A 144,179-nucleotide genomic window follows, 5' to 3' on the forward strand; every position below is an offset into this window, starting at 1 on the left:
CGTGTGAGATGTGTGCAATGTGTTTGTGACGTGTGCAGCATGTGTCCAGTCTGTATGTGACGTGTGCAGCATGTGTCCAGTCTGTATGTGACGTGTGCAGCATGTGTCCAGTCTGTATGTGACGTGTGCAGCATGTGTCCAGTGTGTATTTGACATGTGCAGCATGTGTCCAGTCTGTATGTGACGTGTGCTGCCTGTGTCCAGTGTGTATGTGACGTGTGCAGCATGTGTCCAGTGTGTATGTGACATGTGCTGCATGTGTCCAGTGTGTATGTGACGTGTGCAGCATGTGTCCAGTCTGTATGTGACGTGTGCAGCATGTGTGCAATGTGTATGTGATGTGGGCGGGATGTGTACAATGCATGAGATGTGTATGCCTCCTGTATCCAGTGTGTATGTGACATGTGCAGCATGTATCCAGTGTGTTTGAGACGTGTGCAGCATGTGTCCAGTGTGTATGTGACGTGTATAGCATGTGTCCAGTGTGTATGTGATGTGTGCAGAATGTCTCCAGTGTGTATGTGACATGTGCAGCATGTATCCAGTGTGTTTGTGACGTGTGCAGCATGTGTCCAGTGTGTATGTGACGTGTGCAGCATGTGTCCAGTGTGTATGTGACGTGTGCAGCATGTGTCCAGTCTGTATGTGACATGTGCAGCATGTGTCCAGTGTGTATGTGACATGTGCAGCATGTGTCCAGTGTGTATGTGACGTGTGCAGCATGTGTCCAGTGTGTATGTGACGTGTGAGATGTGTGCAATGTGTATGTGACGTGTGCAGCATGTGTCCAGTCTGTATGTGACGTGTGCAGCATGTGTCCAGTCTGTATGTGACGTGTGCAGCATGTGTCCAGTCTGTATGTGACGTGTGCTGCATGTGTCCAGTGTGTATGTGACATGTGCAGCATGTGTCCAGTCTGTATGTGACGTGTGCTGCCTGTGTCCAGTGTGTATGTGACGTGTGCAGCATGTGTCCAGTGTGTATGTGACATGTGCTGCATGTGTCCAGTGTGTATGTGACGTGTGCAGCATGTGTCCAGTCTGTATGTGACGTGTGCAGCATGTGTCCAGTGTGTATGTGACGTGTGAGATGTGTGCAATGTGTATGTGATGTGGGCGGGATGTGTACAATGCATGAGATGTGTATGCCTCCTGTATCCAGTGTGTATGTGACATGTGCAGCATGTATCCAGTGTGTATGTGATGTGTGCAGCATGTATCCAGTGTGTTTGTGACGTGTGCAGCATGTGTCCAGTGTGTATGTGACGTGTGCAGCATGTGTCCAGTGTGTATGTGACGTGTGCAGCATGTGTCCAGTGTGTATGTGACATGTGCAGCATGTTTCCAGTGTGTATGTGACGTGTGCAGCATGTGTCCAGTGTGTATGTGACATGTGCAGCATGTGTCCAGTGTGTATGTGACGTGTGATATGTGTGCAATGTGTATGTGACATGTGCAGCATTTGTCCAGTGTGTATGTGACATGTGCAGCATGTGTCCAGTGTGTATGTGATGTGTGCAGCATATGTCCAGTGTGTATGTGACATGTGCAGCATGGTTCCAGTGTGTATGTGACGTGTGCAGCATGTGTCCAGTGTGTATATGATGTGTGCAGAATGTCTCCAGTGTGTATGTGACGTGTGCAGCATGTATCCAGTGTGTTTGTGACGTGTGCAGCATGTGTCCAGTGTGTATGTGATGTGTGCAGCATGTGTCCAGTCTGTATGTGACATGTGCAGCATGTGTCCAGTGTGTATGTGACATGTGCAGCATGTGTCCAGTGTGTATGTGACGTGTGCAGCATGTGTCCAGTGTGTATGTGACGTGTGAGATGTGTGCAATGTGTATGTGACGTGTGCAGCATGTGTCCAGTCTGTATGTGACGTGTGCAGCATGTGTCCAGTCTGTATGTGACGTGTGCAGCATGTGTCCAGTCTGTATGTGACGTGTGCTGCATGTGTCCAGTGTGTATGTGACATGTGCAGCATGTGTCCAGTCTGTATGTGACGTGTGCTGCCTGTGTCCAGTGTGTATGTGACGTGTGCAGCATGTGTCCAGTGTGTATGTGACATGTGCTGCATGTGTCCAGTGTGTATGTGACGTGTGCAGCATGTGTCCAGTCTGTATGTGACGTGTGCAGCATGTGCCCAGTGTGTATGTGACGTGTGCAGCATGTGTCTAGTGTGTATGTGACGTGTGCAGCATGTGTCCAGTCTGTATGTGACGTGTGCAGCATGTGTCCAGTCTGTATGTGACGTGTGCAGCATGTGTCCAGTCTGAATGTGACGTGTGCAGCATGTGTCCAGTGTGTATGTGACGTGTGCAGCATGTGACCAGTGTGTATGTGACGTGTGCAGCATGTGTCTAGTGTGTATGTGACGTGTGCAGCATGTGTCCAGTGTGTATGTGACATGTGCAGCATGTGTCCAGTGTGTATGTGACGTGTGCAGCATGTGTCCAGTCTGTATGTGACGTGTGCTGCATGTGTCCAGTCTTTATGTGACATGTGCAGCATGTGTCCAGTGTGTATGTGACGTGTGCAGCATGTGTCCAGTGTGTGTGACATGTGCAGCATGTGTCCAGTGTGTATGTGACATGTGCAGCATGTGTCCAGTGTGTATGTGACATGTGCAGCATGTGTCCAGTGTGTATGTGACATGTGCAGCATGTGTCCAGTGTGTATGTGACGTGTGCAGCATGTGTCCAGTCTGTATGTGACGTGTGCTGCATGTGTCCAGTCTTTATGTGACATGTGCAGCATGTGTCCAGTGTGTATGTGGCATGTGCAGCATGTGTCCAGTGTGTATGTGACATGTGCAGCATGTGTCCAGTCTGTATGTGACGTGTGCAGCATGTGTCCAGTCTGTATGTGACGTGTGCTGCCTGTGTCCAGTGTGTATGTGACGTGTGCAGCATGTGTCCAGTCTGTATGTGACGTGTGCTGCATGTGTCCAGTCTTTATGTGACATGTGCAGCATGTGTCCAGTGTGTATGTGGCATGTGCAGCATGTGTCCAGTGTGTATGTGACATGTGCAGCATGTGTCCAGTCTGTATGTGACGTGTGCAGCATGTGTCCAGTGTGTATGTGACGTGTGCAGCATGTGCCCAGTGTGTATGTGATGTGTGCAGCATGTGTCTAGTGTGTATGTGACGTGTGCAGCATGTGTCCAGTCTGTATGTGACGTGTGCTGCCTGTGTCCAGTGTGTATGTGACATGTGCAGCATGTGTCCAGTGTGTATGTGACGTGTGCAGCATGTGTCCAGTCTGTATGTGACGTGTGCTGCATGTGTCCAGTCTTTATGTGACGTGTGCAGCATGTGTCCAGTGTGTATGTGACGTGTGCAGCATGTGTCCAGTGTGTGTGACATGTGCAGCATGTGTCCAGTGTGTATGTGACGTGTGCAGCATGTGTCCAGTGTGTATGTGACGTGTTCAGCATGTGCCCAGTGTGTATGTGACATGTGCAGCATGTGTCCAGTGTGTATGTGACATGTGCAGCATGTGTCCAGTCTGTATGTGACGTGTGCAGCATGTGTCCAGTCTGTATGTGACGTGTGCAGCATGTGTCCAGTCTGTATGTGACGTGTGCAGCATGTGTCCAGTGTGTATGTGACGTGTGCAGCATGTGCCCAGTGTGTATGTGACGTGTGCAGCATGTGTCAAGTGTGTATGTGACGTGTGCAGCATGTGTCCAGTGTGTATGTGACGTGTGCAGCATGTGTCTAGTGTGTATGTGACATGTGCAGCATGTGTCCAGTCTGTATGTGACGTGTGCAGCATGTGTCCAGTGTGTGTGTGACATGTGCTGCATGTGTCCAGTCTGTATGTGACATGTGCAGCATGTGTCCAGTGTGTATGTGACATGTGCAGCATGTGTCCAGTGTGTATGTGACGTGTTCAGCATGTGCCCAGTGTGTATGTGACATGTGCAGCATGTGTCCAGTGTGTTTGTGACATGTGCAGCATGTGCCCAGTGTGTATGTGACATGTGCAGCATGTGTCCAGTGTGTATGTGACCTGTGCAGCATGTGTCCAGTGTGTATGTGACATGTGCAGCATGTGTCCAGTGTGTATGTGACGTGTGCAGCATGTGTCCAGTGTGTATGTGATGTGTGCTGCATGTGTCCAGTGTGTATGTGACATGTGCAGCATGTGCCCAGTGTGTATGTGACGTGTGCAGCATGTGTCCAGTGTGTATGTGACGTGTGCAGCATGTGTCTAGTGTGTATGTGACATGTGCAGCATGTGTCCAGTGTGTATGTGACGTGTGAGATGTGTATGTGACGTGGGCGGGATGTGTACAATGCATGAGTTGTGTATGCGTCCTGTATCCAGTGTGTATGTGACGTGTGCAGCATGTGTCCAGTGTGTATGTGACGTGTGCAGCATGTGTCCAGTCTGTATGTGACGTGTGCAGCATGTGTCCAGTGTGTATGTGACGTGTGCTGCATGTGTCCAGTGTGTATGTGACGTGTGCAGCATGTGTCCAGTGTGTATGTGACGTGTGCACAGCATGTGTCCAGTGTGTATGTCACATGTGCGTCATGTGTCCAGTCTGTATGTGACGTGTGCAGCATGTGTCCAGTGTGTATGTGATGTGTGCAGCATATGTCCAGTGTGTATGTGACATGTGCAGCATGTGTCCAGTGTGTGTGTGACATGTGCAGCATGTGTCCAGTCTGTATGTGACGTGTGCAGCATGTGTCCAGTGTGTATGTGACGTGTGCTGCATGTGTCCAGTGTGTATGTGACGTGTGAGATGTGTATGTGACTTGGGCGGGATGTGTACAATGCATGAGTTGTGTATGCGTCCTGTCCTGTATCCAGTGTGTATGTGATGTTTGTTTTCTGTATGAAGAGGCTGCGGTGCTTCGTAAGCGTCAGTCTCTTCCTAGGCCACAGGACATCGTTCACATGGTCTTGGTGCAGCTCTGTCCCATCTGAGTGATTGGGGCTGATCTTCAGTACCGAGCGCAGTGCTATCAAATGGACAGCGCTGTGCTTGGTAAGGAACATCGCCGTCTTTTCAAACTGCTGATTGTTGGGGGTGCCAGGAGTTGGACCCCCACCATCTCAGAACTCTCTGAGTACAGATGTCATAAATCTTCCATGCAGTCCTATGTAACACCCCACATAACACAGTGAACTATTGTGTTATGTCGGGTTCTACATAGGACTGCATGGAACATCTACTACATTATCTGCACACAGAAAGTTACCACTGGTATCTAGGCTGTTACATAGGACTGCAGGTGACATATAAAAATGTTAGTTGCCAAATTTAAAATACATACGATTATGATAAAAAAAGACTAGGAGGAGAAGATGAGACGCAGGTCAGTGGTGAGCCGGCTCTACATATAGGGGGATACAGCACCACATACCTGTTACATCCAGTGACCTCTCCTGTCATGTAGACCTTCTCTTTCGTCTTCTCTTCCGTTTGACCCAGACCACCATGACAAATTCTTTCAGCCGCATCTTGTCTCTACAGAGTTTGTTACACAGACATGTTAGATTTCTCATAATTGGGGTCATTTATCAAACTGGTGTAAAGTACAGCTGGCTTAGGTGCTCATAGCAACCAATCAGATTCCACCTTTCGTTTTCCAAAGGAGCTGTGAAAAATGAAAGGTGGAATCTGTTGCTATGGGCAACTAAGCCAGTTCTACTTTACACCAGTTTGATACATTACCCCAAAGGTCCCTATAGTGTCTACAACTATTATAATGTCCCCTAGAGTGCCCCCAGTAATAATATTGTGCTCCACGTAATAATTTCTGTATAGTGTCCCCAAAAATAATGTCCCCTAATAGCAATGCCCCCACACTGCCCCATATAGTAATTTCCCCCACACTGCCCCATATAATAATTTCTTCTACACTGCCCCATCAAGTAATAACCCACCACACTGCCCCCATTAAGTAATTTGCCCCGACACTGCCATCCATTAAGTAATTTACCCCCACACTGCCCTTCATTAAATAATTTACCCCCACAATGCCCCCAAATAAGTGATTTGCACCCACACTGCCCTTCATTAAGTAATTTGCCCCCACACTGCCCCTCATTAAGTAATTTGCCCCCACACTGCCCTTCATTAAATAATTTACCCCCACACTTCCCCCATTAAGTAATTTGCCCCTACACTGTCCCCAATTAAGTAATTTGCCCCCATGGAAACATTTTCCCCCCCACTGTCCCTGTAGTAATATGTCCTCCTCTGCCCCCAAAAGTTGGTACACACACACAAAAAACAAAGGCTAATACTTACCTGTGTTCGTAATGGTGAGGCAGGCGCGCGTACGTCAAAGCCCTGCGCGCCCCTATATAGGCGCGCGATGACGTCATCACGCACGCCACGCGATGACTTCCCCACACACATCGCCCAGGCTTTTACCACCACATAGGCCTCAGGCCTACTAGGCTTAAAGCCTATGGCGGGGAACTATGTGCTCCCGTGCCACTGGAGGGTACAGGTTCCTTTCTATTCACCATCGGGTCCCCGCTTCAGTGATGTGGACCCGATGACTGAGAAGGCAGCCCAATGACTTTCATAGGCATTGGGACTTGCCTTCTACGGAAGCCTGTGAGATCCAGCCCCTTAGGCGGACAGGCAATGTATTATAATACAGGATGTTTTGCACTACAGAGGGGATCAGACCCCCAGAAGTTGAAGTCCCAGAGTGGGACCGAAATAAAAAAGGAAAAAAAAAAAAGGAAAAAAGTTTTTTCATAATAAAAAAAATTTGAGTTTAAAGTAAAAAAAAGCCATGCATATTGGGTATTGCCGCATCCGTAACGACCGATTCTATAAAAATATCACATGATCTACCCCTAAGGTGAATGGCGTAAAAAAATTGATAACTAAAAACTGTGCCAAAACAAACTTTTTTTGTCACCTTACCCCCAAAAGTTTATAATATTGAACTCATAAGTACCCAAAAATGTTACCAATAAGAACGTCAACTCTTCCCGCCCAAAAAATAAGCCCCTACACAAGACGATCAGCAGAAAAATTAAAAAAATATGACTTTCAGAAAATGGAGACATAAAAAACGGATTTTTTTTCAAAAATGTTTTATTATGTAAAACAGAAACAAAAAAAGTTGGCATATTTGGTATTTTTGCGTCCGTATCAATCTGCTCTATAAAAATAGCACATGATCTAATTTGTCAGGTGAACATTGTAAAAAACTAAATATGTGCCAGAACAGCCATATTTTTGTTACCTTACCTCACAATAAGCGTAATATAGACCGATCAAAAATCATATGCACCCCAAAATAGTAACAACAAAACTGCCACCTTATCTCGTAGTTTCCAAAATGGGGTCACTTTTTGGGAGTTTCTACCGTAGGGGGCATCAGGGGGTCTTGAAATGTGACATGGCAACTTAAAATTATCCCAGTGAAATCTGCCCTCCAAAAACTATAGATTGCTCCTTCCCTTCTGCGCCCTGTCGTGTGCCTGTACAGCAGTTTACCACATGTGGGGTGTTTCTGTAAACTACAGAATCAGGATAATATATATTGAGTTTTCTTTGGCTGTGTTACAGAAAAAAATGTGTTACAGAAAAAAAAATGGATCAAAATGGAAAATCTGCCAATAAAATGAAATTCGGAAATTTCATCTACATTTTTCTTTAATTCTCGTTGAACACCTGCAGGGTTAACAAAGTTTGTTAAATCAGTTTTGAATAACTTGTGAATGTAGTTTCTAAAATTGGGTGGTTTCTACTATGTGAGCCCAACAGTGACTTCATAACTGAACTGGTCCTTAAAAATTGGGTTTTGGAAATTTTTCTAAACATTTTAAGATTTTTTTCTAAAATTCTAAGCCTTCTAAAGTCCTGAAAAATAAAATGGCATTCACAAAATGATCCAAACATAAAGTAGACATATGGGGAATGTAAAAGTATTAACTATTTATGAGGTATCACTTTCTGTTTTAAAAGCAGAGAAATTGACATTTCTGATTTTTTTTATAAATAAAAATGATATACAGTATATTGACTCAAGTTTATCACTATCATGAAGTACAATGTGTCACGAGAAAACAATCTCAGAATGGCTTGGATAAGTAAAAGCGTTCCAAAGTTATTACCACATAAAGTGACACGTCAGATAAAAAAAAACGGCCTGGTCCTTAAGGTGAAATATGTCAGGGTCCTGAAAGGGTTAAGACCATTTTCCACGCCATAAACTGGCATGGAAAATGATGAATGAGACAAGCCTACTGGCGTGCCCTCTTCCCCTCCCATGACATGCCCCATTTAAACAGGAAATGACATCACATCGCAATTAGTATCAACACATTTGAAACACCCTTGCGAATACTACGATGAACAGGTGCCCTTATAAATATTTATAGCAAGAATATCCTCCCACCATGATCGTGTCGTATTAGTTTGCAAGGAAACATATATAAAATCTAATTAACCACCTCAGCCCCCCTAGCTTAAACACCCATAATGACCAGACCACTTTTTACAATTCTGCACTACACTACTTTCCCCGTTTATTGCTCGGTCATGCAACTTACCACCCAAATGAATTTTACCTCCTTTTCTTCTCACTAATAGAGCTTTCATTTGGTGGTATTTCATTGCTGCTGACATTTTTACTTTTTTTGTTATTATTCAAAATTTTACAAATTTTTTGAAAAAAATGAAATTTTTCACTTTCAGTTGAATTTTTTTTTAAAAATGACATCTATATATAAATTTTTCTCTAAATTTATTGTTCTACATGTCTGATTAAAAAAAATGTTTGGGTAAAAAAAAATGGTTTGGGTAAAAGTTATAGCGTTTACAAACTATGGTACAAAAATGTGAATTTCCGCTTTTTGAAGCAGCTCTGACTTTCTGAGCACCTGTCATGTTTCCCGAGGTTCTACAATGCCCAGACAGTAGAAAAACCCCACAAATGACCCCATTTCGGAAAGTAGACACCCTAAGTATTCGCTGATGGGCATAGTGAGTTCATAGAACTTTTTATTTTTTGTCACAAGTTAGCGGAAAATTAAGATTTTATTTATTTTATTTTTTCCTTACAAAGTCTCATATTCCACTAACTTGTGACAAAAAATAAAAACTTCCATGAACTCACTATGCCCATCACGAAATACCTTGGGGTGTCTTCTTTCCAAAATGGGGTCACTTGTGGCGTAGTTATACTGCCCTGGCATTTTAGGGGCCCTAATGCGTGCGAAGTAGTTTGAAATCAAAATCTGTAAAAAATGGCCTGTGAAATCCAAAAGGTGCTCTTTGAAATGTGGGCCCCTTTGCCCACCTAGGCTGCAAAAAAGTGTCACACATGTGGTATCGCCGTACTCAGGAGAAGTTGGGGAATGTGTTTTGGGGTGTCATTTTACATATACTCATGCTGGGTGAGATAAATATCTCGGTCAAATGCCAACTTTGTATAAAAAAATGGGAAAAGTTGTCATTTGCCGAGATATTTCTCTCACCCAGCATGGGTATATGTAAAATGACACCCCAAAACACATTCCCCAACTTCTCCTGAGTACGGCGATACCACATGTGTGACACTTTTTTGCAGCCAAGGTGGGCAAAGGGGCCCACATTCCAAAGAGCACCTTTAGGATTTCACAAGGCATTTTTTACAGATTTTGATTTCAAACTACTTCTCACGCATTAGGGCCCCTAAAATGCCAGGGCAGTATAACTACCCCACAAGTGACCCCATTTTGGAAAGAAGACACCTCAAGGTATTCCGTGAGGGGCATGGCGAGTTCCTAGAATTTTTTATTTTTTGTCAAAAGTTTGTGGAATATGAGACTTTGTAAGAAAAAAAAAATCATCATTTTCCGCTAACTTGTGACAAAAAATAAAAAATTCTAGGAACTCGCCATGCCCCTCACGGGTGTCTTCTTTCCAAAATGGGGTCATTTCTGGGGTAGTTATACTGCACTGGCTTTTTAGGGGCCCTAATGCGTGAGAAGTAGTTTGAAATCAAAATGTGTAAACAATGCCCTGTGAAATCCTAAAGGTGCTCTTTGGAATGTGGGCCCATTTGCCCACCTAGGCTGCAAAAAAGTGTCACACATGTGGTATCGCCGTACTCAGAAGAAGTAGGGCAATGTGTTTTGGGGTGTCATTTTACATATACCCATGCTGGGTGAGAGAAATATCTCGGCAAAAGACAACTTTTCCCATTTTTTTATACAAAGTTGGCATTTGACCAAGATATTTATCTCACCCAGCATGGGTATATGTAAAAAGACACCCCAAAACACATTCCCCAACTTCTCCTGAGTACGGCAATACCACATGTGTGACACTTTTTTGCAGCCTACATGCACAAAGGGGCCCAAATTCCTTTTAGGGGGGCATTTTTAGACATTTGGATTCCAGACTTCTTCTCACGCTTTAGGGCCCCTAAAATGCCAGGGCCGTATAAATACCCCACATGTGACCCCATTTTGGAAAGAAGACACCCCAAGGTATTCAATGAGGGGCATGGCGAGTTCATAGAAGATTTATTTTGGGGCACAAGTTAGCGGAAATAGATTTTTTTTTTTTTTTCTCACAAAGTCTCCCTTTCCGCTAACTTGGGACAAAAAGTTTAATCTTTCATGGACTCAATATGCCCCTCAGCGAATACCTTGGGGTATCTTCTTTCCGAAATGGGGTCATATGTGGGGTATTTATACTGCCCTGGCATTTTAGGGGCCCTAAAGCGTAAGAAGAAGTCTGGAATATAAATGTCTAAAAATTTTTACGCATTTGGATTCCGTGAGGGGTATGGTGAGTTCATGTGAGATTTTATTTTTTGACACAAGTTAGTGGAATATGAGACTTTGTAAGAAAAAACAAAAAAACAAAAAAAATCTATTTCCGCTAACTTGTGCCAAAAAAATGTCTAAATGGAGCCTTACAGGGGGGTGATCAATGACAGGGCGGTGATCAATGACAGGGGGGTGATCAGGAAGTCTATATTGCGTGATCACCCCCCTGTCATTGATCACCCCCCTGTAAGGCTCCATTCAGACGTCCGTATGTGTTTTACGGATCCACGGATCCATGGATCCGTGGATCCGTAAAACACATACGGACGTCTGAATGGAACCTGACAGGGGGGTGATCAATGACAGGCGGGTGATCAGGGAGTCTATATGGGGTGATCAGGGGTTAATAAGTGACTTATTACAGAACTGCCTGTGTCCTCTGGCGGTCGATCCAAGCAAAAGGGACCACCAGAGGACCAGGTAGCAGGTATATTAGACGCTGTTATCAAAACAGCGTCTAATATACCTGTTAGGGGTTAAAAAAATCGCATCTACAGCCTGCCAGCGAATGATCGCCGCTGGCAGGCTGTAGATCCACTCTCTTACCTTTCGATCCTGTGAACGCGCGCGCCAGTGTGCGCACGTTCACAGGAAGTCTCGCGTCTCGCGAGATGACGCATAGATGCGTGACTGTGCCTGGGACAGCCGCCTCCGGACCGCGATCCTGAGTTAGGCGGTCCGGAGGCGGTTAAAAACACATCACCTCATAATCCCTATTCAGACCCTTGGGATGTAAAGTATCAAGGGTGTGGATCCAGAACGCCTCCCTTTTGAGTAACAACTTTTTCAGATCCCCCCCTCTCCGTGATAAATGTACCCGCTCAAAATGACTTGGTATTTCAATTGTGATATGGAATACCCCCCAAAAAGCTATCATCCCATCGAGACATTTGTTCATCTTGTCACTAAAGAAATACAACAGAAGTTGGACATAATAAAGAGGGGTGATCTTTCGATTATGCAGAATATTACCACAGAAGAAAGGAGAGCTGTGCGCGATTTGATGGGGGATAAGTCCCTTATTGTGAAACCCGCCGATAAAGGCGGATCGATTCTGATCATGGATAAGGAAATTGGATCACAACCCAGTTTTTCGAAATAAGGAAAAGATCATGGGGTTGGTGACCGAATATAAGGCTCAGGGAAGCATCGACGAGAAATTGAGTGAATTTTTGGTCAATCACTCACCGGTGACACCTGTGTTCTACACATTGCCAAAGGTGCATAAAACCTTGATAAATCCACCAGGCCGACCCATTGTGGCTTCGATCGATTCAGTGCTATCACCTTTGGCAATAGGGTTGGAAAAGGCGTTCACTCCATTAGTTAAGAATACCCGTTCTTTTCTTTTGGATACGTCTCACTTTTTGCAGGTGATTAGAGATTTGGAAAATATACCTGAGGATAGTTGGTTGGTAACCATTGACGTAGTGAGCTTATATACGTCAATTGAACAGAGTCATTTTTCTGCTGAACAACAGCGATTTTTTTCTCGATTTGTTGAATGTAGTTTTTATGAGAACTATTTTCTTTTTGGAGATCATTTTTACGGGCAGCAGCGTGGGGCGGCGATGGGTGCGAATGTGGCCCCGCCCTACACAAATATTTATATGTTGTCGTTTGAACAGTGCTCTGTATATCCGAATGAATATTTTCAAAAATTTGCACTAGTATGGAAAAGGTTTATCGACGACATTTTTTGCGTGTGGGCGGGGCCACTCGCGCCCCTCCTCCAGCTGTTTGAATATCTGAATGGGGTCTGGGAGGAATTTGAATTCACCATTACATATGACCAGACATCTGTGCATTTTCTAGATGTCACAATACTCAAGCAGGAAGGGGGAATTTTATGCACTGATTTATATAGAAAAAATACAGACAGGAATAGTATCCGGCATTATCGCATGGCACATCCTCCTTCTCTTAAAAAAATCAATTCCAAAATTGCAGTATATGTGAGTGAAGAAGATTGTGACAGATTCGAAAATGCAGGATGTGAGGGTGAACGAGATGACGTTCCGATTTCTTGAGAGAGGTTATCCTCGTGATATTTTATCCACAGCAATGAGTGCTAGTGGGGTACGAGCTCCACCAAGAGATAACAGTAAGCGCATAGCACTTATACATAAATATCATCCACTGAATCACCAACTGGTGCGCAAACATTGGCATATTTTGGGGAAGGCGTACCCCACTATAGTGGAATTTAAAAACCCACCACTTATATGTAATAGACGCAATCCCAGTTTGTGAGATCATCTCGTTGGCTCAGATATTGGCACCATGGAGAAGGCCCCATTGCAGAGTACACTCACTAATCAGAAGGGAGGCACTTTCCCTTGTCTCCACTAGTGATGAGCGGCAGGTGCCATATTCGATTTCGACCAAATTCGTGAATATTCAATAGAATATTCGTTTTATATTCGTCGAAATCGAATATTCGTCATTATTCTAGTTATTGCGATTAATATGCGATTTAAATAATCGCGTATTGCGATTTTTACTTAAAGGCTACTCTCCTATTGAAATAGCAATGCGATTAATTCAAGTTATAATAAACGACTTTTGATTTCAACTTGGACCTGGTTTACTATGGTTGACTTGGTAGAATTAGCGAAGATAGCGAATGTATTCGTCATATTCCACAAAACGAAGATAACGAAGTTTTCTCCATCTTCGTTTTAGCTACCTATTCATCAACTTCGCTAATTCTAGCAATCATATAGGAAAGTTTACTATAGAGACAGCTAAGTTTAATTCGCTATGCGATTATATTACTTAGCTTTTTTTTTTATAAATAGAATAATTATAATAATTATCAGGTATTATAATTATTCTATTTATTTTAAAAAAAAGCAAAGTAATATAATCGCATAGCGAATTAAACTTAGCTGTCTCTATAGTAAACTTTCCTATATGATTGCTAGAATTAGCGAAGTTGACGAATATGGAGCTAAAATGAAGATGGAGAATACTTCGTTATCTTCGTTTTGTGGAATATAATGAATATATTCGTCATATTCGCTAATTCTACCAAGCCAACCATAGTAAACCAGGTCCAAGTTGAAATCGCAATGCAATTAATATAACTCAAAGTAATCGCATGGCCCTCCTGTCCTGAGTCCTGACTGATGTGCCAATGAAGGGCCACTCCTGCTACAGGCTGGTAGGCAGACAGGGCCGGGGGCCCAGGACCTAGTTGCTTCTAGTCTGTGTACAAAGTGGCCAGTTTCTACTGGTTTCCCCAGATTGTGCTGGCCTGGGATGGGGCTGGGTTCTACTGGGTTATAGTCACTGTGTGAGTGACACTGCTGTAATGTGGCTGCACAGCATGTCACCTCAGTTTTGGGGGCACACTGCCACTACCTTGCCTTCTGATGTATCCCTGTTTTAGAATTTACTTAAAGTGTCAACTACATTCACATGGCTGTTGGGCCACTGGGCTTTTGGATCCATGCCTCTGCCCCTTAAAAGATAGGACATGTCCTGTCTTTGGCCACATCTTCTGGAACGCGGACCCATTGAAGTCCACGTCCGCACCATGATTTTGTGTTCACACACTAACTTTAAGTCAATTATCCCTCTTAAGGGGTTGTCTCATCATAGACAATGAGGGCATATCGCTAGGTCCCACTGGGACCTGCACCTATATCGAGAACGGAGCCCTACAAGGTGGTGGCTGGAGGACTCCGGTCTGGCCACCACCAAGCCGGCTTCCCATAGAAGTGAACGGGAGGGTACCGCGCATGACCGGCCATTGCTCCCATTCACTTCTATGGGCTCGATGGAAATAGACGAGCCAGCGCTCAGCTATTTTCGCCAGACCCACAGAAAATGAATGGAGGGCAGCTGCGCATGCGCAGTGCGCCCTCCTTCACTTTTGGGGCTCCGTTCTCTATATAGGTGTGGGTCCTGCACCTATAAGACAATGGGGGCATATCCTAGCGATATGCCCCCATTGTCTATGATGAGACAACCCCTTTAACCCATATGCTTTTAGATGGCATCCTTATTATTATTATGCACTTATGTCTTATTGGATTAAAATTTATTTTCTCAGTGAGATTTTAGTTCTGCCATTGGGCATGGTGGGCGTGCAGGGGTACGGTGGTGTTAGGAAACGGTATTGAGGGTGGGGGGGGGGGCAAAACTGAACTCTTGCACCAGGGCCCATGAGCCTATAGCTACGCCCCTGCCTCCAGGGATATTGGATACCAACCACTTTACAACCCTAGACCTCCAGATGTACTAGCAACAAACCTCATTCACCACCTTGGACCTCCAGGGAATTAGACTGTAGATACCAAACCGTTTACCACCCCAGACCTCAAGCTTGTACTCATTAAACCCTTCACCCCACTAGACCCCCAGGGATATCAGATACTAACCTCTTTACAGTCCTTGATCTCCAAGCATGCTAGAAACAAGGCCCATCCTAGTCCTTCATGGATATTATATACACTCACCTAAAGAATTATTAGGAACACCATACTAATACGGTGTTGGACCCCCTTTTGCCTTCAGAACTGCCTTAATTCTACGTGGCATTGATTCAACAAGGTGCTGATAGCATTCTTTAGAAATGTTGGCCCATATTGATAGGATAGCATCTTGCAGTTGATGGAGATTTGAGGGATGCACATCCAGGGCACGAAGCTCCCGTTCCACCACATCCCAAAGATGCTCTATTGGGTTGAGATCTGGTGACTGTGGGGGCCATTTTAGTACAGTGAACTCATTGTCATGTTCAAGAAACCAATTTGAAATGATTCGAGCTTTGTGACATGGTGCATTATCCTGCTGGAAGTAGCCATCAGAGGATGGGTACATGGTGGTCATGAAGGGATGGACATGGTCAGAAACAATGCTCAGGTAGCCCGTGGCATTTAAACAATGGCCAATTGGCACTAAGGGGCCTAAAGTGTGCCCAGAAAACATCCCCCACACCATTTCACCACCACCAGCAGCCTGCACAGTGGTAACAAGGCATGATGGATACATGTTCTCATTCTGTTTACGCCAAATTCGGACTCTACCATTTGAATGTCTCAACAGAAATCGAGACTCATCAGACCAGGCAACATTTTTCCAGTCTTCAACAGTCCAATTTTGGTGAGCTCGTGCAAATTGTAGCCTCTTTTTCCTATTTGTAGTGGAGATGAGTGGTACCCGGTGGGGTCTTCTGCTGTTGTAGCCCATCCGCCTCAAGGTTGTGCGTGTTGTGGCTTCACAAATGCTTTGCTGCATACCTCGGTTGTAACGAGTGGTTATTTCAGTCAACGTTGCTCTTCTATCAGCTTGAATCAGTCGGCCTATTCTCCTCTGACCTGTAGCATCAACAAGGCATTTTCGCCCACAGGACTGCCGCATACTGGATGTTTTTCCCTTTTCACACCATTCTTTGTAAACCCTAGAAATGGTTGTGCGTGAAAATCCCAGTAACTGAGCAGATTGTGAAATACTCAGACCGGCCCGTCTGGCACCAACAACCATGCCACGCTCAAAATTGCTTAAATCACCTTTCTTTCCCATTCTGACATTCAGTTTGGAGTTCAGGAGATTGTCTTGACCAGGACCACAACCCTACATGCATCGAAGCAACTGCCGTGTGATTGGTTGACTAGATAATCGCATTAATGAGAAATAGAACAGGTGTTCCTAATAATTCTTTAGGTGAGTGTACAGACCTTGTTAATACCTTAGATCATTAGAGATATTAGACATCAACCCCTAAACCACTCTAGACCACTATTGATGTTACCGCAAACTAAGCCACTCCTCAATACTGAATGCTGTCATATGGCAGCAGTATAGGTGTTTCAGGCTTAATTACTATACATACCCCAGAACTCTCTTCCCATCTGCTGTCTGTCCATTTTTTTAGGGCTTTCAAGATGTCAAACGGTAATTAACCCACCCTAAGTAAATACTAAACATCCTCATCTCAACAGATACATAGGACACCCTAATCATAGAGCCATCATAGTAACACTGAGAGCCAACATGGGTCCTAAATTATTGATACTGCTGGCTGTCACCCTTATCCAAGGTCAGCTGAGTTTGGCCAAACCTGGCCACAAGGGCAGCAAAAGCAACAGCCACAGTGAGGAAGATGGAGGTGAGTAGATATCTATATGTTTTAGAATGCATTGTGCATCTTGACCCCCTGGAGGGGCTCACATCCAGGGCACTATTATTACGGCACTAAACCTTCTGTACCATTGTGTTCCGTATTGTTATGTTGACACTGTAGTGGGCAGATTATTATTGCAATATGATTGGCTGGTACTAATATGCTGTTATGGAGAAACTGGTACTAATATGCTGGCATTGTCACTGACTGATACTGCTATGTGAGCGCTGTTACGGGGGAACTGGTACTGATTGATAAAGGCTACTATGTAGCCGAAACGTTGCAATTGCTTGTTTTTTGAACACACTCATGGCTTCAATAAAGGATACACTGGAGCTGCTGCCGTAACCTTTTTTCTTTCTACTGGTACTAATTAGTGATGATCGAGCATGCTCGGCTGAATACCAGTTCGGCTTGAGCATCGCCCTGTTCGGCACATCGTGCTGTTCGGCCGAATACCGCGTGTGCTCAAGCGCCATGCTCGACTCTCCTCCCCGCGCGTTTATTATGCCCCCGATGACACGTGGTTCGGCTCAGTCTTAGTCATGGAGAGCTGTGCTGTAGAAGGGACAGATAGTGTAGGGAATTTAATTTTATTTTTTGGTTAGGCAGGGTTGATGTTAGAGACCCAAAAGTCCTTTTAAGGATTATTGTTGTGCCTGGCAGAAATATATATTTTTATCGCAACCTGCGCTAAATAGCTTGCAATTGTTTTGCCGCTGCAGACAGCGACATTATCTGCGCTACATCTCCTGTGTAACGTGTGCGCAGCCTAAAAATATCTGTGACATCCAGTGTACTTTTTCCGTAGACGGTGTCCGCTGCAGACAGTTACATTACCTGCGCTACATCTCCTGTATAATGTTTGCAGATCCTAAATATCAGTGACATTCAGTCTAATTTTTTCGCTGCTGGTGGCAGCGACGTTACAGTGATATTCCCTGCAATTTTTTTATTAGCCGCTGGTGACATTACCTGCGCTACATCTCCAGTATAACGTTTGCACATCCCAAATAGCTGTGAAATTCAGTTTAATTTATTTGCGCATACACTTACAAAACCTGCGCTACTGTACGTGTGACATACTTGCAAGCATATACAGTTGCAAGAAAAAGTATGTGAACCCTTTGGAATAATATGGATTTCTGCACAAATTGGTCATAAAATGTGATCTGATCTTCATCTAAGTCACAACAATAGACAATCACAGTCTGCTTAAACTAATAACACACAAAGAGTTAAATGTTACCCTATTTTTATTGAACACACCATGTAATCATTCACAGAGTAGGTGGAAAAAATATGTGAACCCCTAGACTAATGACATCTCCAAGAGCTAATTGGAGTGAGGTGTCAGCCAACCGGAGTCCAATCAATGAGATGAGATTGGAGGTGTTGGTTACAGCTGCCCTGCCCTATAAAAAACACACAACAGTTCTGGGTTTGCTTTTCACAAGAAGCATTGCCGGATGTGAATGATGCCTCGCACAAAAGAGCTCTCAGAAGACCTACGATTAAGAATTGTTGACTTGCATAAAGCTGGAAAGGGTTATAAAACTATGTCCAAAAGCCTTGCTGTTCAGCTGTCCACGGTAAGACAAATTGTCTATATTTGGTGAAAGTTCAGCACTGCTGCTACTCTCCCTAGGAGTGGCCATCCTGTAAATATGACTGCAAGAGCACAGTGCAGACTGCTCAATGAGGTGAAGAGGAATACTAGAGTGTCAGCTAAAGACTTACAGAAGTCTCTGGCATATGCTAACATCCCTGTTAGCGAATCTACGATATGTAAAACACTAAACAAGAATGGGTTTCATGGGAGGATACCACAGAGGAAGCCACTGCTGTCCAAAAAATAAAAACATTGCTGCACGTTTACAGTTTGCACAAGAGCACCTGGATGTTCCACAGCAGTACTGGCAAACTATTCTGTGGACAAATGAAACCAAAGTTGAGTTGTTTGGAAGAAACACACAACATTATGTGTGGAGAAAAAGAGGCACAGCACACCAACATCAAAACCTCATCCCAACTGTGAAGTATGGTGGTGGGGGCATCATGGTTTGGGGCTGCTTTGCTGCGTCAGGGCCTGGACGGATTGCTATCATCAAAGGAAAAAATGAATTCCCAAGTTTATCAAGATATTTTGCAGGAGAACTTAAGGCCATCTGTCCACCAGCTGAAGGTCAACAGAAGATGGGTGTTGGAACAGAACAACGACCCAAAGCATAGAAGTAAATCAACAAAAAAATGGCTTAAGCAGAAGAAAATACGACTTCTGGAGTGGCCCAGTCAGAGTCCTGACCTCAACCCGATTGAGATGCTGTGGCATGACCTCAAGAAAGCGATTCAAGAATATTGCTGAACTGAAACAGTTCTGTAAAGAGGAATGGTCAAGAATTACTCCTGACCGTTGTGCACGTCTGATCTGCAACTACAGGAAACGTTTGGTTGAAGTTATTGCTGCCAAAGGAGGTTCAACCAGTTATTAAATCCAAGGGTTCACATATTTCTTCCACCTGCACTGTGAATGTTTACATGGTGTGTTCAATAAAAAATATGGTAACATTTAATTATTTGTGTGTTATTAGGTTATGCAGACTGTGATTGTCTATTGTTGTGACTTAGATGAAGATCAGATCACATTTTATGACCAATTTGTGCAGAAATCCATATCATTCCAAAGGGTTCACATACTTTTTATTGCAACTGTATACCATTTAATATGCAGAAGGCGAGCTCTAAGGGACGGGGAAGTGGCTGTGCTGCTGATGGTGCACGCAGAGGCCACGATACCTAGCTTCATGTCCCAGTTTGCAGGGCGGCGCAGGTGTCACGAGGGTGTCAAGAGCCACGCCTGACTCCGTTGTACCCGGGGTCAGGAGGTCGCAGCGGTTGGCTGCGCGCTCTATGTAGTAAGATAGGGATGTTGACTTATTGTATCTTTCTGGGTTTGCTTTGCAAACCCTTTTGGCTTACTCAGGGATCCGTAGCTCCTTCTCCTCAGCTGTTCCTTGTCCAGCACTCCCAAACCTCCTTATATTCCTCTCTCACACTTCTCTGGTTGCCAGATATAGAGCTTCCTGCCTGGACATCTATTCTGACCGACTGGAGCTGTGTTGCTGCGTTCTTGGATGGTTGTTTCAGAACGCTACCCTCCGGATCCCTGTTGAACCTTTGTGGTCTGCTGTGGGCGCCCACCTGGGTGTTTGTGTTTGTCTGTCCTCTCCCTGGTGTTTCCCTCTTAGTGCAGTGGTGAGGACTAGCGATCCCACCGGCCCGTTCACTATCTAGGGTTCATTTCAGGGAAAGCCAGGGTTTAGGCACGTGATCGCCGCACGGGTGAGGAACCCGTCTAGGGACGTCAGGGCAGTCAGGTGCCAGCCGCAAGGAGAGTTAGGGGTCACCACCTTTCCCTCTCCCTTGGGCAGGGCTTTCCCTTTTTCCTCCCTGTGCGTGTTGCCGGTCATTACATTATATCTGGCCCTTATTTTTGTGTAGGTAAAAAAATAAATAAAAAAAAATAAATTTTTATTTTTTTTACCTACTTAGAATCCAGTATGGATCCTGTTGCTGCTCTGTCCGAACAATTTCATGGCCTGTCTTTGGAGGTGGCAGGATTGACGGCGTCGGTCCTCCAGCAACAGCAGCAATTACAACAGACCGCAAGCCCAGCGGTTGCTATGGGTAACCAGGTTGTTGCGGAACCCAAGGTCTCTCTCCCTGACAGATTTTCTGGGGGAAGGGACAAGTTTTTGACTTTCCGTGAGGCCTGTAAATTCTACTTTAAACTGCGCCCTTACTCCTCTGGTAATGAAGAACAGCGGGTGGGTGTGGTTATTTCCCTGCTATTACCCGCAGTCCTGGGCGTTCTCTTTACCTACTGATTCTCAGGCGCTTCGGTCAGTGGATGAGTTTTTCTGGGCCTTGGGTCTCATATATGACGACCCTGACCGAGTCGCACTGGCGGAATCAAAATTACGGAGACTCCTACAAGGAGAGCGGCCGGTAGAGGAGTATTGCTCTGACTTCCGTAGGTGGGCTACGGATACCCAATGGAACGACCCGGCTCTCAGGAGTCAGTTCTGCTCTGGGTTATCCGAAAGGGTTAAGGATGCGCTTGCATTGTATGAGACCCCCTTTTCCCTTGATGCAGTTATGTCCCTTTCTATCCGTATAGATAGACGCCTTAGGGACAGGTTGAAAAAAACTGAGCCATTGGTAACCCCTCCCAAGCAGCAGTTAGTCTGTACGGACTTAGACGAGCCTATGCAGCTAGGAGGAACCACTCGTCAGGTCCGTCCTCCTGAGGTTCGCCGTAGGCGTGGGGTTTGTTTTTTTTGTGGGGAGAGGGGTCATTTCATTAATGTCTGTCCTTCTTTCCTCAGAAACAAAAAACCGTCGGAAAACTACTAACCCCAGGCTGTGTGGAGGATGTCAGCCGGGGGGTATACGTTTCCTCCATACGTACATCACAATTTGTGTTGGCAGCGGTTATTGTTTTTGGTGATAAGACAGAGACTATTTCTTTCTTTCTAGACAGTGGAGCAGGGGTAAATTTGATAGATGCCCATTTTGCCCGCACTATGGGTTTGTCTCTCTGTACACTACAGAGACCTATTCCCATATTTGCTATTGATTCTGCTCCTCTGTCTCAGAGAAATCTCACCCACATTGTCCATAATTTACACCTTCGGGTAGGGGATCACCATAACGAGATGCTCTCATGTTTTGTTCTGGAGGGGCTTCCCGCTCCGGTAGTGCTGGGCCTTCCCTGGTTGGTAGCGCACAATCCAGTGGTGGATTGGCAGGCCAGGGAGATATCGGAGTGGAGTGAGCCGTGCAGAGAAAATTGCTTAAATAGCAATTGCTTAGTCGCCTCCATAGCTTCCCTACCTACATTTGTTTCGGACTTTGAGGACGTTTTTTCTGAAAAGGGTTGTCAGAAGTTACCACCTCATCGTCCTTATGATTGCCCGGTTAACCTTATTCCTGGCGCAAAATTACCCAAGACCAGGTTATATAATCTTTCAGGTCCAGAGAGACAAGCCATGAAGGATTATATCTCCGAGAGTTTGGCTAAGGGACACATCAGACCCTCTTCTTCACCCGTGGCTGCAGGGTTTTTCTTCGTTAAAAAGAAAGATGGGGGCCTGCGTCCTTGCCTAGATTTTCGTGAATTAAATCGGATAACCATCCGAGACCCATACCCTCTTCCTCTCATTCCTGACCTGTTTAACCAGATTGCGGGTGCTAGGTGGTTCTCCAAACTGGATCTTAGGGGGGCCTACAATCTGATTCGTATTAAAGAGGGGGATGAGTGGAAAACAGCTTTTAACATCCCTGAGGGGCATTATGAAAATCTAGTTATGCCTTTCGGCCTGACCAATGCTCCTGCTGTCTTTCAACATTTCGTTAATGAAATTTTTAGTCATCTAATCGGCAGGTTTGTGGTAATATACCTAGATGATATCTTAATTTATTCGTCTGATTTGAGAACACATGAGGAGCATGTCAGACAAGTACTACAGGTCCTACGGACGAATGAATTATATGCTAAAATTGAAAAATGTGTTTTTGCTGTTCAGGAGATACACTTCCTAGGTTATTATTTATCTGCGTCAGGTTTCCGTATGGATCCTAGGAAGGTCCAGGCAATTTTGGATTGGGATCTTCCTGAGAACCTTAAAGCACTACAACGGTTCTTGGGCTTCGCGAATTTCTATAGGAAATTCATTAAAAATTATTTGGTGATCGTAAAACCCCTTACTGACATGACTAGGAAGGGGACTGATTTTTCTAAATGGTCTGACGCCGCTAAAGTTGCTTTTTCCTCTCTAAAAGAGAGGTTTACCTCAGCACCTGTACTAGTCCAACCTGATGTCTCCCAGGCTTTTATTGTTGAAGTCGATGCATCAGAGGTGGGAGTGGGGGCTGTACTGTCTCAGGGTCCGTCTCCTGGCAAATGGCGTCCTTGTGCTTTCTTTTCTAAAAAACTATCTGCAGCAGAACAGAACTACGATATTGGCAATAGGGAACTGTTAGCTATTAAACTTGCGTTTGAGGAGTGGCGTCACTTCTTAGAGGGAGCAATCCACCCCGTCACTGTGTTTACGGACCACAAAAATCTGCTGTACCTCGAATCAGCTAAGCGTCTCACCCCTAGACAGGCTAGGTGGTCGCTATTTTTTACCAGGTTTAACTTTGTGATTACCTATCGTCCTGGGGCAAAAAATACCAAGGCTGATGCACTATCTCGTAGTTTCCCTGGAGGGGGTAATGTGAGTGATCCGGTGCCCATTCTTCAAAGAGGAGTGGTTGTCTCTGCGGTACACTCTGCTTTGGAGGGGAAGGTGTTAGAGGCCCAGGGGGACGCCCCGGTCTCTTGCCCCTCAGAGAAATTGTTTGTACCGTTGAACCTACGTCTCGAATTATTAAAGGAACATCATAATTCGGCACTTGCTGGGCACCCGGGTGGTAAAGCAACCTTGGAGCTATTGTCTCGTCGTTTTTGGTGGCCAAGGTTGCGTCAGGATGTATTGGATTTTGTGTCTTCTTGTTCTACCTGTGCGCGCGCGCAAAAGTTTCACATACACGTCCTGCAGGGTCTCTATTACCACTCGTCATTCCCAATAGACCATGGACACATCTGTCTATGGATTTTATCACTGACTTACCTTTGTCTGCGGGTAAAACAGTTATTTTGGTAGTAGTGGACAGGTTTAGCAAAATGGCACACTTCATTGCGTTACCCGCACTACCTAATGCTAAAACTCTTGCTCAGGTATTCGTCAGTGAGATCGTGAAGCTTCACGGGGTCCCCTCCGATGTTGTTTCGGATCGGGGAACCCAGTTTATTTCTAAATTTTGGAAAGCTTTTTGTTCCCGTTTTGGGGGTTCACTTGTCCTTTTCCTCAGCTTTCCATCCTCAGTCGAATGGACAGACTGAGCGTACCAACCAAAACCTGGAGACATATCTAAGATGTTTTGTGTCTGAAAACCAAGAGTTGTGGTCGTCATATTTACCCTTAGCTGAGTTTGCCATAAATAATCGCCGTCAGGAATCCACTGGCAAGTCACCATTTCTTGGTGCATATGGTTTTCATCCCCAATTCTGTACTTTCAAAGAGGGGGGGTCTTCTGGGGTTCCCGAAGAGGAACGGTTTTCGTCATCTCTTTCATCGGTATGGCAGAAGGTGCAAGCTAACTTGAAAAATATGGGAGGTAAATACAAATGCATGGCTGATAAGAGACGGTCGCCAGGTCCGGACCTAGGAGTGAATGACTATGTGTGGTTGTCTACTAGGAATATTAAATTGAAGGTTCCCTCTTGGAAACTGGGTCCTAGGTTTATTGGTCCTTACAAGATTGTAGCCATCATCAACCCCGTGGCTTTTCGCCTGGAGTTACCTCAGACTTTTAAAATCCATAATGTCTTTCATAAGTCGTTACTCAAAAAATATGTTCCACCTCTGGAACCGTCACCGCTGCCACCCCCTCCTGTTGTCGTGGATGGTAATTTTGAATTTCAGATATCCAAAATTATTAATTCTCGTCGGGTCCGCCGCTCTCTCCAATATCTGGTGCACTGGAGAGGTTACGGTCCCGAGGAAAGAATGTGGGTTCCTGCGTCTGAGGTAAACGCTGACAGGCTAGTTCGGATTTTTCATGCCTCTCATCCTGAGTGACCTGGTCCTGAGTGTCCAGAGGCCCCTCGTAGAGAGGGGGGTACTGTCACGAGGGTGTCAAGAGCCACGGTGCACAATCAAAAAGTTTTAGTTAAGAGCCACGCCTGACTCCGTGGTACCCGGGGTCAGGAAGTCGCAGCGGTTGGCTGCACGCTCTATGTAGTAAGATAGGGATGTTTCCTTATTGTAGCTTTCTGGGTTTGCTTTGCAAACCCTTTTGGCTCACTCAGGGATCCGTAGCTCCTTCTCTCAGCTGTTCCTTGTCCAGCACTCCCAATCCTCCTTATATTCCCCTCTCACACTTCTCTGGTTGCCAGATATAGAGCTTCCTGCCTGGACATCTATTCTGACCCACTGGAGCTGTGTTGCTGCGTTCTCTGATTGTTGCTGTAGAATGCTACCCTCCGGATCCCTGTTGGACCTTTGTGGACAGTTGTTGTCGTCAACCTGGGTGTTTGTGTTTGTCTGTGTTTGTCTGTCCTCTCCCTGGTGTTTCCCTCTTAGTGCAGTGGTGAGGACTAGCGATCCCACCGGCCCGTTCATTATCTAGGGTTCATTTCAGGGAAAGCCAGGGTTTAGGCACGTGATCGCCGCACGGGTGAGGAACCCGTCTAGGGACGTCAGGGCAGTCAGGTGCCAGCCGCAAGGAGAGTTAGGGGTCACCACCTTTCCCTCTCCCTTGGGCAGGGATTTCCCTTTTTCCTCCCTGTGCGTGTTGCCGGTCATTACAGTGCGACCAGGTGTGCGGTTGGATTGCAGCAGATAATGCTTCCAGTCGGTTAAGCACCTCCCTGTCTTCCACAAAGTCCAGTCTCAGTAGCCAATAGTGATGAGCGGCAGGGGCAATATTCAACTCGGCAATGTAATATTCGCGTAATGTGCTTGAAATAAAGGAATGGGTCACTGTTACTACATTTTTCAAGCTGGTATAAGTTTCCTGAGACTGGAGAAAATGGTTGGCACGGCAGAAAATTAGAATAGCTTTATATGCAGATAGAGTGCTCCAATATATTTGCGCTTGCAAATTTTCGGCAATTAATGATGCTCATATTTTTTCGCAATACGTGCAACTTGTGACATCAAAGCACTATGTCTGTAGCATGTATGTATGAACAGCAGAACCTATCAGCTACACTATAAATCAATTTAGCCTACACTGACTATCTCCCCCTAGCTATCTGTATTATGTATATATATAAGTTAATACAACAAAGCACATGACACTGCTGTCTCTTTCATAACTGCAACTTTAGAAAATAGCTGCTGGGGAGGTTCTTACATAGTAAGGGGTAGGCAACTTTTCTATTGGTTGCTATGGATGTTGCTAAGCTGCAAAGCCTTCTCATTGGCCCACAAGCTAGAAGAAAGGAGGGATGATCACCTGATGTGTACTGTGTTTAAAAAATAAAATAAAAAATGAATATTCGATTTTACAAATATATATAACGTAATATTCTAAATATTCGCAAATTCTCGAAGTGCCAATATTCACAATTGAAATTCGCTATTTGAATATTCGCACTCAACACTAGTAGCCAAGAGTCTGGTCAACAGAATCCTTACCCTGATCCTCCTTCCTTTCACCATAGAGGGTCTTGGCAAACAAGTGATCCCACACTCGGATATTCCGAGGAGCTCTTTTCATCGCCATTCCTTGATTTGGGCCTCTCGCCAAGCCCGCTTGAAGAGGGACATGAGGAGATCTTGTGCACTGATTCCCAAACTCTTGAGAATCTACAGTCAGAAGAAGATGGCGGTGGGGAACGTCAATTAGTGTTTCATGAGGTGGATTATGATGATGAGACACAGTTGCCAATAAGTCAATGGCAATTAGTGTCTCAAGAGGTTGATGATGAGACACAGTTGTCAATAAGTGAGGTTGTCAGTAGGTCAACAAGTCAGGAGGATGACCAGGGTGTGGAAGAGGATGTGGTGGTGTCACGGCGGACAGGAACTCAGATACACAGACAACCAAATACACAAGTGTCTAGGCTAGATGCTGGGGACAGGTCACCTCCTAGCACATTCCTGACTTCTCTCCCTATGCTGCTAAGCCCACATTAAGACCTTGATGGTAGGTATGAAGTGTCCTCGTGCCTGGACTGCAAACACCCTAGAATCCCTGAGATGGTGAAAGGGGAGAAGGGGCAGAAGACACACAAATAGCCTAGACTGCAAACAACACAAACAGAAACAAAACTTATCTGAGCTGGAACAGACAATCCTTCCTTCCTGAATCCAAGACCAGAATGAATTGTATAACCTGCACAGCCCTCTGGGATTGAAGGCAATTTAAGCCAATGACCCCACCCAGAGCACCTGAAGGAAGGTGGATCCAGCATGATTCCAAAACAAACAAAAGGTTAGACACGTGCTGCCAATCTGACAGACCTCCGCACAACGTCCGAGCAGGGCATGACAGGTGGACGATGAAATCACTGACCTAACCTAGGAAGGTGGCAAGCCGAGCAAGGACAGCATTACAGAGGGGGAGGGATCCGCAGCACCGCAACAGGCTGGAAGAGGTAGCAGGTGGCAAAAGGGAGTAGGCAGGCCACAACTAAAAGGCCCGCAACTGTTCCCCGGAGCCCCCCCCCCTTGCGGCAATCTCCCTTGCCAAGGGCTAGGTGTTCTGCAGTCTGGCGCTTTTTTGAGGAAAGTGCGGACGATAAAATAATTGTCATTTGCAACCTGTGCCATACCAAAATGAGCAGGGGCGTGAACACTAGCAACCTCACCAGCATGATCCGCCACATGGCATCAAAGCGCCCTAATAGGTGGGCCGAAAGCCTGGGTCCACAATCAGCGTCTGCGGGTCACAACACTGCCTCCTCTTCCCCTGTGTTACGTGCTGGCCAATCCCCTGTCCAAGAAGCAGGCCCGGATGCCTCCCGCCCTGCACCTGGACCTTCGCAAGCACCATCAGCTAGCACATCCACTTCTGTGTCCCAGCGCAGCGTACAGGTGTCTATACCCCAGGCCTTTGAACAAAAGCGCAAATACCCAGCAACCCACCCACAGACCATAGCACTAAATGTGCACCTTTCCAAATTGCTGGTCCAGGAAATGTTGCCATTTAGGTTTGTGAAAACTGAGGCTTTCTGCAGCCTGATGGCGGCGGCTGTCCCTTGATACTCAGTCCCCAGCCGCACGATTTTTCCAGTGCCTCTTTCTTGTAATTTTTGGCAGCACTTTATATACAAGTAAATATACAGTAAAGAATGTTTCCTAACAACTTTTCCTTTAAAATCGATTTTATCTTTGGTTTTGTGCATATTATTGTCAGTCTGTGAAAGTGGTGTACTACTCGGACAACATCGTTCCCAGCAGCCACTGATGTTTTGTCCCAGGCCCCGAATATACTGCCTGCCAGGCAGATACAACTGTATTCCTGTCCTCAGGACGGCAATACAATTGAATCTAATGCACTGCAAGATCTGAAGGACCTGTGATGACATCACAGATCATGTGATCAGTGCAGAAGCCAGTGGTTGAGAAGGACCTGCGATGATGTCACCATCATGTGACCAGTGCAGGAGAGGACGGCAGTGAAGAGGAGAAGAAGTTGTGGTGATGTCTGTATATGAGGAGAGGTAAGTGAAGGGAGAGGCAATGCTGGGAGTTGTGGTTTATTTAACTGGGACTGTATGTTAGGACTGAAGGGAGGGATGTTATCATGGTACTAAATGTTCAGGCGTGATGTTATTTACATGGGGCTGTATGTTCATTGCGGCTGTGGGAGGGGGTGATGTTATTTACATGGGACTGTATGTTGATGGTGGTTGTGGGAGGGAGTGATGTTATTTACATGGGACTGTATATTGATGTTGGCTGGGGGAGGGAGTGATGTTATTTACATGGGACTGTATATTGATGGTGGCTGGGTGAGGGAGTGATATTATTTATATGGGACTGTATGTTGGAGGAGGCTGGGCAGAGAGTGATGTTATTTACATGGGACTCTTTGGCGGATTGAGGGAAATATTGTTATTTACATGGGACTGTATGGTGGAGGGGCTGAGGAATTATAATTTGGGAGGACACTAAGAGGAGGAATATAACTACAGGGGGCACTTCAGGGGAGAGCATTATAACAGGAGGGGACAGTATAAATGTAGTGTCCCACTAGGTAGGAGTGGGCACTACACAAGGGTCAATTGGGTAACGTGTTACTTCTGCTCACAAGGGACAGTGACATTATATTAATCTATGCACTTAATGTATTTTCTGTGTGTTTTTACATGTAAAAAGTTGGACTGTTTCACCAAGTAAAGCAACGTTTGGTTCACCAACTGTCTACTCTATTAATCCTCCTGCAAACCGGTGTGCCACCGTTACAGGCACTGGCGTCACGATTCTTAAAGGGACCTTACCTAAGGCACTCAAAACACCTACAACATCCAGGACACCTCATCCACCATCAGGCCTGGTCCCTATCTACAGAGTGTGCCCCAGAGGAACTAGTGTCTGCCTCTCCTTCACTGTCGCATGTCTGCCCAGGGTTCTCCTCAGAAAAGTGAGTAACCCTCTGCCCATACCGTGACCTCACTGTCGCTATACCCTGCAGGTCTGGCGTGTTGCATAAATTGGCGTCACGAACAGGATACGATCATTCCTGCGCCATTGCGGATACGAAAACTGTGTGCTGTTATTTGCCTTAAAGTGACCAAGCCCTAATTGCTTTATTGAAAATTGCTGGGCCAAAGTGAACTGTAATAAATTGCGGTGTGAAGATTATATTGTCTGGACTGTTTGCTGCTTGTTTAAGCCACCGCTTGCTGTCAGTGAATAGACAGCGATTTTGCTCAAAGATGGCCGCTTAACCTGACTGGATTTAACTGCTGCGTCATCTTCATACTAAATTGGCGGTAAAAATTGGCGCCTTCTGCTGAAAAGTGCGGGAAAGGCTGTATGTCCGCGCCACCGCCCTGTCTGGACATTTGCATGTCTGCAGTGATGGACTCCGCCTCCCCTATACTGGAGTACCTGGGGGGCGGCCTCCCAGTGCAATGGGAGGATCTGTCTGCAATTGTTGGCGCCACCCTGTCGCTCTCCAGAGAAGGATCGAGCATGTTGAAGAGTGAAGACTGCTCTGCTGGGATGTCCGCGCCTGATCTGTTAAAGATGGATGTTATTGGTGTAGAACAAAAAGACGCTCCACCGGCCTACTCTCCGGGACCGAAAAGACCCACCTGCCCGCCACCGAGGACGTAACCGGAGACCTACTATGGCTCCTGGAGAGACTTCTTCCAGCCCTCATTCAAGTGGTCAGCATTGATGGCAGAGATACGGGAGGCCGCAATAAAGAAGACAACTAAAACTAAGATCTACTATGAAGAACTGGCAAAGACCGTTCATGAGCGCCACACTGACACCCAACCCCGCCTGGAGAGGAGAATGGGGTTGGTTGTGGCATTTGACAAGGACCGAGGCTTCAGTTTTATAAAAGACTATACTACCGGCAGAGACTTGTATGTTAATCGGAGGTCCATCAAGCGGAGCTATCTCCCAGAGCACCTGCATAACCTCCGCGAGGGAGAGGAAGTGGAGTTCACCCCTGCCGAGGGCCTGCGAGGCCCCTACGCCACTGCCGTGTCCTGTCCCATGAAGAAAACGGAGGACTGGGACCTTGATGAGGACCATACTGGCTGCGAGCGCGAACCAGTGCGCTCTCCAGAACCGGCCCATCATGCCTTCCAAGAACGGGGCTCCTTCATTGGCCCGAACGTCTTTTGGCAACGTACAGTGGTGGAGAAGAGGGTAAGCCCATGGCCCTCACCTGAGCTGCCTCGCAGGGAGAAGTCTATCCGTGAACTAGAAGATGTGGAAAGATTCCATGCTGCCCTGGACAACATCCGAAGAGGAAAGAAAGCGGACGCCTCACCTGAACCTGCAGTGGCTGCGCAGGACGCGCCATCTACTTCACAAGTGCCGGCGGCGACAGCGGAGGACAGCGATCCCGACTCCGAAAGCCTGGACGACCAGATTGTGCGGCTGGAGAAGATACTACGGGAGCTGCGCCCGATTGCCTCCGCCAGGATCCAGACTCCACCTGACCTGAAAGAAAGTGGACTTAAGGACTCGGACGTCTCCGGGTCTGAGGTGAGAGTACCTGTCCCTTCCAGCCGGCCCTCTTTAGTGTCAGCACCTGCGGTGAGGTCTTCTTATGCTGTGCACCGACGCGCAGAGCCAGTCGTCCAGGAACCCACCGGACCGCTTGCAGCAGCGGTACCCAGGCCAGTACAGCAACCTCCAATTGTCATGCCTGCACCGGTGCGGTCAGCAACCGTGATTACCCCTAGGCCTATGGGGCCAATACCTATTAGGGGTCCTTTCATGCTGCAGTTGCCCCCCAATACTGTGTTGTGGGCACATCCGCCTGTTGACTCTCACTACAGGCCCAGTCTACAAATGGAGCCAGGGAGTACCACTGTGATGCCAAGTGGATATGACATGCCACTGTGAATCGGCCTGCTAGGCCAGATTTGATTTCTTTTGCCAAGGGACCCTAATAAAGTGGATTAACCCTTTCAGGACAGGAGTCCTTCGTTGTTTTGGCCCTCTGTTGCTGCTGCCAGTTACCCACGGCTCAGTGGAGGCGGTAAACCACTGAAATACCACGTGCAGCAAGGCCATATTGTTTACAGGACCTCCTGCCTGCTTTCTCAGAGTGAAAAACCCAGTTGTGCCTATTTGTGTATGTGGCACCTTTAACCCTTTCACCCCCTTTTCAGGTTGATTAAGGGTATTGCAGCACTTGATTTTATATGTCATTTTAAATAATGTGGACTATTTTTATGTGCTGTCACTTTTGTTATGCAACGTAAATATTAAAGGAAATGCGCCCAGGGATAGACTCTAATGCACATGAGCCTCTGAGATTTTGCTACTATTTTAAAGAAATGTGCCCAGAGATGGACTCCACCGCATGTGAGCCTCTGTGATCTAGTACCTTTGTTTCCGCTTTATATTTGGCTTCACTTAACACTTTAAACCTGGGTACGGACTAATTTATATACCTTGAGCCTCCAAGAATTGTTATTTAATGTTTACATTTTCTATGGACTACTACTGTCTTATTATGGACAATTTGCACTTAAAGTTTTATATGGACTAATCCTGGTATCCTTGATACGCTGCACCAGGTCAGCGCCCCTGTTCCCTTACAGTATTCTGAGAGAAGAGAACGACGCCCCTTTTCACCGAACTTGCTCCTTAGCCAGTGGAACTGCCTGATGTATACATATAATGTATTTTCGCAAATGTAGATGTATTTTCCTGCTTTGCATTATTTTTCTATTACAGGTGCAGTATCCAGCTGGGCAGGGCCCCTTTCATGTTGCGCCGAGGACGGGCAACGTCATAGCGTGGGGGTATGTAGTGTCCCACTAGGTAGGAGTGGGCACTACACAAGGGTCAATTGGGTAACGTGTTACTTCTGCTGACAAGGGACAGTGACATTATATTAATCTATGCACTTAATGTATTTTTCAATGTGTTTTTACATGTATGGTTTCCCTGTCATATGCTTATCAGGCCTAGTTGGGTGTAATTAAACATTCCAGACACTAGAGGGAGATAGGGAGCCCTTAGTATAAATGTCCAGGCTCAGACAGGGAGGGGTTAGGTCATAGTCAGGAGTCTGTGGAGACAGAAGTGAGAAGGCACCAACCCAAGATATGCTGAGGGCCTCCTTCTGACATGCAGCTGGATAGTCCTGGTTCCTAGCTGCACTAGGAGGCTAGAAGGAGTACAGCCTGCTTGGAGACCGAGTGTATTCCAGGGGACTAGAGGAGTCACCTAGTCAGCCTGAAGCTCCTGAGGCTAAGGATAGCTCAGTTGAGATACCCCAGTAGTAGGAAAGCACCTCCTGGGAGAAACCTGCAGTCACCTTTCCCATCCAGCAGTGAAGACAGCTAGGAAAAGAAGGTACTGTAACCTTAAGCAAGTGCCAATACTGGAGGAAGGATTTTATACCAAGGATTTAAGCCGGCACTTAGGCATCCGGGCCTTGGGATCCAGCCAGCTAGCATAGCTGTGGGGATAGAGCAGCATTATACTGCAAAGCATTAACTGTTTACCCTCCAAGTATCTTGCAAGATTGAAACCTGCTGTGAAGTAAACCTGCTGTGCATTTTGTACTGTAAAGGACTGCATTATATACTACTGCAACTGATTGTAAAAAGTTGGACTGTTTCACCAAGTAAAGCAATGTTTGGTTTACCATCTGTGTACTCTATTAATCCTCCTGCAAACCGGTGTGCCACCGTTACAGGCACTGGCGTCACAATCCTTAAAGGGACCTTACTTCAGGCACTCAAAATACCTGCAACATCCAGGGCACCTCACACACCATCAGGCCTGGTCCCTATTTACAGAGTGTGCCCCAGAGGAACTGGTGTCTACCTCTCCTTCACTGTCGCATGCCTGCCCAGGCTTCTCCTCAGAAAAGTGAGTAACCCTCGATTGCCCCTATCGTGACCTCACTGTCGCTAATACCCTGCAGGTCTGGCATGCTGCATAAATACTGGGGGCATTTTAAATCCAGGGGACATTAGTCGTTCTTATTACTACTGGGGGCTCTAAAGGAGGGTCTTATAGATCCGCCTTATTTCTACAAAGAGCACTATGTGAGAGCCTTATTAGTACTAAGGGGTCTGTGAGGGCATTATTAATACTGGAGGGCTCTTCTACTCTTCTACTAATGGAGGCACTCTTGGGGAACATTATCACTGTTGGGGGCATTGTAGGGGGCAGTATTACTAAGGAGGGCATTCTAGAAGGGAATTACTATTGGTGGGACAACGAAGAGCAGTATTACTATGGGGGGGCTATCTGTACAGCACTCATTTTTCTTCAGGATAGTATTTGGCGGTATTGGGGAGCACCGCGAGCAGCAGGATAATACTGTGGGGACTCCAGGTTGGGCGATGATGATAGAAAAGTGAGGAAGCTAATATGTCTGTGTGTCGCACTCTGCAGAGATGAGGCGGCTGAGAGAAGTTGTCTGGACCGAGTGGAGAAGATGATGACAGAGAAGATCTACATCAGAGGAGACGTCCCCTGGGAGGCCCTGGATGTGAGAGGTACTGTATGTGTTGCTGTATAGCAAGTACAGCAAAATGCGGTGTGCGTGGGGAGGGGTGACTTCCCGGGGAATATGGCAAACATGCAGAGAGGTGGGCTGAAAAAAGACTACAGCATGTTGCAGTTTTATTCCAGCCGCCTCTCGGCATGTTTGCCGTGCTGCGGCTAGACCTCTGGCCCGCCTTATTATAGTGAATGGGGCCGGAGCAGACTTCCGGCGGCACGGTGCACTAGCGGTAGCACGCATCTGGCAGGCTGTTACCCCGCCGGAACAGCCTGCAGGAGAAAGCTACCGCAAGTGTGAAAGTAGTCTTAGAGAATTGGGCCATATTCATTGGGGCTTGGGCCCCCAGATCCTTTGAGACCCTAGCAACGCCCCTGATCCAGACATCCCCCCCATGCTGTTCCCAAATCATTTCAGTGGTGTTTTCATAAATTTTTGACCTTTTCCTATGAACCAGACACCCTCCCCTCTTCAGAGCAGCGGGTGCCTGGTTTAATGCTCTGGTTCTTCCATTGACTTCCATTGTCCTTTGGTGCTCGATCAACACTAGTACTAATCAGTGTTGAGCACGAATATTCAAAAAGCTAATTTTTATCTCGAATATCGCCACTTCGAGAATTCGTGAATATTTGGAATATAGTGCTATATATTCGTTATATCGAATATTCGTCATTTTTCCATTTGAACACATGATTCCTCCTTGCTTCTTGCCTGTGGGCCAATGAGTCATTGCCCACAAGCAACTTAGGCAGAGAGGAATCATAACTTCAGAGGCAAAAAATTACGACTTTTCTAAAATACGAGTATATAGCACTATATTGAATCTAGTGCTATATATTTGTTTTTAGAATAGTCGTCATTTTTTTCCATCTGAAGTCATGAATCATGACATCAGATGGAAAAAAATGACGAATATTCTAAAAACGAATATATAGCACTATATTCTATAGTGCTATATATTCGTTTTTAACACACGCCTGTATTGATCGCGTAATATTTGCATATAAAGGCGATCATTAACTTGGCGATTTTCGAGTAAAAAAAAAAAGAATGTAGAATATAACGAATATTCTAATTCGCGAATATTCAATGAATATTCTACAAAATATTCGCTAAATATCACGAATTCGAATATGACCCCTGCCGCTCATCACTACTACTAATATAATGGCACTATGGCTGCTACTGTGAGCACGGGCCTAAGTAGAGCCATAGAAGCCATTGCACTTGCTATGGGTCCCAGAAGTTTGGGAGACCAATCAGATTTAGGAATATGGAACCTTTTTTGTAGGGAAAAACAGTATGGCTTCTTTTTGCTATAATGTGGCTTTTCTGATACGTGGCGCTATTACACATACATTTCATTACTGCTATTTATGAAGCAGTTTTAGCTTTCTTACACTAGGTGGTGAGGGCCCCATCTTATTTGCTGTAGGTGGCCCTATGAATTATACTTACGCCCTTGTATGTGAGTACTGTTATGGGGGCACTATGGATGGATAGTGTAACGATATGGATGACTGGTACTGTTATGTGAGAACCATGGCTGGTACTGTTATAAAGGGCACTGTGACTGACTGGCACATACTGTACATATGTTAGAAAAGTACATCTCATATACATTTCCCGTCTTCTCTATTTCCAAAATGTTGTGTCTTCATTCAACCACAGCGCATCAATGACTTTCCATAGAGTCATGAAATAATGCAGTTACAGCGCCCCCTAGTGTGTGTATAAGATAATACAGCATCTTCATCACCCAAGATAGGAACTAACTGCGTCTCTTTCTTGCTTTCCTCATTAACATCAGTAATTTCCCCTGTGACAGACTGAACCGTCACTGGGGCTGCTGGGGCTAGCCTTCTTCCTATGGACTATGGACCCAGAACTATGGAGACCCCCCCCCCCCCCAGCTCATTATTCTACAAAGGGAAGAATGGGTAGTTTCTGCCTGTGAGTGATTACGTTATCCCATTGTGTTTATTAATTGTATCACATGTGTGTGTTTTCTGCCTGTAACTGCATGTGATTGGTTTATGTAAAAACGGTCTCAGTCTTCCACAAGGTCCCCATGGGGAGTGTCCCTTGCTGGAAGACCTGCATAAAAGGCTGGCATGTAGCCTCATTAAATGTCCTGTTCTTCCCTTCATGGAGTCTTGGCTCATGTTTGGGGGATTGGAGAACTGCACTCTCCAGAGTATAACCCCTAGCTCTTGGAAGAGCTGTTCTTGTTGCTGTTTCGCTCTCTGGACTAAGGAGAGGTTCACCCACTGGAAGCTGGAGCCCGGCCTTGGGTCAAGGGTGGGTGGAGTAAGGCGAAACCCCAAACCAAGCTGCGGGGGTTCATGGGGTTTGCGATGGTTATGGTGTCGAGTGTGGTGCTGATGGTCCTTGGCGAGCACTAGGAGCATCGTTCGACTGAGGCAGGCGATCCGTCACATCCCCAAAGAGGTGTCACCTCGGTCAGGCAACAGAATAGACTGCGGCTACCCGGGGATCAGCACCGAAGAATACACCAAAAGAAAATGCTGCTTTGACTCTAGCATCCCTGAGGTTAACTGGTGCTTCTTCTCTAAGGACCAAGGTATTCGCTTCCTGGAAAGCTGGGTGATGACTCCTATAGAATCTGAGATAGGGGCTGTCACCTAACTTTGCTAGACCCCTGAATGATAATTACAGTGACCCCGACTATTGCATCGGTGCAGAAACCTTAGATCATTAGAGATATTAGACATTGTGGATCTAAGCGCCCTGGAGGATCTCTGGTACAGTCCCCATAATTCAGACTTCTGTTTCAGATTTGATGCTCTGCTGCCAGTCTGTGCACTACATGTGAGCAGCTGCTCTCCACGGACAGAACAGTGATGGCCCATGGACCTCCAGTATTTAGGGGCTTCTATCAGGCCTGGCCCCATTCGTGCAGTCTTCTCAGTTGTCTTCCTGGCAGCTCACATCCAGGGCACTATTATGACGGCACTGCACCTTCTGTACTGTATTACATGGGCACTAGCTTTGCTGCAAATTTTTGACTCGAATAGTGGTATTATTTGGGCAACATCAGACACAATTGTTTGGGACAAAACATGGTCATACATAAATCAAAGAATAGAACAGGGCACTTTTTTATATTTTTCTCCACCAATTTTTAACCAGGCCCTGGGCCCCTCACATATTAGTTCCAAGAAGCAGTGCTGGGGTTTAAAGGAGGGAAGTGTAGAATATTAAGCTTACACTCTGACTGGCTGGCACCATCTTGGGGACAGCAGTATAAGAACACTGTGGTTGTAATTTTTATGGGGGAATTATGGCTGGCTGGCCCTGCTGTAGGGGCATTGTGCAATGGGTCGCCCCCCCCCCCCAGGGTCGATCGTATCCCAGGTTTTTAGGAATGCAGAGTGATGTGGTGCGGCCTCAATAGTTTCCTGCGTGTGTCACGGTGCTCCTACCTGGATACCGTTTCTCCCCAGGGTTAGACTCCAAAGCAATAAAGGGGAGAGTAATAGTGGGGCTGGAGAAATAATCGAGTCCAGGCTTTTAAGTTCAACAGCTTTACTTGAATTAACTTGCATCCATGCAAGAAGTGATTAGAGATGGCCTTGTGGTTCTCCCGGCTGTCGTTTCGCAGTGGACTTTGCTCGTTTGCTGTTCGACGAACGGGTAAACATGTGGCGATATTCGCGCCCGTCATATTCTTTTACATTGTGAAGAACTTTGACCCATGACACTTCCATCAGGTGGTACAGGACAGCCAATTGAGACCTTTCAGCACATGGACGTACCCCCTACCTTATAAATAAACCCAATCTGGCTGCCATTTTACATTCAGTGTTTTGCGAGTGTAGGGAGAGGTTGCTGTGTGGAGCAGGGACAGGCTGTTAGGGACACCAAACGCTAGCTAATAGGGCAACAAAAGTCCTTTTAAGGACTGGTATAGGTGTGCTATCGATAGGTGTGATATACTTATATGAGGTCTATGTTAGACAGTATATTATAGTGCATTTGTATTGTGCGGCAGTTGTGTGCGGTTCTGCTGCGATACTGCAGGTATATAGAGGGACAAATGGTATTGGAACTAATAATTTCTACTGGTGTGATTTACCAGTTGCCCCCCAAAAAAACTGATTGAAGCAGGGGTGTTATATACCACCAATATACTTTCTATATAGTGCATTTAGGTAGCGCAGCATTTGTTTGCGGTTTGCTTAATTTTTGGGGCCTGTACTGGCCGACAGTTACATTTTTTATCTCTAGCCACATAATCACACCCCTGTCTCACTCCTCTGCCTCTCATTATGGTGGCGTATGAAACACATTCACCATAAAGACCTTCTAATGTCACAGGGTCATGTGACTCTGCCCTCCACCCCGTACTCTTTCCCTCACCCTGTACTGTGCCCCCTTATACCCTGCATTGTGCCCTCTTACCACACCCTGTGCAGTGCCCCTAGTCATTCCCTGCACTGTGCCCTCTTATACTCTTTTATCCGGTCACGGTATGGCGGTGTCATCCGGTCACTGTACAGAGGTGTTATCTGATCACTGTACAGCGGTGTTATCCGGTCACTGTACAGAGGTGTTATCCGTTCAATGTATGGCGATGTATCCAATAACTGGATGGCCATAACTGTATCGCTTTCCCTGCCCACGCCATCCTTTTTTAGACCTGGCATGAGCAGGAAAAATATGCAGATTGCGGTGCTAAGGACCTTTGCGCCACAATCTGTGTCAGAAATACGCCTAACAAAGACGTATTTCTATATAATAAATGATTAACTAATTGTACTATTATTCGGGGGTAGGGCTAATATCTTTATAGTATATAGATTCTAGTGTATTATACTGTGCCCTGTATTTCCCAGTAGAAAATTATCCTTGGGAAACACAGTCCTCATCCCTGACCACCAGGACCAGGCAGCGCTCTGTCAGTACATGGCGGCCTCCCCTCTCCGCCACGCTGCTCCGCTGTGTACTGGGGCTTATTCTCACACTAGGGCTGTGTTCACATCCTATTTGTGCCATCCATTTAATGCATACCAAAAATTTATGTGTTACCAGGTGCCTCAGACTGATGCCGCACAGTGGCGACCGTTCAACATACAGTTCCATGGTAGAAAACAAAATTACGTTAACGTATGCTTTTTTTAAATGGACTCTGCAGGATACAAAAACGTGGAGAGCTGCACATTTGTATACATCAAACCGATAGGAAATAAAAAATTTCTAGGCTCCAGCAGGGCACATTTTTGAGAGTTTCCCTTTAAGACGCATAAAAATGGCCCCTGATTAAAATGCATATTTTTTGTGTGAATTTTTGCCATTGACCCCCCTCTAGTATGTCACTGTCCATGTTGTGGGACTATTTGTGCACTTCTAGTAAGTGTTTGCTGGCAGCAAATATGACCTGAAGGTTTTTCAGGTTTGCCTGCCATTAAAGTGAATGGGGCCCGCCGCGAACTTGCGGTTCTTTCTCTTGGCTCCAGTAGGGTTTTGCATAAACTGGCAGGCAAACTTAAATATTCTGCCTTTTCTCCCTGCTGTGCTAAACTCGTCTTAAGTCTGGTCGCTGGTCTTTAACCACTTTAACCCCGCTAGCTAAAACCCCCTTAATGACCAGGCCACTTTTTACACTTCTGCACTGCACTACTTTCACCGTTTATTGCTCGGTCATGCAACTTACCACCCAAATGAATTTTACCTCCTTTTCTTCTCACTAATAGAGCTTTCATTTGGTGGTATTGCATTGCTGCTGACATTTTTACTTTTTTTGTTATTAATCAAAATTTAACAATTTTTTTGCAAAAAAATGACATTTTTCACTTTCAGCTGTAAAATTTTGCAAAAAAAACGACATCCATATATAAATTTTTCGCTAAATTTATTGTTCTACATGTCTTTGATAAAAAAAAATGTTTGGGCAAAAAAAAATGGTTTGGGTAAAAGTTATAGCGTTTACAAACTATGGTACAAAAATGTGAATTTCCGCTTTTTGAAACAGCTCTGATTTTCTGAGCACCTGTCATGATTCCTGAGGTTCTACAATGCCCAGACAGTAGAAACACCCCACAAATTACCCCATTTCGGAAAGTAGACACCCTAAGGTATTCGCTGATGGGCATAGTGAGTTCATAGAACTTTTTATTTTTTGTCACAAGTTAGCGGAAAATGATGATTATTTTATTATTTTTTTCTTACAAAGTCTCATATTCCACTAACTTGCGACAAAAAATAAAAAATTCTAAGAACTCGCCGTGCCCCTCACGGAATACCTTGGGGTGTCTTCTTTCCAAAATGGGGTCACTTGTGGCGTAGTTATACTGCCCTGGCAATTTAGGGGCCCAAATGTGTGAGAAGTACTTTGCCATCAAAATGTGTAAAAAAGGACCTGTGAAATCCGAAAAGGTGCTCTTTGGAATATGTGCCCCTTTGCCCACCTTGGCAGCAAAAAAGTGTGACACATCTGGTATCACCGTACTCAGGAGAAGTTGGGGAATGTGTTTTGGGGTGTAATTTTACATATACCCATTCTGGGTGAGATAAATATCTCGGTCAAAAGACAACTTTTCCCATTTTTTTATACAAAGTTGGCATTTGACCAAGATATTTCTCTCACCCAGCATGGGTATATGTAAAATGACACCCCAAAACACATTGCCCAACTTCTCCTGAGTACGGCGATACCACATGTGTGACACTTTTTTGCAGCCTAGATGCGCAAAGGGGCACACATTCCTTTTAGGAGGGCATTTTTAGACATTTGGATCCCAGACTTCTTCTCACGCTTTCGGGCCCCTAAAAAGCCAGGGCAGTATAAATACCCCACATGTGACCCCATTTTGGAAAGAAGACACCCCAAGGTATTCCGTGAGGGGCATGGCGAGTTCCTAGAATTTTTTTTTTGGCACAAGTTAGCGGAAATTGTTTTTTTTTGTATTTTCTCACAAAGTCTCCCTTTCCGCTAACTTGGGACAAAAATTTCAATCTTTCATGGACTCAATATGCCCCTCACGGCAGTATTTATACTGCCCTGGCATTTTAGGGCCCTAAAGCGTGAGAAGAAGTCTCAAAATGTTACGCATTTGGATTCCGTGAGGGGTATGGTGAGTTCATGTGAGATTTTATTTTTTGACACAAGTTAGTGGAATATGAGACTTTGTAAGAAAAAACAAAAACAAACAAAAAATTTCCACTAACTTCGGCCCAAAAAAATGTCTGAATGGAGCCTTACAGGGGGGTGATCAATGACAGGGGGGTGATCAGGGAGTCTATATGGGGTGATCACCCCCCTGTCATTGATCACCCCCCTGTAAGGCTCCATTCAGACGTCCGTATGATTTTTTACGGATCCACGTATACATGGATCGGATCCGCAAAACACATACGGACGTCTGAATGGAGCCTTACAGGGGGGTGATCAATGACAGGGGGGTGATCAGAGAGTCTATATGGGTGATCACCCCCCTGTCATTGATCACCCCCCTGTAAGGCTCCATTCAGACGTCCGTATGTGTTTTGCGGATCCGATCCATGTATCCGTGGATCCGTAAAAATCATACGGACGTCTGAATGGAGCCTTACAGGGGGGTGATCAATGACGGAGGTGATCAATGACAGGGGGGTGATCAGGGAGTCTATATGGGTGATCACCCCTCTGTCATTGATCACCCCCCTGTAAGGCTCCATTCAGAGGTCCGCATGTGTTTTGCGGATCCGATCCATGTATCAGTGGATCCGTAAAAATCATACGGATGTCTGAATGGAGCCTTACAGGGGGGTGATCAATGACAGGGGCGTGATCAATGACAGGGGGGTGATTAGGGAGTCTATATGGGGTGATCAGTGGTTCATAAAGGGTTAATAAGTGACAGGGGGGGGTGTAGTGTAGTGTAGTGGTGTTTGGTGCTACTTACAGAGCTACCTGTGTCCTCTGGTGGTCGATCCTAACAAAAGGGACCACCAGAGGACCAGGTAGCAGGTATATTGGACGCTGTTATCAAAACAGCGTCTAATATACCTGTTAGGGGTTAAAAAAAATCACATCTCCAGCCTGCCAGCGAGCGATCGCCGCTGGCAGGCTGGAGATCCACTCGCTTACCTTCAGTTCCTGTGAGCGCGCGCGCCTGTGTGAGCGCGTTCACAGGAAATCTCGGCTATCGCGAGATGACGCGCGGATGCGTCCAGGAGGAATAGATCAACCACCTTCCGGACGCATCCGTGCGTTAGGCGGTCCGGAGGTGGTTAAGGCTGTTCTGGTACCCTTGGAGTGGGGTGCCTTTGGCTGTTCACCCCCTCGCAACACTCTGTCTGATAATCTGTAAGGATTAAGGGTGATTCTCATCTCCTTTAAACTCTAGACTAGACTAAGACTTAGACCGATTGATAGTGACTAAACACTTCCTGCAGCCCCTCTTTTAGTAGGAAGCAGGACTGGCCCACTTCTGCCCAACAAGGGGGGGGGGGGGGGGTGGAATGGTAAAATCCATTCTATCTGAAGATCTCTCTGCCATGTACGCTGCCACCTGCTGGTGAACCAGGCACAGTACATGAACAAAACAGTTTCAGAGAAAGATTATGAATGCATAATGTAGGAGGACCTAGAATAAATACACGGATGACATTAGTGATAGGTTATCAAAGACAGTAGCAGGGTATAGGAATGGTAATACCACTCCGGAGTATTACACATTGTTTTTGGCTGATATTGTAATGTTTACACTGTAGTCGGCAGACTATTATTGCAATTTGGTTGACTGGTACTAATATGCTGGCACTGTCACTGACTGCTACTGCTATGTGAGCGCAGTTATGGGGAAACTGGTACTAATATGCTGGCACTGTCTCTGACTGATATAGTTATATGAGCAGTTATGGGGGAACTGGTACTAACATGCTGTTACGGGGGAACCGGTACTAATATGCTGGCACTACGGCTGACTGCTAATGCTGTGTGGGCATGCATGTACCCAGAAGTTTGGGTAGTCTGGGACCCATTGGGTAGAAGTTTGAGCACTGTTTTGAGGGCACTATGGTTGACTGGCCCAAATATTGGGGCGATATGGATGACTGGTACTATTATATGAAAACGATGGCTGGTACTGTTATAAAGGGCACTGCGGCTGACTTGCACATACGTATGTTAGAAAAGTGCTTCTCATATACATTTCCCGTCTTCCCCATTTTCGAAATTCAAGAGATATTATAAGTTTGGATGCCAAATAGGAAAAAAATATGGTTGTGTTATCCTTCAACCAGAACGCATCAATGACTTTCCATAGAGTCATAAAATAATGGAGTTACAGCGCCCCCTAGTGCGTGTATGAGATAATACAGCATCTTCAAGATGTGAACTAACTGCGTCTCTTTCTTCTTTACTCATTGACGGAAGTAATTAAGGAGTGTAACGTGGCCCCGGAAGACAGAAGAGACTGCGGCAACCCATGGATCAGCGCTGACGAAGGCGCCAAGAGAAGATGCTGCTTTGACTCCAGCATCCCTGAGGTTAACTGGTGCTTCTTTTCTAAGGACCAAGGTATGATTTCTATCCCCCAAGGTATTCGCTTCCTGGAAAGCTGGGTGATGACTCCTATAGGATCTCAGATAGGGTCTGTCACCCAACTTTCCTAGACCCCTGAATGGCAATTAAAATGATCCCCGACTATTACATCAATGCAAGAACCAGTCACGAACCGAATGATGAGAATTGCCGGATGTTGCCAGATGAAAGGAATTCCAGCAATGATGGTCCCAATGTTGTGTTCTTCCAGATAAGGCTCAGTGCAGCGCCAGCCCCAAAGAGAGGAAAGACTGCGGATTCCTGGGAATAAGCGCCAAGAATTGCTATTCCAGAGGCTGCTGCTTTGACTCAAGTTTCCCCGAGATCAACTGGTTTCTCTGGCTTTTCTTCTCAGTTCAAAGGTAAAGGATTTCCTGCATTGTCCGTAAATGTAAGTGTAACTGGTCTACGACCTCCCGATTCTCCAAAACCGTCCCTGTCACTTTAAATCAGGGCTCCAAAATTATGTCTCCTAGAAATGGGTAAGTCGAGGGGAAAATCCAGTGGGGGATAAACGCCCTCCTGGCTAATCAGAAGTGTGTGTGTTTGTCATTGTCAGGTGATCACTGGCACATTGACATCAGGAATGAGCGTTGGTTTGCCTTCATCATCCACCAGCATAAAATGGCCTTTAAAGGAGTTTTCTGGGAACCATTGGATCCCACAAACCCATCTTAAAGGGGTTGTTTCGCAAAAAATTGTTTACATTATAATACACCTGTAATTATATATAGTATAGCCACTAAATTATTCAATAGAAGCGACCTGTATAGCTCCACCTGCTGTTTATTGTTTTCCTCATTTCTATGTCCACCTCGCTGAAGTGGTCGCACATGCTCAGTGCCATCCTTCAACTTCTACCAGCTATGACAGTTATAAGGAGAATGCTGCTGCTGAAAAGGACACGGCCTTCTGAACTGTGATAGAGAGAGAGATGCGGTAGAAAGGGCACACCCCTGAGCTGTGATAAGGAGAGAGATACAAGAGAAGGGGCACGCCAATCCTCTCCATGACACTTTCACCAGAGAGAGGAATGTTTCTGTACCGTCCACAGCTGAAGCGATGTCCCATGCATAGTCCAGACTGCAAGCCTGATAAAGGATGCACCATCATTGAAGGTGGATCTTCCATTGAAAGGCTGATCCATGCAAATGGAATGGCAAATATATTACAGATGTTCTCCTGCAGTAATCGAGGCTGGATCCTGAAAAAAACCTTTCGGGTCCATTCACACGAACATTAGGGCTTTGTGCCTGTGTAACACCCCAGAGTGGTGTTACCACTTTTGCACTTTGCTACTGTCTTTTATGGTCTAACCTGTTTGTCACCTCTATATTTATTTCCAGGTCCCCCAACACTGTTCATTTATATTAATGTTATGTAACGGTTCATCTAATGTGCCTGGTTCACCAGCAGGTGGCAGCAAACATGACAGAGCTGTATGCAGATAGAATGGAGCATTGCATTCCATTCTAACCCCCCCCCCCCCCCTCCCCTGTTAGGAAGTGGGCTAGCCCTATTTCCTGAAGGAAGGGTGGGGACCAGTTAGAAGTTAGTGTAGTTTACCCCCTGTAAGGGGAAGGGTGTGCCGGGGCACGTTTCTGCTGGATGTGCCCACGCCAGCCAGAGCATCTTATACTCTGCTGGCTGAGCATCTTATACTCTGCTGGCCAGGGAGGCTAAAGCATAGAAGCCTCAGGAGCCAGGAGATTAGTTCCTGGGCTGAAGCTAAGTCCGATTAAAGAGAGAAGTGCAGCATAAAGAAGAAGCCAAGTCAGCTTGTACAGTAGAGTGAGAGGAAGATAAAGTAAAGTTGAGTTTGCCTGCCAGTTTAATGCTAAAGCCTGCTGGAACCAAGACAAAGCCTGTAAGCTGTTGGAAGAAATGTTTATTCAAAGCTGCTGTTGAACTTCACCTCAAGGTCTGGACTCAAGTTATTCTTTCCAATCCCTCAATTATTACCCTTTTTATTGCTTTGGAGCCAAAGCTTGTGGTCCAGCAGTATCCAGGTAGGAGCACCGTGACACATAGAGACATTTAGGCCGCACTACACCACTCAGCATTCCTACTAAACCTGGGTCGCGATAGGAGTGCCCTGGGGGGAGGCAGCCCATTGCACCCAGCCATGTGAATCCCGTATTGCGGTGCGGACCCATTGACTTGAATGGGTGCACGATCTGTAAAATAAGGCAAAAGATCTGAGTGTTTCCGTGGGCTTCTGATCCGTGCCTTCTCTCCGCAAAAGATACGACATGTCCTTTCTTGTGTATTGTGGACCCATTCAAGTCAATAGGTCTTACAGTCCGCAATACCGGCACAGAGGCCTAACAGTCGTGTGAATGGACCCATTTGTGTTAGAGACAGCAGTCCATGGCCGCCACTGCCCTACTCTCCCCTGCGGGCATAATACCCATGCTACTCACTATGCTGCTGCCTTGGTGCTTCCGTCTAGTGCTTCAGTCCACTTAGGGCTCACGTGCGCTCACCTCCAGCCTTTTAAAGGGCCAATCCATGCTTCCAAATCCTTCCCCAGCCAATATCTGGAGATCCCTGGGTATTTAAGGCCCCTCTACAGGCAGAGGGTGCCTGAGCTTTAAGGTTTCAGTACTAGTGCTAGTCTACTGCTTCTGTGAGTCTCTTGGATTCATCCTGCATTTGTTCCTGTCTGTACTCCAGCCCTGTACCCACCCTGGCTATGATATCCTGCACTTCCAGTTTCATTTTCAGTTCTGTTTGTGTTTAAAGCGAACCTTTCACCAGGATTTCACTTAAAAAACTATTACCAGTACCTTATAGATTATCCTCCGGGGTTATGGCAGGGGAGTTACAGCCCGGAGTGAGGGAAGGGCTTCCCCCTTGACTTCTAGCGTGACTTCAGGAGCTGGAGACAAGGACTTTATAAGTCGTTTTTTTCATGAATATCCATCCCAGGAAAGCGGCACAAGAATGCATTGAAACGCAATGAGGATAATCTATAAGGTACTGGTAATAGTTTATTAAGTGAAATCCTGGTGAAAGGTTCGCTTTAAGTTAACCCTTTCCATCTGCCTTGTCTGAATTCCTCTCGAGCACCCAGCCTGCTTGCGCTGTCTGTGTCTTCACTACCACCCAGCCTGCCTCTTTATCCTGTGTCTAGTGCGGATCTAATAACCAGCATTTAAAGGGGTTGTCCGGGTTCAGAGCTGAACCTGGACATATCCCCATTTTCACCCAGGCAGCCCCCCTGACAAGAGCATCGAAGCAGTTCATGCTCCGATGCTCTCCTTTGCCCTGTGCTAAATCGCGCAGGGCAAAGGCATTTTTAGGAGTTCCGGTGACGTACCGGGGCTCTCCATGGGGCTGCCAGGAAGCCCAGTGATGTCACGGCACTGATGGGCGTGCTATAGCGCTGCCCTAGCCAGTAAAACGGCTGGGGCAGCGCTAAAGCCCACCCATCAGAGCTGGTGACGTCACCGAACACACTGCCGGGCAGAAGCTTCCACCTGGCAGTGTGTTATGATAAAAAAAGAGCCCTAGCCCTACTCGATCTAGCGCAGGGCAAGGAAGCGCATCAGAGCATGAGATGCTCCGATGCTAGCCTCAGAGGTGCTGCCTGGGTGAAAATAAGGGTATGTCTGGGTTCAACTCTGAACCCGGACAACCCCTTTAAGTCTTAGTGACTGTTCAGACTACTCCTGCAATTTTGTGTGTTTTCTGTATCCTGAGCTATCAGTGCCTGCACGGGTGTCCCTGACCCCAGTGAGTTAGCTGCCAACTACACAGGGACTATCCCAGGCAAAAAGCAGTCTGGGTGCTTCCCTGCAGCAAAGGCCAGATGCCTGTAAAGGTGTTAAAGGGGGAATATCAGGGAGTCCTCTGTATCCGTCTGGATCCATCCACAGCTGTCGCTGCATCTCCCTGGAGTGCAGATCACAACACATGGTGGTGGTGGGGAGTTATGCAGCCAATAGTAGGCCGTGACTGTCGCTATTGGCTGCAGCACCATCCCATCTCCCTGTTGACGGATGTTATGATCTGTATTCCAGAAAGATGCCGCGCTGGCTATGGAGGTACTCGGAAGGACACAGGTGTTGGGGACCAGGTAAGTATTTACTGTATGAGGGCCCTGGGCTTTCCAGGTTTGGATAACCCCTTTAAATAAATATAGACTCCAGACGAACACCCTGAAATAATAACAGACCGCTGACCAGATCCCCCAAATAAATAAAGATGCCAAGTTAGATGTTAAAAAAAATACACTCTGCCAAAATAAGTACACACCCTAGACCAGGCTTCAAAAATATATGCAGGCCCCCAAAATAGATAACAGACTCTAGACCAGACTTCAAAAATATATCTATTTTAGACCCTCTAAACAGAAACCCTCCACCTCTGACTACAGACCCCAGACCACACCCATGAAAAATACAGAGCACCCGAGCACAATGGAAGTCAACGGGAGAACCCGAGCATTAAACCAGGCACCCCCTGCTCTGAAGAGGGGATGGTGTCTGGTTCACATGAAAGGGTCAGAAATTGATGGAAACACCACCGAAATGGTTCAGGAACAGCATGGGGAGGATGTCTGGATGCATCTTGGACTCCCAGGTCGCTGCTGGGAACGATGTTGTCCGAGTAGTAAGCCACTTTTACAGACTGACAATAATACGCACAAAACCGAAGCTAAAAATGATTTTTGAGGAAAAGTTGTTAGGAAACATTCTTTCCTGTATATTTACTTGTATATAAAGTGCAAGTGCTGCCAAAAATTACAAGGAAGAGGCATTCCGATACAACCTGTATATCACATAAAGGAGGGCCTCATTCACATTGTAGTACAATTGTTCAGGTAGTGGGACTTCTACACTCATAAAGCCTATGCACTAAGGGAAAGGGTGCCAAAAATTACAAGGAACCGGCACTCCAATACACCCTTTATTACACATAAATGAGGGCATCATACACACCCTTGAAAAATTATGATTGATGGCCTGCTGGTGACCCTCAAAAACATTAGGAGCAAGGGGCCTGCTGATCTGACCATCTAAAACATTAGGGGCGAGAACCTGCTGCTGAGCTGACTCTCTAAAACATTAGGGGCGAGGACCTGCTGCTGATCTGACCATCTAAATCTTTATGGGCGAGGCCCTGCTGCTGATCTGACCATGGAAAAAAGTTATGGATGAGGGCCTGCTAAACACATAGAAAGGTCCCAACAGAACATAACATAACATCACACACATAAAGACATCAACATAAAGACAATAACTTTAAATCTTTATGACCACAGGGGTGGTTCTCACTGGCAGGTAATATGCACAGGAGGCTGCTCCAGCCAAGCATGACTGAAGCAACCTACTGAGCCATGCCAAACACCAAGGCTTTATAGGCCAAGAAGCCACACCCCACAGTCGGACACACCCAGTGACATCACACACACACTGGGAAGGGGGTTAACCCTTCCAGCACCACAGGAAAGGGAAAACACACCTTAAAAGGAAAAGTGTCCAACAGTAGCAACACACTGTGGTTGTTGCCGCTGGCAACGACATGGGTGGCAACCGTGTCCTGGGGGATAGCCCGGAGGCCGGGACACTGCCACCACATGTACGGACAGCCAAACGTTGCCACGGGCAACCACAGTGCAGGAAGAGTGTCAGTGCACACCACAACATACTACACAGAGTGCACACAGACATACAACACAGTGAACACAATACACACACCTAACAGAGGTTGCTAGGTGCAACCGCATGCACAGCAGGAAAGCTGCCACATACATACGTTGTCAGCGGCAACCACAGGTGAGGCTAATACCACTGCCCTCACCTGTGATTGACAACAAAACCAAACCGCTGACAATCGCATGCGGTTGAGAGTCACGGTCATAGCCATGGCCGTGACACTCCCACCCCTCAAAGCCCCCCCACCGAAAAAAAAAAAACTGGTGAGGAATAGGGATGAGCGAACTCGAACTGTATAGTTCGGGTTCGTACCGAATTTTGGGGTGTCCGTGACACGGACCCGAACCCGGACATTTTCGTAAAAGTCCGGGTTCGGGTTCGGTGTTCGTCGCTTTCTTGGCGCTTTTGTGACGCTTTCTTGGCGCTTTTTGAAAGGCTGCAAAGCAGCCAATCAACAAGCGTCATACTACTTGCCCCAAGAGGCCGTCACAGCCATGCCTACTATTGGCATGGCTGTGATTGGCCAGAGCACCATGTGACCCAGCCTCTATTTAAGCTGGAGTCACATAGCGCCGCCCGTCACTCTGCTCTGATTAGCGTAGGGAGAGGTTGCGGATGCGACAGTAGGGCGAGATTAGGCAGATTAACTCCTCCAAAGGACTTCACTTGATTAATCGATCGATCTGCAGCTGTGCATCATTGAGCTGCTGAAATTCAAATGCTCACTCACTGTTTTTAGGCTGCCCAGACCGTTTGTCAGTCACTTTTTTCTGGGGTGATCGGCGGCCATTTTGTGTCTTGTGCGGTGCTGCGACCAAGTGCATCCAAGCTGCGACCAAGTGCATTTAACCCTCAATGGTGTGGTTGTTTTTTGGCTAAAGCCTACATCAGGGTGAAGCTGTCACACCAAGTGCATTTAACCAGCAATAGTCTGTTCATTTTTTGGCCATATACTAAATCAGGGGCAAGCTGCGCCAGTCACCAAGTGCATTTAACCCTCAATGGTGTGGTTGTTTTTTGGCTAAAGCCTACATCAGGGTGAAGTTGTCACACCAAGTGCATTTAACCAGCAATAGTCTGTTTATTTTTTGGCCATATACTACATCAGGGGCAAGCTGCGCCCGTCACCAAGTGCATTTAACCCTCAGTAGTGTGGTTCGTCAAGCTGTGACACCAAGTGCATTTAACCAGCAATAGTCTGTTCATTTTTTGGCCATATACTACATCAGGGGCAAGCTGCGCCCGTCACCAAGTGCATTTAACCCTCAGTAGTGTGGTTGGTCAAGCTATCACACCAAGTGCATTTAACCAGCAATAGTCTGTTCATTTTTTGGCCATATACTAAATCAGGGGCAAGCTGCGCCCGTCACCAAGTGCATTTAACCAGCAATAGTCTGTTCATTTTTTGGCCATATACTACATCAGGGGCAAGCTGCGCCCGTCACCAAGTGCGTTTAACCCTCAGTATTGTGGTTGGTCAAGCTGTGACACCAAGTGCATTTAACCAGCAATAGTCTGTTCATTTTTTGGCCATATACTACATCAGGGGCAAGCTGCGCCCGTCACCAAGTGCATTTAACCAGCAATAGTGTGGTTATTTTTTGGCCATATCCCAGTCTAATTCTGTCACTAAATCCATACCGGTCACCCAGCGCCTAAATACTAGGCCTCAAATTTATATCCCGCTAAATCTCTCGTTACCGCTGTCCTGTTGTGGCTGGGAAAGTTATTTAGCGTCCGTCAAAGCACATTTTTTGTTCTGGGTTGAAGTACAATTCCCAATTTAGCAATTTCATAATTTAGTGGTTCCTGCTATATCAGAGCTATTTGAAATCTATCCCTAAAAGGGTATATAATATTCAAGGTGCACATAGGGTCATTCAGAATAACTTCACACACACGCTACTGTGCATTTCCAAGTCTAATTCTGTCGCTAAATCCATACCGGTCACCCAGCGCCTAAATACTAGGCCTCAAATTTATATCCCGCTAAATCTCTCGTTACCGCTGTCCTGTTGTGGCTGGGAAAGTTATTTAGTGTCCGTCAAAGCACATTTTTTGTTCTGGGTTGAAATACAATTCCCAATTTAGCAATTTCATAATTTAGTGGTTTCTGCTATATCAGAGCTATTTGAAATCTATCCCTAAAAGGGTATATAATATTCAAGGTGCACATAGGGTCATTCAGAATAACTTCACACACACGCTACTGTGCATTTCCAAGTCTAATTCTGTCACTAAATCCATACCGGTCACCCAGCGCCTAAATACTAGGCCTCAAATTTATATCCCGCTAAATCTCTCGTTACCGCTGTCCTGTTGTGGCTGGGAAAGTTATTTAGTGTCCGTCAAAGCACATTTTTTGTTCTGGGTTGAAGTACAATTCCCAATTTAGCAATTTCATAATTTAGTGGTTCCTGCTATATCAGAGCTATTTGAAATCTATCCCTAAAAGGGTATATAATATTCAAGGTGCACATAGGGTCATTCAGAATAACTTCACACACACGCTACTGTGCATTTCCAAGTCTAATTCTGTCACTAAATCCATACCGGTCACCCAGCGCCTAAATACTAGGCCTCAAATTTATATCCCGCTAAATCTCTCGTTACCGCTGTCCTGTTGTGGCTGGGAAAGTTATTTAGTGTCCGTCAAAGCACATTTTTTGTTCTGGGTTGAAGTACAATTCCCAATTTAGCAATTTCATAATTTAGTGGTTCCTGCTATATCAGAGCTATTTGAAATCTATCCCTAAAAGGGTATATAATATTCAAGGTGCACATAGGGTCATTCAGAATAACTTCACACACACGCTACTGTGCATTTCCAAGTCTAATTCTGTCACTAAATCCATACCGGTCACCCAGCGCCTAAATACTAGGCCTCAAATTTATATCCCGCTAAATCTCTCGTTACCGCTGTCCTGTTGTGGCTGGGAAAGTTATTTAGTGTCCGTCAAAGCACATTTTTTGTTCTGGGTTGAAATACAATTCCCAATTTAGCAATTTCATAATTTAGTGGTTTCTGCTATATCAGAGCTATTTGAAATCTATCCCTAAAAGGGTATATAATATTCAAGGTGCACATAGGGTCATTCAGAATAACTTCACACACACGCTACTGTGCATTTCCAAGTCTAATTCTGTCACTAAATCCATACCGGTCACCCAGCGCCTAAATACTAGGCCTCAAATTTATATCCCGCTAAATCTCTCGTTACCGCTGTCCTGTTGTGGCTGGGAAAGTTATTTAGTGTCCGTCAAAGCACATTTTTTGTTCTGGGTTGAAGTACAATTCCCAATTTAGCAATTTCATAATTTAGTGGTTCCTGCTATATCAGAGCTATTTGAAATCTATCCCTAAAAGGGTATATAATATTCAAGGTGCACATAGGGTCATTCAGAATAACTTCACACACACGCTACTGTGCATTTCCAAGTCTAATTCTGTCACTAAATCCATACCGGTCACCCAGCGCCTAAATACTAGGCCTCAAATTTATATCCCGCTAAATCTCTCGTTACCGCTGTCCTGTTGTGGCTGGGAAAGTTATTTAGTGTCCGTCAAAGCACATTTTTTGTTCTGGGTTGAAATACAATTCCCAATTTAGCAATTTCATAATTTAGTGGTTTCTGCTATATCAGAGCTATTTGAAATCTATCCCTAAAAGGGTATATAATATTCAAGGTGCACATAGGGTCATTCAGAATAACTTCACACACACGCTACTGTGCATTTCCAAGTCTAATTCTGTCACTAAATCCATACCGGTCACCCAGCGCCTAAATACTAGGCCTCAAATTTATATCCCGCTAAATCTCTCGTTACCGCTGTCCTGTTGTGGCTGGGAAAGTTATTTGGTGTCCGTCAAAGCACATTTTTTGTTCTGGGTTGAAATACAATTCCCAATTTAGCAATTTCATAATTTAGTGGTTTCTGCTATATCAGAGCTATTTGAAATCTATCCCTAAAAGGGTATATAATATTCAAGGTGCACATAGGGTCATTCAGAATAACTTCACACACACGCTACTGTGCATTTCCAAGTCTAATTCTGTTAGTAAATCCATACCGGTCACCCAGCGCCTAAATACTAGGCCTCAAATTTATATCCCGCTGAATTTGAATACAATACATTGGGCCAAATAATATTTTTGTTGTTGTGGTGAACCATAACAATGAGGAAAACATCTAGTAAGGGACGCGGACGTGGACATGGTCGTGGTGGTGTTAGTGGACCCTCTGGTGCTGGGAGAGGACGTGGCCGTTCTGCCACATCCACACGTCCTAGTGTACCAACTACCTCAGGTCCCAGTAGCCGCCAGAATTTACAGCGATATATGGTGGGGCCCAATGCCGTTCTAAGGATGGTAAGGCCTGAGCAGGTACAGGCATTAGTCAATTGGGTGGCCGACAGTGGATCCAGCACGTTCACATTATCTCCCACCCAGTCTTCTGCAGAAAGCGCACAGATGGCGCCTGAAAACCAACCCCATCAGTCTGTCACATCACCCCCATGCATACCAGGGAAACTGTCTCAGCCTCAAGTTATGCAGCAGTCTCTTATGCTGTTTGAAGACTCCGCTGGCAGGGTTTCCCAAGGGCATCCACCTAGCCCTTCCCCAGCGGTGAAAGATATAGAATGCACTGACGCACAACCACTTATGTTTCCTGATGATGAGGACATGGGAATACCACCTCAGCATGTCTCTGATGATGACGAAACACAGGTGCCAACTGCTGCGTCTTTCTGCAGTGTGCAGACTGAACAGGAGGTCAGGGATCAAGACTGGGTGGAAGACGATGCAGGGGATGATGAGGTCCTAGACCCCACATGGAATGAAGGTCGTGCCACTGACTTTCACAGTTCGGAGGAAGAGGCAGTGGTGAGACCGAGCCAACAGCGTAGCAAAAGAGGGAGCAGTGGGCAAAAGCAGAACACCCGCCGCCAAGAGACTCCGCCTGCTACTGCCCGCCGCCATCTGGGACCGAGCACCCCAAAGGCAGCTTCAAGGAGTTCCCTGGCATGGCACTTCTTCAAACAATGTGCTGACGACAAGACCCGAGTGGTTTGCACGCTGTGCCATCAGAGCCTTAAGCGAGGCATTAACGTTCTGAACCTTAGCACAACCTGCATGACCAGGCACCTGCATGCAAAGCATGAACTGCAGTGGAGTAAACACCTTAAAACCAAGGAAGTCACTCAGGCTCCCCCTGCTACCTCTTCTGCTGCTGCCGCCTCGGCCTCTTCTGCTGCTGCCGCCTCGGCCTCTTCCTCCGCCTCTGGAGGAACGTTGGCACCTGCCGCCCAGCAAACAGGGGATGTACCACCAACACCACCACCACCACCTCCGTCACCAAGCGTCTCAACCATGTCACACGGCAGCGTTCAGCTCTCCATCTCACAAACATTTGAGAGAAAGCGTAAATTCCCACCTAGCCACCCTCGATCCCTGGCCCTGAATGCCAGCATTTCTAAACTACTGGCCTATGAAATGCTGTCATTTAGGCTGGTGGACACAGACAGCTTCAAACAGCTCATGTCGCTTGCTGTCCCACAGTATGTTGTTCCCAGCCGCCACTACTTCTCCAAGAGAGCCGTGCCTTCCCTGCACAACCAAGTATCCGATAAAATCAAGTGTGCACTGCGCAACGCCATCTGTGGCAAGGTCCACCTAACCACAGATACGTGGACCAGTAAGCACGGCCAGGGACGCTATATCTCCCTAACTGCACACTGGGTAAATGTAGTGGCAGCTGGGCCCCAGGCGGAGAGCTGTTTGGCGCACGTCCTTCCGCCGCCAAGGATCGCAGGGCAACATTCTTTGCCTCCTGTTGCCACCTCCTCCTTCTCGGCTTCCTCCTCCTCTTCTTCCACCTGCTCATCCAGTCAGCCACACACCTTCACCACCAACTTCAGCACAGCCCGGGGTAAACGTCAGCAGGCCATTCTGAAACTCATATGTTTGGGGGACAGGCCCCACACCGCACAGGAGTTGTGGCGGGGTATAGAACAACAGACCGACGAGTGGTTGCTGCCGGTGAGCCTCAAGCCCGGCCTGGTGGTGTGCGATAATGGGCGAAATCTCGTTGCAGCTCTGGGACTAGCCAATTTGACGCACATCCCTTGCTTGGCGCATGTGCTGAATTTGGTGGTGCAGAAGTTCATTCACAACTACCCCGACATGTCAGAGCTGCTGCATAAAGTGCGGGCCGTCTGTTCGCGCTTCCGGCGTTCACATCCTGCTGCTGCTCGCCTGTCTGCGCTACAGCGTAACTTCGGCCTTCCCGCTCACCGCCTCATATGCGACGTGCCCACCAGGTGGAACTCCACCTTGCACATGCTGGACAGACTGTGCGAGCAGCAGCAGGCCATAGTGGAGTTTCAGCTGCAGCACGCACGGGTCAGTCGCACTACAGAACAGCACCACTTCACCACCAATGACTGGGCCTCCATGCGAGACCTGTGTGCCCTGTTGCGCTGTTTCGAGTACTCCACCAACATGGCCAGTGGCGATGACGCCGTTATCAGCGTTACAATACCACTTCTATGTCTCCTTGAGAAAACACTTAGGGCGATGATGCAAGAGGAGGTGGCCCAGGAGGAGGAGGAGGAGGAGGAGGAAGAGGGGTCATTTTTAGCACTTTCAGGCCAGTCTCTTCGAAGTGACTCAGAGGGAGGTTTTTGGCAACAGCAGAGGCCAGGTACAAATGTGGCCAGACAGGGCCCACTACTGGAGGACGAGGAGGACGAGGATGAGGAGGAGGTGGAGGAGGATGAGGATGAAGCATGGTCACAGCGGGGTGGCACCCAACGCAGCTCGGGTCCATCACTGGTGCGTGGCTGGGGGGAAAGGCAGGACGATGACGATACGCCTCCCACAGAGGACAGCTTGTCCTTACCCCTGGGCAGCCTGGCACACATGAGCGACTACATACTGCAGTGCCTGCGCAACGACAGCAGAGTTGCCCACATTTTAACCTGTGCGGACTACTGGGTTGCCACCCTGCTGGATCCACGCTACAAAGACAATGTGCCCACCTTACTTCCTGCACTGGAGCGTGATAGGAAGATGCGCGAGTACAAGCGCACGTTGGTAGACGCGCTACTGAGAGCATTCCCAAATGTCACAGGGGAACAAGTGGAAGCCCAAGGCCAAGGCAGAGGAGGAGCAAGAGGTCGCCAAGGCAGCTGTGTCACGGCCAGCTCCTCTGAGGGCAGGGTTAGCATGGCAGAGATGTGGAAAAGATTTGTCAACACGCCACAGCTAACTGCACCACCACCTGATACGCAACGTGTTAGCAGGAGGCAACATTTCACTAACATGGTGGAACAGTACGTGTGCACACCCCTCCACGTACTGACTGATGGTTCGGCCCCATTCAACTTCTGGGTCTCTAAATTGTCCACGTGGCCAGAGCTAGCCTTTTATGCCTTGGAGGTGCTGGCCTGCCCGGCGGCCAGCGTTTTGTCTGAACGTGTATTCAGCACGGCAGGGGGCGTCATTACAGACAAACGCAGCCGCCTGTCTACAGCCAATGTGGACAAGCTGACGTTCATAAAAATGAACCAGGCATGGATCCCACAGGACCTGTCCGTCCCTTGTCCAGATTAGACATTAACTACCTCCCCTTAACCATATATTATTGGACTCCAGGGCACTTCCTCATTCAATCATATTTTTATTTTAATTTTACCATTATATTGCGAGGCTACCCAAAGTTGAATGAACCTCTCCTCTGTCTGGGTGCCGGGGCCTAAATATATGCCAATGGACTGTTCCAATGTTGGGTGACGTGAAGCCTGATTCTCTGCTATGACATGCAGAATGATTCTCTGCTGACATGAAGCCAGATTGTCTGTTACGGGACCTCCCTCCTCTGCCTGGGTGCTGGGCCTAAATATATGCCAATGGACTGTTGCAGTGGTGGCTGACGTGAAGCCTGATTCTCTGCTATGACATGCAGACTAATTCTCTGCTGACATGAAGCCAGATTCTCTGTTACGAGACCTCCCTCCTCTGCCTGGGTGCTGGGCCTAAATATATGCCAATGGACTGTTGCAGTGGTGGCTGACGTGAAGCCTCATTCTCTGCTATGACATGCAGACTGATTCTCTGCTGACATGAAGCCAGATTCTCTGTTACGAGACCTCCCTCCTCTGCCTGGGTGCTGGGCCTAAATATATGCCAATGGACTGTTGCAGTGGTGGGTGACGGGAAGCCAGATTCTCTGCTATGACATGCAGACTAATTCTCTGCTGACATGAAGCCAGATTCTCTGTTACGGGACCTCTCTCCTCTGCCTGTGTGGGTGCTGGGCCTAAATATATGCCAATGGACTGTTGCAGTGGTGGCTGACGTGAAGCCTCATTCTCTGCTATGACATGCAGACTGATTCTCTGCTGACATGAAGACAGATTCTCTGTTACGGGACCTCCCTCCTCTGCCTGTGTGGGTGCTGGGCCTAAATATATGCCAATGGACTGTTGCAGTGGTGGCTGACGTGAAGCCTCATTCTCTGCTATGACATGCAGACTAATTCTCTGCTGACATGAAGCCAGATTCTCTGTTACGGGACCTCTCTCCTCTGCCTGTGTGGGTGCTGGGCCTAAATATATGCCAATGGACTGTTGCAGTGGTGGCTGACGTGAAGCCTCATTCTCTGCTATGACATGCAGACTGATTCTCTGCTGACATGAAGACAGATTCTCTGTTACGGGACCTCCCTCCTCTGCCTGTGTGGGTGCTGGGCCTAAATATATGCCAATGGACTGTTGCAGTGGTGGCTGACGTGAAGCCTCATTCTCTGCTATGACATGCAGACTAATTCTCTGCTGACATGAAGACAGATTCTCTGTTACGGGACCTCTCTCCTCTGCCTGTGTGTGTGCTGGGCCTAAATATATGCCAATGGACTGTTGCAGTGGTGGCTGACGTGAAGCCTCATTCTCTGCTATGACATGCAGACTGATTCTCTGCTGACATGAAGACAGATTCTCTGTTACGGGACCTCCCTCCTCTGCCTGGGTGCTGGGCCTAAATATATGCCAATGGACTGTTGCAGTGGTGGCTGACGTGAAGCCTCATTCTCTGCTATCACATGCAGACTGATTCTCTGCTGACATGAAGACAGATTCTCTGTTACGGGACCTCCCTCCTCTGCCTGGGTGCTGGGCCTAAATTTATGAAAATGGACTCTTACAGTGGTGGGTGACGTGAAGCCAGATTCTCTGCTATGGGACCTCTCTCCAATTGATTTTGGTTAATTTTTATTTATTTAATTTTTATTTTAATTCATTTCCCTATCCACATTTGTTTGCAGGGGATTTACCTACATGTTGCTGCCTTTTGCAGCCCTCTAGCTCTTTCCTGGGCTGTTTTACAGCCTTTTTAGTGCCGAAAAGTTCGGGTCCCCATTGACTTCAATGGGGTTCGGGTTCGGGACGAAGTTCGGATCGGGTTCGGATCCCGAACCCGAACATTTCCGGGATGTTCGGCCGAACTTCTCGAACCCGAACATCCAGGTGTTCGCTCAACTCTAGTGAGGAACTCACACAAGGGGATGGGAGAAGGAGACGTCCACTCTCAGGACACGGTTCCCAAAAAGTCGCTGTCAGCTGCATCCTCTCCCAGCACACAACACAGCCAGTCCGACGAGGCCTGCAGCCTGCACCAGCGACACAGGGATGGAACCACTGAGAGTGGACGAGGGGACTCTCCACTCACGTCCCCACTCCAGTCGCTGCCAGCAGACACTCCTAACCAGCACGCAGCCGGACCACTTACGCAGTGCTGCCAGCAAACGACCAGAGATGGGAACATGGAGAGGGATGAGGGATCACCAACACGGACACGGAAGGTACGGTGGCGGGGAATAAGCCACCAACCGTGCCGTTAACGGTGATCCCCCCGGGACGTTCTCCCTCCGGAGAACGCGCATGCAGGCCACAAGGGGATGGCACTGCATGCTGCACCCTCTTCCGAAGGTGTGCAAACCGCACACCAAGAAACACCACGTGCAAGAAATCAGGGGGACGCCAAACGAGGCAATGGTGAAAGGAAGGCGGGGAAACGCCACTCACCGCGCTGTCAGAGGCGAAATCCCCAGAACGCTCTCCCTCCGAAGAGCGCGCATGTACCCCTTCCGCAGATGGCGGTACATGCTTCACCCTCTTTCGAGGGAGCGCCACGTGAGAGCCTCTGTGGTCATACTGTCACGGCTGAGGATGGGGGAAACCCTCAGCCGTGTGAGGCCAGATGCTGTAGTGGCTACTCGGCCATGAGAACAGGATAGGGAGCAGGTCACCTCCTCACGCATCCCTAACCTGACCCTAACTCCTACCTGCATGGGCCGACCTTGATGGTAGGAGGACCCATGTGCAGGAACCTCGGAGCCCTGACTTACCCTCCGCAGGTCCCTGAGCTAGGAGCTGGGTAAGACAACCTACTCCTCCTAGGCACGGAGGAGCAGGAGTCTCAATGGCCAAGCTGTTGGGAAAAGGGGAACTCATACAGCCTTACGGGAATGACAGGCGAACTATTAGTTCCACCAACCTGTCACAGCCTTGCTGACTGGATCCCTGCGCAAACAGGAATCCAGAACCGTAAGCTGCACCAAACACATAGAAAGGTCCCAACAGAACATAACATAACATCACACGCATAAAGACATCAACATAAAGACAATAACTTTAAATCTTTATGACCACAGGGGTGGCTCTAACTGGCAGGTAATATGCACAGGAGGCTGCTCCAGCCAAGCATGACTGAAGCAACCTACTGAGCCATGCCAAACACCAAGGCTTTATAGGCCAAGAAGCCACACCCCACAGTCGGACACACCCAGTGACATCACACACACACTGGGAAGGGGGTTAACCCTTCCAGAACCACAGGAAAGGGAAAACACACCTTAAAAGGAAAAGTGTCCAACAGTAACAACACACTGTGGTTGTTGCCGCTGGCAACGACATGGGTGGCAACCGTGTCCTGGGGGATAGCCCGGAGGCCGGGACACTACCACCACATGTACAGGCAGCCAAACGTTGCCACGGACAACCACAGTGCAGGAAGAGTGTCAGTGCACACCACAACATACTACACAGAGTGCACACAGACATACAACACAGTGAACACAATACACACACCTAACATAGAGGTTGCTAGGTGCAACCGCATGCACAGCAGGAAAGCTGCCACATACATACGTTGTCAGCGGCAACCACAGGTGAGGCAAATACCACTGCTCTCACCTGTGATTGACAACAAAACCAAACCGCTGACAATCGCATGCGGTTGAGAGTCACGGTCATAGCCATGGCCGTGACACCCAGGCCTTGAAGAGTGTTGCCCTGCCTCTGTTGGAACTGCTGTGTGTTCCCCTCGTCTCCCCTCCTTGGTTGCCCAAGGAACTACGTACTCTGCCGAGATGAGAAGTTCTCTTTATAGCTGGGGTCGAGAAGGGTGAACAACCAGTAATAGGTGTTGGCCAAAATGCGTATAACGCGAGGGTCACTGGAAAGGCAGCATAACATAAAGTCAGCCATGTGTGCCAGAGTCCCAACAGACAAGACTTCGCTGTCCTCATCAGGAGGATGACTCTCAATCTCCTTATCCTCTTCCTCCTCTTTGGCCCATCCACACTGAACAGATGGAATAAACCTGCTATGGGTACTACCCTCTGTAGCGGAAGCAACTGTCTCCTGCTCCTCCTCCTCCTCACCATCCAATTCACGCTGAGAAGACGAACTGAGGGTGGTCTGGCTATCACCATGTGTACTGTGTTACCCCATTTCCACCTCTGCCACATGCAAAGCATCCGCCTTCATTGTGAGCAGCGAGCGTTTGAGTATTTATTATACAAAAGGGGTCCAAAACAAAAAGTTTAATGTATATAAAACAAATTATTTAATTTGTACCTTTAAAATTAAACCTACAGACGACAGATCATGAACAAATAAAACTACCAGGGACTGGCAATATGTCACTTGTAGTCTTTGAATTGCTGGGAGGACTAAGTGGGTGCTTTATTTATCTGTGTGTTTATGGATATTATTACCACATTGTGTTATATGGAACAGACTCACGTCCATCTGTCACCATCCACAGTAGCCACTGGGGATGATTAGGACTTATCACAAATTGGCGATCAGGCAGCAACACTGTTTATTATAAGTCTGCACAACACTACTTAGCAGTTTTCTGCTCAATTCACTAGGCGCGCACACAATGTGGCTGTCTGTATTACCACATATCAATTGTTCCCTGCCAGCGTTCATACACTGTGGCCATTTGTATCGCCTTATTCAAATAACTCACTGCCAGCGTACATACAATGTGGCTAATTATCACCACCTGCAGATTATTCGCTGCCAGTGTTCATACAATGTGGCTATTTGTAACACCACGTGCAGATTCACTGCCAGCGTTCACACAATTAGGTTAAATCTATCACCGCATGCAGATTGATCACTGCCAGTGTACATACATTGTGGCTGTTTGTATCAGCAAGTGCAGATTCACTGCCAGCTTCACACAATGTGGCTTTTTATATGTGTGAACGCTGGCAGTGAATCTGCACGTGGTGTTACAAATAGCCACATTGTGTGAATGCTGGCAGTGAATCTGCACGTGGTGTTACAAATAGCCACATTGTGTGAATGCTGGCAGTGAATCTGCACGTGGTGTTACAAATAGCCACATTGTGTGAACGCTGGCAGTGAACAATCCGCATGTGGTAATGCAAATAGCCACATTGTGTGAACACTGGCAGTGAATTTGTACCTCAGCCGTGTTAGCCCCCCCATATCAAAATTTTAGAACAAAACATATGCAGTTGGTTAGATCTTTGTTAGATCAGGTTAGATCAATTGTTGTTTGCGTTAGATCTCATACAGAGGTAGAGATATTAACAGTTATTTGCAGGGGGGGCTAACCTGTCATCAGCCCCCCCCTTATCAAAAAATTGACCAAAAAATTAGCTATTTTGGAAGATATTTGTTAGATCAGGTATGATCAACTAGTTGTTTTGTTAGATCTCACATAATTACAGACTTAATAAGTGATTAATGAGCTAGCCCCCCCCACATGCAATTTTTAGGTAAAATTTGATGCAGACTAATAGGCCTTTGTTAGATCCGGTAAGATCAAGTGGTTTCAACGTTAGATCTCATATAATTACAGAGATATTATGGATTTTGGTATTACATAAGGGGGGGCTAGCCCCCCCCCCCCCTTCCCACATGCAATTTTCTGGTAAAATTTGATTTGACTAATAGATCTGCATTAGATCCGCTAAGATCAAGTGGTTTCAACGTTAGATCTCATATAATTATAAAGATATAAATATTTGGTATTACGTCAGGGGGGGCTAGCCCCCCCACATGCAATTTTCTGGTAAATTTTGATGCAGACTAATAGGCCTTCGTTAGATCCGGTAAGATCAAGTGGTTTCAACGTTAGATCTGATATAATTACAGAGATATTATGGATTTTGGTATTACATAAGGGGGGGCTAGCCCCCCCCCCCCCCCCTTCCCACATGCAATTTTCTGGTAAAATTTCATTCAGGCTAATAGGCCTTCGTTAGATCCGGTAAGATCAAGTAGTTTCAACGTTAGATCTCATATAATTACAGAGATATTTTACATGAAAACACAGATATTAGGCAGTATTAAATAGGGGGGCTAGCCCCCCCACATGCAATTTTCTGGTAAAATTTGATTCAGACTAATAGATCTGCATTAGATCCGCTAAGATCAAGTGGTTTCAACGTTAGATCTCATATAATTATAGAGATATAAATATTTGGTATTACGTCAGGGGGGGCTAGCCCCCCACATGCAATTTTCTGGTAAAATTTGATGCAGACTAATAGGCCTTCGTTAGATCCGGTAAGATCAAGTGGTTTCAATGTTAGATCTCATATAATTACAGAGATATTTCACATAAAAACACAGATATTAGGTAGTATTTAATAGGGGGGCTAGATCTAACGTTGAAACCACTTGATCTTACCGGATCTAACGAAGGCCTATTAGCCTGAATCAAATTTTACCAGTAAATTGCATGTGGGGGGGCTAGCCCCCCCTCATTAATCACTTAATAAGTCTGTAATTATGTGAGATCTAACAAAACAACTAGTTGATCATACCTGATCTAACAAATATCTGACAAAATAGCTAATTGTTTGGTCAATTTTTTGATAAGGGGGGGCTGATGACAGGTTAGCCCCCCTGCAAATAACTGTTAATATCTCTACTTCTGTGTGAGATCTAACGCAAACAACAATTGATCTAACCTGATCTAACAAAGATCTAACCAACTGCATATGTTTTGTTCTAAAATTTTGATATGGGGGGGGCTAACTCGGCTGAGGTGAATTTGTACGTGGTGAGACATATAGCCACATTGTATGAACACTGGCAGCGAATAATCTGCAGGTGGTGATATATAGCCACATTGTATGTACGCTGGCAGTGAGTTATTTGAATGAGGCAATACAAATGCCCACAGTGTATAAATGCCGCAAGTGAGCAATTTGATTGTGGTAATACAAATAGCCACACTGCATGAACGCTGGCAGGGAACAATTGATATGTGGTAATACAGACAGTCACATTGTGTGCGCGCCTAGTGAATTGAGCAGAAAACTGCTAAGTAGTGTTGTGCAGACTTATAATAAACAGTGTGGCTGCCTGATCGCCGATTTGTGATAAGTCCTAATCATCCCCAGTGGCTACTGTGGATGGTGACAGATGGACGTGAGTCTGTTCCATATAACACAATGTGGTAATAATATCCATAAACACACAGATAAATAAAGCACCCACTCAGTCCTCCCAGCAATTCCAAGACTACAAGTGACATATTGCCAGTTCCTGGTAGTTTTATTTGTTCATGATCTGTCGTCTGTAGGTTTCGATTTAAAGGTACAAATTAAAGAATTAGTTTTATATACATAAAACTTTTTTGTTGGGACCCCTAAAGGGATTTTTTGGTCTGGATGACCTTTTGTATAATAAGTGAATTTTCATCCCGAGGGCTCCAAACTAGGGCTCATTTTGTTGTTTATGGAGCGTTTGAGTAGACACAGAAGTGGGATGGTTGCACTGATAATAGTGTTTTCGCCGCTCACCATCTGTGTTGATTCCTCAAAGTTGTGTAAAACCTCACAGAGCTCTGACATCCATGCCCACTCGTCGCTTGTGAAGAGCAGAAGCTGACTGGAAAGGCGACAACCATGTTGCAGCTGGTATTCCACAACTGCTGCTCACAAAGCCTGGCCAACATGTGGAACGTGGAGTTCCAGCGCGTGCTCACGTCGCACAACAACCGGTTGCAAGCGCTCCTGCAGTGCTGCCAGACCAGAGGTAGCTGTAGATGACTTTCATAAATGGGCACACACGCGGTGCACTTTCACCAGTAGCTCAGGCAAATTGGGGTAGGTTTTGAGAAACCACTGAACCACTAAGTTTAACAGTTCAATTAGGCATGGTATGTGTGTGAGCTTGCCGAGCTCCAAAGCCGCCACCAAGTTATGGTCATTACCAGACACAACCATGCCTGGTTGTAGGTTGAGTGGCGAGAGCCACAGCTTAGTCTGGTCCCATATACCCTGCGACAGCTCTGCGCCGGTGTGCTGTTTGTTAATTAAGCAAATAAGTTTCAGCACGGCCTGTTGCCGCTTCTCCACTGCAGTGCTACACTGCTTCTGCAGTAATCCGGATTGGAATAATGCACACTGACGCTATAATATGCAATGACGGGTCAGGTGTAAGTAATAGTTAATAGTTTTTGTTCGTGACGCCAATTGCAGCGTGCGCAGGGTACAGTCTGAGGGCCCTTTAAGGTGTTGCAACTCACGTACCAGGTTAGGAATGCCAGAGTGGTGTAATGTCTCTGTTTGGTAATAGTGTCAACGTGTGTCTCCTACCTTGGTACGGCTGGACTCCTGGATCCTGGCTCACTTGCAATAAATGAGTGTTGCTAGTAGGAGTAATTGAGGGATTTAGTAGCAGTAAATGAGATCCAGACTTGGTAATTCAAACTGGTCTTTACTTGATGCAGCAGTAATCCATGTGAGATACAGCAATAGTCTTTGATCCCAGCAGGTATTGGCAATGTATGGCAGGAATCTTTGACTACTCTTGGTCTCTGGATGGTACTCACAGTAATGCTCACAGGGTATGGCTCTTCCTGGAGTTCTGGAGGTGGCTGCTTGCTTTCCACCAGCTGAGGCTGAAGGGCTCAGGCTGGGAATGGTGATCTTTTGTCTCAGCCGAGACAAGATTCTGGCTTGGATCCCTAGAACTGGGAGCTCCTACTTGCACAGCCTTCCCCTAGCCGGGGTGGCTGGCACACTAACTCTAACTTCCTTCCCTCCCCGTGAGGAAGGACATGGGCGAGCCCACTCTGCTCAAAGAGGGGGGAGCTAAACTAGAACATACTATTCCAGTCTAGATATGCTAAACTGAACTAAGTCCCTTCTAAACACATTGCTGCCACCTGCTGGTGAACATGAAAATTACAGCAAATAGATTTAACAAGGGTTTCAATGCACATTTGTGAGGATAATATGTAAAATCACACAGGATGACAATGCAGATACACTTAACAGGTTGTAGCGGGGTAAAAGAGTTTCGTAACATAACTCTGGGATGTTACACTTCCAGCTACTGACTGATGGATGACTGGTGCTGCAAGATGATAATTCAGAGGTGGAAGTGGAGGAGGAGGTGGAGGAGGAGAAGGGGGGGTTGCAGCCACTTATGTAGGTGGTGGCTGAAATCCTGATGGAAGTAGGGCCCGCAATCCTTAACGTCAGTAGCACCTGTGCCATCCCAGGGTACAACTCGCTCCCGTCCTCCACAACGATCACCCAGTATGCTCTCAGGGAAATGTAGACTCCCTGGCCACATGCACTTGTCCATGTGTCAGTCGTTAAGTGGACCTTCCCAATAACTGCGTTGGTCAGGGCACGGGTGATGTAACGGGACACATGCTGGTGTAAGGCGGGGATGGCACACTGGGCAAAATAGTAGCGGCTAGGAACTGAGTAACGAGGAACGGCCGCCGCCATCAAGCAGCAGAAAGCCTCAGTGTCCACACAAGCCTAAATGGCAACATTTCCAGGGCCAGCAATTTGGAAAGGTGCGAATTTAGTGCCATGGCCTGTGGGTGGGTGGCTGGGTATTTGCGCTTTCGTTCAAAGTCCTGAGGCATGGACATCTGTACGCTGCGCTGGGACACAGAAGTGGATGTGCTAGCTGATGGTGCTTGCAAAGGTTCAGGTGCAGGGCGGGACCCAGGCATTAGGCCCACCTGCTGGTAGTGGTGAGGTTGCTAGTGTTGACGCCTCTGCTCAGTTTGGTACGGCACAGGTTGCAAATTACAATTCTTTTATCGTCCGCACTTTCCTCCAAAAAAGGGTCAGACTGCGGAACACCGGGTGTGCTCCGGGAAACAGTTGCGGGCCTGTTAGATGTGGCCCGCCTTCTCCCTTTTGCCACCCCACTACCTCTTCCAGCCTGTTGCGGTGCTGCTGTTCCCTCCCCCTCTGTACTGCTGTCCTCGCTTGACTTGCCACCTTCCCAGGTTGGGTCAGTGATTTCATCGTCCACCACCTTCTCTTCCACTTCCTCTCTCTGGTCATCCTCCTGACTTGTTGACCTAATAACAACCTCACTTATTGACAACTGTTTCTCATCCTCATCATCAACAATTTCTTGAGACACTAATTGCCATTGACTTATTGGATGCTCAAGAGTTTGGGAATCAGGGCACAAGATCTCCTCATGTCCCACTTCAAGCGAGCTTGGCGAGAGGCCCAAATTAAGGAATGGCGATGAAAAGAGCTCCTCGGAATATCCAAGTGTGGGGTCACTTGTTTGCAAAGACTCTCCATGGTGGGAGGAAAGGATTCTGTTGACCAGACTCTTGGCTACTGAGACTGGACTTTGTGGAAGATAGGGTGGTGCTTAACAGACTAGAAGCATTATCTGCTGCAATCTAACCGACCACCTGGTCGCACTAATGCGACTTCAAGTGTGGTGTCCTGCGCCGCCCTGCAAACTGGGACATGAAGCTAGGTATCGCGGATGAGTGTGTTTCTTGTGCTCTTGTAGCAGGCACAGTTTCACCGCGCCCAGGGCCACAGCCTTTGCGTGTACCATCAGCAGCACGGCCACTTCCCTGTCCCTTACTGCTTGTCTTCATCATATTAAATGGTATATATACTTTCAAGTATGTCACATGTACAGTAGTGCAGTTTTTTTTAAATGTTTGCGCAAATAAATTACAGTCAATGTCACAGATATTTGGTATGCGGAAACGTTATACAGGAGAGGTACCACAGGTGATGTCGCTGCTGTCACCAGCGGCTAAGAAAAAATTAGTCAATGTCACAGATATTTGGGATGCGCAAACGTTATACAGGAGATGTAGCGCAGGTAATGTAACTGTCTGCAGCGGACACAGTCTACGGAAAAAGTACACTGGATGTCACAGATATTTTTAGGATGCGCACACGTTAAACAGGAGATGTAGCGCAGGTAATGTCACTGTCCGCAGCGTCTACGAAAAAAGTACACTGGATGTCACAGATATTTTTAGGGTGCGCAAATGTTATACAGGAGATGTAGCGCAGGTAATGTAACTGTCCTCAGCGGACACCGTCTATGGAAAAGTACACTAGATGTCACAGATATTTTTAGGCTGCGCACACTGTCCACACAAGCTATTGCAAGCTATTTAGTGCAGGTTGCGCTAAAAATATATATTTCTGCCAGACACAACAATAGTCCTTAACCACCTCCGGACCGCCTAACGCAGATCTGCGGTCCGGAGGTGGCAGCTGTGCGCTCAACGACGCATATATGCGTCATCTTGCGAGACGCGAGATTTCCTGTGAACGCGCGCACACAGTCGCGCGCGTTCACAGGAACGGAAGGTAAGAGAGTGGATCTCCAGCCTGCCAGCGGCGATCGTTCGCTGGCAGTCTGGAAATGTGATTTTTTTAACCCCTAACAGGTATATTAGACGCTGTTTTGATAACAGCGTCTAATACACCTGCTACCTGGTCCTCTGGTGTCCGTTTTGTTAGGATCGACCACCAGAGGTAGCTGTGTAAAGTACCACAAAACACTACACTACACCCCCCCCTGTCACTTATTAACCCCTTATGAACCCCTGATCACTTCATATACACTCCCTGATCACCCCCCCCCCCGTCATTGATCACCCCCCTGTCATTGATCACCCCCCTGTAAGGCTCCATTCAGACATCCGTATGATTTTTACGGATCCATGGATACATGGATCGGATCCGCAAAACACATGCGGACGTCTGAATGGAGCCTTACAGGGGGGTGATCAATGACAGGGGGTGATCACCCATATAGACTTCCTGATCACTTCCCTGTCATTGATCACCCCCCTGTCATTGATCATCCCCCTGTAAGGCTCCATTCAGATGTCCGTATGATTTTTACGGATCCACGGATACATGGATCGGATCCACAAAACACATACGGACGTCTGAATGGAGCCTTACAGGGGGGTGATCAATGACAAGGGGGTGATCACGCATATAGACTTCCTGATCACTTCCCTGTCATTGATCACCCCCTGTCATTGATCACCCCCCTGTAAGGCTCCATTCAGACGTCCGTATGATTTTTACGGATCCACGGATACATGGATCGGATCCACAAAACACATACGGACGTCTGAATGGAGCCTTACAGGGGGGTGATCAATGACAAGGGGGTGATCACCCATATAGACTTCCTGATCACCCCCCTGTCATTGATCACCCCCCTGTCATTGATCACCCCCCTGTAAGGCTCCATTCAGAGGTCCGTATGATTTTTACGGATCCACGGATACATGGATCGGATCCGCAAAACACATACGGACGTCTGAATGGAGCCTTACAGGGGGGTGATCAATGACAAGGGGGTGATCACCCCATATAGACTTCCTGATCACCCCCCTGTCATTGATCACCCCCTGTAAGGCTCCATTCAGACATTTTTTTTGGCCCAAGTTAGCGGAAATTGTTTTTTTTGTTTTTTTGTTTTTTCTTACTAAGTCTCATATTCCACTAACTTGTGTCAAAAAATAAAATCTCACATGAACTCACCATACCCCTCACGGAATCCAAATGCGTAAAATTTTTTAGACATTTATATTCCAGACTTCTTCTCACGCTTTAGGGCCCCTAAAATGCCAGGGCAGTATAAATACCCCACATGTGACCCCATTTCGGAAAGAAGACACCCCAAGGTATTCCGTGAGGGGCATATTGAGTCCATGAAAGATTGAAATTTTTGTCCCAAGTTAGCGGAAAGAGAGACTTTGTGAGAAAATACAAAAAAAAACAATTTCCGCTAACTTGTGCCAAAAAAATAAAAAATTCTAGGAACTCGCCATGCCCCTCACGGAATACCTTAGGGCGTCTTCTTTCCAAAATGGGGTCACATGTGGGGTATTTATACTGCCCTGGCATTTTAGGGGCCCGAAAGCGTGAGAAGAAGTCTGGGATCCAAATGTCTAAAAATGCCCTCCTAAAAGGAATTTGGGCCGCTTTGCGCATCTAGGCTGCAAAAAAGTGTCACACATGTAGTATCGCCGTACTCAGGAAAAGTTGGGGAATGTGTTTTGGGGTGTCATTTTACATATACCCATGCTGGGTGAGATAAATATCTTGGTCAAATGCCAACTTTGTATAAAAAAAATGGGAAAAGTTGTCTTTTGCCAAGATATTTCTCTCACCCAGCATGGGTATATGTAAAATGACACCCCAAAACACATTCCCCAACTTTTCCTGAGTACGGCGATACCACATGTGTGACACTTTTTTGCCGCCTAGGTGGGCAAAGAGGCACACATTCCAAAGAGCACCTTTAGGATTTCACAGGTCATTTTTTACACATTTTGATTTCAAACTACTTTGCACACATTAGGGCCCCTAGAATGCCAGGGCAGTATAACTACCCCACAAGTGACCCCATTTTGGAAAGAAGACACCCCAAGGTATTCCGTGAGGGGCATGGCGAGTTCCTCGATTTTTTTTTTTTGTCACAAGTTAGCGGAAAATTATGATTTTATTTTTTTTTTCTAACAAAGTCTCATATTCCACTAACTTGTGACAAAAAATTTAAAATTCGAGGAACTCGCCATGCCCCTCACGGAATACCTTGGGGTGTCTTCTTTCCAAAATGGGGTCACTTGTGGGGTAGTTATACTGCCCTGGCAATTTAGGGGCCCTAATGTGTGCGAAGTAGTTTGAAATCAAAATCTGTAAAAATTGGCCGGTGAAATCCGAAAGGTGCTCTTTGGAATGTGTGCCCCTTTGCCCACCTAGGCTGCAGAAAAGTGTCACACATCTGGTATCGCCGTACTCAGGAGAAGTTGGGCAATGTGTTTTGGGGTGTCATTTTACTTATACCCATGCTGGGTGAGATAAATATCTTGGTCAAATGCCAACTTTGTATAAAAAAATGGGAAAAGTTGTCTTTTGCCAAGATATTTCTCTCACCCAGCATGGGTATATGTAAATTAACCCCAAAACACATTCCCCAACTTCTCCTGAGTACGGCGATACCAGATGTGTGACACTTTTTTGCAGCCTAGGTGGGCAAAGGGGCACACATTCCAAAGTGCACCTTTTGGATTTCGCTGGTCATTTTTTACAGATTTTGATTTCAAACTACTTCTTATGCATTAGGGCCCCTAAAATGCCAGGGCAGTATAACTACCCCACAAGTGACCCCATTTTGGAAAGAAGACACCCCAAGGTATTTTGTGATGGGCATAGTGAGTTCATGGAAGTTTTTATTTTTTGTCACAAGTTAGTGGAATATGAGACTTTGTAAGAAAAAAAAATCATCATTTTCCACTAACTTGTGACAAAAAATAAAAAGTTCTATGAACTCACTATGCCCATCAGTGAATACCTTAGGGTGTCTACTTTCCGAAATGGGGTCATTTGTGGGGCTTTTCTACTGTCTGGGCATTGTAGAACCTCAGGAAACATGACAGGTGCTCGGAAAGTCAGAGCTGCTTCAAAAAGCGGAAATTCACATTTTTGTACCATAGTTTGTAAACGCTATAACTTTTACCCAAACCATTTTTTTTTGACCCAAACATTTTTTTTTATCAAAGACATGTAGAACAATAAATTTAGCGAAAAATGTATATATCAGTCGTTTTTTTTGCAAAATTTTACAACTGAAAGTGAAAAATGTCATTTTTTGGCAAAAAAATCGTTAAATTTCGATTAATAACAAAAAAAGTAAAAATGTCAGCAGCAATGAAATACCATCAAATGAAAGCTCTATTAGTGAGAAGAAAAGGAGGTAAAATTCATTTGGGTGGTAAGTTGCATGACCGAGCAATAAACGGTAAAAGTAGTGTAGTGCAGAAGTGTAAAAAGTGGCCTGGTCATTAAGGGGGTTTCAGCTAGCGGGGTTGAAGTGGTTAAAAGGACTTTTGGGTCTCTAACACCAAACCTGCCTAACAAAAATTATAAAATTAAATTCCCTACACTATCTGTCCCTTCTACAGCCTGAACCACGTGTCATTGGGTGCTTTATAGCACCCGATGACGCGTTTCGGCCAGCCAATTACTGTAATGCCAGTAACCAACATGGCTACGGCATTCCAGTGAGTAGCAGCACTTACCTGCACGTTTATTGGCTGCGTAGCACCCAACAAACGTGCAGGGAGGAGACTCGAGCATCGCACTCGAGCACGCGCGGTATTCGGCCGAACACTGCGATGTGCCGAGCATCGCGATGGTCGAACCGAACTGGTGTTCGGCCGAGCATGCTCGCTCAACACTAATCTGACCATGTTCATCTCTCACCATTCCTGCACTCCTGGGCCCCATGTCGTCTGCGGCGGGAACCTGAGAGTAAAGAGGAATGGAGAGAGGTGAGTATAATGTAAATCGGATAGTATGAAAGATCTGATTCCTGCTATCCCCACAGAAAGAACCAGCTAGACGGCTCAGAAGATAGACTAACTATGGATGCCAGAGCACAGTCAAAGTGACCCATGGTACTGTGGAGTAGACATAAGCATAGGCAAGAAAACACAGGAGCCAGGTAATAGACGACTAGCAGGATCCAGAAGTGGTGCAGTGGAGCATCTTAGTCCTCAGGGAAGTTCGTCACAACAAGCCAAATTATAATTGAGGAGAAACAGCCAAAAATGATAGAAGCTCTTATAAGTGATACAGAGGCCAATACCAAGCTGATTTAAATAGACCACTACTGTTTGGCCATAAGGCCACCTCTACATATGTGCCACACTGCCACCAGGGATCCCAACCCACCCTGCTGCAGCAGAGAAAAGGAAGGGACAAGTGCAGTGACTTGGTGGTTCTAATGGGTTAATGCTATGGTTCACTGCTAAAGGGTTAATGTTCTTATCCAATATGAGTCAAGTCATTTGCCAAGTGGAGGCCCAAACAGTAAGTTCGTCCAAGTCAGATTGTAACTTATTAACATCTTCCATAGACGTGACTGTATTACAAAGTTTAGTGTTGTTGAGGAAGGGTTGAGACGTATGCATATATGTCCATGCATGCCTGCAAACACGGGCGGGCATGTATGGTATATATGCATACTTTTACCACCGCGTCAGGGGAAGATGTGTGCGGATGTGCCCAGCATCTGCTCACATCTGCCCATGGTGACCCCCAGGGGCTCATGGTGGTCCCTGGGGGAAATATGTGCCCCCTTAGTGTGTTGTGTATATATATTAATGTGTATATGTATATAGATATATATATATATATATATATATAAAATATGGTGTGTATATATATCTATATACATGTATGGCCCCACGTTCACATAATCCCCCTTAAGAATATGTGTCTCCCCTCCCCTCTCCACACCAGAAACCAGATGCATCGGTGTGAATGTGCCCAAGCATTCACACAGATGCAATCTGGTTATTTACATCAGAATGACCGAAATGTCCGGTCATCCTGATGACTACAAAGGACTCAGGTTCAATAGAATCTGAGCCCTTTGTTGTAATTATCCCCAGCACGGCTGGAGATAATTACACATGATAGAAGAAGTGGAGAAACCTCCCCTCCTTCTATTATGCGCATTCCGGCAGCGAAATTAGCATCTCGCTGGCCGGAATGCAGAGCGCCACAGGTGGGAGATCTAAGGCTTCTCCCGCCTGTTGGCGCGCGCGCGGCCCCGATGCGCTCGTTCTGGAGACGCTCGGGCCGGCGCAAGTGACGTCATCTCACTGCGCCGGCCCTCGTGTCTCCAACGGTGGCGCGCGCGCGCCACCTTGTGGGCGGTGCGGCAGTGCGGGCCGCCGGACTTAAATAGCCAGCGGTCCCAGCACTAAGGAGTTAAGAGCCGTGCTGCCCCTGGAGAAGGAGCCGACCACCCCTGGACTGACGAGCCCCCCTGGACAACGAGCTTAAGTATCATTAACCCCCCTACTATCCCACCAACGAAACCCCATTAACCCCCCACTATCCCACCAACGAAATTAACCTCCCCACTATCCCACTAACGCTGTGCCGTACCCCCATTATTCCCCTGATTAACCCCTGCCATACCCCCATTCATCTGGTCCCTTGAGTAACCCCTGCCATACCCCCATTCATCTGTGCCCCTGATTTACCCCTGTCATACCCCCATTCCTCTGTGCCCCTGATTAACCCCTGCCACACCCCCATCATTCTGTACACTTGCAGAATACTTCACCCCTGTATTGCTGTACAGCTCCCCATTGTCAACCTTTTGTGTTGTGGTCTGCTTAACCCCAGCAAGACCACCGCATATCCTCGTCGTATATCCAGGGATAGAAGTAGTCAGGTGGGGTGGGTTGTTGATATTGTATGTGTGTATTGTATAGATAGTTTGTGGGTGGAATTTGGGAACGTGTAGTGTAGTTGAGTCTGTATATCTAGTGCTGTATTGTTACTGTATTGTGTGCGTAGTGTAATAAATACTGTGTTACTTGTACCCTTTGTGTAGTGTGTACTTGTTAGCGGTAGTAAGTAAGGCGCATGCAGCTAGTATAGTGATTAGTGTAAAGCATAGCGAAGATATTGTGTTATTATATAAAGGCATAAATAGGCGGAGTCATCACTAGACGGCTCCTCCTATTTAGGAATATTAATTATCGATATTCGCATAATATTGGTGATTAATATTCCCCCTTTACATTGGCGAGCCAGGCCCACTGCTTAGATTTTGAAATCTGTGTTTGGTTTTGAGGCTAGAGGTCGGTTGTCCTGTGAATTGTCAGGCAAGAGAGACGTGGTCAGCGGTCTGAACGTCTAGGAGAGACGTAGTCAGTGGTCTGAGCGTCTAGGACCTGATAATTCGGACAGGAAACGCGACTCTTCCTCACAGCACCAAACGCAGATCAAAATCTTTAGCAGAGAATCTATCATTGTTCTGTGAATTAATATTTTGATATTTTGCTTTACACGATTACTACATCGCTCGAGTGGTTGCGAGAGAGAAGAGGATACGTCACTGGAGAAGATCCATCTTCATTGGAGTAGCGTATAAGTCCAGCTGGTCGGGAAGAAGCGTTCCGAGAGAAAAAGGACTTCTTCCAAACAGCTACTGAGGACAAAGAGGTACGGCCCCAAGGAGAAGATGGACGCTCATCAAAAAGTGAGCATGGACTTCTCCACACTGCAACACTTAAGTAAACACAGCACTTTTAATCCCATTATACCTACTACATACAAATCCGCTGAGCTGCTATGGTCCGCCTTACTGGACCAAGCTTACGCTCATGACCGGGTTTGTATCAATAGGAGTATCTTCAATAAAACAAACAAACGCTTCCAAATGTTAGCCAAATTGGTTCACACCTTTGAGGATACCATTTGGAAGGCAGAACACACTAACACACTCGCCAGCACAGGAAAGGCAGGGGAGGTTGCTGATAAGGCAAACTTCCACTGCAATTGTTGTGTTGACAACGTTAGAAGAATATACACACTAGAGGCTCGGTTACAAGAAGAAACCCAGTGTACAGTCGAACGGGGCAGAGAGATCTGCATGCTAGAGTCCAGACTCTCGGATGAGGAGGGTCTCTACTCTGACATGGACAGAGAGCTGCTCCGGCTGTACACTGAGAATAATCAGTACAGGAACAGTGCGGCATCTACGGATGCCCTAATTGTTCAAATGAGGGAGGACCTGGCTGCAAAGGCGCAAAGTATTGAGCATTTGCAGAGGGCAATCTCCAATTGGTCTAGGCCTGGTACTAACAGCATGGTACCCACGAAACTGGTTTCGGGAACGGCACAGGGGGAGACGGCGGCAACAGTGCCAAAGTCTTCAGCGGATAACACATCCGCAATGGTGGACCGGTCGCTACGATTCACCTCGACGCCCGGGGAGACTAGTAGTAGCGGCCGTGCCCATGAACAGGACAACAGTTGGGAAGAGGAAAGTAGATGGCCGAACTCCGCTTCCAATCCTCCAACACGTCCGGAGAAACAGGAAGGAGTTTATCTTAACCATTCCAGTATGGAAAGGATAAACTTCCTGTTACGGATTTGCAAAGAGATCCCAAAATACGATCCCAATGTAGATCCGTTCACTTCATGCAATATTTTTGAGGGTCACTGTAATAAATATTCAGTGGCTCCAGAATATCGTATGGAGTTGTTAAAATTGTGGTTACCGACACACCTTAACCAAAGGTATGAGGTAACGGGGAGGACACAACCCACGAATGGCCAGTTTCATGATAAGGAGGAACGCCTCTCCATACTCACGAGACTGGCCACGGGTCATTGGGATGTCACTCCAGAGGTCCTGTCAAAATTCAAGCCTACTATCCATGATGAACCTTTGTCATTATATAGTAGGTTTGAAGCGATGTACAGGAGGGTTACTAAGGATCAGGGTATGGGGATTCCACAAGGCATGGTTCGCATGTTTGTGGAAAAGTTCCCATACCTGGATACTGCAATCCGGCTGAGCGCAGCTAGGGAGCCATCCCTCACGGATGCGGCTATGACTATTGAACAGTGTAGACAGGATATACTGTACAATAAGAAGTCCGTTAAAGTGAGGGAACGGGCGCCTGCATACGTTAGATCACAAGATGAACGGATACAGCACACAAGGTCTGCATCAACCGTTCGCCCCACGGCCCCGCCATGGGAGAAGCCAGGAAACATTCGGTGTTTCCTGTGTTTACGATACGGGCACATTCAAAGGAATTGTCCACAAAATAACTGGACTAACCCAGAAAAGACTGGCAATAACAATGGTTTTAGAATGAAACCTAATATTGCCAAGTCAGTGGGAGAACGTGTTGATAAAAATCTGGGACATTCACCAGGCCAATCACCAAAACGCGTGGCTGCCGTGAATGTCCCAGGGGGTGTGGAATCAAAGGATTCCACACCAAATACTCAGGGTGAAAGTGGCAGTATGTACCGCACAGGTACCTACTGGGAATCTGGTGGACATCGACTGAAGGTTAGGGATCCCTCAAGAATTGGCACCAGTATGTCCCATCATATTGGATTCTTCAGGGAGACCCCACATAAAAGCCAAAATAAAAGAACGGGAAACTAAAATCATGCTCGACACAGGTGCGGAAATTTCCATCACTAATGTCAAGCACGATTTGCACCCCAACAGCCCCCAATGTGTGGTGATCGGATTTGATCACCAACAAGGGGGGGTAATGGCCCACAGAATTGAAGATGTAATCGTCCAGATTACCGGGTGCACCACCCTCAGGATACCCATGTGGTATTACCCCGGTTCTGACAACATTATCGGAACCGATGTAATGACACAAAATGGGTGGATCCTGGATCTGGCAAATTGCATAGTCTGGAAAGGTCCCAGGCGAGCTAAAGTGTTTGCAGACAGTAGAAGAGTCAACTGACATGCTCAAACACAAATGGCCGGAGGTCTCACACAATATAGACCTGGAGATTATTGTGTATGAGCATCCCGAACTGTGGGCCCAGGGAAAAAACGATTGTGGCAGACTGATTGGTGTTCAGGTGGACATTCAGGGTCCGGACCCTCCACCACAACGCCAATACCGATTCCCACCAGAGGCCACCCATTCAATTATGGACACCATCCAGGAATTGAAGACTAGGGGTGTAGTTATTGAGGGCAACTCAAAATGCAATAATGCCCTCTGGCCAGTCAAGAAAAAGGACACCAGTGCATGGAGGCTCACCATAGACCTCCGGATCCTCAATAAATACACCCCAACGTCAGCGCCAGTGGTGGCCCAGACTCCCGACATCATGGCCAGAATAAGCGGCAAAAGCCGCGTATTCTCGACCTTGGATGTGGCCAACGGGTTCTTCTCCATCGAACTCACTGAGTCATGCCGGTACAAATTTGCCTTTACGGTGGGGGACAAACAGTACATGTTTGCTGTACTGCCCCAGGGGTTTCATAGCAGCCCCACGTATTTCCATCAAGCATTGGCGGCCGTACTGAGTGTGTTCTCACGGCCAGAATGCCTTCTACAATACGTGGATGACCTGCTCTTGCATACAGAAACCATGGAGGAACATTTGGTTCTGTTGAGAGAGCTGCTGGGACTCCTGGCAAAGTCAGGACTTAAGCTGAGTCCACATAAGGCAAATTTGGCCCAAACAGAGGTAACTTTCCTTGGGGTCCAAATTTCATTTGGAACCAAAGGTATCATGACAGCCCGCGTGGAAGCCATGGTGAAGTTACCCAGACCCGGCGCTCTTCAGGATTTGAGAAAATTCCTGGGAGTGGCCAACTTCATGAGGGAATTCATAGAGGACTTCGCTGCCAAAGCAAAACCTCTCTATGAACTCCTTCGAGGGGAAGAACCCTCGATCAAAGGTTGGTCTGATGCGCAGAAAGAAGCCTTTTCAACTTTGAAAAAGGACCTCTCCTCGGCACCTGTGTTGGCCACCCCACTTCCAGATGGGGAAATGGCCATACAGGCGCATGCAGGGATGGAGTCTATCGCAGCGGTCCTGCTTCAGAAAGTAGGGTACGAGACCAGACCGCTGGGATATTTCTCCAGGCTGCTTTCACCCGTCGAACGAGGGTTCGATGAATGTGCCAAACAACTGGCAGCCATACACTATGCCGTCAAGACTACCGAGCATATTGTAGGCTTCCGACCCCTCACCTTGCAGACTCCGCATTCTCCTTTAGCCCTCTTGCTCCGTGATACTCTCCCTGGAGTCTCCCAACAGAGATTCGGGAGATGGATCATGGATCTCAGTGGCCGGAATCTGCAGGTGGACCACAAGGCCAAGTATGTTCTGTCTCAGTTACTAAACCTAACTGGAACCGAACATGACTGTGGTCAACCAGAACAGGACGACTCTCCACAGATGTTCAGAACCGACAGACGTCCAGATGACAGAATCATCTTTGTTGATGGCTCTCGATTCTATATGGAGGGGGAATATGTCACAGGGTTTGCTGTGCTGGATGAGACCACTGGTACCCAGAGTCTTGTCAGGTTACCGGGTCACATGTCAGCACAGCGGGCAGAGCTAGAGGTGGTGAAAGAAGCTCTGCTGCTTCAACCTCCAGGGAAACAAACTATATATAGCGATAGCTCGTATGTAGTTCGCTCCCTCACCCTGCATCTTGACATATGGAAGAGAAGAGGATTTGTGGACAGTCAAAACAAACCTCTGGCTCATGTGTCGGTCCTGAAAGAACTGTGGGAGTGGGGCATGGCACACATGACGGAAGCAGCCATTATCAAAATCCCGGCGCATCAAAAAGGCGATGAACCTTTGATAATGGGCAACAATAAGGCAGACGAACTGGCTAAACTAGAGGCAGTGTCTGGTACCCTCCGAGATCCAGGCATGGTGGGAGAGTCTTTTTGGATACAGTCCTAAGGCGACCTCGTTCTTCAACTTACTGATACACCCAGTGATCGTGCTTCTGGTTCTGGTCGGATTCATGTACATAGGACTGTGGTGGATGTACCGGAGGGTCAAGAGACTAACGGACCAACTAAACCAGACAGCACTTCACGAACACAATCGCCGGAGGCTCAGGACTTAATTCACCAATTCCTGAAGCCAAAAAGGGTCCTAGGAAAAGGAGGACAATTGTGTGGGGAGAGGTTCAGGGTGGAAAATTATCCTGAGACCTCATAGTGTTTTATATAAATGTCTTTTGGGTTTAGGGGGGGTGGGAGAGAAAGGGGAACTGTGTAAAGTGTTTTGTGTGAATGGGGATAAGATCAGGACACGATAGGGACAGACGTCCGTTGTTTGACCTTTGCCACCTTGAACCCTGGAACGGTGAAGCTCTTAAAGGGAAGGGCTGGATGTGTAGTGTGGCGGAGGAGTTCTCCGCAGTTAGAATTTGGGTACTGTGACATCACCACTTAAAGGTCTGGCCTGCCTTGTAAAAACCTACTAATCTGTCCCTGAGAGAACTGCACCCACCCAGATGGAACTAAAGATATTGGACCAAAGTCGTACTTGAAAGTTGGCACAGTAAGAGACTAGGTCGGTGAAGGTGAACCCGCTCCAGATTCCGTGGGGGCGGGCCAGACCTGAAGAAACGGCAGCATGCCGAGAGAATGTGTGTGTGTCTATCCCAACAGCAGGGGTGACTAACACCGGAAGATGGTTATCTGTAAGGAAGACCAGTCAAAACACGCAAGAGTCAAGCTAGTTAAAGTACGTCAGTAGGCAAAAGATGTCAAGAAAGTTCTAAAGAAGAAGATGGTGTGCCCGGTGGATGGAGGAGTAGGTTACGGAGAGCGGCAGGTCGGAGGCGGGAGGGGTGATGTCTAAGTACCTAAGAATTCGGACACTACAGCCCTTCCTGAACTGTCACCAAGGATGGGGTTGAGGAGGGGCAAACGGGTCTCAACCCTTTTTCCCTAGTTATTGTCGTATTTCCGACAACAGGGGGATTGTTGAGGAAGGGTTGAGACGTATGCATATATGTCCATGCATGCCTGCAAACACGGGCGGGCATGTATGGTATATATGCATACTTTTACCACCGCGTCAGGGGAAGATGTGTGCGGATGTGCCCAGCATCTGCTCACATCTGCCCATGGTGACCCCCAGGGGCTCATGGTGGTCCCTGAGGGAAATATGTGCCCCCTTAGTGTGTTGTGTATATATATATAGATATATATATATATATATATATAATATGGTGTGTATATATATCTATATACATGTATGGCCCCACGTTCACATAATCCCCCTTAAGAATATGTGTCTCCCCTCCCCTCTCCACACCAGAAACCAGATGCATCGGTGTGAATGTGCCCAAGCATTCACACAGATGCAATCTGGTTATTTACATCAGAATGACCGAAATGTCCGGTCATCCTGATGACTACAAAGGACTCAGGTTCAATAGAATCTGAGCCCTTTGTTGTAATTATCCCCAGCACGGCTGGAGATAATTACACATGATAGAAGAAGTGGAGAAACCTCCCCTCCTTCTATTATGCGCATTCCGGCAGCGAAATTAGCATCTCGCTGGCCGGAATGCAGAGCGCCACAGGTGGGAGATCTAAGGCTTCTCCTGCCTGTTGGCGCGCGCGCGGCCCCGATGCGCTCGTTCTGGAGACGCTCGGGCCGGCGCAAGTGACGTCATCTCACTGCGCCGGCCCTCGTGTCTCCAACGGTGGCGCACGCGCGCCACCTTGTGGGCGGTGCGGCAGTGCGGGCCGCCGGACTTAAATAGCCGGCGGTCCCAGCACTAAGGAGTTAAGAGCCGTGCCGCCCCTGGAGAAGGAGCCGACCACCCCTGGACTGACGAGCCCCCCTGGACAATGAGCTTAAGTATCATTAACCCCCCTACTATCCCACCAACGAAACCCCATTAACCCCCCACTATCCCACCAACGAAATTAACCTCCCCACTATCCCACTAACGCTGTGCCGTACCCCCATTATTCCCCTGATTAACCCCTGCCATACCCCCATTCCTCTGGTCCCTTGAGTAACCCCTGCCATACCCCCATTCATCTGTGCCCATGATTTACCCCTGTCATACCCCCATTCCTCTGCTTATCTGTGCCCCTGATTAACCCCTGCCACACCCCCATCATTCTGTACACTTGCAGAATACTTCACCCCTGTATTGCTGTACAGCTCCCCATTGTCAACCTTTTGTGTTGTGGTCTGCTTAACCCCAGCAAGACCACCGCATATCCTCGTCGTATATCCAGGGATAGAAGTAGTCAGGTGGGGTGGGTTGTTGATATTGTATGTGTGTATTGTATAGATAGTTTGTGGGTGGAATTTGGGAACGTGTAGTGTAGTTGAGTCTGTATATCTAGTGCTGTATTGTTACTGTATTGTGTGCGTAGTGTAATAAATACTGTGTTACTTGTACCCTTTGTGTAGTGTGTACTTGTTAGCGGTAGTAAGTAAGGCGCATGCAGCTAGTATAGTGATTAGTGTAAAGCATAGCGAAGATATTGTGTTATTATATAAAGGCATAAATAGGCGGAGTCATCACTAGACGGCTCCTCCTATTTAGGAATATTAATTATCGATATTCGCATAATATTGGTGATTAATATTCCCCCTTTACAAGTGTCATCTGCAAAAATAGAAACAACACTACTACTCCCATCCTCTATGTCATTAATGAATAAGTTAAATAATAGTGGACCCAGCACAGAACCTTGGGGTACACCACTTATAACCGGGGACCATTCAGAGTAGGAATCATTGACCACAACTCTTTGGATACGATCATGAAGCCAATTTTCAATCCAATTACAAATTATATTTTCTAAACAAATAGATCTCAATTTACCCATTAGGCTACTTTCACACTCAAATTTGGCTTTCCGTTTGTGAGATCTGATCAAGGCTCTCACAAGCGGTCCAAAACGGATCAGTTTGCATTCTGAGGGGAAAAGGATCCGCTCAGAATGCATCAGTTTGCATCAGTTCAGTCTCCATTTTGCTTTGAGACGGACACCAAAATGCTGCTTGCAGCATGAAACTGAGCCACTAACACAATCTGGCACAATAGAAAACGGATCCATCCTCCATTGACTTTCAATGGTGGTCAAGACGGATCCGTCATGTCTATGATAAAGATAATACAAATGGATCCGTTCTGAACGGATGCAGACGTTTGAATTATCTGAACAGATCCGTCCATGATGGATCCGCACAAAACGCGAGTGTGAAAGTAGCCTTAGTCGTCCGTGTGGGACAGTATCAAACGCCTTTGCAAAGTCCAAAAACACAATATCGACAGCCTTCCCTCTGTCAAGGCTTCTAATCACCTCCTCAAAAAAATATTTTTCCCACAATTTTTTTTAAAATGGGCACCACATTCGCCTTGCGCCAGTCTCTCGGTACAATGCCTGTCATTAAAGAATCTGTAAATAATATGAACAGAGGCAAAGCAATAACAAAACTGAGCTCCTTTAGTACTCTAGGGTGTAATTCACCTGGACTTGGGGCCTTGTTCACTTTTAATGTTTTTAGCATATTAGGGACCATGTCTACAGTCAACCAGGTAAGTATGTTATTTGATTTATTTACACCAGTGGCACCACCCTCATGAGATGCCCTCTCTTCTTTTGTATATACAGAGTTAAAAAAAAAACATTTAGGAGCTCTGCCTTCTCTTCATCCCCAGTGACCAACACCCTGTTACCATCATTTAGGGGCCCTACATGTTTTTTTGCATTTATGCATTTGAAGAATGCAGGGGCGTACCTAGAGCATTTGGCACCCGGGGCGAACCCTTTGTTTGGCACCCCCCCCCCCCCCCCCAAGAAAGTTAAGAAAACATGCACAAACTTTTTTCAATGTTTTCAATAATATTTATTACAAATTTTCGGATCCGCAAAACACATGCGGACGTCTGAATGGAGCCTTACAGGGGGGTGATCAATGACAGAGGGGTGATCACCCATATAGACTCCCTGATCACCTCCGTCATTGATCACCCCCTGTAAGGCTCCATTCAGACGTCCGCATGTGTTTTGCGGATCCGATCCATGTATCAGTGGATCCGTAAAAATCATACGGACGTCTGAATGGAGCCTTACAGGGGGGTGATCAATGACGGAGGTGATCAGGGAGTCTATATGGGTGATCACCCCCCTGTAAGGCTCCATTCAGACATCCGCATGTGTTTTGCGGATCCGATCCATGTATCAGTGGATCCGTAAAAATCATACGGACCTCTGAATGGAGCCTTACAGGGGGGTGATCAATGACAGGGGGGTGATCAATGACAGGGGGGTGATCAGGGAGTCTATATGGGGTGATCAGTGGTTCATAAAGGGTTAATAAGTGTTTGGTGCTACTTTAGTGAGCTGCCTGTGTCCTCTGGTGGTCGATCCTAACAAAAGGGACCACCAGAGGACCAGGTAGCAGGTATATTAGACGCTGTTATCAAAACAGCGTCTAATATACCTGTTAGGGGTTAAAAAAATCACATCTCCAGCCTGCCAGCGAACGATCGCCGCTGGCAGGCTGGAGATCCACTCGCTAACGCTTACCTTCCGTTCCTGTGAGCGCGCGCGCCTGTGTGCGCGCGTTCACAGGAAATCTCGCGTCTCGCGAGATGACGCGTATATGCGTCGCTGTGCGCAGCGCTGCCACCTCCGGACCGCACATCTGCGTTAGGCGGTCCGGAGGTGGTTAATAAAATAAAAACCTGCACCCCCTTAAAAAAAATCACTTTCCATCTGCACCAAAAAGAAAAAAAATCCAAATCCCCATCAATAAAATGAACAAATCCTGCACCCCCCCCCTTAATTACACCCTCTCTTCTCCCCTTAATAACACCCCCCCTTAATTACACCCCCTCCCTCCCCACCTTAATTACACGGTACACCCCCCCTTAATTACACAATTATTTACTTTACTCGTCGTCTCTCTCACATTTATTTTGATGATGCCCGCCGTCTGGCCGTCCGACCGCTGGTATAATGGAGATCCTTCTTCTGATCCGTGAAGGCGGCGGCGCGGCGTCAGCGTCGTGACGTCGTCACGTCATGTTGCGCGCCGCCCGCCGCCGCAATAATCCTTCGCGTCGCAGCAGTGGATGGAGCCGGGGACGGGTGAGTCCGTCAAACACCCCCCTTGTGAGTGGCACCCGGGGCGGCCCGCCCCCCCCCGCACCCCCCCCCTTGGTACGCCACTGGAAGAATGTGTTGGGGTTGTTCTTACTTTCTGCGTCCACAGGCATTAATATGGAGTTATTCCCCACTTTGCTCTTTTGAGAAGGTTTTCTACAAGATTTTGAATTGTCTCTGTGGGAATTTTTGCCCAATCATCCATAAGAACATTTGTGAAGTCAGACACTGATGTTGGAGGAGAGGGCCTGGCTCACAATCTCCATTCTACTTCATACCCAAGGCTTTGGATGGGGCTGAGACCTGGACTGTGTGCAGTCAAGTTCCTCCACACCAAACTCCCCCGGGCATGTCTTAAAGGGGTTGTCCGGGTTCAGAGCTGAACCCGGACATACCCATAATTCCACCCAAGCCGCACCCCTGATGTTAGCATCGGAGCATCTCATGCTCCGATGTGCTCCCTTGCCCTGCGCTAGATCGCGCAGGGCAAGGGCTGTTTGGTTTTCAATAACACACTATCGGGGCGGAAGCTTCCGCCCGGCAGTATGTTTGGTGACATCACCGCTCTGATGGGCGTGCTTTAGCGCTGCCCTAGCCGTTTTACAGGCTAGGGCAGCGCTAAAGCCCGCCTATCAGTGCCGGTGACGTCATCGGGCTTCCTGGCAGCCCCATGTAGAGCCCGGTACGTCACCGGAACTCCGAAAAATGCCTTTGCCCTGCGTGATTTAGCTCTGTAACTTTACATGGTTGCTGTGGTTCCTTCCACAATAATACCGCTCACAGGGGATGGTGAAATATCTAGGAGGGAAGACACTTCAACAAGGGACTAGAGATAGTGGTGACATCCTATTACAGGATCACTCTGGAATTCAGAGAGTTCTTTATAACAAACCATTTAATTGCAAAAGTATTCAGAAAAATTTAGAATTTTTTTTTTCATTAAAAAAAACCCTTAAAGGAACTTTCACCAGATGGAAGTAACACCCAGTATGTACACAGCTGTGGTTGTAAAAGGGCCGAGCAATGAGATATTCCATCACAGCAGCAATGTCACCGTATCTTAGGTACACAGAGGAAACGTGTAATGTCATCTGTCAGGTCACAAAATGACTTCGAATAATCTATGGTAAACCTCTAACGATATACGATCCTCTTATCAATGCGTCAGGTTATTTTTCTTCTCGTTAGGCTTGGATATCAGAAGGCATTCCCTTTCAGGGTCACCTCTGGTGAACGTAAGGTGGAGCTAACATTTAAAAAAAATTTTGATCTAAATTGATCCAAAACGCACTGTGAATTTATGATGCTGCAGTTATTTAGAGCTCTAACTCCCTTGTGCCACCACTAGGGGGGGCTATTTTCCTTACAGAAAACAATGAGGAATTAAGGCTCTGTTCACACTAGCCTCTTGGCTTTTATCAGGGCTAGCTTGACATTTGATGGGGTCCTACGTGTGGTGCTCAAAAGTGGTGTAAGGTCAGGCAGTGTACATATAGCCATACGTTATACAGCATAGTGCCATACAGTTGCAATGTTATACAATGCTATATAGTGACACCATTAAAGCAAAAATTATGCAATGTGAAGTTACTATGTAGAAACACACCAACCTACAGTGACCAAATAGAATAAAAATAATCTAATACCAGCACTATACAGTGAATAAATAATACCCCCATACTATGAAATGTTTGCAGCTGTACGAGTCCCCATAAGCACCTAGTATGTAGAGATGAGCGAATTTTCACTTATGAAATTCGTTCACACTTCGTTTGTTGGTAAAAGGTGAATTGAGTTATGGATTCCGTTACCACGGAGCATAACGTAATTCTATGACGGAATGCATAACGGAATGCCTTTATTATGCGAGGGGTGGGAACCCGACTCCAAGTGTGTACTGGCAGAGTGCCACAAAGTTCTACACCATAAGGAATGCCTTTAGAGGCATTCCGTTATTCATTCCGTCATAATGGAAGTCTATGGGCTGCAAAACGGATCCGTCCCATTTCCGTTATGCAGACTCCCATGCATAAAGGAAACGGGATGGATCAGTTTTGCAGCTCACAGACTTCTATTATGACGGAATAAATAACGGAATGCCTCTAAAGGCATTCCGTTATGCATTCCGTCATAGAATTGCGTTATGCTCCGTGGTAATGGAATCCATAACGCAATTCACCTTTTACCAACAAACGAAGTGTGAACGAATTTCAAAATATGAAATTCGCTTATCTCTACTAGTATGCATAGTAGGTATGGAGTATATGGAACGATATTCAAATTAGCTTTCCTAAGCCTCTCTGATGCCAGCAGATCTAAGATGTGCTAATTTTTGCATATTTTTCCCAGAAACCCAGAGGAACATTGACTGCTTTATGATACTCCTTATGAATACTTGGTCCCCTCCATAACAAAAAAAAGTTCACCAACCAAGGCCTCTCAGGCAGCCAAGCAAAGTTTCTGTGCTTCTTCTGTTAAAGGGTAGTTACCCAAATCAGCTGGAGACAGCTTTCCTTTATTTTTGGAAAGGAAAACTAGCTTGCATGTCTCTTTTCAAGAGAAGAATTATGTGGAGATGCAAGCATAAGAATAGATAAAAATCTTTGAGGCTACCTCTGAAAAGTTAGTGGATAAAATATTGGAGAGAATTGGTTTAGGAAGCACAAGGAGATATCCATTAATATACATACTAGAGATAAGAAAATCAGTTCTATCAATATGGAATTCATCCATAATTTTCCCCAAAAATTTGGATTCTAACTAACCAAAATATTTTGCAATTCAAGAGAGACCCACGTGTGGAAAACATGTGCAAATTCAGCTTTGTTTTCCAGTGATTGCTCAGCCTTTTAAACAGACCTACTTAGCATAACTGGAAATCTAGCTAAGCCAGCCTCACATCTGAAATTAGTTTTCAGGACACAAGCCCTTTATTAGAGTGGAGCAGTTAGACTCACCTTTTCTAGTTGAGAGGCATTGGAGACCTCTAGTTGTGTATTATTTCTATTATACCAGTTAATATATGCGATGACTATGGTAGGCTTGGTTTCTGGGAAAAATAGATGCAAATTAGTATGGCTAACATAAGTTGGCATCAGAAAGAATTACCTTTCTGTCCATACATCTCTCTCTCTTGGGTAGAACTGATTTGGGTCTGAACCAAATTTTTTTTAAAATTCGGCAAACCTGAAACAAACCGAATCTTAAAAGGTTTGCTCATCTCTACTCCAAACTGATCAAGGACGATTTTTCTAGCCTCCTCTTGTGAAAGAGACCCCTGTATTAATCTAATCGCCCGCCCCTGTGCCATCTCCAGCTCTCCTAGATCCTTTTTTACAGGACGGATCCCATAATCAAGATGGGACCTTACATGGAGGGGCAGAATTATATTTTGATCACCAGTTTAAATCTCTTCTTAAAGAAATTGCACAAATGTAATGGAAACAATGTGAAAAATAAGTGAAATAAAAGTATTATCAAAAAATGCTAAACCAGGCTCACACCTACTGGAAAAACAGTATCCCATCAGAATGGCTTAATTTTTTTAACTCAATATTCGTAGAAAACCTTTATTTTTATTTTTGCCTGTTTACCTTTTTCATTTTGGCAGTTTTATGCCATTGAAAATTCCATGCAAAATATTTTCTTCTGTAGCAGCACAGAGAGGTGAACTCTTACATAGATGAGTAATTCATGGTCAGTTTACTGCGATGTGAAGGAAGATGTTATCTGCAGGGTAATCTTCATGATAGTAGATTAGTAGAATAGGGCTAACGGTATAAAGCTCTATCATTCTCTGGACACGTCTAGATAACGATGCCCACAGAACAGCATTGCAAATCAGTGTAATGTGTGATGCTTTCATTGAGGGTTTAAAAGGGTTATCCCATGATTAACCCATTAGTGACCACCAATACCCCTTTTTACGATGGTCACTAAGGAACCTTATATTCAGTATTTTGCAATCCGCATCCATTCCGCAAATTTGCGGAACGGAATGCGGACCCATACATTTCTATGGCCCCGCAAAAAATGCGGACAGCACTCAGTGTGGTGTCCGCATCCATTGTCCTGTTCGTTATGCAGATCCGCAAAAAAAATAGAGCTTGTCCTACTATTGTCTGCAAAATGCGTCCGTGGTCCCATTGTAGTCAACGGGTCCGCAAATATGCGGATGACATGCGGAATACATCAATTTGTCATCCGCAATTGCGGATCCGTTTCCAGAATATAGAAAAAAATTATAATTTTAGTACCCTAGCAACATATATTCCTCTTTCCGTTTTTTTTGCGGAAAAACGGAATGGATGCGGATGTAAAATTGGTAAAAATTTAAGGTTTTTGTGGAAACACGGATCTGCAAAAAATGGAACCGAAATCTGGAAAAGAAAAATACTGACCTGTGAATGTACCCTAAGGCCTCTTGCACACGAACGTTTTTCTTTCCGTTTATGTTCAGTTTTTTTCGTTCTGTATACAGATTGTATACGGAACTATTCATTTCAATGGATCCGAAAAAAAAGTAGTACTGTTCTATCAGGGGCTAGCTGTTCTGTTCCACAAAAAACAGAATGCACACGGACGTCATCCGTATTTTTTGTGGATCCGTATTTTGAGGACTGCAAAATACTGAAAAAGCCATATGGTCATGTGCAAGAGGCCAAAGGCAGGTCCCCCATGCAGCTGGGATTGGGGGCTCGGTTCTTACATGAGCCCCACTCCTGCTCTAACAGCCCGGACCGACACCCCGGACTGACCCCACAAATGCGATAACGGGGGCCGACAATGTGTGTAAAGGCCGGCTGGGGTCTGATATAGGCCCCAAGCCAGCACTGAGCATTGTCCAGAAGGCTGTGCCTCTCTGGCGCAGCCTGCTGGTCAATGTCAGTATAGCACTGACTTTAAAATGCAATGCACTATAGGGATAGTGCATTGTATTTTAAAAGCAATCAAAATGTTGTCTGTTACAGTCCCCTTATGGGGCTATTACGTGGTTAAAAAAAACACATTTACTAAATGAAAAATTCCACAAAAAATACACTTTTTTCTATCAAAAATGCACTTTTCAATATAAAAAATTGCAAAAAAAAATCTCCTACACTACATAAATATCATGTAAATTATCCCCTACGATGAACGGCGAAATAAAAAAATAAAAAAAGACAGAATGGCTCATTTATTCTTATTTGCCACCAAAAAAACTTAATACCAAGTGATCAAAAAGTGTAATTTACTCCAAAATGATACCAGTGAAAGTCGTCCCAGAAAAATCAAGCCCTCCCATAACTCCATAGAAATAAAAATAAAAAAAGTTATGGGTCTTGGGAAGCGGCGATGCAAAAAGATTTTCTTCCTTTTAAAAGAAGGAGTTTTATTGCACAAAAGTAGTAAACATAAAAAAAAAACGATATGTATTTGGTATTGCTGTAATCGTACTGACCCAGAGAATAAAGATATTATGTTATTTATACCGAACAATGAATGCCGTAAAATATTTTTCCTATCTGCGTCCCAGAAAGACTTAATAAAAGTTAATCAGAAAGTTATGTGTTATTTTTATGTATTTTATATTATTTTAAATCATTTCTCTATCCACATTTGTTTGCAGGGCAATTGCACTGCTCTTACCCCCATTTTGGATCCTTTTGCAGCCCTCTAGCCCTTACAATTTTTCAGCCCCAAAGTTTGGGTTCCCATTGACTTCAATGGAATTCGGGGTCAAGTTCGGTGAAGCTCGGGATCCGAACCGAACTTTGAAACAAAGTTCGGTCGAACCTGTCGAATCCGAACATCCACCGGCCCGCTCATCCCTAATCAGGATTGTAGACCATAAAGTTAACACTCTATTTAAAAAATCTTAATTTCTGCACAAAATCATTTTAGAATTTATCTTTATAGAAGTCTTAGCTCTATTTTTTGAATACACATACACATCCATTGCATAGTCTTAGGGATAAGTGATACATTTCTGACTGCCTGCAGTCACCACTAGGGGGAGCTTACAGCTTCAGTAGTCTATAATACTTTTGTATGCAGTAAGCTCTTGAGCTCCCCCTGGTGGAAGCTGTGGTAATTAATGAGACAGAATATTATGCATTTAAGTATATTTTATGGGTTGTATGGGTATGAGGACACCAAAAATGTGTATGTCATTAACGTTTTGTGATGTGTAATGATTTTTTTTATTATATTGATTGTAATTAATATTATTAATTTGCAATTATTAACACTATGGTCATGGTTTATGATCCGGTAGGAATGTGGCTGTTATTCACACCTGTGGATTTCATGGTTATTGCTTGGATCACAGAAACGTACATTTACTGCCAAATCGGGGAACTGGTTGAAAAAAACACATAATGTTTCCAAAAAACTCAGAAACAGATGCAGTAGAGGTGAGTTTGTTTCTCTGTGTAGATGAAGTCCTATGGAAAACCTTGGCTGGTGATCAATGAAGAGTTAAGACAAACTCAGCCTTGGTAAATCAGAATTTTTATGCTGCCCTTTTTAGTTGCTTTGCCTGTGTAGGTATTAGTCTTTTTTTTTATTTGATTTTTTATTAACAATTTTTATTGTTTTATCAAGTAGTTAAAGATAGCCATACATTGTGTGATATGTACAATCATACAAATAATAGTTACACATAAAGGTAATAGATATGTAACATGATCAGTGTGCATGGGCAAAATAGTACTTATAGACAGTAATACAACCATAACAACAGTTAGACATGGGAATCTTCGGAGTGATTGTTTTAGTGAGAGTACGACTTATGTTAAAGCATGGTTCCTGCATCACAGTGCAGCACGCCAGACCTGCAGGGTATAGCGACAGTGAGGTCACGGTATGGGCAATCGAGGGTTACTCACTTTTCTGAGGAGAACCCTGGGCAGGCATGTGACAGTGAAAGAGAGGCAGACACCAGTTCCTCTGGGGCACACTCTGTAGATAGGGACCAGGCCTGATGGTGGATGAGGTGCCCTGGATGTTGTAGGTGTTTTGAGTGCCTGAGGCAAGGTCCCTTTAAGGATTGTGACGCCAGTGCCTGTAACGGTGGCACACCGATTCGTAGGAGGATTAAATGAGTACGCAGTTGGTAAACCAAACATTGCTTTACTTTGGGAAACAGTCCAACTTTATACATACAGTTGCAGTAGATGAAAATAATGCAGTCCTTTCTAGTACAAGTGCACAGCAGGTTTACTTCACAGCAGGTTTTAATCTTGCAAGATACTTGGAGGGTAAACAGTTAATGCTTTGCAGTACAATGCTGCTCTATCCCCACAGCTATACTAGCTGGCTGGATCCCAAAGCCCGGATGCCTAATTGCTGGCTTAAATCCTTGGTATATATAATCCTTCCTCCAGTATTGGCACTTGCTCTATATTAAACACTTCTGCCCATCAGGTTACTTAGCTGTACTTGTGGTATTGTCCTTGCTGTGAGGGATACTGCAGGTTGCTTCCAGGAGGTGCTCTCCTACTACTGGGGTGTCTCATCTGTGTTTGCTGGATTACTGGTCTCCAGGCAGGCTGTACTCCATCTAGCCTCCTAGTGCAGCTAGAAACCAGGACTATCTAGCTGCATGTCAGGAGGAGGCCCTCAGCATATCTCGGGCTGGTGCCTTCTGACTTCTGTCTCCACAGACTCCTGACTATGACCTAACCCCTCCCTGTCTGGGCCTGGACATTTATACTAGGGGCTCCCTATCTCCCTCTAGTGTCTGGGATGTCTAATTACACCCAACTAGGCCTGATAAGCATATAACAGGGGAAATATACCAATGCAAAAACACACAGGAAATACATTACAATGCATGGATAAATACAATATCACTGTCCCTTGTGAGCAGAAGTAACACGTTACCCAATTGACCCTTGTGTAGTGCCCACTCCTATCTAGTGGGACACTACAACAGGTGAGGCAGAATGGAGTAGAGAGGGGGGTCATGAGAAGTTTCTATATCTTCTCCAGGGTGACCATATCTGGAGGAAGGTAGACCTAGTCCCTAATTCCCAGTGAGAGATTTCCTCGAATCTGTAGATCTGGTCGACCTGTTTTACCCAGTGATCTATCTTAGGGGTTTCAGAGGAGAGCCAGTGGGAGGGCAAAAGCAATCTGGCTGCTGCCAGTAGTAAAGCGAAGAGAGAAACCTTATGTGAGCTTATTCCTCCTACCCGAGAGTAAGCAGGACCAGTTCCGGGGTGCAGGGAAAAGAGATTTTGCAAATCTGATTGCTAGCTTTTACTATTTCAGACCACCAGGCCTTGATAGGTTCGCAAGACCACCAGATGTGGAAGTAGGTACCTTTTTCTTTGAGGCATCTCCAACAAATATCTGGAGATCCTGGTCTTTAAAGACAGGTCTTGTCTGGGGTTCTGTACCAGTGTAGTAGAATTTTGTAACTGTTTTCTTGGATGCGGATGCATCTAGAGATCTTATGTGGTGTGATCAAAATTTTTGCTGTTTCAGAAAACGAGAAGGTCCTCTTTAAATCCCTCTCCCAAAGACCTATTGCAGCGGATTGTGGACAAGAAGGAGATGTCTTAAGTGACTTGTATATTGTTGATATTGTTTTGGGAGGGGGTAGCAGATTGCTGATCAGCCTCTCAAACCAGCTAGCTTCTCTCGGGGGAGGGGTATTTTTTATAAGAAGAAGTGCTTTTGACCTAAGAAAGTGCATAAGCATATGATTTTGAGTGGGTAGTCCCAACTTCATGTGAAGCTCAGCTTCAGGAAGTATACAGCCATCTGAATCCAAAATGTCAGTGTCACGGCGGACAAGCACTCAGACACACAGAAAAACCAACAACCAGGCTCTGAGCGAGAAGCAGGGGAAGGGTCACCTCCTAACTAATCCCTGACCTCTCTCCCTGCACTGCTCAGCTCACAGGCAGACCTTGGTGGTAGGAATGCTGTGTCCTCATGCCTGGGCTAATACACCCTAAATTCCCTGAGATGGTGAAAAGGGGAAATAGGAGCAGCCTGCTCGCACAGAACCTGGATGGGAGAGATGACACAAACACAACTAAAACAGCAAACAACAAAAACAGAAACCACACTTATCTTATCAGAGCTGGGACAGAAAACCTTCCTTCCTTGCTTGCTTCCTAGGCCAGACTGATTTCTATAACCCGCTCAGAGCACTGGAATTGAGAGCCAATTAAACTAATGACCCCACCCAGTGCACCTGATGGGAGGCGGATCCAGCACGACTCCAAAACAAACACTAAACACGTGCTGCTATTCTGGCCGACCTCCGCACATAGTCAGAGCCGGGCATGACAGTTGGATAGGGGGAGCTTGAAATACCTTAAGGGGATAGGACAGCTTTCTCTTAACTCTTTAGGGGCTAGAGCTAAAACATCTTTAACGAGTAAGAGAGGAGAGGGTAGTGCCAAAGCCACACTACTGGCCGAGAACCACCCCCAAACCTTTAATGTGTTACGAATCATGGGGTTGGGTATCAAGCTAGGTGACGGAGGTGGTCTGTCAGCCAGCATGAGGGCCCGGGCAGGGGTGTGAAGAAAGGCATTCTCCAGGACAATCCATGTTTTATGGGAGGGGCTTCTAACCCAGTCCACAACCCTGGAGAGTTGGATAGCTTTCATGTAAGTTTCAGGGTCAGGCAAACCAATACCTCCGTGAGCTCTAGATTTAGTAAGCGTGTCAAATGAAATACGTGAGCTTTTCCCCTGCCATATATATCTGCGGATCATCTTATTCAGGGTGATAAAATTGTTTTTGGGGATCTCAATAGGGAGTACTTGCATCAGATAAGTTAGTCTTGGAATTACCAGAGACATGAGGATGTTGTTCCTCCCAAACCAGGAAAGGTATGGAAAGTCCAATGAGTCCAGCTGGGCGGCCATTGAGAGTAGAAGGGGTTTGTAATTCATTTTAAATAAATCAGATAGATAGGGAGTGAGCTTCACCCCAAGATATGTTAGTTGTTGGGTGTGCCAGTTAAATGGGGAGTTCTTCTGGATGGACGAGAGAGCAGGGGGTGAGAGGCCAATATGTAGTACCTGAGATTTGGAGGGGTTCACTTTAAAATTGGACAGGGAACCAAAGTGACTAATATCGAGAGGATGATATTCATAGATTTGCAGGGGTTAGTTGTAAGAATCAGTAAGTCATCTGCAAAAGCAGCAAGTTTGAACTCACAACCTTCCACAGATAGGCCTCTGATTTTACTTTCCTGTCTGAGAGCTTGCAGAAGGGTCTCCATCACTAGGACAAAGAGGAGGGGGGAAAGAGGGCACCCCTGTCTCGTTCCATTCCTGATTGGGAAAGAAGAGGATAAGATTCCATTGACCAACATGGACGCCGAAGAGTGGGTATACATAGAGAACACTGCTTCGATGTAGGGTTCGGGGATCAGAAATCTAGACAGAGCCAACTTGATGTAGAACCAGTCAACGCTGTCAAATGCTTTTTCAGCGTCCGTGCCGATCAAGACCAGAGGAGTGGATTTGTGAGTAGCATAGTATAGGGCAAATCCCTCCTGGTCAGAGTGAATCAAGCTGGGTAGAAGGTCTTGTAATCTAGTGGCAAGCATCTTGGCTAATAATTTAAGATCTACATTAAGTAGTGAGATGGGATGGTAATTGGAACACATTGTTGGGTCCTTGCCCTCTTTGGGGATGATTGTGATGGTGGCTCTAGTCATATCAGCAGAAATGGAGTGGTTGAGCAAAGAGAGATTGCATATGGGTAGTAGGAAGGGAAGGAGGGAGTTTCTAAAGGCTGAATAATATGATAATGGTTGGCCGTCAGGGCCTGGGCATTTACCTTCAGGGGTGAAGTTAACAGCCAACGTCAATTCAGAGATAGTGAATGGTTTTATTAGAGAGTTACACTGGGATATTGTAAGAGTCGGGAGTTGGAGTGATTCCAGGAATGAGTTGATATTGGCCTCTCTCCCCTGGGAGGGATCTGGGGGTTTAGAGGTTGGTAGATTATATAATGACTCATAGAAAAGTTTGAACTGCTCGGCAATTTCTTCTGCTTTGAATAAAAGATCTCCCCAAGGGGATTTGATGCTCTGGACATGGCGGGAGCCCCTTCTCTGTTTGATTCTCTGCATCATAAATTTTGATGCTTTGTTACCGTGTGCAAAGAACTTCTGTTGGGCAGACAGGAAGTACTTGGCCGAACGTTCATTCAGAAGGTTCTTCAGTTCGGTTCTAAGGGAAGAGAGTTCCGCCAAATGCTTAGCAAGTAGGGCTTTTTCTTAAGTATGCATTTGTGAGGAATATGGATTAATATTTACTGTCAGCCATGTCCTCACACCCCCATTTGCTGACAGATAGCGGAGGTAGGGAACTCCACAGGAAGGCCCTGCTTCAAAGCCCCCAGGGGGTCCAGGCTTCAAGGAGAAGGTCACTGTTACGACCAGAGGATGTGGATCCTCTGTGTCAGCTGATAGAGGACTGGAATTAGTCCAATATCGCAGACTGCTGACTCTCAGAGACAGGACCCTGGTGTCTGCACCTGTTACCTTGAATGCAGCTACCTGCAGTAGTGTGAACAGAGTCCAACAAAGGCAGAATAAAGTAACAGATGGTCTTTACTGGCAGACAGTATTCAAAAAGTCACTTGACAGATACAGGCAACACAAAGTTCAGAGCAATATAGCATGCAGATATAAGCAGTCTCAGAGGCAGCGCAGGGTCTGGATCCAGGCAGACTTTACATGGGCAGATGCATAATCAGGCAGTGCAGATATAAGCAGTCTCATAGGCAGCGCAGGGACGGGATCCAGGCAGACTTACTGGAAGAGATGGACTGATGCGTTGTCAGGCAGTGCAGAGGTCTATAATCCAGGAGGTCCAATAAACAGACAGCAGGCAGATGCGTAGTCAAATGAAGCGGAGGTCAGAATCCAGGAAATCCAACAAACGGACACAGTGGAATGCTTCAGCGGGAGTCCAGAGGTACAACAACCACGCTTGGGCACTTCATGATGAGTGAAGCTGCCTTAAATACAAATAGTCCCGCCTCCGGGTGGGGATGGTAATCAGGAACCAGCTGCCTACTCCTATAAGAAAGGGAGAGGTGCGCGCGCGCGTGCTATAGCTCATCAGATGACACCTGGCAAAGAGGACGGATGCGACGGTATGCTGGCGGGCACCTGCGTCTCCTACAAGGTAAGCCAGTACTGGGACCCATAGTGCTGCAATGTGTAGACAGCGATCTGCCACCCTGCAGTGGAGATGCAGATCCCATACTGACAGTACCCCCCCTCTTACGCCCCCTCCTCCACACGGCTGACCTGGAGAGAAATTTCTTCAGCAACAGAGGGGCATGAATATTCTCTGCAGATTCCCATGACCTTTCTTCAGGCCCGTAGCCCTTCCAGTCCACCAAATAGAAGGTCTTACCTCTGATAATCCTCCTGTCTAGAATGTCCTTAACTTCAAACTCATCATCCATAGTGACAGGAGGAGGGTTCTGTGAAGTGCCTTTGCAAAACCTGTTAAAGACAGCTGGCTTAAGTAATGAAACATGAAATGAGTTGGGAATCCGCAAGGTAGCAGGTAGTTTGAGCTTGTAGGCAACAGGATTAATTTTCTTGATCACAGAAAAAGGTCCCAAGAATCGCGGAGCCAGTTTGTAAGAGGGAAGTCTGAGACGGATATTCTTAGAAGAAAGCCATACCTTGTCTCCAATGGCAAACTGAGGAGGAGGTCTGCGCCTCTTATCCGCAGACCTTTTCATCTGGTCCGCTGTTCTCCGAAGCGATACTTTAGTGTCAGACCAGACCCGAGACAGCTGCTCCACACAGGAATCTGCCGCAGGAACTCCAGAAGAAGGCCGCACAGGAAGAGGAACACTTGGATGTCGTCCATAGACCACAAAAAATGGAGATTTACCTGTGGCTTGGTTGACTCTATTGTTATGAGCAAATTCTGCCCAGGGAAGATGCTTCACCCAGTCATCCTGATGAGCATTGGTGAAATGTCGCAGGAAGCTGACCAATATTTGGTTCATGCGTTCCACCTGGCCGTTAGTCTGTGGATGATAGGCAGAAGAGAAGTCCAAAGAGACATTCAGAGACTTACATAAAGATCTCCAGAACCGGGAGGTGAATTGTACTCCTCTATCCGAGACGATATGGAGGGGAAATCCATGAAGGCGGAAGATATGTAAAATAAATAGCTCAGCAAGACGAGGAGCAGATGGCAGACCTGGAAGCGGAATAAAGTGCGACATCTTAGAAAAACGGTCAACGACAACCCAAATGACTGTACAGCCCTCAGAGACAGGTAAATCGGTTATGAAGTCCATACCAATATGCTGCCAGGGGACCTCAGGCACCGGAAGAGGCAATAATAAACCTGCAGGTTTCAGTCTGGGAGACTTATTCTGGGCACACAAGGTACAGGAAGCCACAAAGTCTACAATATCCGCTGTTATGGATGGCCACCAGTAATGTCTGGAGATGAGATTCAAGGTCCCCCGTTGACCTGGATGGCCGGCAATCTTGGATGCATGCCCCCACTGTAAAACCTTCCTTCGTTTAGATTCCGGAACAAAGATCTTACCTGGGGGAACCTTGGACAGGTTAACTGGAGCCACTGGGACTACTTTATTTGGTTCAATGATAAACTGGGGTTCGTCTTCTGAATCTGTGGTTTCAAAGGACCTGGAGAGAGCGTCCGCTTTGATATTTTTGTCAGCGGACCGAAAATGCAATTGAAAATTAAATCGGGCAAAGAAGAGAGACCAACGGGCCTGACGAGGATTAAGTCGTTGAGCTGTCTGCAAATAGGTGAGGTTCTTATGATCGGTGTAAATTATGACTGGTAGGCTAGAACCCTCCAGAAGATATCTCCATTCCTCTAGAGCCAACTTAATTGCTAGGAGTTCCCTGTCCCCAATAGAATAGTTTTTTTCGGCAGCGGAAAATAACTTAGAAAAAAAACCACAAGGAGACATACGACCTGAGGCATTCTTCTGTGACAGGACGGCCCCGGCTCCCACAGAGGATGCGTCCACCTCCAAGAAGAACTGTTGGTTGGGTTCTGGGCGTCTAAGGACTGGAGCTGAAGAAAAGGCTTGCTTGAGGGAGGAAAATGCTGTCTCTGCTTCAGGGGACCATAGTTTGGGATTGGCACCCTTCTTGGTCAGGCCAGAAATAGGAGCTGTTAGGGTAGAAAAATTACGGATGAATTGACGATAATAATTGGCAAAGCCCAGGAACCTTTGTATTGCCTTCAGGCCGGAGGGACGGGGCCAGTCGAGCACTGCTGCCACCTTTCCAGGATCCATTTTGAGACCATGATCCGAGATGATGTACCCCAGGAAGGGCAGGGACGACTTTTCAAAGACACACTTTTCCAATTTAGCGTACAGACGATTCTCTCGTAAGCGTTGTAAGACCATCTGCACATGCCTGCGATGAGTTCTGATGTCTCTGGAAAAAATAAGAATATCATCCAAATAGACAACAACACAAGAATAGAGCAGATCTCGAAAAATGTCATTGACAAACTCCTGGAAGACAGCAGGGGCATTACTGAGCCCAAAGGGCATCACGAGGTATTCATAGTGGCCATCCCTGGTATTAAAAGCTGTCTTCCATTCGTCACCCTCACGAATCCGTATTAAATTATATGCCCCCGCAAGTCCAACTTAGAGAAGATCCGAGCCCCACGGAGTCTATCAAATAATTCAGAAATTAACGGTAAAGGGTATTTATTCTTGATGGTGATCTTATTCAGACCACGGTAGTCTATACAGGGGCGAAGAGACCCATCTTTCTTTTTCACAAAAAAGAATCCTGCCCCTGCAGGTGAGGAAGACTTCCTGATGAAACCCCTCTCAAGGTTCTCCTTAATGTAATCTGCTGTTGCCTGCGATTCGGCAGGGGACAGAGGATAAACACGACCCCGAGGAGGAGAAGTCCCAGATAGTAAATCAATTGGGCAGTCATAGGGGCGATGGAGAGGTAGTGTCTCAGCCTCTTTTTTATCGAACACGTCCGCAAAGGAATGATAGACCACTGGCAAGGCCTCCAGGTTTTTAGGGGGGGATATAGAGACCCTTCGTTGAATGGAACATAAGCACTTGCCTTGGCACAGCTGTCCCCATTGAAGAACCTCTCCAGAGCTCCACTCGATTACTGGATTGTGCATCCTAAGCCAGGGCAACCCCAGCAAAAGAGAATGGGGCAGTTCAGGGAGCACATATAGAGAAATCTTTTCAACGTGTAACCACCCTACCTGCAGTTCCAACGGCTCAGTGATGAACCGGACTGGATCCGTCAGTACTTGTCCACTGACGGCAGTCACCAGCAGGGGATTTTGAAGCAGGCGTACAGGAATGTGGTATTGACTCACCATAGCTTGGTGAATGAAGTTCCCCGCAGACCCGGAATCCAAGGAAGCAGATATGGAGACCTTGATGCCCCCAAGAACCAGAGTCACAGGAATTTGGAGAGTGGAGCAGTTTTCGCCTAGAGCCGCCTCTCCCAAAGACCCTAAGCATTGGAGTTTCCCGACTTCTGGGGACAGTTGCGGACACGGTGACCCGAACCACCACAGTAGAGGCAGAGTCCAGAAGACATGCGAAGACGACGTTCCTCATCCGAGAGCCGAGTGGAATTCACCTGCATGGGTTCAGGATCCGAAAAGGAGGTGCGTAATGGAGGTTGAGACATATTAGACTTAAACAATTGTTGTGGAAGTCTTTTCTCTTGACGGGCCTCCCGAGCTCGCTCCGAAAATCGATTTTAATAGCCAGAGAGATCAGAGCCTCAAGGGAGGTAGGCACATCACGACCTGCAAGTTCATCTTTAATACGTCCAGACAACCCTTCCCAAAAGGCCGCCACCAAAGCCTCCTCATTCCACAAAACTTCAGAGGCTAAGGTGCGGAACTGAATGGCATATTGGCCCACCGACCAGCTTCCTTGACGGACGTGCAGCAGAGAGGAGGCCGCAGAAGAAGCTCGACCTGGCTCCTCAAACACCTTCTTAAAAGAGCCCATGAATAGTGCCACATTATTGGTGATAGGACCAGATCTCTCCCATATTGGATTCGCCCAGGCCAGAGCCTCACCCTCGAGATGAGAGATAATGAACGCCACTTTGGCGCGGTCTGATTGAAAGTGATGAGGAAGCAGTTCAAAGTGAATTGTACACTGGTTAAGAAACCCACGACAGGCTTTCGGGTTGCCGCTGTAACGGGGCGGAGCAGATAAACGCGGTCCAGAAATGCTTGGCAGTGCTGCAGCCGCAACAGGGACAGCAGGAGCAGTAGGAGCCTGTGCAGACTGTGCTGTAGCAAGGGAGTCCAGGCGAGCAGCTACATGCTGCAAGTAATTTATCACCTGTTTCTGGGTGGTACGCTGTTGTTCAAGTTCATGTAGTACTTCAGACATTCCTGGTTTAGAGCCAGCGGGATCCATGGCCCAAGCGTACTGTTACGACCAGAGGATGTGGATCCTCTGTGTCAGCTGATAGAGGACTGGAATTAGTCCAATATCGCAGACTGCTGACTCTCAGAGACAGGACCCTGGTGTCTGCACCTGTTACCTTGAATGCAGCTACCTGCAGTAGTGTGAACAGAGTCCAACAAAGGCAGAATAAAGTAACAGATGGTCTTTACTGGCAGACAGTATTCAAAAAGTCACTTGACAGATACAGGCAACACAAAGTTCAGAGCAATATAGCATGCAGATATAAGCAGTCTCAGAGGCAGCGCAGGGTCTGGATCCAGGCAGACTTTACATGGGCAGATGCATAATCAGGCAGTGCAGATATAAGCAGTCTCATAGGCAGCGCAGGGACGGGATCCAGGCAGACTTACTGGAAGAGATGGACTGATGCGTTGTCAGGCAGTGCAGAGGTCTATAATCCAGGAGGTCCAATAAACAGACAGCAGGCAGATGCGTAGTCAAATGAAGCGGAGGTCAGAATCCAGGAAATCCAACAAACGGACACAGTGGAATGCTTCAGCGGGAGTCCAGAGGTACAACAACCACGCTTGGGCACTTCATGATGAGTGAAGCTGCCTTAAATACAAATAGTCCCGCCTCCGGGTGGGGATGGTAATCAGGAACCAGCTGCCTACTCCTATAAGAAAGGGAGAGGTGCGCGCGCGCGTGCTATAGCTCATCAGATGACACCTGGCAAAGAGGACGGATGCGACGGTATGCTGGCGGGCACCTGCGTCTCCTACAAGGTAAGCCAGTACTGGGACCCATAGTGCTGCAATGTGTAGACAGCGATCTGCCACCCTGCAGTGGAGATGCAGATCCCATACTGACAGTCACACCTCAGTGCACCAGTTTGGAGCCAACTGAATCTTGCAGAAAAAACCCCAGCATGGGGTATCCGCCCTTGCCCAGGATCAATGAGACCTCCCAGACATGTTGGCACCTACCTTTCATAAGGAATTATGAATCGCCTGGCCATCGCAGGCGCAAACCGGATACATATTTGTGTCCCGGTGGCCACGAGGTACGTTCCCATGGTCTTTGTTTACTGGGACGAGGTCGGGGTCGGGAGATATCCATATCTCCCCATAGAAACCACATAACGGTACCAGGTTTGGGCTCTACTTGTAGCCGGAACCCAGGCAGGTCTATTGGTCCCAGAACCATCTCCCTGTGACCCTCTGGTCTGCAGCTATGAACCCTAAAGGGTTTTGTGGGTCATTTGCTGCCAGCCAAGAAGAGGGGGAGTGGACCCCTCCCTGAGGCCGGGAGGGGAGGGGCTGGCCACAGGTTAAAAGTCTGGTGCCAGCAAGTAGGCGGGTCTTTCTCTGAAGAGGGGTCACATCCTACACCTGTGTTTAGAGGGACCCAGGAAATAGCTGAGCTCACGGCCCTTCATGTGGACTCCAGCAAAGAACATCTCAAAGGAACTTTCATCATACTCGGAAACTGACTTTTACACTGCTTAACCCTGTTGTAACCATATAACCTGTATCTGTAACCTCAGACCACTGTGTATATTGTGTTATATCTAGTGTGCTCTTACGGCGATTAAATCTATAATTTAATCTTGTGCTATCTTGTATCTCGATCACGAATCCCCACGTCCGTGTTTTGGCCTAGTTATAAGCTACCGCGGGTTGGTTTCTGACTCTATATAATCCAGTTAGCGGACCGGCCTTATATCAAACGAGAACTGGTGGCAGTTACCCGAGCTGAGGGCGTGCTGTTTTCACTGCGGCAGTGAAAAGGCTCTCTCAGCTTGTTGCCTCTCTGTGCCCGCGTGGACAGGAGGTGTGTGTGTAAACTATACCAGCCTGACCTTATGTGCTCCTCTGGAGGGCGTAAATTCACGTTTTTGGTGGCCCCGTGACCATACCAGGTCTCGTGAGCTCGACGCAGTTGACGTCGAGCGGGCATGAGGTGTGGTATTCATCACAGTATTCTTGACAACAAAGTTGTGTATTTCTTCAGATTCCTTTTTAAGGAAAGAGCTAATTAAGAGGCTAATTAATCAACCTCTAATATAGGCTTTGTGGGCATCCCATAAAACCTGGGGGGATATGTCTGGGGTGTGATTGGTAGAGAAGTAGTCGTCTAGGAAGAAAGAGATTTGGGATTTGTGGTTAGGGTTACCCAGTAAGGACTTATTGAACCTCCAATTAATATTCTTACCCGACCTGGAGGCAGGATGAACATCACAGAATACTGGGGAGTGGTCCGAGAGTGTCGTGTCTCCAATCTTGGCTGAAGAGCAGGATTGCAAATGTTCTCTTGAGATAAAGATGTAGTCTATCCTGCAATAAGAGTTATTTGCTGAGGAATAAAAAGAGTAGTTAAGTGAGTTAGGGTTGAGGCAGCGCAAAGTATCTAGTACCCCTAAGTTAAAAAGTTTGGTTTGTAGTAGTTTGAGAGCTCTTGAGGGGATAGAGGATCTCATGGAGGAGATATCTACAAGAGGGTGGAGGGCCAAGTTAAAATCACCCGCTATAATTAGTATCCCTTCTCTGTGGGCTTCTATTAGCAAAATGAGGGAGGAAAGCCAGGTAACTTGGTCCTTATTCGGAGCGTATACATTAACCAGTGTGAATAGGGTCTGCCCTATTAGGCCTTTTAGAAGTAGGTATCTACCTTCAGGGTTCTGGATGTGTGATTTATACTGGAAGGCTAGCCCTTTATGGAAGCCAATACTAACCCCCCTCGAGGCGGCATCCCCAGCCCCACAGTGATACCAATTGGGAAATTTGGAGAAGGAGAGGTTTGGGTAATTGCCATGTTTGAAATGAGTTTCCTGGAAGAAAACTATCGAGCATCTCTCCTTATTCAAAAGTGAGAGAATTTGGCATATCTTTGATGGTGACCTCAGCCCTTTAACATTATACGAAGCTATTCTAAGGTCATTCATGTTGGAATGTGAGGGTGGAGGAAGGGGATGCGGAAAATAATCAGGCCATGCAAATATAATCGATTGGCAAGAAGGGCAGGGGTGCCACCCCGAGAGGAGGAAGGCCCCAGCAACCAACCAGGAGAGTGGTACTTCAGTCTGCTTCCAGACCACCCATGTCTAAGAACAAAAGTAAAGTTAAAAGGAACATTAACACATAACATATTGAACAGGAGCGTATGCTGATCACAGAGTAGAGAGCGGCACAGCTCCCAATGAGAATTGTTTGAGAGGGTAAACATTATACAAAACATTACAATGATGTATTATAAGAGCAAGAGAGTTGAGAAGTAAGAGAGCAGTAAAAGTGAGGAGAGAAGGGAAAGGAGGGGGGTTACACTATAACATGGTGTATCGCCCTTGTTCAAGATGGGGATCCAGAAGAAGGTCAGAGGAGGAGTATCAGGGGAGTGTGAAGGATGGAGGAGTGACAGGAAGAGGGGTGAGAGAAGGCAGCAGATGGATTTGGGGTGGTATGGCCTCAGTGGGGAGGTATTGAACAAGCTGGGAAAGGATCATCTCATTCTCCCATTGTGAGCCTTCTGGGTGTTGATTTGGAGTTTTCTCTTCTGCCCTTTTGGGGTTAAGGGGTTTGCTGCTTTTCCCAGAGCTCCAGAGGTGGGAGGCTAGGCAAGTTAGCTAAGTCCTGGACAGGGTCCCAATTCTGTATTTCTAGCGGTTCCATCCCCAGATGCTCAAATACTTGATCCAAGTCCTGGAACGAGGAGATGTTCATTCTGCGACCTTCATGCATAAAAGAGAGTCCAAAAGGAAAGGACCATCTGTACGGGACATTCTTTGATCTGAGCCAATCTGTTAGAGGCTTTAGGGCCCGTCTCTTCCTCAGGGTCGATTGGGCAAGGTCCTGAAATATGAGAATGTCCTGGTCATCCCATTTGACTGATTCTGCTTCCCTGGCTTTGGAGATAACAGCCTCTTTTACAGGAAAGTGTAGAAATTTGCAGATTATATCCCTGGGAGGGGCTGTGGAGGCTGGTTTGGGCTTTAGGGCCCTGTGGGCTCTTTCCAGGAGCACTTCATGTGCAGAGTCTGGGCCCAGGAGGGAGAGGCATATTTGAACAATAGTATTGGGTATGTCCCCAGGGGTAACCGACTCTGGGATACCCCTGGGTCGCAGATTGTTGCGCCTCCCTCTATTTTCCTGGTCCTCTACAGCATTATAGAGAAAGTTCATGTTGCATTGTATCGTGTGGAGGTTGTGTTTCACCGCAGTTTGGTGTTGTATCATGGCGGCTTGTGACTCCTCCAGCGATTCCACTCTGCGTCCTATGTGTCGGACGTCCTGCTTTATTGCCAGGAGATCGGAGCTCAGGGGCTCCAAGGCAGATGCCAGGGAGGAGGCGAGGGCTTCCCTGAGGTATGTACGGGAGATGGGCAGGGTGTCTGCATCGTCCTCACCTCCGTGAGCGGTATCAGGAGCCTTCGTCTGTTTATGGCTTGCGATGCGCGGCGAGGTCGGCCCCATCTTGGATTCTCTCGCGGCATAGGCAGAGGCTGCTTTTTTGATAAATTTATCCATTTCCCCTTTGGTATTCGAGGTTCTGTGTTGGCTGGAGGAATCACCAGCTTTAGAGCCTCCAATCTTCACCATCCTGGATCAAACAGGCTGAAAACCAAGCTGTAAGGGCGATTCAACTGACGGAGCTACTGCTGCATGCGTCCAGTCAGTTCAGGCGCTAGCTCCGCCCCCAAGGTATTAGTCTTTTGTTGGGCTCAGGATGAACACTATTTTACATCATGCACATAGAGAGAGATTACTAATTCATCTGGACCCCACTCTCCATCTCCCACCTTGGACTGCTTACTAAGCTAATGGAGCCCTGGAGCCATAGAGTTGAACATAGAGTTAAAGTTCTGACTGCCTGACTGCCACTAGGGGGAGCTTCATCTACACAGATTTATACAGATCCTATTAAACACTAAGGGGGGCATTTATTAAGACCGGCGATTTCGACATCAATCTTAATCCCCCTGCGCTGTTGACGGATCCGCCTAAGTTATGTTAAGGCTCAGGCCTGTACATAACTTTGGCACTTTGTGCCGCGGGACATACTTTAAACTATGCCAGCTCCCTTGCTGACGTAGTTTAAGACCATTTTCCATGTCAAACTGGCGTGGAAAATGATGAATGAGTTGGGCCTGGCAGCCTGCCCTCTTCCCCTCCTATGTCATGCCCCTTTTTTCTGCCACCTCGGAAAAGTGGCGTGAGCAGGGAAAAGTCGCAGATTTTGCCACAAACCCTTTTGCAACGAGATCTGCGGCAAAAATATGCACAAAAACAATAAATGACCCCCTAACTCTATAAATCCATATGGAAGTTGCTTTAGATTAGAAAAATAGAGATGCTCTTGCTCATGTGCTGAATCTTGATTGAGGTTAACCCACCCACAACTTTTAGGGATATTAGAAATTCATCTATAAACACCCTAGTCCACCAGGAATATTAGAAAATAGCCCCCTCACCACCCCTGACATCGACGGATATTGGATATTGACCATTTCACCATGGTACAGCTTTAGGTTTGTAACTAAACACCTCTTCACCAATAGACCAGCAGGAATATTAATACTAAACCCCTTCAGCCTAGACATTAGAAATTCATCTAAAAACATCCCTAGACCACCAGGGGTATTATATATTAGCCCCATAACCACCCTGCACGTCCAGGGGTATTGGATATTGACCATTTCACCACTATAGACCTTTAGGGATATACCTATTAACCTTTTTACCACCCAAGACCTGCAGGAATATTAATACTTAACACCTTCACCATCACCACCCTAGACACCCAGGAATATTAGACATGATGCTATAAACAACCCTAGACCATCAGAGATATTAGATAATAGCTCTTCACCACTTTAGACATCCAGGGATATTGGATAGTGACCATTTTACCACTTTAAACATTTATGGAGACATTTATTAAGACCGGTGATATATATGCCGGTCTTAATACCCCTGCGCTGACGGTGGATGCGCTGAAGTTATTTAGAGGCGCAGACCTCTATGGTGCATGTACAACACCCTGCTGGCAAGGATTTAAGCATTTTCTATGGCGGAAACTGGTGTAGAATATTATAAATAAGACAGGCCTGCCGGCCCACCCTCCTGCATGCCCACACCTTGCCCCATTTTCTCGGCACTGGCGTGAGCGGCAAATCGCCTTAGTGACAAAATCTTCGCCTAATATACGACAAAAAGTAGTTAATATTGGTTGATAAATGACCCCCTTAGTTTTGTACCTATTAATCCTTTTACCACTGGAGACCAGCAGGAATATTGATACTAAACCCCTTCACCACCCTAGACATCCAAGGATATTAGAAATTAATCTATACAGAACCCTAGACCACCAGGGATACTAGATAATAGCCCATTTCATCACTCTAGACACCCAGTGATATTGGATAGTGACCATTTCACCTTTGTAGATTTTTAGGTTTCTACCTATTAACCCCTTTGCCACCTGAGACCAGCAGGAATATTAATACTAAACATCTTCACCACTCTAGACATCCAGGGATATTATAGTCTATACCTTTTACCACCCTAGACTTTTGGGAATATACTATTTGTGAGAGATACCACCCCTCATGCCCGCTTGACGTCAACTACGTCGAGCTCACGAGACGCGGTATGGTCACTGGTTACCTGGACATGACGTTACGTCCTCCCAGAGGAGCATGTAAGGTCAGCTTGGTACAGTTTACACTGACTCCTCCTGTCCACACGGGCACAGAGAGGCAACAAGCTGAGGGAGCCTGGTCACTTTCTCAGCCCGAGTATACTGCCACCAGCTTCTCGTTTGATATAAGCCTGGTCCGCTAATGGATTATATAGGGTAAGAAACCAACCCGCGGTAGCCTAATACTAGGCCGAAACATGGACATGGGGATTCGTGATCGAGATACAAGACAGCACAAGATTAAATTATATATTTAATCGCCTTAAGGACACACCAGATAACACACTATACACAAAGAATATATACAGTGGTCTGAGGTTACGAATACAAGTAGTATGGTAGAAACAGGATTACACAGAGTACAAGTCAGTTACCGGGTAGATGAATGTTCCTTTGGGTTATGATGGTGTAATAGTCCTTGGCTGCGGTTACGTGGGGTCAGTGATATCAGCAGGCAGATATTCCAGGTCTCTCCAAACACATGGCATGATGTGACCCCCTTTCAGAGAAAGACGCCGCCCGCTGGCTTGCATGGGCTTTTGACCTGTAGCCGGTCCCTCCCCTCCCTGCCTCTGAGAAGGGTCCCCTCCTCCTCTTCTGGGCTAGCAGCCAAGGACCCACAAAACCCATTAGGGCCCATAGCTCCAGACCAGGAGGTCACATGTGGATGGTTCTGGGACCAACAGACCCACCTGGATTCCGGCTACAATTAGAGTCCAAGCATGGTACCGTTATTGGGTGTCTGTGGGGAGATATGTGTATCTCCCTTCCCTGGCCTCCCACCACCACACTAAGACCACGGGCCTGTTCATCGTGGTTTGTGCCTTTGATGGCCGGGCGATTTCATAATTCCTTATAAATTGCCGGTTCCATGCTGTCTGCTAGATTTGATTGTACTGGGGAATGGACTAGACCTGGTGTGAATTCGTACGCATGTGGCCTCCTTGAAGCCAGAACCCCTTCGGAGTTCACTACCTCCGCTATCTGACAAGCAGAGGTTTGAAGTGAGAACTTATTTTCCATGTACACTGACAAAGGTGAATCAGATTAAAATCATGGCTGCCAGTAAATAATGATCCATATTTCTCACACTAATTAACCCATTCACCACCCTAGACCTCTAGGGATATTACATTCCAAACCCTTCACCACCCTAGATGTTTGGGGATATACTTATTAACCCCTTCACCACCTTAGATGAGAAGGAATATTATATGTTAAAGAGAATTTCTACTTTGTTTATTAATTTCAGTAATGCCATATACTAGTGTGCAATAGCATAAGAAACAGCTAAATCGCCTCCCAGGTTACCTTAGCCCACATGGAGTTGCCCCTTTCTCCCCTCTCATCCCAGTGCCCATGAGTAGTAAAGTAATCCCTTTACCACCCTAGACCAGCAGGAATAATAGATATTAACCTACTCCCCATCATAGACCTCCAAGGATATTAGATTATAAAACCTTCACCGTCCTAGACATCTCAGGATGTGATCATATACCCCATAATCACTCTAGAGCCACCGAAATATCATGTGTTAAATAAGTCCTTCAGAGATATTAGCTACTAACCACTTCTCTACCTTAGGCCTTCAGGGATATTAAATACTAACCACTTCACAATCCTAGATCTCTAGGCATGCTAGCAACAAACCTCTATTACCACAGCAGATCTCCAAGGAAGGTGCCTGGTAATTCCTTTACTGTTCTAGAACAGCAGGAATAATAGATATTAATCTACTCACCACCCCAGACCTCCCGGTGTATTAGATTATGAACTCTTCACTAAGCTAGACTGCTTAGGATTTACTCAACCACCTCACCACCCTAGACCCACAGACATCTTAGCTGTTAAGACCTTTACCAGCCTAAACCTCCAGAGATATTGGCTGCTAACCCATTCTCTACCTTAAACCTCCAGAGATATTGGATACCAACCTCTTTACAATCCTAGACCTCCAGATGTACTAGCAACAAACCTCATTCATCACATTGGACCTCCAGGAGTCCAGGGAATTATACTGTAGATACCAACCCCTTTACCACCCCAGACCTCAAGCTTGTATTCATTAAAACTTTCACCCCACTAGATGTCCAGGAATATCTCATACTAAATCCTTTGCAATCCATGATCTTCAAGCATACTAGAAACAAGGTCCTTCAGGGATATTATATACAGACCTTGTTAATGCCTTAGATCCTTACATATATTAAACATCAACCCCTAAACCACTCTAGACCACTATTGATGTTACAGGAAACTATCAGTAATGTAAACCACTCCTTAATACATACAGAATGCTGGAAAGGTGAGTACATACGGCCGCAGTATATGTGTTTTTGGTGATGAGGGTGGGAACCCAGGTGGAAGCAGATTTGCCATTAAGCTCCGAAAAAGATGACAACGACATACAGTGTATTTATTGGGGATTTTGTTTGCAGGAGTATTATGTATCCCTGTCCTTAATAACCACCCAACTCCACATCATCAGGTTTAATCAATATACAGTACAGACCAAAAGTTTGGACACACCTTCTCATTCAAAGAGTTTTCATGACTATGAAGGCATCAAAACTATGAATTAACACATGTGGAATTATATACATAACAAACAAGTGTGAAACAACTGAAAATATGTCATATTCTAGGTTCTTCAAAGTAGCCTCCTTTTGCTTTGATTACTGCTTTGCACACTCTTGGCATTCTCTTGATGAGCTTCAAGAGGTAGTCACCTGAAATGGTCTTCCAACAGTCTTGAAGGAGTTCCCAGAGATGCTTAGCACTTGTTGGCCCTTTTGCCTTCACTCTGCGGTCCAGCTCACCCCAAACCATCTCGATTGGGTTCAGGTCCGGTGACTGTGGAGGCCAGGTCATCTGGCGCAGCACCCCATCACTCTCCTTCATGGTCAAATAGCCCTTACTTTCAAAGTTTTCCCAATTTTTCGGCTGACTGACTGACCTTCATTTCTTAAAGTAATGATGGCCACTCGTTTTTCTTTACTTAGCTGCTTTTTTCATGCCATAATACAAATTCTAACAGTCTATTCAGTAGGACTATCAGATGTGTATCCACCTGACTTCTCCTCAACGCCACTGATGGTCCCAACCCCATTTATAAGGCAAGAAATCCCACTTATTAAACCTGACAGGGCACACCTGTGAAGTGAAAACCATTTCAGGTGACTACCTCTTGAAGCTCATCAAGAGTGTGCAAAGCAGTAATCAAAGCAAAAGGTGGCTACTTTGAAGAACCTAGAATATGACGTATTTTCAGTTGTTTCACACTTGTTTGTTATGTATATAATTCCACATGTGTTAATTCATAGTTTTGATGCCTTCAGTGTGAATCTACAATTTTCATAGTCATGAAAATAAAGAAAACTCTTTGAATGAGAAGGTGTGTCCAAACTTTTGGTCTGTACTGTACATACACCAGCACTCTCTTCCCATCCACTGTCTGTCCATTTATTAGGGGTCATAAATGTTTCTCATGTCCGTAGGTGTCACCTGGTAATGAACCCACCCTAAGTAAATGTTAAACAGCCTCATCCTGATATATATAGGACACCCTAATCACAGAGACATCATTGTAACACTGAGAGCCAACATGGGTCCTAAATTATTGATACTGCTGGCTGTCTCCCTTATCCTCGGGCAGCTGAGTTTCGCTAAACCTGGCCACAAGGGCAGCAAAAGCGACAGCCACAGTGACAGCCACAGCGGCAGTGACAGTGAGGAAGATGTAGGTGAGTAAATATCTATGTGTTATAGAATGCATTGTGGCTCTAAGCATCCTGGAGGACGGAGGGTGAATCAGTGGGACAGTCCTGGATTTCTGGTACAGTCCCCATAATTCAGACTTCTGTTTCAGATTTGATGCTCTGCTGCCAGTCTGTGCCACAGGAGAGTGCACTACACGTGAGCAGCTGATCTCCACGGCCCCGGATCTCCACCATTTAGGGGCTTCTACCATCCCTGGCCCCATTCATGCAGTCAGCTCACATCCAGGGCACTATTATTACGGCACTGCACCTTCCGTACTGTATTACATGGGCACTAGCTTTGCTGCAAATTTTTGCTCCGAGTTGTGGTATTATTTGGGCAACATCAGACACAATTGTTTGGGAGGAGACATGGCCATATATCATTCAAAGAATAGAACGGGCCACTGTTTACATTTTTGTCCACTAATCTTAAACCAGGTCCTGGGTCCCCCACATATTAGTTCCAAGAAGCAGCGCTAGAGTGTAAAGGAGGGAAGTGTAGAATATTAAGTTTGCACTCTGACTGGTTGACATTATGTTGGAAACTCAGTGACTGGCATTATTACGGGGGCACTCCCTGAGAGTACGTAAGGTCAGCTTGGCCCAGTTTTACGGAGACACCCACTGTCCACACGGGCACAGGGAGGCACGGGGAATGAGAGAGGGTGGCCCACACAACCTCTGGCGTGGCACAACACTCGCTCACAACCCTGACAAGCTGGGAAAGCCCTTTCACTGCCACCAGTTCCTCGTTAGATATAAGCCCGGTCCGCACTCGACACAACGCTATATACACACAGATTATATACAATGGTCTGATATGCAAATACAGGTGATGGTACAATCAGAGTTAACCGATAAAAGTCAGTTACCGGATATGCTGTAGTTGTGGAGGCTGTTGCCATAGTTACACGGGGGCAGTGACGTAAGCAGGATTTCCAGGCCCCCCAGACACGTTACACAGCGTGACCTCCCTTCAGAGATAAGACACACAAGTCAGTGCCCTGTACGGGCACTTTAACCCTTAGTCGGTCACACCCCTCCCTCCCCCCCCTGGGAGGATCCCATTCCTGCTCCCTTTGGTCCTGGGAGCCAAAAATCCACAAACCCATTATGGATCATAGCTCCTCACCGGAAGGTCATAGGGAGATGGTTCTGGCACCAACGGATCCACCTGGATCCCTGGGGCATTTGAAGACCAATCTCGGTGTTGTTGCTGCGCTTCGACCCTTCCCTGCGTCCTATGAGCAAACTACGACCAGGAGAACGTCCGTCTCGGTCTCAGGGTCTCAAAGACGTTGGTATATTTCTGAGATGTATGGTTCCGGGATGTCTAGAGAGTTCTTTTGCTGTAGTTAACTAGCTCAGCCCCCGCCTCAGCAGGCGGTCATCCTGTCAGTGGAGCTTGCTTCCAGCTTGGCCGATGGGCACAGGGCCTACTGTGGAGCCTGCTTCTTCTGCCAGCTGTCAGCAAATGGGCAGGCATCAAATCAAATCTCCCAATATTCCTCACATGCTGTTATGGGGGAACTGGTACTAATATGCTGGCACTGTCTCTGACTACCCCTGCTATGTGAGCGCTGTTATGGGGGAACTGGTACTAGTATACTGGCACTACGGCTGCTACTGAGCATGGGCGTAACTATAGCCATAGGAGCCATAGCACTTGCTATGGGGCCCAGAAGTTTGGGCGCCCAATCAAGTGCAAGAACATTGTACCTTTTTTTTGTTGCGTCTTTTTGCTATAATGTGGCTTTTCTGATATGTGGCGCTATTACACATACATTTCATTATTACTAGTTACGGTATGCAGCAGTTTTAACTTTCATACACTAGGTGGTGAGGGCCCCATCTTATATTGCTGTAGGGGGCCCTATGAATTATACTTACGCCCCTTGATGTGAGCACTGCTATGAGGGCACTATGGATGGCTGCCGGCCCAAATATTGGAGCGATATGGATGACTGGCACTGTTATGTGAGAACGACGGCTGGTACTGTTAGGCTTCTTGCACACGAACATATTTTCATTTCGTGTCTGTTCCGTTTCTTTTGCGGACCATATACGGAACCATTCATTTCAATGGGTCCGCAAAAAAAAAAGGAACGGTACTCTGTGTGCATTCCGTTTCCGTATTTCTGTTCTGCAAAAAAAATAATGTCCTATTATTGTCCGCATTACGGACAAGGATACTACTGTTCTATGAAGGGCCAGCTGTTCCGTTCCGCAAAATACCAAATGCACACGGATGTTATCCGTATTTTTTGCGGACTGCAAAATACATACAGTCGTGTGCAAGAGGCCTTATAAAGGGCACTGCGGCTGACTGGCACATACATATGTTAGAAAAGTGCATCTCATATACGTTACCCGTCTTCTCCATTTCCACAATATTGTAATTTCAGATGCCAAATACCAAAATCTGGTTATTTTTCTTCCTGCAAGGAGAACGCATCAATGACTTCTCCATTACATGGCATAAAATAATGGAGTTACAGCGCCCCCTAGTGCGTGTATGAGATAATACAGCATCTCCATCACCCAAGAACTAACTGCTTCTCTTTCTTCCTTTCCTCATTAATGGCAGTAATTGCCCCGAAGGGATGTAAGGTGGCCACGGACGACAGAAGAGACTGCGGCTACCCGGGGATCAGCGCCGCAGAATGCGCCAAGAGAAGATGCTGCTTTGACTCCAGCATCCCTGAGGTTAAGTGGTGCTTCTTCTCTAAGGAGCAAGGTATGATTTCTATCCCCCGAGGTATTCACATACAGTGCTGCCCATTATTATTCATACCCCTGGCAAATTTTGACTTAAAGTTACTTTTATTCAACCAGCAAGTAATTTTTTGACTTGAAATGACATGGGTGTCTCCCAAACGATAATAAGACGATGTACAAGAGGCATTATTGTGGAAAAAAACATTTCTTGGCTTTTATTTACATTTGAGCAAAAAGTGTCCAGTCCACAATTATTCATACCCTTCTCAATAATCAATAGAAAAACCTTTATTGGCTATTACAGCAATCAGACGCTTCCTATAATTGCAGACCAGCTTTCTGAATGTCTCCACAGGTATTTTTGCCCATTCGTCTTTAGCAATGAGCTCCAAATCTTCTAGGTTGGAGGGTCTTCTTGCCATCACCCTGATCTTTAGCCCCCTCCACAGATTCTCAATTGGATTCAAGTCTGGACTCTGGCTGGGCCTCTCCAAAACGTTAATGTTGTTGTCTGCTAACCATTTCTTCACCACTTTTGCTGTGTGTTTTGGGTCATTGTCCTGCTGAAATGTCCACTGGTGCCCAAGTTTCTCTGCAGACTGCCTGATGTTGTCATTGAGAATCCTCATGTATTGCTCTTTTTTCATGGTGCCGTTTACTGTGATTAGGTTCCCTGGTCCATTGGCTGAAAAACGCCCCCAAAACATTAGGTTCCCACCACCATGTTTGACAGTGGGGATGGTGTTCTTTGGGTTGAAGGCTTCTCCTTTTTTACGCCAAATGAAGGAAACATTATTGTGACCAAACCATTCAATTTTTTTTTTCATCTGACCATAACACAGAAGACCAGAAGTCTTCTTCTTTGTCCAGATGAGCTTTTGCAAAGGCCAAGCAAGCTTTTGTGTGCCTTATCTGGAGAAGCGGCATCCTCCTTTGTCTGCAGTGTGCGGTGTCTGTTGGATTGTCTGCCTTGAGACATTGCCACCAGCAGAGCCCAGATTCGCCAGGATGGCCTTGGTGGTGATCCTTGGATTCTTTTTCACCTCTCTAACTATCCTCCTGGCCAGCACAGGTGTCACTTTTGGCTTCCGACCACGTCCTCTGAGATTTTCCACAGTGCGGAACAGCTTGTATTTTTTGCTTAAATGTAAATAAAAGCTGAGAAATGTGTTTTTCCCCCACAATAATGCCTCTTGTACATCGTCGTATTATCTTTTGAGAGACACCTATGTCATTTCCCGTCAAAAATTACTTGCTGGTTGAATAAAAGTAACTTTAAAGGGAACCTGTCACCAAAGAAACGAATACTAAGCTGTTAATAGTACCTTATAGTGCTGCAGAGTACTTTCCTAATGCACTCTTTGATTGTTTAGCCGCATCTAGCCTCCTGGAGAAATCAATGTTTTATTCAGCCGCTGCCCCGTGCTTCAAGTCAGGTTTGAAGTCAAGGGGGCAGCGGCCTAGGCGTCTCCAATCCTGCTCTCCCCGCCTCCCGCCGCCTTTATTGACACGCCGGATCTCAGTGCTGGGACCGCGCTCCCAGCCCGCATGCGCAGTAAAGGGCTGCTGTAGCCTGTAGCGCGATCCCGGCTCCGGCTCGTACACTCAGCCGGCTTCAGTTTCGCAAATGCGCATGCGCCCGGCATCTTCTGTAACTGCGCTAGTATGTAAGGCTGGCGGGCGCATGCACAGTAGCGAAACTGAAGCCGGCTGAATGTACGAGCCGGAGCCGGGATCGCGCTACAGCAGCCCTTTACTGCGCATGCGGGCTTGGAGCGCGGTCCCGGCACTGAGATCCGGCGTGTCAATAAAGGCGGCGGGAGGCGGGGAGAGCAGGTTTGGAGACGCCTAGGCCGCTGCCCCCTTGACTTCAAACCTGACTTGAAGCAGGGGGAAGCGACTGAATAAAACATTGATTTCTCCAGGAGGCTAGATGCGGCTAAACGAGGAAAAAGTGCATTAGGACACTATTTTGCAGCACTATAAGGTACTATTAACAGTTTAGTATCCGTTTTTTTGGTGACAGGTTCCCTTTTAGTCAAAATTTGAATAATTATGGGCAGCATTGTATCAGACAGGTATCTGCTTCCTGGAAAGCTGGGTGGGCTGTCACCCAACTTTCTTAGACCCATGAATGACAATTACAGCAACCATTTATGAATCGGTGCAGGAACCAGTCAAGAACGGGATTATCAGAATTGCAGGATTTTTGCCGGATAAAAGGAATTCCAGCAATGATGGTCCCAATGTTGTGTTCTTCCAGATAAGGCTCAGTGCAGCGCCAGGCCCAAAGAGAGGAAAGACTGCGGATTCCTGGGAATAAGCGCCAAGGATTGCTATTCCAGAGGCTGCTGCTTTGACTCAAGTGTCCCCGAGATCAACTGGTGCTTTTTCCCTCAGTTCAAAGGTAAAGGATTCCCTGCATTGTCCGTAGATGTAAGTGTAACTGGTCTGCGACCCCCCATTCTAAAAAATGTCACTGTGACTTTAAATCAGGGCTCCAAAAAGATGCCTCCTAGAAATGGGTAAGTCAAGGGGTAAATCCAGTGGGGGATAAACGCCCTTGTCAGGTGATCACTGGCACATTGATACCTGTATAGCTCCACCTGCTGTTTATTTTCCTCATTTCTCTGTTCACCTCGCTGAGGTGGTCACACATGCTCAGTGCCATCCTTGAACATCTACCAGCCGTATCTTAAATTAGAAGCTGTGACAGTTACAGGTAGAGAGCTGCTGCTGAAAAGGACACGCCCCCTGAGCTGTGATAGGAAGAGCTGCAGCAAAGAGGACACACCCCTGAGCCATGATAGGGTGAGAGATGCAGTAGAAAGGACACACCCCTGAGCTGTGATAGAGAAAGAGCTTCAGCAGAAAGACACATCCCCCTGAGCTGTGATAGGGAGAGAGCTGCAACAGATAAAACACAACCCCTGAGCTGTGACAGAGAGAGAGCTTACCATCCGAAGTTGCGTGGATCTGCCTCTCAGATACCTGATCCCCTAATGTTCCTCTTCTGAGAACCCATCTTCTCTGAACCTTACTTTTTACCTTTTAATAGGTTTTCGGCCTGGACTATGGACAGGACATCTTTTCCGCTGTGGATGGGGCAGAACCAATCCTCTCCGTGGCATATGCGCCAACTCGCATGCACTTGCACCAAAGGGGAAGAATGGTTCTGCCCCTTCCACAGCGAACGCGACGTCTCATGTATGCATGTCCATACTGCAAGCCTGATAAAGGACGTACCGTCACAGAAGGTGGAATTTCAATCGCCCGGTCTCCAGCAAGGCTGATCCATGCCACCAGAATGTTATGAGTAATTGAGGTGGATTTGCAGGACTCTTTAAGGTGGCCATACACCTTCAATAACTGTTGTCTGAACCGCCATCCTCCTGACCCACCTTTACACACCTGTTCCAGCCGAGCATGCATGTGTTTTTAGTAGGGAATGGGGAGCAAGCCACTGCCTGACACATGGGAACAAAGGATCGGGCGCTGATTTTGAACATGTCCTTCATTCCCTCGTTATCATGTGTCAGAGGAGAGTCTGCGCGCGTCCATCCACTTACTCGTACAATTTGGATGACCAGAATTTTAATTTATCTAGAAACTTCCATATGTAGTGCACATTTCTCATACGATTGCTCTTATTTCCTGCTACGTGTCATAGGATGCAATGTTAGTCACAAACTGAGAAATGACTGCGGGTATCCCAACATTAGCGCCAAGGACTGCTACTCCCGAGGCTGCTGCTATGACTCCAGTATCCCTGAGACCGTCTGGTGCTTCTATGGATACAAGTAAAACTATAAAAGGTAAGGAAAACTGTCGCAGTATGGTTTCTACAGGAAAAAATATCGGCTGCAATATTGTGACTGGCCCTTTTTTGGGAAAACAAATCAAGCAGCCATCAATATTTGTGTTAGGAACAGCAGTCCATGGCCGCCGCTGCCCTACTCTCTACTGCAGGCATAATACCCATGTTACTCAACATGCTGCTGCCTCCATACTTCTGTCTAATGCTTCAGCCCTTGTCCACTTAGGGCTCTCGTGTGCTCATCTCCAGCCTTTTAAAGGGCCAGTGTGTGCTTCCAAATCCTTCTCCAGCCAATGTCTGGTGGTCTCTGGGTATTTAAGGCAGAGGGTGCAAGAGCTTTAAGGTTCCCAGTGACCAGCAAAGATGTGGAAATCTAGCGCTTCTGTGATTCCCTTGCGTTTTTCCCGCGTTTTTTCCACTATCTGCTACAGCCCTGTACCTGCCTTACCTGTGTGATCCTGCACTTCCAATTTCCTTTCAGTTATGTTTGTCTTTAATTTAACCCTGTCCATCTGCCTTGTCCATGTTCCTGTTGAGCACCCAGGCTGCCTGCACTTCCTGTGTCTTCACTACCGCCTAGCCTCCCGGGTTATCCTTTGTCTCCATTCACTACCAGTGTGCAGTCCGGATCTAGTAACCAGCATTTAAGTCTTAGGGACTGTTCAGACTACTCCTGTGATTTGCTTGCAGTTTTGGAGCGTTTTCTGCATCCTGAGCTCTCAGTGCCTGCGCTGGAGTCCCTTACCCTTCCCTTACCTTGAGTTATCTGCCAACTACACAGGGACTATCCCGGGCAATCAGCAGTCCGGATGCTTCCCTGCAGCAAAGGCCAGATCCCTGTTAAGGCATAAAGGGTAAATATCAGGGGAGCAGCAAAACAACTTCTTTAGGGTTAGCCCAAAGACAAACTGGTTAGTTGGCACAGTGTGTCCACACTCGCTGATCCATAAAGAATTGGCAGAATTGGTCAAATACAATACATTTGTCCAAAAATATTTAGAAAAGTGATGTACACTGCTGCATACAAAATTTTTGGCCTTATGCCACAACTATGTATATAGGACACCCCCCCCCCCCCAATCTATGGCATTTGAATTACAAATATTAACTTCCTTCATCACAGTCCAAAATAAATACAGACCCCAGACCAGACATCCTAAATAAATACAGACCCCAGACCAGACATCCTAAATAAATACAGACTCCAGAGAAGGCTCCCGAAATAATAACAGACCGACGACCAGATCCCTAAAATACTTGTCTGGTTACACCTCCAAAATAAATACAGACCCTAGATTAGAACTCACAAATAAATACAGGCCCCAGACCAGACGCCTTAAAGGGGTTATCCAAACCTGAGAAACCTACCCACAACGACCGGGCCCCTCATACAGAGAAAACTTTCCTGGTCCCCGATTTCTGTGTCTTTCCAGATCTCTCCACAGCCATCTCTGCATCTCTCTGATCTGTAGATCACAACATCTGTCCTCGATTGGGGTGCAGCCAATAGCAGGCTGCGAAAGTGACCTGCCCCCTTGTGTCATGTGTGACATCTCAGAAGACGCAAGGGGGCAGGTCACCATTGCAGTCTGCTATTGGCTGCACCCCTGTACCCATCGACAGATGTGGTGATCTGCACCCAGAGGAGATGCAGAGACATCCGTGGAGGAATCCGGAAGGACATAGGCCTCAGGGACCAGGTAAGTATTCTTTGTATGAGGGGCCTGGGCATTGTGGGTGGGATTTCCAGGTTTTGATAACCCATTTAAATAAATATAGACTCCAGACGAACCCCCTGAAATAATAACAGACCGCAGACCAGATCCTCAAAATAAATAAAGATGCCAGGTTAGATGTTTTAAAAAAAACAGATCTCCAAAATAAATGCAGACCCTAGACCAGACCTCAAAAATAAATCTATTTTAGACCATCTAAACAGAAACCCTACACCCCAGAATACAGACCCCCAGACCACACCCATGAAAAATATACAGACCCAAGACTAACCTCTTTATATAAAATCTCTCTAATTAGATACAGGCCCCTAAATAATTACAGGTGTCATTAGATTAATTTACCTGAAAACTCTAAACTCATAGTAGACTCCCAACAGACCCCAAAGCAGGCCCCCTAAATACATACAAATCCCAGAACAGAACCCTTAAAATAGTCTTCATAACCCCCATTAATCAAGACCCCAAACTAGACTTCTGTAATACAGACCTCAGATTAGATCTGCATATGTTCATGTCTCACCATTCCTGCACTCCTGGACGCCATCTCAGACAATGTTATCTGTGGTGGGAACCTGGGAGTAAAGGGGAACGGAGAGAGGTGAGTATAATGATCTGATTCCTGCCATCCCCAAAGAGAGAACCAGCTAGACGGCACAGAAGATAGACGAACTGTGGATGCCAGAGCACAGTCAAAGTGACCCATGGTACTGGGGAGTAGACATAAGCATAGGCAAGAAAAGACAGGAGCCAGGTAATAGAACACTAGCAGGATTCAGAAGTGGTGCAGTGGAGAATCTTATTCAGGGAAGTTCATCCCAACCAAAAACAAATCCTGGTAGAAGCTCCTATAAGTAGTACAGAGGCCAATACCAAGCTGATTTAAATAGACCACTACTGTTTAGCCATAAGGCCACCTCTACATATGTGCCACCAGGCATACCAACCCACCCTGCTGCAGTGGCCAAAAGTAAGGGACAAGTTAAGTGACTTGGTGGTTCACTGCTAAAGGGTTAATGTTCTTATACAATATGGTTCACCACTAAAGCTTCTAAAGTTGTTAAAGTGTCTACTGAGATGTTAACTAAACACTTTCAGTGGTACAAATAGATAATATGACTGTATTCCAAACGGCTATACATGAAGAGGAAATAGTTAACTGGCAGTCCTTAGTAATAGTTGCCATGTCGTGGGCCGGCTCCACTCCCCTGGTTAGTGAGTTCCTGAAGAGAAGGCCAATAGAGAGGACCTGTTTAGTGTGTGTTGCTGCTTTTGTGTAGCTGAAGCAGAACTTGTCCAGGGAGACACCATCCCAGTGTGATTTCAAGCAACCAGAAAAGCAACTGTGCTAAGAGCCAACCTCTGAGGGAAAACAGAACAGACTTCTTGCAGAAGGTTGAGGACCACTTAAAAGGACAATGCTTGGAGAAAGACAGTAAAGGCAACACACACATATGGCTGTAGACTTTACTGCATGTGGTTTGGGTTGGGTTGTATTGCTTCTGGTGCTCGCCACACTACTGAGATGGACAAGCCATCTGTTCTAAGACTGCACCATGCAGTTGGGCATTCCAGAAAAATATGAAGAGAAATTGGACGCCTTTGGTCAATTGTTTGTATCTATCCTCAGGGAGGACCACCATAGTAGCCATCCCTATACACCACCTTTGGGAAAGCTTACCTGGCTGAGAGCTGTGCCACCCATCATCTTCTGTAAATGGCCTAGTATCTGTACAAAAAGAAGCTGGTCTCATCATTGCCTCCCTGAACCTGCCAACCTGTCCCCCGACCTCCTGCTTTGCATCCAAGGGCACCCAGCTACCACCAGGCAGGAGACCCAAAAATTCAGGGTGTGCCCCAAGGGGAAGAATTATTTCACCCCTACACACACTGCATGTATAGCCTGGGGGAGCAATGGAGCAGGGAATAGCCCCTATGAGGACTACGACCACCCTCGTTGCCACCGCCACTGCTCCCATCCTCCTCTCCAGCCCTACACTCCCTCCCCCCATGGGCCGGTATGCTGCACATGGTGCGGCACATATTTTCACCATTCAATATAAACTCTGCAGCTAAACTCTGCTTTTATTTTTCTTACAGATCTCTCCGACAAATAGACCCCAACAATCTTCTATCAATGTGATTTCATTTAGACACCACAATCCCATTTTATTAAAATACTAATAAAAAATGTTCAAACTATAATATGAGCCATTATGATTCATGTACGACTCATGCAAAAGGAAATGATTTATTTCAGTTACAACAGATTTCTTTTTTCTTTTTGCTGTTTTTTTTTTTTGCTTTTTGTTCTCATATGATCCTCCAGCTTCACTCTCCAGTCAAACCAATTTTCCCCATCTCATACACACTTCAATCTCTTAGAAATCAAGTTTGTTGGCAAGAAGAAAATCCATTGTTTGACCTGTACAGTCTATAAGCCATCTCCATACACAGTAACAGTTCTCGGTGACCCAGAAGAAATTGGCATTGCGGGTGGTGCCGTTTCAGTTTTCACCTCAGGCAGCAGAAAGGCTAGATGCACCCCTGAGTGTCCAGGGCTGGATGGTATCTGCCCTGGTGTGGTGGCCATGTTATACCGGCCCAAAGTGACAAATGACGTAAAGGCTGTTGGTGTTGGAACGTTGGCCAAATCTGGGCTACTGCTCTGCCTGAATTTGTAGGAATTGTCCTAAATTTCGGAGACATCCCATAAAGTTTGCAGTTCTTCCTTAATATAGTAAGGAAGTGGCTCCTCAAGACCTGCAGTTCACACCTAGTAAGAAGACACAGGTAATAAAAAACAGCCCTGACAATATCTAGATGTTTCTCCTCCACACATGATAACCCAGTGGTATATGTAAGGTCCAGCACTTGGTAACAGACTGGTACGTCCGTTGTCCAGTCAGTGATGGCACACTGGGATCTACACCGTCCATTGACTGCCCTATAAACTCTGGTCAATTGCTTAATGCTTAATATTGGATGGTGTCCATTGTGATACCTTCTTTTGTTCCACCACATACTGTGTGCAGTCATACAGTGTATAAAGAACCGCACCATACAGCAGAGGTGCCCAGCCTTTTGTACCTTCTGAGCCATAGTCAACTGTTGAGTGCCACATTCAGCTAAAAAATGTAGACATCTTGAACTTGCAAACAGCCTGCAATATTGTTAATTGTCAGTGCATATGTACTCATATGGCAAGCCACACAAGTAACAGTGCTCAAATAGCAGTGACATACAGTTACCCAGTAAGACTACTTTCACACTAGCGTTTTTGCTGGATCTGGCAGGGTTCAGCAAAAACACTTCCGTTACTGATAATTCAACAGTCTGCATCCGTTATGAACAGATCCGGTTGTATTATCTTTAACATTGCCAAGATGGATCCGTCATTAACTCCATTGAAAGTCAACGGGGGACGGATCCGTTTTCGATTGTGGCAGAGAAAACGGATCCGTCCCTATTGACTTGCATTGGGGGACATGACGGATCCGTCTTGATCAGTTTTCCAGGACGGACAGCAAAATACAACATGTTGCTGTTTGCTCTCCGGTCTCGGAATGCAACTAAATGGAACTGAATGCATTCTGGTGACTCCGTTCTGTTCAGTTCAGTTTTGTCCCCATTGACAATAAATAGGGACAAAATTGTAGCGCTTTTTTTTCCCGGTATTGAGCCCCTATGACGGAACTCAATACCGGAAAACTTAAACGCTAGTGTGAAAGTAGTCTAACAGCTGCTTCATACATAAAATCCTTTAAGAACAGTGCTATAAATTGTATTAATAATACTGCCAGATACAATAATATTGCCATACAATGGATACAGTATGTAATACTGCCAAATATAATTTATAATAATAGTTATACAATCTAGAAGTAATAATACTGCCAAATATAGCACATAAATAATACTGTCATATACAATGTAGAAGTAATACTGCAAAATACAATTTATACATAATACCACTATATACAACATACTATTAAGCCTATATACAATGTATAAATAATACTACCAAATAAAATATATAAATCATACTGCCATGTAGAATGTACATTAAATAGAGGAAAGTATTGGGGCACCTACACATTCCAGCTCCAGGAGCTTTTATAACATCCCATTCTACATCCATGGACATTAATATGGAGTTGGTCCCCCCTTTGCTCTTCTGGGAAGGCCTACTACAAGATTTTGGAAGGTGACGGAGAGAATGTTTGCCCATTCATCCAAAAGAACATTTGTGAGGTCAGACGCTGATGTTGGAGAAGAGGACCTGGCTCACAATCTCCATACTAGTTCACCACAAAGGTATTGGATGGGGTTGAGGTCAGGACTCTGTGCAGTCAAGTTTTTGTGCTGATGTTCATGACACAGGAGGTCTGGACTCTGTGACTCGCTCTGCAACTTTAGGTGGTCTCCAATTCATGGCTGAGTTGCTGTGGTTCCTTCTACTTTACAATAGTACTGCTCACAGGTGATGGTGGAATATCTAGGAGGGAAGCCATTTCAGCATGTGTGGTGGTGACGTCCCATTACAGGACCACGCTGTAATTCAGGGAGCTCCTTACAACAAACCATTCTTTCACCGATGTTACTGAGATGGACAGAGAAGTAATGAAAAGAACAAATGCAGCAAGCCAGGTCCGCAGGGGAAACACGTGAGGCTCACGGTGGGCCGATGGGAGTAGTGGTTGTTTGTACTCACGGTTAGCAGAACCTCCCTGTGCCGGCATGCAGTGGAGGGAAGGACAGCACTAAATCCTCCGGGGCACTCTCGATTGCAGAAAACACCAGCCAGATGGAAGTTGAGGTGCCCTTGATGGTATAGGTGTTTAAGGTGCTTTGGTGGCTGGGCCCCTGTGTTCGTGACGCCAGCACTGTAAGGTGCAAATGTTGAGTGTAGTAGTAGTAATGAAGAGTCAGTTGTAAAACAATTGAACATTTACTTCAATCAATAGTCTCAAGGCAGATGTTACAGTCCATCAATAAAGTGCATTAATATGGCACCAGTAATCATTCAGATGTTAAGGTAATTGTAATCCTTATATCAGGTTTAGGCAATTGTCAATGGAGGAATTTTTGAATACTGTTACTTGACAGGCAAAGACTGAGTATATTTACTTTAAGTCCCAACTATAGCACTTTGGTACTAAATATGCTGTTTTCTACTTATCTTGAGCTATCCAATAAGTGCGTTCTCCCTTGTGGCAGGCATCACTCTTCTGCTACATTATTTGCAGGATGCTCTCCTGAAGGATTCAGGTTTTTAGGTTTCTAGTATATCCCGGAAGGCTTCTAGTGAATAAGGACAATTCTGCGCACTAATTATCCATTCGTGTCCCAGAACTTGGAAAGTTGTTCTCAGGCACTTGTGCTGATGAGGTCCATAAGCTAGATTCAGCTGTAACCCTCACTAGGCTTGCTTCATATTTAGACCACCTATCAAAAAAATTTGTATGCCCAGATCATTCAGTAATCCAAACGATCATATGGTTAAAAAAATATCTTTATTAACATCAAATGGAAAGTCTAAAAACATTTTGAATCCACACAGTACATGGAGAAGGGACAACTGGAATGGAGCTAGCATAATTTCATCATATGTGTATGTAACAGAAGCCCTCTGTTTGTCGGTTGGAATATTGTGGATTTTGGGGTACTTGTTAATGCGCATAAAAAAAATGTGGTTTCACTGTCTGGAGATGATTAGGTTACCTACAGTGTCTGACCTGATTATCTCCCAATCAGGGGGGAGACATTGTACGTCCTGTATGGGAGTCTATATACACAATGTGGTTTTACTGTCCGGAGATGATTAGGTTACCTACAGTGTCTAACCTGAACATCTCCCAGGCAGAGGGGAGACATTGTACGTCCTGTATGGGAGTCTATATACACAATGTGGTTTTACTGTCTGGAGATGATTAGGTTACCTACAGTGTCTAACCTGATCATCTCCCAGGCAGAGGGGAGACATTGTGTGGGACTATCCCGGATTGTGTAATTATTTCCATTGGTCTGTGTGTCTGTCACGCTGTTCTCCATCAGGTCCACAGGGGAGGTCCCCTTCCATGGAGACTGGTAGATAAAGCCATGGGTGGCACCAATAAATGTTGTTCTTGTTACCCTCAACTCGCAGCCTCGTCTCGCGTTGTAGGGAACAGCTATATCCCTACGAGCTCTTGTAAGAGCTGCACAGCTACTGGAAATCGCAACTTGGCTTGGAAGTCTCTGGAGCAGCTCTACAGCGCCACGCTGTCCAGGGGAGAAGGACATCTCCAACGGTTGATACCGTTACAGTGTACAATCAGCAGAGGAAATCCTACACTCTATTCCTAATATAACAATATCACATATTCATAATTCAGAGCATTTAAGGCAAGAAAGTGCAACGTGTGTATCATCACAACGGTTATGCTTAAATTAGGTGCTGCTTAAATAAGTAAAAGGAGAGCCCATCCTCCATATATTGTGAGCATAAGCTGCATAAGGTACAAATGCATATCCGTCATATAAGAAGCTATCTCACACTGTATAGTATTCCCAAGAAAATCAACGCTAGTCTCCCAGCCCAGTGTCCCTCACTTACCCAACGTGTTTCGCCAAATGGCTACTTCATATTTAGACATAGACTCACTGCCTGGTGCTTGGTTGCTGTGTTTGTCTTCTCCAGGCTTGATCGGGGCCCAGAGGAAAGGAAAACAGCTACGTGTTAATTTTGGCCTGTTTCTCTCCTCCATTAACTTGCTTTCCTCCTCTTACTACTTCACTTCCTGTTCTTCTCTGCTCTAAACTAGATACACCCAACCTATATATATAGGGTTGCCACCCATACGGGAATGACCCGGACAGTCCGGGTTTGTAATCCTGTGGCCGGGTACAAGCCTTTCTCAGACCCGGGCACAGGATTCAAACTGCAGACTTGCACACCTGACAGCTGGCGGTGAGCAGCAGCCAGGGCCGGCCTTTGGGGTGGGCGGGCTGTGCGGCCGCACAGGGCGCCATAGCAACAGGGGCGCCGGCGGCCGACAGCCCGCAGTGTAATGGCGGCGGCGGCTGGGCACAGGGAGATGACATCTCCAGTCATCTGTATCGCCGTCCTCAGGACAGCGATACAGATGCCTGCCTGTGCTGCGGTAGGGGAGGGAGAGGCGTGTCCCTTTCCCTTCCTCTGATAGGCTGCCGGCACTAGGCCGGCAGCCTATCAGAGGCCGGCGCAGGCGGCGCGATAACGTCATCGCGCCGCCTGAGCCATACAGCGTGGGACACAGGCCAGAAGAGGCCTGCATCGCTGACATGGAGGTAAGTATGTGTTTTTTTATTATTTTTATTATGTACAATACTATTACTGGCAAAGGGGGGGGGGGCTGTTATTACTGGCAAAGGGGGGGGCTGTTATTACTGGCAAAGAGGGGGGGCTGTTATTACTGGCAAAGGGGGGGGCTGTTATTACTGGCAAAGAGGGGGGGCTGTTATTACTGGCAAAGGGGGGGGGCTGTTATTACTGGCAAAGGGGGGGGTCTGTTATTACTGGCAAAGGGGGGGGTCTGTTATTACTGGCAAAGGGGGGGGGCTGTTATTACTGGCAAAGGGGGGGGGCTGTTATTACTGGCAAAGGGGGGGGCTGTTATTACTGGCAATGGGGGGGGCTGTTATTACTGGCAATGGGGGGGGCTGTTATTACTGGCAAAGGGGGGGGCTGTTATTACTGGCAAAGGGGGGGCTGTTATTACTGGCAAAGGGGGGGCTGTTATTACTGGCAAAGGGGGGGGCTGTTATTACTGGCAAAGGGGGGCTGTTTTTACTGGCAAAGGGGGGGCTGTTATTACTGGCAAAGGGGGGGCTGTTATTACTGGCAAAGGGGGGGCTGTTTTTACTGGCAAAGGGGGGGGGCTGTTATTACTGGCAAAGGGGGGGGGGCTGTTATTACTAGCAAAGGGGGGGGCTGTTATTACTGGCAAAGGGAGGGGCTGTTATTACTGGCAAGGGCGGGGGCTGTTTTTACTGGTAAAGGGGGGGCTGTTTTTACTGGCAAAGGGGGGGGCTGTTTTTACTGGCAAAGGGGGGGCTGTTATTACTGGCAAAGGGGGGGCTGTTATTACTGGCAAAGGGGGGGGCTGTTATTACTGGCAAAGGGGGGGGCTGTTATTACTGGCAAAGCGGGGGCTGTTATTACTGGCAGGGGCTGTTATTACTGGCACAGAGGGGCTATTATTACTGCGGGCTGTTATTACTGGCACAGGGGGGCTGTTATTACTGGGGGCTGCTATTACTGGCATGGGGGGCTATTATTACTGGCACAGGGGGGGGCTGTTAATACTGGCACATGATTGGGGGCACTATAGGGGCATCTACTGAGGCCACAAAGAAGGGGTATTTTATATGGGCTCTCTGTACAGTACAATTTTATACTGGGACACATGGTGGGTACTATGGGGAAGGTGGGAGAGGAGTACTATGGGGTCATCTACGGGGGGCACTAAGGGGTATTTTATACTTGCAAATTATGGGGGACACTGAGGGCATCTACTGGAGCATTTTATACTGGTACATTATGGGGGGCACTAGGAGGAAGGAGGGTGTGGAGCACTATGGGGTCATTTACTAGGGGCACTATATAGGGGTATTTTATACTGGCACATTATGGGGGCACTATGGGGACATTAGCTCAACTGGGGACATTACAAGGGGGTATTTTTTGCACTGTCACATTATAAGAATTATTACTACTGGGGGGGGGGGCATTATGGTGGGCTTTATTACTCCCCTATGGTATGGCCCCCTAGTAGCAGCACCAGCCTCTCCCTGCTCTGCTATCCCTCTGCCCCTTCTCCAAATCCTTATTATGAAATCTTTCTCATTAGGATAAAACACCTCATCAGCTCCGCCGAGCCCCCGGCCAAAGTGTGGAAGTGGTGTCCGAGATCCCCAAGGGCCAAGCCAAGTAACTGTAAGTTTTCATGTGAAATATGTTTGTTATACACATATAGCCTACACTGTGCCACACAATATATATTTTTTTTTTTTTGAGGAGGGGGGGCGCCACAAGGTTATCTCGCACAGGGCGCCTGAACACCTAAGGCCGGCCCTGGCAGCAGCCTTGGGTTGTCAGTCAGCGGCGGCGGTCGATGAGGTGTCAGCAGCGGGGACGATCAGCCGTCACTGCGGGCGATCAGCTGTGATGCTAGCGCAGGGCGGCGCTGTCTTCAGACACTCCCTCCCTCCTTTAAATGTTTTCTTTTACTAGAGTTCCTCCTTGTGTTTCCTTTTACCCTAGTGTCCTCTCTGATATCCTGTCTGCTTGGCCCGTTCCTCAGTTACAGCTTGTGCTCCACAGCTGGACCCACTTCCGGCCTGTGAAATGCAACTTCTGGTCCCGATGCGTTGCACCCGTGTTCGGGTTTGGCTTGAAGAAAAGGTGGCAACCCTATATATATATAATGTGGTACCACCTAGGGGCGAATGGTTGAAATGACAATGCCAGACTGATAATGTGAAATGCGATTGCAAAAGTATTCAGATCCAGGCAGTAGCGTAGCGTGGGGTGCCAGCACCCGGGGCAAGCCATGTACTGTGCCACCCCCCACCCCCAACCTGTGGACATGCCCCTTTTACAGATAATGTAGCAGTCCTATGTAACACTACAGATAACACGGTGATAACTCTCTGAGTACAGATAATATAGTAAATGGGTGTGAGGCCCCAGAATTCAGAACACGCACAGTCTGACCTGAAATCTGGGGCCAGGATGCGGCAGGGTGCGCCAAATTCTCAATCCACCCCCCCCAACCGTACCATGAAACAAATATGTGTTTGGACATTACATACATCACTACAAAATATACAGGAGAATACAGCACCACAGACCTCATCCAGTGACATCTCCTCTGATGTAGACTTTCCTCAACGTCTTGATTCGGAGATAAGACCGCCATGACACCTTCTTTCAGCCGCGTTTCATCTCTGCAGAGTTTTATTATTATTAATTATAATAATAATACAGTATATAATGGCCCCTCTGTAATATTAGGATATATAATGGGCCATTATATATCCTTATAACACGGAGGGTGCCATTATATATTATGATAATACTGGGGGGTCATTATATATAATAATTATACAGAGGGTCCATTATATATCCTAATATTACAGAGGGGCCATTATATATAATAATTATACAGGGGACCATTATATATTATACATAGGGGCCATTATATATTATAAAGAGGGGCTATTATATATAATAATTATACGGGGGGCATTATCTATTTTACAGGGATGCCATTATATATCATACAGGGGGACCATTATATATTATACAGAAGGTCCATTATATATTATAATTATACAGGGGGGCCATTATTAATGTGCCCTCTGTATAATTATAATATATAATGGACCCCCTGTATAATATATAATGCACCTCTTGTAAAATTATAATATATAATGGCCCCTCTTTATAATATATATTGGCCCCTCTGTATAATATATATTGGCCCCTCTGTATAATATATATTGGCCCCTCTGTATAATATATATTGGCCCCTCTGTATAATATATATTGGCCCCTCTGTATAATATATATTGGCCCCTCTGTATAATATATATTGGCCCCTCTGTATAATATATATTGGCCCCTCTTTATAATATATAATGGCCCCTCTTTATAATATATAATGACCCCTCTTTATAATATATAATGGCCCCCATTCTTTCCACCACCTCCATAGTGCCCCCAGTATGGCCCCTAGTACTTACATAAAAAAAAAAAAATACTCACCTCTCTTCATCGCCTCTTGTAGCCTTTGCTCGGGCGTCCCGACACAGGCGGTCAGCAACACATCACTTTGTCCTCCTGCGCCGCGTCATATCGCGAGACCCGGCGCAGGAGGTCAGGGTGATTTAATCGCGATCTCTTGCTCTATTCTACTGCTTCATAGGCTTCACGGAGGTGATGGGAGCCATAGGCCTGCTGCCTGGCGTCCCCTAACGTCCCCCTTGCCCCCCTCCCCCCACACACGCTACGACACTGGATCCAGGAGTTAGTTTAAAAAATGGAAAATATTTTTTCATGGGAAACCCTTTTAAAAGAATTTTCACCAGATGGAAGTAACACCCAGTATGTACACAGCTGTGGTTGTAAAAGGGCTGAGCAATGAGATATTCCATCACAGCAGCAATGTCACCGTATCTTAGGTACACAGAGGAAACGTGAAATGTCATCAGTCAGGTCACAAAATGACTTTGAATAATCTATGGTAAACCTCTAACGAAATACGATCCTCTTATTAATGCATCAGGTTATTTTTCTTCTCGTTAGGCTTGGATATCAGAAGGCATTCCTGTTCAGGGTCACCTCTGGTGAACGTAAGGTGGAGCTAACATTTCATATTTTTTTTAGATCTAAATTGATCCAAAACTGACTGTCCATTCTTTATACTACTACTACTAATAATAATAATGATATTATACTAATATAATATTACTTAAAGCTCTAACTCCCTTGCGCCACCACTAGGGGAGCTCTGGTACTTACAGAAAACAATAAGGAATTAAGGCTCTGTTTACCCTAGCTCTTTGGCTTCTACCAAGATTTGCCTGACATTGGATAGTGTCCTGTTAGAGAGCTACTTTTGGTGCTCAACAATAGTGCTATATAGTGGCACAGCCTCAGCAGAATAATGTAATGTACAGTGACTATATAAAACCACACCAACCCACAGTGACCAAATAATAGCTACATGAATAATCTAATAACAGTTCTATAAAATGCATAAATAATGCTGCCATACTATGGAATGGATGCTGCTGAATGAGTCCCAATAAATCCCCATATATCTCATTAACATAATTTGATCTGCCAGGTTTCCATTGAACTTCTGATATTATCACAACCCCAAAAACAAAATTAGATCGCCCATAAAATCTCTTTTATCCAAACTAAGGACAAACTGATTCTGAATGAACCGGAGGAAAGACAGAGAGAGAGAAAGAGATAGATAGAGAGAAAGTTTGAGAGAGAATTGTAGGCCAGGCAATGTCCCTCTGGGTTTGTGGGAAAGACATTAAAATTAGCTTTCCTAAGCCTAACTGATGCCAGCAAAAGTAAGATGTTATCATTTTCATATATTTTTCCCAGAAACCCAGAGGAACATTGACTGCCGTATGATACTCCTCATGCATATTCGGCACCCTCCATAAGAAGAACCCCAACCAAGGCCTCTCAGGCAGCCAAGTATAGTTTCTTTGCTTAGCTCTGTTAAACGGTAGTTACCCAGAAAGTGCTGGATTCCTGGTGTGAGACAGTTTTTCTTTCCTTTTAGAAAGGAGACTAGTTTGCATGTCTCTATTTCGGAGAAGCATTATGTGGAGATGCAAGCACAGCAATAAGTAAAAATTTTATTATAAAAAAGAACTGATGGAACAGTTTGAGGATACTGCCAGGTGAAAATCTTAATATGAAAAAGCACTGGTTGAACAGTTTTAGGCTACCACATAGGGGAAATTGACCTATGAAGCACAACAATATATGTATAAATATACACACTAGAGATGAGCAAATTTATTCTATCAATATGGAATTCATCCAGAAAAAATGTAATTCTAACAAACCCAAATATTTTGCAATTCAAGAGAGACCCACATGTGGAAAATATGTGCAATCCAGCTTTCTTTAAAAAAAATAAATAAATAACAAAAGCTATAGGATAGCGTTCCAGTCATTGCACAGCCTTTTAAACACGCTTACATAGCATAACTATGTATAACTATAAAAATAGCTAAGCTAACCTCACATCTGCAACTACGGTAGCTCTTTGAGTAGAGCAGATAGAATCACCTGTTCTAGTTGAGTGGCCTTGGGGAGACCTCTAGTTGTGTAATATTTCTATTATACCAGTTAATATAAGTGATGACTATTGTAGGCTAGGCTAGGGAATGCTACTCTTGGTTTCTGGGGAAAATATATGCAAATTAGCATGTCTAACATGAGTTGGCATCAGTAAGAATGAGCTTTCTCTATCTCTTGGAAAGAATTGATTTGGGACCAAACTGAATTTTTTAAAGAATTCAGCAAAACTGAAACAAACCTCAAAAGGTTTGCTAATCTCTACTCCAAACTGATCAAGGACCATTTTTCTAGCCTCCTGTTGTAAAAAAGACCCCTGTATCAATCTAATCGCCCGCCCCTGTGCCATCTCCAGCTCTCCTAGATCCTTTTTTACAGGACGGATCCCATAATCAAGATGGGACCATACATGGAGGGGCAGTATTATGTTTTGATCACCATCTCTTCATAAAGAAATTGCACAAATGTAATGGAAACAATGCAAAAAATAAGTGAAATGAAAGTATGATCAAAAAATGCTAAGCCAGGCTCACACCTTCTGGAACAGCTGCAACTGCAAATTACTGCAAAAAGGATCTCCATCAGAATGGCACATCAATGAGGTGGACAGAGAAATTAGAAAAAAGGTGAACAGCAGGTGGTGCAACTCATAGAAACATTGAAACCTAGAATGTGTCGGCAGATAAGAACCATTTGGCCCATCTAGTCTGCCCAATATACTGAATACTATGAATAGCCCTTGGATTGGATGGATTTCATTGAAAAACTCACCAGCTATAATACATTTCTAATTACGTACATGCAATTGCAATTTTTTCCTTAGTGGGACAACCCCTTTAACTATTTGTGTATCTTCTCATGCACCACACAATTCTATTTGCTTTTGCTGCAGCTTCCTGGCATTGAGTCTTTAACGTCACCCATATACCCAGGTTCCTCTCTTGTTCTGCTATCCCCAATTGCATCCCATTTCATGAATTGCAGCCGTCTACCATTTCCCAGCTGCATGTAATCATTTATACAAGGGGTTATTGTAATCATTCACATATATCACTTAAAGGGGTATTCCCATCTTAATGATCACTGTTAAGTCTGTTAATGATTTAACAGTGATAATTTTTCTAAATATATTTAATTAACAAATTCCCACCCCTTAGAAGTAAATAAACATATACTTACGTGACTGTTGTCTTCCGTCTCCCCTGGTTATGGCCACCGCTCTTTTCAGGAATCGTGGTGGCCGCGCGTGCACAGACGACTTCTTCTCTTCTCCTGGCTGGCCGCGCGCTGTACTGAACGCGCACGCCGAGTCTGCGCATGCGCTAGTATAGTATACATTCCAGGAAGAAGTCACCAGGGCGCATGCGCGGCCTCGGCGTGTGCGTTCAATACAGCGCGCGGCCAGGCTGGGAGAAGACTTCAATCAAGTTGGAGCCCGCCCCCTGCCGAGTGCCGAAAGCAGGAAGTGGACAGCCCGCCAGGAGCAGGTAAGTATGAAATAGAGTCTTAAGAATATCCCTTTAAATGGGTTGTCTCACCTGAGACATTAGTGGCATATCGCTAGGATATGCCACTAATGTCAGATAAGTGCAGGTCTCACATTTGGGAACCCTACCTATCTCTAGAACGAAGCTACCAAAGTGAAGGAGAGCACGTCACTCATGTACAGCCGCCCTTCATTCATTTCTATGGGAGCGGAGAAAATAGCTGAGCGGCACGCTCGACGATCTTCGGAAATTCCATAGAAATGAGTTGGCCAATTTTTGTTCCCACTTGGAAACGAATGAAGGGCACCCACACATGTGCGGTGCGCTCTCCATCACTTTTGGAGCTCAGTTTTAGAGATAGGTGGGACCGCACCTATCTGACATTGGTGGCATATCCTAGCAACTAATGTCTCAGGTGACAGCCCCTTTAATCTTAACTTCATTCGCCTGAGACCACTGTATGGCCAATGTTGAGAAAGTCCTGTTGACATAAGGACATGCGTTATCTGCTCTTGTATTGCTTAGATTGATAACGCATACAGTCTGTCAATAATTACCATTCACAGTGAAGCAAATAATAGCTCAGGCATCCCTTCAGCTCACGGTATTATCACAACCACATGTGGGTAGTGCACACCCACTGTCCTCGTATTATGATCCTGTCTTGTGGTCATGTCACGCGTTGGGCGTGATGTTTTGTCTTCTTTGCTCATTACATTGCGATCAGTTAACTGCTACAATACTCTTGCAGTGTTTGCACAGGGCAATGCTGTTGTCTTCTGCAGCATGGAGATAAAAACATAAAGTAGACCCTTGTACAGAGCTAGCAGCAGCCAAGCATTGCTTAGATCTGGCCAGTTTTGGGCATGCTGCACCCATAGTATCTGCGGCATCACCGGTTCCCAAAGCAGATCTGGTCCTGGCATTTCTTTGAGAGGTTCTGGATGTGGTCTTTATTGCTGCCACTGCCACTACAGACATTGCCTGATCCTCAGCTCCCCGATCCAGCTCCCAGATCCTGTCTCATCATCAAAGTCCTCACCCTCCCCACCACTTGTATTACTGTGATATATCGTGGTGGGCTCCTTGGTCCCCCTCCCTGCTATGTACTTGCTATATCCAGAGTGCCATTGTAGCTACCACTGCCCTGAACCCCAATACCATGGCTACGGGTGCCACTATTACCATCACCACCACCAACACAGCTATGCATGGGGTCCTCCACCTACCTCTGAACCTCCTCCTCAGGGTAGTCCAAAGGCTGAGTGCTCTTACACAAGCCATCAACATAGAGGGTCTCTTGACTATCTGAGGTAGGGCATGGTGGGGTTTTGTTGCATCTTGTTAGGAAAAAAGAAGGCACCCTGCTAGGAGGGGGCAGTGAAGACAGAGAGGACACCACTGAAAGACTTCTCTGGGATTGCAAGGAGGAGGAGCAGGAGGAATACTGTGACCCCTGGCTCCCAGGTACAGTATCAAACACAGAAGTGACCTGTATGTCCTACTGCTGTGACTGAGAGGAAGAATGTGTCCACAATCCTCTTTCTCCTCAGTGATAATGATGTGCCTTTCCGGAGCCAAGAAGAAATGTGCCCTACTACTACTACTGTCCAGATTGCTGGTGCTGCTACTGTCCACATTCTGGCTCTGGGAGGACGAGGCCTGGGTCTTTTTGTTTTGAACCCATGATTGTTTTAAATGAAAAGTCACGGTTTTCGTACACAGTCACACAAATAGGACCGGTTATAGCAAAATTGCAAGCGTGTTTTCTGTACCTTAAAGAAAGAGGCGCCATTAAATGTCCTTCCCCTTCTACAAACACACTGAACACTGCTATTGACAATTTACTTTGGGAATATTGCAGTGTTGTCTCCAGTAAGATTTCTGCCTGCTGTGTTATTTGCGTTTCAAAATGCGGTTTCAGAAAAGAACTTTCTCCACTGTAACATTGCAAACTTTTAAAGCGATTATTCTCCCCATCACACCAACAATACAGCAATGCAAAGAAGGCGAGTGTAAGATCTGAAGCACATTATAATCTCTGTCATCCTGTGTTATCTGTGTATACAACTCCCCTTCAAGCGCTCACTACACATGCCTGGATCGCTACTGCTGAAGGAGTGCTTCTGGCCTGGTGCTGACATGCATGAAAGAAGGGTCAGGCTATAGCAGGGAGGCAGGCAAGAGGGCCTGCAGTATTCAAGTGATTCAGCTCAGCAATTTTCATAACATCAGGTACATTTAGGTTGTTTTTTCACACAATAATACTAATTATGAACTTCAAGAATGGCAACTTAGCAGCATGATCAGTCTGCACATGTGATTAGCTCAATAGGGCTGTTCTGGTGACAGATACCCTTTAACTGCTTCTGTAACTGAAAGACATGTGCAGTACCCCAGAATAAGGTACTTGTTGTAGAATGGCCTGATGTATTTTTGAACCAAGTATAGCTTTGTATGGATCAGTCAGGGTTAACAATTTTGAGTCTGCCTTTGTAGGAAGCTAGGAGATGACATTAGGTCCTCCCCTAGTTCACTCTAGTGTTAATTGAGGAAGTGAGAGGAGCTACATGTGCTCACTCCTTGGAGCTTTGTATTATGAAAGCCAACTCTACTTTACATTACTCAAAAAAGAGTGAGGAAGAAAGAACTAGAAGGTCTAGAATCTGCATGGTTGAGCATTGGAGTCAGTTAGTAAAGTGTTTGTTGTTTAAAGGGGTCGTCCCATCTGGGACATAGGGGTGATATCGCTATGTCTGAAAGGTGTGGGTCCCACCTCTGGGACCAGCACCTATACTTAGAACGGAGCCCGCACCACGTGTGCAGCCACCCTCCATTAATTTCTATGGGAATGCCACTCAGCTATTTTCGGAAGTCCCATTGAAATAAATAGGAAGCACACCAGACAAGCACGGCCACCGCTCCATTCACTTATTTGGCGCTGACAGAAGTAACCAATGCTTGGCTATTTTTGTCAGTCCCATAGAAATGAATGGAAAGCGGCCGCCCATACAAAACCCATAACATAACCATCAGACAGGAGCCCCAACATAAGGGTGTAGACCGAGGGAGGAAAGAATGGGGGACATTTATGAATGCTTTTATGCCACAATTATGGTGTAAAAAAAGAGCACATTGTGGTGCACGGCATCTGCGTGGCTTAGCAGAAGGGGGCGTGGATTTGCACCGCCACACTTACTATAACTTTTGCCAGAAAGTGGCGGACGTTATAGCGGAAGTCTACACCAGCCTGCAGCTGGCACAGACTTCAGTTTCTGGCGCACGGCATGGCATGGATGCGCCTAATTGTTAAGAGGCTTCTGCCTCTTCCTCCTCTGCCTCCTCTAGCCCTAAGGATAGTGTTAAGCGAAGCGAGCTTCGGATCAAAGATCCAAAGTTGCTTTGTTCAAAACTTTGTTAGAATGCTGTACAGAGAACTGTCTTCATACAGCATTCTAATGTATGGGTTCCCAGCGAGGCGAGACTTCGGTGAATAATTTCGGTGTTCAATTTTTTAACTTGAAAACCAGTTTAAAACTTGGATCCGAATTCGACTTCAGTACCGACTAGTCTCACGAAACTTCGGTGATCACCAAATTCACCTCGCCGGAGCCTATACATTAGACCCATCTCCATACAGCATTTTATCAAAGTTCTCCAGAGCTTGCGGCACACGAAATACAGATAAATAAAAAAATTTAACTCATTTTTTAAAAAAACTGTTAAATAGTGAGATTAAAATGCACTGGTCATGATGTATATATATAGTTACAATTTGTAACATCGGCTGCTGTACGCCGCTGCTCCCCCGCTTACCACCGTGGTCCTGGGCGCGGTGCTCAGCGGTGACCCTTCCGTCCACTGCTGAAGTCCTGGGCTCTATCGCGGTACGTGCTGTGGTGCTGAAGATTCCGCTCCACAGGTTCCACTCAGCCCTGGCCACAGCATGCCTGCTGCTGGTTTCCTAGGGGCAGCGCGCATAACTCCCTGGGCTGCATGGGTTGGGTCATGTGACCTCGTTGACCAACCCGGGCTGTCCTGCAGGTACTAAAGTGGCTCAGCTCCCCTCCCAGATGCCTCAGAATCAAGGTGTTTGCTGAGCTCCTTATACTCATATGTGCTCCTGACTTATACCTTGTTCTAGGATTTTGCTACTCGTCTGATTCCTGTCTGCTTGCCTTGACTCTCCTGTTTCCGACCCGGATTGCCTGACCTGTAGTGATGGACGAACATTGGCGAATGCAATCGCGCAAACTCGATCGAATGTTCGCGGACCCCATTCACTTTAATGGCAGGCGAACCTGAAAAGCCTTCAGGTCATATTTGCAGCCTCCAAATACTTACTAGAAGTGCACAAATCATCCCACAACATGGACAGTGACATACCGGATGTATTACGCGAATTTGCGATCTCCATTCATAAATTTTTTTATTGCGAAATATCGGCAATGTAATTTCTGTGTATGCGCAAAATAGGCGCGGCCTACTACAGCAACTGGTTTCCACCCACCCGAAGTTGGATGCGATCAGAAAAGATGGTTGGCAGCAATTTTCGCAACGTTGAGGAAGAACTCCTGATCACTGTAAGTAATTTGACTTTGAAGCAGTGCATTTGATTACATTTCACATGCATGTTAGAACAATCGCTGTATATACAGATAGAGTGTTTAAAAAAATGCGCTATTGTGAAAATCCCTAATGATGCCATTTTTTTTTTCGCAGTACACACAACTTCACATTTTATAAGGTCTCAGTAGATATTAGTGATTTGTGCACTTATTATTGTTGTAACATCACAGCACTATGTATGTAGTATGTATGTATGGACAGCAGAGAAATATCTCTCACATGCACATTGCTCATCCATTTTCCTGCCACACACTATATACCACACACAGTCTATAGATAATAGTTTGTGCCCTGTTGGTCAGGACTCAGGAGAAGCTTTCTTTGTCTGACCGCCATAATTTGCTGGTTCATTTAGAGTTACCCAGGGTGCACCACGGGGAGGCGAACCAGCTTTACACCCCATACCGTACTGTCCCTTCACTAGAAGGTAAATCTCTGCTCAGCTGGACAATATCCAATTGCTCACTCAGACCCCACAGACATACAATCGCAATATAATCCGATTTTCTAGCCATAACAGTAAATCTAATATTTCCCCTTCAAAGACTTAAATACTTTTTGCTGTTTTGTTGAGGACATTATTTTCAATACAAGTATTTTAAAAAATAGTGATTATACAGTTGCAAGAAAAAGCATGTGAACCCTTTGGAATGATATGGATTTCTGTTTACTGCCTAACTAAAGTACGTTAAAACACTTTATTTCATTTTATTATCTCCACAATTATTGGCTGATAGGGTGAAAAGCAAACCCAGAACTGGTGTGTGTTTTTTCTAGGGCAGGGCATCTGTAACCACCACCTCCAATCTCATTGATTGGACTCCAGTTGGCTGACACTTCACTCCAATTAGCTCTCGGAGATGTCATTAGTCTAGGGGTTCACATACTTTTCCCACCTGCACTGTGATTGTTTACATGGTGTGTTCAATAAAAACATGGTAACATGTAATTCTTTGTGTGTTATTAGGTTAAGCAGACTGTGATTGTCTATTGTTGTGACTTAGATGAAGATCAGATCACATTTTATGACCAATTTGTGCAGAAATCCATATCATTCCAAAGGGTTCACATACTTTTTCTTGCAACTGCATGCTTGCATCTTTATCTTGCAGTGCATGTTGGGGCGGGGATATCATCTGACCCGAGCCCATGCTGAAAAACAGAGGGTAGTCCATGAATTTGTCGACGAGCTGTTGCGGAAGTTCCAAGTTAAGCACCACAGAATGGCCTTTATAAAAAAAATGGTCCAATTTAAAGCGGAGGAATCCAGAGCGGATCAGAGACATCCAAGACCGAACATGCCTAGGTACAAGGCTTACATTACTTTTGTATCTCCCACCAACACTCTGTAATGTATATATACAGTTATGCAAATAAGTGTGGCAGGCGCAGCACTATGAAGTGCCTTTTGCACTGTGCATTAGAAGAATTTTGATATCTCTGACTTTTAGTCTAACCAGACTGTCTACTACTCTGTAATCCCTCTAGCGCCGTTCTATGAAAACAGTAGGTTTAACCGCCTCCGGACCGCCTAACGCAGGATCGCGGTCCGGAGGCGGCAGTGTCAGGCAGAGTCACGCATGCGCATCGCGGGCCGGCAATAGTTAGAGGGTGGTAACTTCACCAGCCTGCCAGCCAATGATCGTTGCTGGCAGGCTGATGATTTTTAAAAAAACAAATCACAAGCCATATAACACCTTATATTTGTAAATATGATGTGTTAAATGGCTTCCCTGCTCCTCTGCTGGTCCTTTTCGTCGGTTGGATCCAGCAGAGGAGCAGGCATCACAGTGAGTAGCACCAAACACTACACATAGCCCCAGATCACCCCCCATCACCCCAATTAACCCCTTGATCACCCCTTCTTGCCCCTGTCAATCACCTAGTGAAAGGAAAAAAGTGATCAGTGTAAACTGTCACTTTTTTTTCCCACTGGTATTGACTGTTAGGTTTTAGGGATAGTTTAGGCCCCTTGGTTAGGTAGTTAGCGTCAGTTAGCGCCCAGCCCACCGCACCGCAGTCCGTTATTCGCTGATTAGCGTATCGCTAATCAGCTTTTGTACTTTTATAGTATCTGTAAGTGATCAAAACTGATCACGGTCAGATCTATAATTGTATTAGTGTCACCTTAGTTCGCCCTCCACCCAAAACGCAGTGTTTGCTTGATCAGGCCTGATCGGTCGCCCACACGTGCGTTCACCCACGCCCGCCCCACCGCAGTGACAAAAAATATATATTTTTTGATCACTGCACAATCACTTTCCAAGCGCTGCGGCAATAAAATAAAAAAACTGTTTTGATATTTTTTATCAACCGCAGCGGTCTCCGGTACTTCGCTAGCCTCCCATTTGTAAGACAGGCTTGCTTTTTTTCTTGGGTAGTCTCAGGGAATACCCCTAAATTTAGTAGTCCAAATGTCAAACAGGGGGTATTCTTCTGAAGAGGCCTACAGGCTTCTGACCCAGTCGGATGAGGAATGGGAACCCTCATCTGATGAATCCAGCGGGTCAGAATATGAACCTGTAGAAAGTAGTGGCAGTCTGACCCAAAGTTCGGACGAGGAGGTTGAGGTCCCTGATAGCACCAGGCGTACCCGGCCCCATGTCGCTAGACCACAGGTTGCGCAGGATCCGCTTCAAGGGCAGCAGAGTGGGGCTGGCGCTGTCGGATTACGTGGTGAGGCATACACCAGCAGCCCAGCCCTCCCTGGACCTAGTACCAGCACTGCCGTAGAACATGGTGAAGTGGCGAGCACCAGAAGGGCAGTTGAAGCTGGTACGGTGGCACGTGCAGTAGTTACCCCGTCGCAGCCACCGCACAGACAGGCCCGTAGACCCCCCAGAATCCCTGAGGTGCTGGCAAATCCTGATTGGCAGTCCCCAACTTCAGCCGCACCATTAGTTCCCCCTTTCACCGCCCAATCTGGAGTTCGGGTTGAGACAGCTCAGATCGGTTCGGCCCTGGGATTTTTTGAGCTGTTCTTGACTGCGGAGCTCTTGGACATAGTCGTGGCAGAAACAAACCGGTATGCCACACAATTTATATCCGCCAACCCGGGAAGCTATTATGCCCAGCCTTTCCGGTGGAAACCAGTCCAAGTTTCCGAAATTAAAACTTTTCTGGGCCTTCTCCTCAACATGGGTCTAACCAAAAAGCATGAATTGCGGTCATATTGGTCCACGAACCCAATTCATCACATGCCCATGTTCTCTGCTGCCATGTCCAGGGCACGATTTGAGGCCATCATGCGTTTCCTGCACTTTAGCGATAACACCACCTCCCGTTCCAGAGGCCACCCAGCTTTTGACCGGCTCCACAAAATTCGGCCCCTCATAGACCACTTCAACCAGAAATTTGCAGATTTGTATACCCCAGAGCAAAACATCTGCGTAGACAAGTCCCTAATACATTTTACCGGGCGCCTTGGCTTCAAACAATACATCCCAAGCAAGCGCGCCCGGTATGGGGTCAAATTGTATAAGCTCTGTGAAAGGGCCACGGGCTATACCCACAAATTTCAGATCTATGAGGGAAAAGATCAGACCCTGGAGCCGGTCGGTTGCCCTGACTACCTGGGGAGCAGTGGGAAGACAGTCTGGGACTTGGTGTCACCCTTATTTGGCAAGGGGGACCATCTTTATGTGGACAATTTCTACACAAGTGTGGCCCTCTTCAGGCATTTGTTCCTAGAACAGATTGGCTGCTGTGGCACCGCGCGAACTAGTCGCGCGGGCTTCCTCCAACGGCTCGTTACCACCCGTCTTGCAAGGGGGGAGAGGGCTGCCTTGTGTAACCAAGAACTGCTCGCGGTGAAATGGAGAGACAAGCGTGACGTTTACATGCTCTCCTCCATTCACCTTAGACATGACAATCCAAATTGAGCGAGCAACACGTGTCATTGAAAAGCCCCTCTCAGTCCACGACTATAACCTTCACATGGGAGGGGTGGACTTCAATGACCAGATGTTGGCTCTGTATTTAGTTTCCCGACGCACCAGACGCTGGTATAAGAAGGTGTCTGTATATTTAATTCAATTGGCTCTGTATAATAGTTTTGTTCTCTACAGTAAGGCTAGGAGAACAGGATCCTTCCTCAAATTTCAGGAAGAGATCATCCAGAACCTCCTGTATCCAGGAGGTTCTGTGGCCCCATCCATCAGTGTAGTGAGCCGTCTACACGAGCGACATTTCCCCAATGTCGTTGCTGGTACCTCAACCCAACCGTCACCCCGAAAAAGATGTTGTGTCTGTAGCAGGAGTGGAATAAGGCGTGACACCCGCTATTTCTGTCCTGACTGCCCTGGCCACCCTGCCTTATGCTTAGGGGAGTGTTTCCGGAAGTACCACACACAGGTACACTTAGCATAGGGATTGCATCTCAGAGGACAGGCACACAGGGCTATTAGGGCCCATTCACACACAGCTGCTGCAAACCTCTCCTTTCACCTGGGACAAAGTGCATAACGCACTTCGCCACATCTTTGGGCGATTTGCGCTTTGCACATTGTCCCATGGGACAAAAAGTTAACGTTCAGTTCCAAAAGTTAAATAAAGTTTATATGTTCTGTTCAAAGGTTATTATAAAGTTAATAAAAAAAATTGCGTTGCGGCCTGGTGTTTTCTTTTTTGTTTTGTTTTTTTTACCTTCCAGGTGGACCAACCAATCGACTAGCTGCAGCACTGATGTGCATTCTGCCAGAAGCATTGCGCTGCTGTCAGATTACACAAAAGTCGGTGTATGCGGCGCTGCAAGACGAGATTTCTCCTCTGCAGTAAAAGATACGTTTGCCAAGGCATATGAGCTGAGGAGGAGGCGGTGTTCCTATGCTTTGGCAAACACTTTGTATATAAAAAAATTAATAAAAAATCCCGGCAATGATTTATTCATCCACATCGATTGATGTGAATGGAGAAATCTGGTTTGCCAGGGCATACGAGCTAAGTGGGTATGGATGTTGGGCGGAGCTCCTATGTCCTGGCAGACGCCTTTCCCCTCCTTTTTTTTTTTTGGGCAGAGATTTTTTCATCCAAATTGATCGATGCGAATGAAGAAATCTGTGCCGTTGATTTTTTTCTTTCAGCCCTGAACGGAAAAAAAAATTCTCATTACCTGTATGCTCAATATAAGGAGAATAGCAGAAACTCCTAATGCTGGCCATACATGTAATGATTGCGGAGACCCTCAAATGCCAGGGCAGTACAAACACCCCACAAATGACCCCATTTTGGAAAGAAGACACCCCAAGGTATTCGCTGAGGGGCATATTGAGTCCATGAAAGATTGAAATTTTTGTCCCAAGTTAGCGGAAAGTGAGACTTTGTGAGGGAAAAAAAAATATAGATCTATTTCCGCTAACTTGTGCACAAAAAAATTAATTTCGATGAACTCGCCAGGCTCCTCATTGAATACCTGGGGGTGTCTTCTTTCCAAAATGGGGTCACATGTGGGGTATTTATACTGCCCTGGCTTTTTAGGGGCCCTAAAGCGTGAGAAGAAGTCTGGGATCCAAATGTCTAAAAATGCCCTCCTAAAAGGAATTTGGGCACCTTTGCGCATCTAGGCTGCAAAAAAGTGTCACACATGTGGTATCGCCGTACTCAGGAGAAGTTGGGGAATGTGTTTTGGGGTGTCATTTTGCATATACCCATGCTGGGTGAGATAAATATCTTGGTCAAGTGCCAACTTTGTATAAAAAAATTGGAAAAGTTGTCTTTTGCCGAGATATTTCACCCCACAAGTGACCCCATTTTGGAAAGAAGACGCCCCAAGGTATTCCGTGAGGAACATGACAAATTCCTAGAATTTTTTATTTTTTGTCACAAGTTAGCGGAAAATTATGATTATTATTATTTTTTTATTACAAAGTCTCATATTCCACTAACTTGTGACAAAAAATAAAAACTTCCATGAACTCACTATTCCCATCATGAAATACCTTGGGGTGTCTTCTTTCCAAAATGGGGTCACTTGTGGGGTAGTTATACTGCCCTGGCATTTTAGGGGCCCAAATGCGTGCGAAGTAGTTTGAAATTAAAAT

At 46.2% G+C, this 144,179-nt stretch overlaps 1 protein-coding gene across 1 annotated transcript; it reads left to right on the plus strand.

The window, feature by feature from the left end:
- The first annotated feature begins 16,815 nt into the window (after positions 1-16,815).
- On the plus strand, positions 16,816-117,420 carry LOC122931820 (integumentary mucin C.1-like). Its single transcript, XM_044285876.1, has 10 exons — positions 16,816-16,930; positions 43,107-43,250; positions 43,486-43,636; positions 43,728-43,756; positions 47,300-47,355; positions 74,496-74,573; positions 90,291-90,429; positions 113,486-113,635; positions 115,880-116,023; positions 117,287-117,420. Exons 1-10 carry the CDS (start codon positions 16,816-16,818, stop codon positions 117,418-117,420), a joined length of 1,140 nt encoding a protein of 379 aa, XP_044141811.1.
- Positions 117,421-144,179: the final 26,759 nt, after the last annotated feature.

The sequence above is a fragment of the Bufo gargarizans genome, chromosome 3, assembly GCF_014858855.1.
Source record: "Bufo gargarizans isolate SCDJY-AF-19 chromosome 3, ASM1485885v1, whole genome shotgun sequence".
In the NCBI taxonomy this organism is placed as follows: Eukaryota; Metazoa; Chordata; class Amphibia; order Anura; family Bufonidae; genus Bufo; species Bufo gargarizans.

Excerpts from the sequence above, each read along its gene's own strand:
- LOC122931820 (XM_044285876.1), top strand. The coding sequence starts at position 16,816 with ATGGGTCCTAAATTATTGATACTGCTGGCTGTCACCCTTATCCAAGGT. Across the intron at positions 74,574-90,290 it reads CAGCTACTGAGGACAAAGAG|GAATGTGGCTGTTATTCACA; the intron begins GTACGGCCCCAA and ends ATGATCCGGTAG. Across the intron at positions 116,024-117,286 it reads CTTTTTCCCTCAGTTCAAAG|GATGCAATGTTAGTCACAAA; the intron begins GTAAAGGATTCC and ends TACGTGTCATAG.